This window comes from Sciurus carolinensis, chromosome 9, assembly GCF_902686445.1.
Source record: "Sciurus carolinensis chromosome 9, mSciCar1.2, whole genome shotgun sequence".
Lineage (NCBI taxonomy): Eukaryota > Metazoa > Chordata > Mammalia > Rodentia > Sciuridae > Sciurus > Sciurus carolinensis.
Genome location: NC_062221.1, coordinates 113,579,071 through 113,723,249, shown reverse-complemented (window position 1 = coordinate 113,723,249; position 144,179 = coordinate 113,579,071). Strand labels below are relative to the sequence as shown.

The following is a 144,179-nucleotide window of genomic DNA, read 5'->3' as shown; positions in this document are numbered from 1 at the left end:
AAATTCCTTTAAAATATCACTGCTCATTGACAATGCACTTATTATCTAGGAGTTCTGATGGAGATGTACAATATGAGTAACATTGTTTGCTTTCCTGATAACATAACATTCATTTCTGCAGCCCATAGATAATAATTTTGATTTTTAAAACTTATAATTTGAGAAATACATTGCATAAGACTTTTGCCTCCATAAGTGGTGATTCTTCTGATGGATCTGGGCAAAGTAAATTGAAACCTTCTGGAAAGGACTCATCATTCCAGATGCCCTTAAGAACGTTTGTGATTCATGGGAGGAGGTCAAAATATCAATGTTAACAGAAGTTTGGAAGGAGATGATTCCAACTCCCAACTCTTGTAGGATACTTCGGTGGAGAAAGTCACTGTAGATTCAGTGGAAATGGCAAGAGATATAGAACTAAAAGTGAACCCTGAAGATGTGACTGAATTACATAAGTTTAACTTCATAACAAAACTTAAAAAAAGATTAAGGAGATGCTTAAGGATGAGCAAAGACAGATTTCTTGAGGTGGAATCTACTCCTGGTGAAGATGCTATGAACATTCTTGAAATGAAGGATTGTTGAAACAACAAAGGATTGAGAATATCACATCAACTTAGTGATAAAGCAGAAGCAGAATTTGAGATGATTGAGTCTAATTTCAAAAGAAGTTTTATCAAATAATACCACAAAATGACTGAGAAATCTTTCATGAAAAGAAAGGAGTTATTAAAGCAGCAAACTTCTCATATTTTCAGAAGTTGTCCCTGCCACCCCAACCTTCAGCAACCATGACCCAGGGGAGTCAGCAGCCACCAACAAGGAGGCAAGACCATCCACCAGTAAAACAATCACAAGTCACTGAAGGTTCAGATGAATGTTAGCAATTTTTTCCTAGCAACAAAGTATTTTGTAATTAAAGTACATATATTTTTAGACCTAATGCATACTTAATAGGCCACAGAATAATGTAAACACAACAATTTCATAGGCAATGGAAAACCAAATGAATTCATGTGACTCACTTTATTGCAATATTAGCTTTATTGCAGTGGTCTGAAACTGAACCCACAATATCACTGAGGTATTCCTATATTGTGTTTGAGGAAAAGAAGTCCCTGCACCTAGAGGATTAGAAGATGTGTGTGTGTGAGAGGAAGGGACTATCAAAAGGGAAACAGAAAGTAGGTTCTTAAAGAACAAGTTTAGGAGTCTGCATTTTATCTGATAAGAAACAAGAATCTTTGTTTTATAGCATTGATTTTTAAAAATTCATTCATAGTCTTATTTATTATTACAACTGCTTTGTAAGAAGAAGGGAGCAAATTAAATGGAGGTCCCTTTAGTTTGATGGACACTATTGTACTAGAGGCTGGAGTGGGGTTAGTTAAATTACTCTGAAAATTAGAAAAAAAAAAGAATTTGGAGTTCATAAAAGACAAAGAAGGTGAAAAACAGATGAAAGGAAAGGAGAATTCACCAAGATAAAAAGAAGTGAGAACTAGGTTCATATGCAAGGTTAGAATATCCATGGTGAGGGAGTCTGAAGGATATTTTATATGCTCCTTTTGAACTTACTTGCATTGTTAATGTTCAAACCATGCTTCAAATTTTCTATCAAATCTCCAAGTCAGTTGAACTTATATTTATGTGATTAGGCATTTAATGTTTGTGAAAACCGTGGGCTGTTACTGGTATATGACACAGTAAAAAAGCAGGACTTCAGAGATGGGAGTGACTTAAGAATTTGATTCCTACCAGTCAAAAAATCCTTGAGGAGGGCTTTGCTCATCTAGAGGCCATGGAATTAGGGGAGAGGAAGAGTGTTGGCCAGTTATATCTGTAAGTCCAGAGTGCGTATGTCATGGGAGGCCCACCCAATCTCTGCTACAGTAAGTTTCCCAGTCAGGGGTTGGCAGGACCAGATTCACTTTTAGACAGCTTGGCAGCATGACATCTGGAATAGTGAGGTGGTTCTGACATTGAACAAATAGAAGGTCGTGTTTGAAGCAAAGATGAGAGTCAGTGAATTTACTTACATATCTAGCCCAGCGGATCTGGGAAATGATGTTTGCAGAAGGGAATAGAGAAAGAAGCAAGGAGGTGGGGAACAGGTAGGTTTGGAGTTGGCTGATTTTGAAGTAATTGTAATAGGATCAAAAAGAAATGACCATTACGATTGTGTATATGGCTGACAGGCATTTGTAATCCATAGTATTTGATTTAGTAAGAATAAAACATAGATAATAGTCTCTCTTACTGAGTTATATGGTTCCTTCTTTCTCCATCCTTCCTCCCATCCTCCTTTCCACTCTTCCTCTTTTCCTATCTCCTTCCTTATCCCCTCTTTCAGAAATCACAATTACTAAAGAAATGAAAATTATTATTTGCAACTTTTTCCAAAATAGACTTCTTTTCCCCCCTTCAGGGATTTTATTAATTAATTAATTTATTTATTTATTTATTTTATTTTTACATATTCAATGCATTTTGATTCATTGTACACAAGTGGGATACATCATTTTGTTTCTATGGTTGTGCATAATGTAGATTCATACCATTCATGTAATCATATATGTACATAGGGTAATGATGTCTGTCTCATCAAAACAGCCTTTTTTAAAAGTTATTTTACATATGAATTACATATGAAACTTGATAAAAACATTGTTTGCATATATATTAAATGAGTTGATTGTCACAGTTTTGACATAATGATATCTGTTATCATTTATAATTCTTTGTTTCTGTTGTTACTATTAAAATAAAACTGCTCCTGTCAAAAATATTTTATAAACATCATATTTTTTATATTCTTTCTGTCTAATGGGGAAAATTATTCTTAAAGCATTCCTTTAGCATTATCTACTGACATTAATTACTTACCCTCAAACTGTCTTCTCAGTTGTCTATTATTCTCTCTATCTGTTCTTCTCATATGAATTAGGGCTTTCCCAAGTCCTTTTACTTTGAACCATACAAATGTAAATAGTTGATTGGATGATGTCACTGTGCATTTATGAAGCTTTAATTACTTTTTGGCTCTGTTATTTTAAGGTTATGTAAATGCTCCATTAGAATCATTTAAAATTCAATTTATTAAGTCAGTCATTTTTCCATAGTTAGAGAAAAATGGAAAAGCATGTGAAAACCATTGTCAAAGGAGTTGAAACATACAACATAAGCATTGTTTCTTCTTTGACTTAGATAAGCATAAAAATTTTATAAAAATATTTTAATTAAAATTTTATTGAAAATGAATGCGTGAAAGCAATTAGAAGTCATTTTAAATTATCTTTTTATAAATAGTTTAATTTTAAAGACAGTCTTTTCAAATGATATAAACTTACTAGTAAGATAATAAAATTAGGATAATTACTAATAGTTGAAGTATAATGTCTTTAAAAACAATTTTTATTCAAAAGAGCTAAAGTGCAAAAAGTAAAGACAATGAGACTACATTTTATTAAATAAAAATGAAATATACTAATTTACCATTAATGATAACATGATGTCAACATTATCTCCACAGAAAGTTGACTTTTAAACATTAGATTTTCTGTTTCCACCCCCTGCGCCAGATAATCCATTCCTAAAGATGCATTCCCAATATTTATAACACTAACAACTTATATTAACTTTTTGAAACTTGAGAGGATATAGTACATATCATAATACTTTTATCCCTTCAAATCCCTAATTGAATTTTAACTATTTAATTAATCAAAATGGAATAAAGGACAATTGATATAATTAATTAAAAATTTAAGACCATGTAGATTTTGAGATACATTTATTTGGAAAAAAATACCTATTAAAAAATGATAACCATTAGAAGTTGTACAATTATATCTTTAAAATAACTAAATTTTAAATATTAGTTATTTGCATTGTATATTTCTTCTGAGGAACTCCAGGTATGTTATTAGATGCATAATACAAATCAACAATTTTTTTGAGACAATAGATACTGAGTGCTCAGAAATAAAATAATTGAAGTGCATAATTCTATTAAGGAGAGTCCTCAAGAAATTTTCTCAAAGTCTTGCAGGAAACCTGTAGTAGAATGCAGTAAAAGAACATATGCAGTAGTTTGGTGAGTGATCAACACTGTTTTCTAAACTTTACCTTCTCCCTTTTGGGGGCTGGGAGGTGGAAAACTCTAATCATTTGCTCAGTGGTGAAAGAATTCTCCAGAATGTAATCTGAGATCTTTTAACTAGTATCTCTTCCACAAGCAGTATATGAGCACGTCACGACCCTTGGAGCTCATTCTTCCTTCTCCCTTGTATATTTATATGTGTCACTCAGCACCCTCCTCCTGCTTGGACGGCCATCAAGAACTTTTATCTTAGGAGTGAGTTGCCAGTTCTGTTTAATGAACCAGTCAGCAGGATTCTTGAGAACCGTGAGTGTTAGCCTGTCCGAGCCCTTTTTCTCAGATCAAGAATGCCATTACCTCAAAAGCTAGCCTTTGGGAAATAGTCTTAGAACAGCTCACTGGAGGTTATGTAGCCTGAGTCCAACTTAACAGCCTACTTCTGGTACCCAGACTTTCTGTTTTAACTAAGTCTATTCACACTTACTATAGGTTTATCAATACAAGAAAAGTCATTGAAAATGTCTCCTTTCATTCTTATATTCTCTTATCCAGTATGTGGATACTGGAGACATTAAAAAGCTTTGGTTTGCATCACAAAAGCTGTTAAAATTCCCAGTGTCTTCTGACATCTTCTGTCATTTCATTCCTTTCTCATTCCCTCCTCCAGGATATTATCATACTTGGCAAGATAGGGTTCAATTCCACTTAAAATGATAGAATTAAACAGTCAGCCCATATAATATGTGGAATCTATACACTCTTAGAAGCATAGTTAAATTTAATCAGATATTAGGCCATAAAATTAATAGTTCGTACATTCAGAACACAACAGATTTTTGAGTTTCATTTGACATTTTAAGAGTAAGTTAACATAAATATATAGCAGAACACCAAGCCCATTAAACCAAAATATTTAGTGATTATATTTTATATTTTATGGCTTTACAGTAATTCCATTTCAATTTTTGTTTATCTGCATATCATATACAAAACTATGGGAAACAAAGTAAGGAAAGCATTTGGAATATAGGAAGAAGTGTTTATACCACAAATAAAATTTACTACCAGGGAATTAGAGAAAATACATGCAGTGTGTAGTTGATATTGTAGTGAATCTTTTTGCAGATCGGTCATGCCTTAAATTGTAATAGCAAATTTCAGATGTTCTATATCAACTTTTTAACAAATAGGATATGCATGTATTCAGGTGGTCTATAACTCTTAGTGCTTCCTACACAAGTTACTATACTGCATAGTACAAACTTCAGAGTCTTGATCTTATCACTTAATCATTTCTTTGACTATTACATATATACTTTGGAAAAGTTGTCCCTATTCAAACTTTACCTTGAGTCTTCCCATTGCCTGGTCTTACACCTAAGTACACTTTTGTTGCCTTTTTTTTTTTTTTTTTTTTTTTTTGACAATTTCATATATTTTTAGAGAAAAAACCCTGCAAATTTCTGAGACAAAATAGTCCCCTAACTAGTTCATGAAACTCTTCTTGCCAATTTTGATAAATAAATATAAAAATATAAGCTAGCTTGTCTGAAGTATTTTTTAGTACAACTCTCAATTCCAAGAGTCAAAATATGGCTTTCACTCAAACATCACCAGTCATGGTTTTTTATAGAAGAAAGAAAATTTTGTTTTCAGTCATCCATCAAAGTAGTAGACATCCATATCACTGCTGTCAACAGAACCTCATTCATAACTTCACAGTTTTGTTTTGGGGCAACATGGATTCAACCTTACATTTCTCCACATTCTTTGAGTTAACATTTCTCCTGTCTGATAGGACCTAATTTTATCTATAAACATATTGGACTCGTTAAAGCAAGTTGGAGGGAATTCAGCAGAGGACAGGTCACCTCTAACAAAGGGAGAAGCAACAGCACAACATAAGGCAAATGTCATTTAATCACAGTCGAAAATTTTGTATCTAGAAGTCATTAAAGGTGATATTCTTTACATTTCTCAGCTATCATGAAAAACCTATGAACTCCATACACATACTACTTACCAAAATAACCCTCAGAGGATGACAAACAGCTTATATTCATTTCACAGATAAAGGGACTGAGATTCTGAAAGCTGAAAAGACTTTCCAGTATCTTACCACTGCATCCCAGCAGACCAAGAATGACAATTACTACAGGCACAATATGATTCCCAAGGCCATACACAAGAATGATGTTACTTTATATACAACATGAGGTAGAATGTAGACCAATACAATTTGTTATTTTATCAATGAGAATCTCTTCTAGCTAGCACAGTAATAAGTAGTAACTGATTTACAATGAACAACTGCTGGAACATTAACTTCTGTTCTTTCTGAAAAGTTTTTAGATTTGTATGTGTTTGATATTACACATATTTTGTTCTAATTATTTGAAATTAATCATAGGTGTATGTTAGACTTGGAAATCAGAATATCAATTTCCAAAGCAACACCCGACTTTCCCAGATGCAAAAGGAATATGGTAGAAATGCTGATAGAAGCAGGAAGGGAGGGAAAACAGAAAGGAGCCAGGATTAGGAACCAGAATTCCGTCTTATTTGAACAGGGTATATATGACTATATGAACTCTGTATTCTCATTTTTTACTATAGCACAAGAATTTTTTGATGTCGTTAAATATTCTTTCCATACTTAATTTCTGCAAAGAAATGTATTACTCTATTAAATTTCCTTTTGGATTATTTCCACTTCGATATATCATAAATAATGGTGCAGCAAATAATCTTATATGGAGTTTCTCGGTCCCCTCACCCTCGCTGAGGATTAAACCCAGGGCCTTAGGCATACCAGGCAAGTGTTCTACCACTGAGCTACACATCAACCATCATATATAAATCATGTCTGTATTTCTAATGATTATCTTAGCAGGAATTCTTAGGAGTAGACTTATTGGACCCATGGATACAAGGTGTTTTTAAGAATCCAAATGACTTTCTGGAAAGAGTAGTCATAAATAAAACACCTACTAAGTACAAATACTGAGCGCTATTACCTCCAAACACTGAGCACTAGTACCATTACACTGAAGAATCTTTGAAAGAGATCACTTTGGATAATGGTATTATAGTCTTTCCACCCCATCTCCCTCCATCATGTTCCAAATTTTATATTTTGATATTTCACTGTTACATTTAAGCAGATTAATGGATTTGATTGGGCATGTGTGACCAAGACAAGCAACAATTTGACATCCATGAAGTAAGCTGTGTGACCCTAGTGCTGTAGCAGGAAATCAGTCAAGGAAGATATGGTGTGATGACAGGCTTCCTGGAAGGAGAGCTCTGGCTGTACCCTGAAGGACTAGTAGCATTCAGGTTGGTGACAGTCTAGGGCAGGAATAGCACAGCAAAAGCCCAAGAGGTTCAAATAAGAATCATACCTGTTGTTCAAGAACAATTATGTTGTTAAACTGAGTTAAGTCAGACAGGGCTGATTTCATTCTAAAATCTCCTTGGTGGTTTTCCACTCTCATCTTGCATTTGGTGGCAGACCTTTGACTCGGCAGAGAACTCTCATAACCTGTTAAGCCGTGCCTGCTGATTTAAAGAAAATCCAATATATTCATGCTTTGTCAATTTGTTTTTCTTAATCAACATACCACTAGGCAAAACCTTTCTTAGGTTGCAGAATCTGAGCAGATAGCTTTCAATTTGGTGCTTCCAATAAAATTCTTATGCTAAATATAAGTTTTTTTCCTAAGTGAACAGAGGGAAGAAAAGTTTTTACAAGCCTGTTTTTAGAATTATGTTTTAATGAGCTAGCTCAAGTACAGAGTACCCCCAATCCATCTGTAAACTAGTATTCAAATCTGACCACCAAATTATGTGCAAACAGTTAGATTAAAAAATGGAAAATAAAAGACAGCCATCTGGATATCTGATATAACACCAAAAGTGAGAGTCCTTAAAACACTTCATGTTTACATTCAGTTTCCTCTTACTTATTTATTCATTCATTTTTGCACTTTTATAGTCTACATCCAGAAAGGATTTGTGGTTTTGCATGATCGGGTCCCCAACAAACCTCCTTTTGTGAGCCAGAATTGCCTTTTTCTCATTTCTTAAAATGCATTAGGGTGCACAAATGTTCATTGTGGCTTTGTAATAGCCACAAACTGAAACTAACCCAACTATCTTTCAAAATGTGAGTGGTTCAGTGCTGAAGTATCTATGGGATAGAGTACTACTCAAGAATAAAGAGGAGCAAATTGATGGGTGTGGTAGTGTGCACCTGTAATCCCAGCGGTTCAACAGCTTGGGAGGCTGAGGCAAGAGGATTACAAGTTTAAGGCCAGCCTCAGCAACCTCAGCAACTTGGAGAGATCCTATCTCATAATAACAAAAAGGACTAGGGATATGACTCAGTGACTAAGTACCCCTGAGTTCAAACCCCAATACCAAAAAAAAAAAAAGGGAGCAAACTATTGATAACACAACTTGGATGAGGCTTAAGGGCATCATGCTTAGTGAAAAAAGCCAATCTTTTTTCATACCATATTATTTTAGTTACATAACTTTCTCAAAATTAAAAACTATAGAGATAGAGAACAGATTAGTGGTTACCAGAGGATGTGGGGGTCCTCTCTGCCATGTCCCGTGTGGAGAAGAAAAGGGTTAACTGCTGGAGGAGAATGTTGGCGGTTTTTCTCTCTATTACCCAAAAAACTTATTTGTTCAATGAACACACAAGAGCCAATACTCTTTTCATATGAGAGGAGGTGTGATGGGTCTGGCCATACCAACTCTGACCTCCTACAACAATATGGAGTTGCCCAACTAGCCTTTATTTATAATATGCAGGTAAAGGGAGCAAGGACCAGGAGGAGTTTCTTTTGTGATGGACAGGATAGGGTAGAGTTAGGGAAGTCATTCTCTTAAGGGAAAATTCCAGAAGGAGACAGGGAACCACACCCATGCAGCGCCACATGCTTCTAGGCAGTTCCTAGAAGCCAGGCCTCTGCATCCCATGGCTCAACCTAGTCTGATTCCGCTAAATAAAGACGACTCCCCACAAGGGGATAAGGGACAGGGGTGAGGTATTGGTGGATGATGGAGATCCTTTGTGGTGATGGGACAGTTCCACATCCTGATTGTGATCGTGAGTACATGAATCTTTGCGGGATCTCAGATTGTATAGAATGGCAACACCTGCACACGTGTACACACACACTCACACATAAATGCATGCCAAAGATGGTGGAAACAGAACTAGGACCATAGTCTAATTACTAGTATTGTACCCATGTCAGTTTTCTGGTTTTAATATTATATCACAGTTATACAAGATTCCACCATTGGGAGAGACTGGCAAAGAGTTCTCTGAAGTACTACTGTTGCCACTTAGAGTATATATTAATGTCAAAGTTCAAGTTCGAAAAGAGCGCATCAGGGTCTTCACCCATGTCCTTCCCTCTGGTGGCACCATCGATGCCATGTCTCATCCTTTGATCCTTGCCAGGAAAGTCTGATTGGTTCCCCAGATTAGCTTCTTCTCTCACTGTTACACATTTTCATGACACGTCCAATTTATTCTTCAAGACTATCAGCATGGCCATTAAATAATTTTACTGGTGTAACATAGGGTTTAACTGGCCTTCCCCATTCTATATACTTTTAAAAGGCACCACTCCATGTTTAGCAGAGCGTCTTTAGCCTTTGATATATTCCCTAAAAAACACAGGTGCCTAGTCAATATTTCCGAGAATGACACAGCACATGAGCAAGCATTTCTAGAGTCATAGGTGGAGACTTAAGTGGCAATGTGAAGACGAGGTCATGGGTAAGTCAATCCAGAGCCAAGAAGGAGCACATCATATTTCACACATGTATTTAGCACCACTAGAAATATAAATATCAATTCACACCCCTCAAGACAGTTCACGTAAAACCCAGTGGTTTCTTTTTTTTGGGTGCTGGGGATCGAACCCAGGGCCTTGTGCTTACAAGGCAAGCACTCTACCGACTGAGCTATCTCCCCAGCCTCCCTGTTCACGTAAAACCAATCAAAAGTGGTTATTGGATTACTTTCATCTTGTCAAGAAGAACATTTTGGTTATTTTGTTTGGCCTTGGTACAAGGCAGTTTCTACTCACATTCTTTATTCTCTGGGTAATTCTCCCAACAAAACATGTTGGAACAAATTCTGATATAGAGGACATTACATGTAAAAGTAGTAGGAGTTTTGGTTTTCAGGGACTTTCAAAACTCTTACAGCTCCCAGGGCCTAGATAAAACATCAAAGAGATAAGAGATCATTGACACTATCATACCACCTTTTTCCAACCCTGCTCTGACCTTGGGGAAACTTCATTCTCTCAACTCAAAATATTTCACTTCTTCATGCTGGTTGTCAAATACCCACACTGTGGCATGTATGTGCATGCTTTCTTGCTGTCTGTCTGTCTGTCTGTCTGTCTCTACCACACCCTTTTCTCATATCTCCACCAAGTCTCAATTCCTCAGTGTTCAGGTAAATCTATAAAAGGAAAGAAGCTGACTATACAGATTAAAGTGATAAACAAGAATAAACTCCTAAAACAATATAGAGAAGACATTTTTGGAACAGGGGAGGTGGTTCTCCAATCCTGATCACTGTCCCCACTCCCTCATAAGATACAAGAAGAACAGGGATGGGAATGTGGCAGCTCATTTCTGAAAGTTTTCCAATCCTTAAAGTATAAATCAAATGAAAAGTGTAGGAGACATCTGGACCTCCAAAATTTTGCAATGCTAATGTGCATGTTCTGGAAGCGACTACAAAAAGACGGGTATGAGATCCCAGTCTCTTTCACAAAATTAGTTCAGGCTACATAGTGAGGAAGTCTAGTAGCAGAAAACAAATGCCAAGCAGCACCAGGGAAATTCTATAGAAAGCCAAGGGTGGCACTGAAATATTTCTAAAATAAGTTCTTATGTAAGAAAACTTGATATTACTTTATTGGTAGTTTAGTCTGGAGTAGCTAGATAGATATCCTTATTGTAACTTTGCAAATTGAACATTTCATGATACTTTTTGGTTTGCATGTGAAAATTTTAAATATTTTCATTTTCTGCTACTTGAATCATCAGTTCGGACAGTGGTTGATCCAGGTAAAGGCTAATTTTGGATTAACAACAAAGTTACTCCAAACATTGGGAAATTTAAAAAAAATCAAAGCCAATTTTTTAATTAGAATTTTCCAGACAATTCTTTTCTCATAGAATAACAATTAGCCTTTTGTGTTTCATTTCTCACTTGGCAATTTTCTTTTGAATGAGACAAGGATTATATTTTAATGTGTTGCCATGTACTATCCCATTGTGGTAGCAAATTATCAAGAAAGGAATAGACTACTTTCCAACTCTCTTTTGTTCTTCAGTTTAGATTATATGCAAACCTCTTTACTACAATTTGAAACCATGTACTGTTCTAGCAAATTAGTTTATTTTCAAGTATAAACCACCCATCTGTCCCTTTTGTTCTCCTTTAAGACATTTTGGAACTTGCTATTGAAAATAAAGTTACTAGCTTAAACCTATATAATAACTACCCAGGAAAAAAAATGAGTGTAGGGCACATAAAGAAAATGAAATTTTCAACATCTGTTCCATTGCATTCATGACACTCATTATCAGAAGGAGAAAACTATGACAACAATAATACAAATACGACTCCAACCAGCAAATGAATTGTGTTCCCAAATTGTTATTTGCAAGAGGGTTGTTTAGAACATTAACACTTATCATAGAAATAATGTTCTACATCATAGTTAGGACCCTCAGGCATTCACTGAATGTATATTTTAGTCCACCTAGGATGGAGTCATGGAGATCATATTAGATAAATGCATAGTGGGTCCCAGAAGAAGAGAAGGGAAAGGAAGAAGGAGTGGATCAGAAAAAGCTTATTCCCATCTATGTTACAGGTTATTATTTCAAAATCAGAAGACTCATCTATGGCCTCCTCCCTTCTCCCCTCTTGCATTCCTTACCTCCTTTTTTGTGATGGTTAATTTTCAGTTTGTAGGTTTTTGCACTTTATACTCCCCTAAAACCTACATTATAAAAATCCAGCTGAGCACTGTGGCACACACCTATAATCCCAGTGGCTCAGGAGACTGAGGCAGGAGAATCTCGAGTTCAAAGCCAGCCTCAGCAACAGTGAGGCACTGAGAAACTCAGTGAGACCCTGTCTCTAAATATAATAGAAAATAGGGCTGGGGATGTGACTCAGTGGTTGAGTGCCATCTGGAACCCACCAAAAAAAATCCAGACAATTTGTTTTCATGGGCCACATGCTCCATGGTGAAAAAACTACCTTATGATTTCACAAAAGGTCATTCTTTCAGGTAATGTTTATTGACTATTATGTCCCTTGCACCTAGAAAAAGCCTGGTATACATTAGGTGGGCAATAAATACTTGGCTTGTTCAGTGAATAAATAAGGAGTTATAACCAATATATCATCTCCAAATGAAAGAAGAATTTCTACAGTAGGGAGAACCTACATTTGCATTGGTTCAGAATTCTTAGATTTGTTGGAATTCATCCATAATTAACTTTGCTCTTGCTGCAGTGTGACGAGCTAGCATAAAAACTGATTCTGTTCTTCATGTGCTAAAATGGAAACCTACTGTCTTTCTCAAATTTTCTTATGACAATATTAACAATAATAAAAGGTAATGATACATATACCATTTCCTTTGTGTCAGGCACTTGAAGTGCTCTTAACTTATTTAACCCTCTCATTAACCCTAGGAGCATGTGTTAGCATTACTCTCATTTTAGAGATTAGCAAACTGAGTCACAGAGAATTTTAACAACTTTCACAACATCACAGAACTACAATGTCTACCACACAGCTACCATGGCTAACAGTTAAGCTCAGTTTGAGTTTTGAGCTCCTTTGCCATCTTTGTGGTGGTCTGGTCTCCTGGTTACCTGGTTCATTCCTAAAATAAAAGTTTCTTCATGTTTTTGCTTCTTTGTTTTTGTACTGGGGATTAGACCCAAGAATGTTTTTCCACTGAGTTATGTCCCCACCCCTGTCTTTTATTTTTTATTTTGAGGCAGGGTCTCACTAAATTGCCTGGGTTGGCCTCAAATTTGCACTCCTCCTGTCTCACCTCCCAAGTTGCTGGAATTACAATCTCCTACCGCACATGGCTATTGAAAAGGGATCATTTTAGATAAGTCAATCTGAGGAATTGATGACATTATCCATGCATGGTCAATCCCAAAACGATAAGAAAAAGGGAGAGTGGAGTCACATGCGAAGGGACCATGTCATGCCTTTTTTTTTTTTTTTTTTTTTTTAGTTTTCTCAACATTGTTCTCAACACTCAAGAGAATTAACAATTTCTTGCCTTTAAAATTGGTAATTAATATAGGAAGTTTTTGTTTTCAAATGATTTCTTTAATACTGCGTCACAACAGGCAGCCTGGCATGGTGACTATCTAAATATTTTCTATACCAGTTTTATCTCCATTATTGAACTCATAACATTGAGATAACTGGTTAACTTTGGACTTGACTATCAAAACAAAATCCAAACCTGCATATGCAGTTACTACATATTTTCAATACATTGTTTCTTTTGTTTTACTCTTTGATCACTTATGTGCTACAAAAAGAAACAGAATAATAGTGTAGTGGAACCTCTCTTGAAAATACAATGATTTGGTCTCAAAATCTAGAAACCATAGAAGCTATTTTCTCATTAGTAATACATTCCTTTATATTATCTAACTCACAATATATTATCTGAGTCAACATTTCAATAATCTTTTGATAGCATCCATAATCCTCTTACTGCTAGCTATGTCTTTATTTTGATATTCTGCATTCTCTCTCTATTAAAGAGAAACAGACATCTATTCAAGCCCAGTTTTCTATCAAACATATGGAATTTCATCTGTTTGTTCAATAATTATCCTCAGTGATTGGTACTTGACACTTTTTAAAGTCACAAATCAATTTCACATCACCCCTTGTCTCCCCTGAGAGATTCACACCAGCCTACTGATTTTATTTATTTATTTATTTATTTTAGAGTATAATTGTCCTTCATGTCATGAAACAAACTGACTTAGGGATTTTTTAAAGCAATACCAAAAAGCAACAATAAACAGAAAAAAAAAACATTTTCATAAGAGAAATGATGACCCTGCATAAGGAATTGTGAACCCAGTTCTCAGAACTAAAGAAGAGATTGCCTTAAGTTCACGATGAATTCAGAGTCAAGGAACTTCCAGTACTCACTCTTGAGTGATACTAGCAGAATATTCCACATGGTCCATACAATGACATCTCATTTATCTTTTTGCCAGTATAATATGAAAACCAAAACTGTGACAAACACCTTCCAAAATAAAAAAGAGAAAGAAAGACTCATGCTAAGATAAGTAAAGGAAAAATTCTATCATGCCTTCTTTCTGTTACCTTCTTAAAAGCCAAGGAAAGATACATGGAATCCATTTTATACACTAAAGACCAAGCCTAAAACTACATGTAGTACAATAGGGATATTTGACATTTAGTTGATTAAATTAGTATAGATAGATAATCTAGATAAGTTCACTGGTTCTCATTCAAGATATTTATCATCCAACAATTTGTAAACTCACCGCTTCACCTAGTCTAAAGGGAAATCAAGTGGGATCCTCATATATTTTATTTACTCTTTGGACTCATGGGTCTTTGAGCCTTTCTCTGATGGTACTTAGCTGGCAGCATTTTTGCATCAGTTCTGAATGTCAATATTTATTGCATATTCACCACAACAAATGAACAAGTGAAAGATTAACTATGGACAGATCACAGCATATGACTCATATGGCTTCTGTGAAGGGGCTTAAAAAAATAAATCATTGAGAAGAGTTTGCTTTGTCAAATGTAGGATGTAAGTTCTAACTATGGTTTTCTGATTAATCAACTCTGTACCTTTTATCCATAGAATGATATGCTGGGTACTTTCTACTGCAGTGAATGAATCCCTGGTATATTCAATGTCCTGTCTGTTTCATCATTAAGCAGTGACAAAGAGACTATCATTGACAGAGGGTACTGTGGCATTTCTTCAATTTAGTCCACAAGAACTAAAGAACTACATGCTTCTAAAGAGCAATTTAAAAACCATAGAATTTAAAAATCAAACTGGAAATTTCTGTGTCACTAAAAGGTTACCTTGTAAGAGCATTAACTCAAAGATATCAGACCTTTAAATAGGTGTGAGTATGGGATATTACAACAGGCATTGGGTTTTTATTGCTGCCATGTGGACAACAGCACCAATCTGTTGGCCTGGACTTTGACCCTGGTCCCTAGGGACTCATATTCTAAATGTACAATTCTCATAGGAAAGTTTGAGATTAGAAGCCAAACACAGTAAATGAAAGTCACAAACTGGGTGTTAAAGAAAAGAGATGTAATTTCTGAGGCATTGACTTTATAAAGTTGACTTTTTATCCCCCTTCACTACTGCCTCAGGCCATAAAAGAAAAAACAAATATTATTTTCTTACAAGATACTGAGTAATTCAGCTTTTTACTTTGGAAATTCTGACAATAATATGCTGTATTAAAACAAGTGTTTTAGTACCCAAAAGAGTGCAAGCGAAACATGAATAGTTTATAGGAATTCATAAATTCCACATTAAATATAAAAAAGTCACCAACTTTTGAATGCCAGTATTTGAAATTGTTAACTGATATATGCAGTAAATCTTTTTTCTGTCTTTTGGGTTTTACTTCTTAGACCTGGTTATAAAATATAAACTGGGCAATTTAGAAATACCCAAGATTATTTTTCTGAATTTTTACCACCCCACAATCTCTGTGTTCTTATGCTTCAGTCATAAAATGGAAAAGATTAATGGGGAGTCTAATCAAAGATACAGCACAAAAAGTTTCCCTAAATTGATATCCATAAAATTCATTTCATTTGCTATCGTATAATTCGTTAAGCATTTCCATTGGAATCTTGGGTCAGTCTCCTCACTAATTTGATCTAATGGAAGGCACTGGGCAGATATTTGATCCTGCAAAGAGCAGCAACTTAGTCCCACAGCAAGAGATTGCATCATGTATCCAAGTTTTGTAAATGAGTGCTGTTGTTTGCACGGTGGGGCTCAGAGAACGTGCATGGCTCAAAGTGGTCCTCAGCCTGGTTGTCAGGGTTATGCATTCACCGGGCAGCCTCCACCAGTATGCGTGTTGGTAAGTATTTGTTCATATCTCACTACCCAAGTGTCAGTTGAAGACAAGGTGCCTTTTTCTAACTTATCCCACAGAAGAGCAACCTCCTTTTTGAATGGTCTGCTCAGGGGTCAGATGTGATATCTTTAATAATACAAAGATATCCTGTCAATCATAACCATGGCTAGGTACAAATAACCATTTCACTAGAAAGCAATTCAAAATGCATGTCCTGAAAATGATTGAAAATTTAAATAATTAAAAATTTTTCCAATGTACTTAATTGTCTATTACATTTGCCTATATAAAATATATGAAACTAACAACATATTAAATGTTAAGGAAATGTAATTTTATATCTATATAAAGTTAGGGCAGCACCTGAAATATTACTGCTCAAGGTTATCTCAGCACAGGGAAGAGCTAACCTGTTTTTGTTTTGTTTTTGTTTCTTCATTTTTTGTTTTTAGTAATATATGACACTATATATGACACTGTCTTTCTTCAAGGAGTTGACTTTTGCATCATGCTGGCCAATCAGAATACCCTCAAATTCTATACTATGTTTATTGATTCTATGCATAATGATTGGTTCAGAGGTTCAGAGCTCTTATAGGAGCAAACCACTGTCAATGTGTGTATGTGTGTGTGTGTGTGTGTGTGTGTGTGTGTGTGTGTGTGAGAGAGAGAGAGAGAGAGAGAGAGAGAGAGAGAGAGAGAGAGAGAGAGAGAAACAAGAAATATCCCTGATCTCTGTGGGTAAAAGTTTTAAAACATCGAATTGCCTCATACATATATTATAAACTGATTTATCTAAATTTTATTTTCTATTCTTCCTGCAGTTTTTAGGATTTTAATAAACATATTCATTTTATAACCTTCTTCTAAGGTAGAGAAAAGGATGGAAAAAAGGCAAATGTACAGTTTTTACAGAGCCACTTTTAGAGGTTGGTAGTTTGGGAAGAGATAATTTGGGAAGTAACTCGTTATTATTCTTTCATCTCATTTCCAGGTAACCAGAACTTGCCAGTCCACCCTTCACTTAAGCGAAAGTTTCTTCAAATTACATATATTCCAGGAAACAAAAGCTTGGGGTTCAGCATCTCTCTATAGGGTGTGATTTGGTCACAAGTGAGGTGACTAGCTAATTTGGCAAATTGCTGTTTGAGCTGATTTTGAGTTGAACTTCTGCTGAGAGAAGAAAGAACAAGCAGGCGAGCAGAGAACATACTATATGCATCACTGAAACTTATTGCTTATCTTTATTGCATTTGAGTAAATGCTCTTTTTTTGCTGTTGCCAAGTAAGTCATCATATTTTAGTTCTGCACTGAATCCCTCGGTAGGAGACGAGATTTGAATAGATCCAGAGTGCAGGAAATAAAAAGAATGCACATTTTGGCTAAAATGCTCTCTTCCACCTCCTTCACTGGGAATTTGCACAATTCATACTAAACTACATGAACTATTTTATAGAAACAATAGTGGGGTTTTATGTTAAGGTTTTCAGCTAATCACAATTATCATTTATTGTTTCATTGAAAAATAACACAAGCTTGTTATTTAAAAAAATACAAAAGCCTTTAAGGAAAAGAGTAGGGTTTACCTGAAGTGCCATCTCTCAAAAACCTATTAACATTTCTGTAATCATCTGTTAAAGATTCTCCATTTATATAGACCTATAAACTATCATTTAAATATGATCATATTATTTTTAAATCCCATGAACAATTATTATATTTGATTCACCTCCTCTCTTTTTTCCTTCTTTCTTCCATCCACATCTTTCTCCTAATCAAACATATATACTCATATAAAGACTGCTATTATACTCCCCAAATTGATTCATTTTTCTTATACTTCTCTGGATCTTAATTTTCCCACCTAGTCACACAGTATTGAAATCATTCAAGGGGCAAAATTAACACATTCTTTTGAATGACTGTGTCATAAACCCCATTATGAAGGTACCACAATTTATCTAATAATTCCCCTTTTTATAGGCATTCAGCATGTTTGCAGTCTTCTTGCTAGTTCAAATAATGATGCAATAGACACATTTTTATCTTGGTGTTTTTACTTTTATAGAAATGTGTCTTGAAGCAGGATTGTTGAAACAGAAGTACAAATGTGTATGTATAAACACATACATATTTGATGTTAATAGATACTGCCAAAGTGCTTCACAAGGGAGCCTAACAGTTCACACGTCTACAGCGATGTATAAGGGCATTCTTTCCCCCATATCCCAAACCAGCAACTGAACATGAACCATTTGTTTTTATAATTTGGTGAGTGAGTAGTGGTATCCCATTGTTGCTTTGTTTTCTGTTTCCCTTACTGCTAACGAGACCTATGCAATATACTTTCCCATGTACTCACTGGCCATTTTGGAGTTGTAATCTGTAAAATGCCTACTCATTTCCCTTACCTATCTTTCTCTGGCCTGTCTTTATTTTACATTACCATTAAAAACCACAAGGATGGTTATTTGAGGAGCCTGAAGGATCCTGTCTGTGAGCCCCATGTTTGTCTTTGCTGACATTACCCCAAGTTCTTATCTCTCCTTACATGTGGCACCATTGACCAAATGCTATCTCTTTAATTATGTTTACTGCCTCTCTGAGGGTCCTGAAAATACTCATATTGGGACAGCTTGATTGTGTTAAAATGGTTTACACTCTCTTTGACTTTGGAGAATACTGCTAATGTACCAATTATCACAAGTAGATTATAAGTCTTTGGGGAAGAAAAGGACTAATTGTAGTTTTTAACATGTTATTTCTTATTTACCCAGCTTCTATTTATAGTACAACATAAAAAAAATTTTTTTTCCCCAAAGTCCTAGAATTAGCTGTGAATATTTCCTTGATCCATTCATACCTGGCCTGGGCTGGTGGTCTTCAGGGCTGTTATTTGTAAGAGGGCTGCCTAGAGGATATTGCATGACCTCATTCTTTTAATTTATTCTAGGTCATTGCTAACCTGATGAATTCTAGTCGTGTAGAATGGTTAGTTTCTGTGTAGATATGGGTTATGTATGAGGTCTGTAGCTTTATTTGGAAGCCCTAAGTGTCTCAGTAAAGCACGTAAAGGTTTGAGGGTTTATGGGCAACAGAAATATGTGTATATTTAGCTCTGTTTGTTCTGGAAAACTTCAGAGCACAGGCCTGGCTATCCCAGCTCCCAGCAACGTGTAGCCAGACTTTACTATGTGTTTGATCAGATTTGACTTTTCGCTTACCTGGCAGATGCCTCATTCTCATTATTTCACTCAAGATGGGCCTCATACGCAGTTCCTTACCGACAGAACTGACAAGGTGGCCGATAAATCGTCAGTGTAAATGGCAGATTCCAAACAATATAGCCAAAAGAAGTACGTCAGAGCTGGAAATATAATCTGCTTCTCATTCTTAGTGCTCTCTTGTAAAAGGTGGTTCGCACATGCTGACAGCAGGAGAACTTTTAAGAAACTTGGAGCCTGCTTGAAAAATCAAAAGGGACTCTGGGTTTCCTCAGAGGCACTCAGGTACACCCAGCTACATGCAGCATGTGGCACCTGAATTGTGAAGCTCTCCTAATTTACTCATAAATCTTGTTTTTTTTTTCTTGAAGCAATTCTTTGCCTTGAAGGGATCTTTTAATTATCATCCTCTGGACTAACCAACCAAGCTGTAAAACCCTTAAAGCAGCTGAGAGAGTCCTCCTTCCAGTAGTCCTGCAGCCTCAGCAGGTTTCCTTGCCTATGGAAGCAATTTCTAACAGCCACTTCCTGCCAAAGCACCCAACTGAATGGAGTAAGTTGTTTCAGATGCCACTTCATTATCCATGAGAAAAGAAAACTCAAAAGGGAACATTATCAGAATGTGAAAATTAGCATAAGGCTCTATTTAAACTAAAACAAAAGATACCACAGGCTGCTTTGGGGTTAATAATATCCAATTCTTTTGAGAGGACATTTTTCCCCCTTTTCTAGTATGGCATGATGTTATCATAATAAAAGTCAAATATGATTTGTTATGCAGAAACAACCATGAATTTTCCCTCTCTGTCCCCACAGTGGCTGTGCAGCCCATCTTAAGTAAAGGCATAATACAAATGTAAATGGCAATGAAATAAAGTCACATTGCTCTAATATTAAACTTACGTTCATTAGTACCCTACTGTAACCATTTGAACAACCACCATGTTGCTGCTAAATATAGGCAAAGAAAACATTTGCAAATGAATTTGGATTATGCATTTTTTCAGGTTTTTGTCAGTATACATTAATATAAGCCACATTATCTATCAATGAGATATAGTCAGCTGGATCCAAGACCCATCTTCATTAACAAAGTTGTACTAATGGCTTATAGGTTTAAGCTTAATGAAAGGTTGTGATTAGAGTGTGTAATAATATGAGTCACTGCACCAAACTTAGTCATGAAATAGTAGAGCTAGAAGAGGCTTGTAGACAAGACCCAGCATTTCTTTCTGTCTCCATATTAGGTTAATGAAACCATCTAAGGCTTGGTTTTCCAAAAGGTATTTCACAAAACACAAGCCAAGTGATATACTCTGCCAGAAGAAGAACAAAGAGGTGAAGGAGAAGGAGGGGTGGGGGCAGGGGAGAAGAATCTGGGACAAATAGAGAGTCACAATAAATATCACAATGTTTAAAGTTTTATTATAACCTTCAGCCTAGAATATGATTTAACTTGGTATAACCTAGTGTTTCTTGAGAGAATTTGACCACAGAACCTTTTTTTATGTGATCCTGTTTAACACCCCATGGAACCATGACTGCACAGAAACACACTCTGAGAATGTTGATTAAGTGATCACAATTGCTAGATCTCCAGAAAATTATAAACTGTCCTTCAGAGAGCTCCATCATTCTCTTGGAAATAGTCAGCTTTATTCTTGATTTCAGAAGTTTTCCTTTTAGTAAATTGGCTTATGTCTTAAGAAATGGGAATCTCCTGGCCCTTACACTTGAGGGGAAGCAATCAGGCTCATGACTCAACCCCCTATAATTCTCTACAGACAGCAGAACCCTGGAGCCACCCTTCCTGGAAAAAAGCACTAGAGGGGGACACTTCCAATCTGTCCCTCTATGTGTCTATCTTTCTGTCTGTCTTTCTCTTTCTCTTTCTTTATTTCTGGTTTTCTTATTGGTTACAACTGTCATAAAATCAGTGCTCTGGTCTAACCTGGTCTCTTGGTTCTCTATTCATTGAACTACAAGTGAAGTTCACATAAACATTCATGGGCCTGCAGATGTCTTGCCTGGTAGACTCAACTCTCCTTGATTGGGCCTTGGGTTAAGACGTGTGGAGTTGAGTATTGAACATGGGGTTGAGAGTGGAAGGAAGAAAGTAAGCAAAATAATAGAAAACTTTACTTGAGTCTCAAGCCCAAGTCACACCCTCTAACACGAGAAACCATATCTGTTAAAAATAAAAAAGCTGGTTCTATCCGTGAATTCTCACCCTGTTGTTCTGATCCATTCTCAACTGGGTTCTGGAAATTTGGAAACCGGAAATAAGAAGAAAAATAATTAGTTGGCACCCTCAGTCCCTGGCACCTTTTATCCTTATGATACCCCTTCATCAGTTGAAAATGATTATGAGGTCACCCTGCAGCAATTTCTTCTCCAGATAAATAATTCCAAGTTCTTTTCCTTTTTGTTCCCCATAAGTCCATTTGCCAATACTAATTATTTTTGTTGCTCTTTCCTGGTTCATTTCCAACTCTCTAAATCACTTAAAAAATATATAGCCCCAAATGGGACAAAGTCTTCTGTGGGCCTGGCTTCCTCTGAGCTTCTAGATGGTCTGCTGGCCACTGCAACATTTTACGCTTCGTAGTGGATGCAAGTGTATCCATGTTATATTAGCTTTCATAACAATAGACCGACACCAGTGACCCTATTCCAAAACAAACACTTAATTTTTTAAAATCTAAACTTTGACAGTCTATCATTTTACAGCAGACTTTTAAGATAAATATTTAAGACATGTAAAAATGATGAAACATTCATATATGCATAAAAACACAGAGATTAGTATAACAAATAAAGTGGTTTCTCAGTATCTTCAGGGATTGGTTCCAGGAACCCTACACCACTCTCTCATACCAAAATCCACAGATGCACAAGTCTCATATAAAATGACATAGTATTTGCATATAACCTACTCACATCCTCTCATGTACTTTAAATCATTCCTAGATTCATTATAATACCTAATCCAAAATTAAACTACTCATAATGTGAAGTGTATATGTACATATATATTCATATACACAAATAGATAAATGAATAGATTTAAGATAGGCAGGCAGGAGTTGTTTTGTATTTGTGTGTGTGCATTGATGTTTATGTCTTAGAAAAAGGTTAGAATAAACAACAAACTAAAATATGGTTACTTACGTAAGAGTTACAATTAAATTTTGTTTTTCTTAAACTTTCAAAAATTTTGTATAAAGTTGTAAAAATGTCACTTTAACTTTAAATGTGTGCATGTGTATATGTATGTATGTGTAAGAAAGAAACAAAACTAGAGATTAGTTGAGTGTTTGAATGTAATTCAATTATAAATGGAATTTTTCATTTCTTTGGCAATCTGAGAATTCCTGGTCTGTGGTCATAAAATCCAAAAAAGTTTTGGCAAGTTTAAATGAATGGATGCAAAGTGGACCTTTGTCCTGCATTCATGTGGAGGATATCCTGTGTATGTAAAACAGCTACTTTGGGGATTTTAATGGTTTTTCCACTGAATGAGGTTGAATAGGTTACCAATGTGATCAACTGTACATAACTAAATGATCTAGATGGCAAAAAAAAAAAAAAGATTCAACTAAAAGTAATTGATCCAGTGGCCACATGTAGACAGAATCAATTTCAGGATCAAGATAATGAGAAAATCAAGGTAAATACTTGTTTGTTATACAAGGTAAAAACTTATTCGAATATACTTTAGATCAGTAATGGATAGTCCTGATTTTTTAGGACAGCAATTATTCTAATTACTTAATACTATTTATTTATAATGCTTGATGGCTGATCATATATTGTTATAATTATCATTTTGACAAGTTTCTGAAACTTCGTTTATTCAGCTTTAAATGGCTGTCAACTGCAAAACAGCAGACAACCAGCATCCCACCTTTCATTCTTTCCTCACCATACAAACCATCAGATTTCTAAGCCAGGCCAGAAATGTCGTGTCCTAAAAAGTTCGTGTGAACAGAATAGAAGCTACATTCATTCACTTACTCCTTTTGAAAAAAATTTCATTCACAAAATTTTAATTTCTGATTACTGTAAAGTGAAAGACTAGTTTAGCTCAAATTGGGTGAAAGAATCATTCATAAAATGAAACAGGCTGAAAGTCAAAACCAAAGTGTTCTCACCTTAGGTAAAAATGCGAATACCTCAGTAGATGAACACAAACACATTGCCACTACTAACATATTAACAGACATTAGTGTGCATTCATAAAATCATAGCTTCTTCAAGGTGAGAAGGGAAATAAACATTGTCCATTTCAATTCCCTTCTCATCTTTTCAGATAAGAAAACCAAGGTCAAAAAAAGTGACATGCTCATACTGTGGCCAAAGATTCTTGAATTTCAATCTAATCTCCCCAACGCCCCAAAACAAACAAACAAAACATTCTTCCAAACAGTTGTGTGTGGTCATCCTTTATGTTCAATTGGCTACTGAATCCTAGGGAGGCAATGCCAAGCAGATGCCACATTATAGGAGCCAGCATCTTAGGTGAAACAAACACCTCTCTTCAAGCTCCTCTAACCAGAGAACCTTCCAGTCATCCAGTCCACATTGCAATTGACTGAGAAAATTTAGTGTGGACAGTAGGTGAATATGATGATGTAAAAAAAAGAGATCACTTAAAATCCAATTGCTTTCAGAAGGGCTTCTTTAATATTGAAGTCCACTATAAAATTGGTGATTACTGTATGTCATTATAGGACACCAACTTTTATGTGAAAGATCTATTTTGTTGATTAAATGAAATTCTTTTGTGTGCCATTGGGTCACACATAACATATGTCCAGTCGATTATTTTAGGAGGAGTTGGAGATTTCTCTTTTCACAGTAATAGTTTTTTTGGCAATCAATAGGGCTTTGAAGAATCATTTTTCTTGATAATGACCTACATCTTTTCTATAGAAGTTTTTTTTCCCCAAAGATAGATAGAGCTGGGTCATAGGAAGGGGTGATCAAAAATGCTTTATTGTAATTTTTCCAGAAAGATCAATGGTTTTGCATCCTGAAATGATAGCATAAAACAATAGTTTTTTAATAACTTAAAATGACTAAAAACAAATGTGGGTTTGACTTGACAGATGTCAAATAAAAATGTTGATACTAAAGAAATAGCCATTCCTTTTCTAGGAAATTTCATCTCTTTTTATCTTACTAGATCAATAAGATAAACGTAAGCTATATGGTGGTCAATAATCTAGCCAGGTAAAAGACTCAATATTGGATGCTTGAGAATTTAGTTTCAGGTTTAATTCTGATGCACTAATATTCTGTGAAACAATCTTTAACTTTGAATCCTTTCATGAGTAAACTTTTGGTCTTTAGCTACCATTTATATTTTATGAAAAAAACCCACAAGTTTACTGAAAGAAATACTTATATTTATAGATGATTTGTGCTCAAATTAAAATAAATAGTTCAGGAAGTTTGTTGATCTGCTCCTCAGTCTGTACAGGCAATTTACAAGAGTAACACTTTTTCCCCTAACGGTTGAAGCTCTTGCACTAAATGGTTTAACTATCAGGCCCTTGTTGACATGAACAATACTATTTACAATTTGGTTAAACAAGTCTGTCAATCTTTTTTGAATATCACTACCCATTCTGTCTATGATCTAGGGAAGCTTGTTGACCCTGATCTACCTTGGACCCTTCCTCCTTATTCTTCAAGCAACTTACTTAAGGTTGTAGCTGATCTTCATGCTTGGTATGTAGGGACCAAGACACTACAGAACAAAGTTAAAAAGTTAAAGATTGTTGGCTACACTCACTCCTAGAACAGAAGTGGTCAAACTAGAATAATGGGCTACTTTGTGTGCATGCAGCCAATCCAAAAGGCACCCAGCCTACTGAGGAAGCGAGCAGTCCAGGCCCTGCTTTATACCTCATCACAGCCCAAGTGGGGAGGAGAGGTACATGTTCTGCATCCCATGGAATTAAAGCTAAAGGGGTGCCACATCCAATTTTAATCCTTGATGCATGAAATAGCTACTTTGGGCAAGCATTGATCCAATGGACCTAACAACTTTTCTAAAACAAATCCATTTCCAAGTGACTAGGCAATGCCATGGGGATCCAGGTTGGGAAATCTGGTAGCACAAACTTGCATGGGATCACTCTATGCAGGTGATTTTGCTCCTCGTGCAAGTCCTACCTCAACAAGTATATCCATTTTACATATTCAAAGGCATACAGAAAACTCATGAGATCCCATGGTCCTCCTTTTTTTGGGGGGTGAGGGATATTGGGGATTGAACTCAGGGGCACTCCATCACTGAACCACATCCTCAGTCCTATTTCGTATTTTATTTAGAGACAGAGTCTCACTGAGTTGCGTAGAACTTTGCTTTTGCTGAGGCTGGCTTTGAACTCCTGATTCTCTGGCCTCAACCTCCTGAGCTGGTGGGATTACAGGCATGCGCCACCTCACACAGCCCATGGTACTCCTTTTGAAAAAGAAAAATCTGCTCATTTACCACAAGTTGCCAAAATGAAATCCTTACCTATATACTAGGACCAGCTCTATGGTAGTTGGGGGTCATTTGGTTCCATTTGACTCCTGAGTTTTTAACAGCCAAACCTTTGATCTGGGAGAATGACAAAAGGATGACAATTTTTCAAACTTTTAAATGTTCTGCAAATTCCGAGAAGTGTTTCAACAGTTGATTCTAAGAATTCTGGACCAAACAGAATCACAAAAGTTGACACCTTTTGGATGCATATCACTGAGTTCCTTTCTTCAGGTTTCTGATTGGGACTGTGGCAAACATTATGTGAGTATACCATCTCTGCACTAATATCAATATCACAAATTGAGAAGTTTGGCAGCGGAATTCCTAGAATGGCACAAGTATAACTAACTACTCCCAGAGAGGAAGAACAGTTGAGGGTCTTACACTTTCTGTGATTTTATAAGGACAAACAGTGGTTCACGCCCTACCTTTATGCTCTAACAACCTCCGTACAGATCTCTTCACAAACTGAAATGGATGAACCTGCCACATTCCAACAGGTGTAAACTCTGACTTTTATGATGATATCATCTAACCTTCCCCTGACACTGCAGCTGATGCTACAAGAGCATCCTGAAAAAAGACATCTCCTTGCCCACATCTCTAGAAACATTCCTGTCTGAAATCAACACTGCTCATAAAATAGGACATCGTAGCAACAGATGCCAAGTTTCAGCCAAATCTCCAGGCAAGTGATGACAAGGCACCTAAACATTGTTGCTTAGGAAACCCAAGGCACCCTATTCTGTAGATAGGTGAAGGGGTTACGTTCTTTAAATGCTTCTACCTGCATATTGTCTCACTACTGAGTAATCAGCACCAAGCAGACACCAGGTTTCACAAATCAGGTCACAAAAATCTCTCTAAATACTCCTCAGACCTGAGGACCTTCTGCCCAGTGAGACCTTACTGCAACTAACCAGGACAAATCAGTTTGGAGAACATATAAATGACGGATCACATCAGTGCCTAACCAAGGTACTACCCAGAGTCTTTTACAGACATTACAGGATCCCTATTATCTTAGAAAAGTGGCAGCATATCCCAGCAGAACCATTAACAACAGCTCCTTATTCTAGGCATGTCCTGGATTCATGCCCAACCCCTGATCTATTGCTCTGCTCTTTGTCTCTCTGGCTCCATTTTCTAGCTCTGGTATCTGTAACCCTTATCATTTGGCAACTTTCCTTTTGGCATTTTGGGCCTTAGGTTCATTCTCATTGTAGCAAAATGAGGGAAAGAAACCAAAAGTGAAAATAATCCTACTTTTCCTTTCAGAGATAATAACTGTAAGTATTTTAGTCATATATCCTTCTAGACATATTCCAGGTCTGTTGATCACACACACACACATACACACAACACATCTAATTGTGTGTATGTGTGTGTGTATGAGATCACACCTGACAGGTGTGTATTACAGTGAGTGGCACACACAAAACATACTCTGTTATTATATTTCTGATTTGTAACTTGGTTGCATCACTCAGTAACCTATAGTGCATAGTCTCCATGTTGGTAAATATTTCTCTATGTCCTAATGTTTTAATGGATACATGTGCCAAAAACTAACACTTACTTGTTAGACACAGGCTGTTGACACTATTTTGCTGTTGTAAACACAGCTACAATAAACATTACTCTAGTTAAATTTCTATATTCCAGGATAGATTCCTAACAATGAAATTGCTGGTTCAAAGAGTTTGTACAGTAAAAGTGATAGAGTTTAGAGAGAGTGATAGAGCAAAAGAGAGAGCATGGAGTTTGATGTAAAAGTGATAAGCTCACAATGAGCTTATACCAGTTTATACTCTCTTCTCAGCTGCACATCCAGAATATCAATTCATTTATTTATTCCCTTATTTCAGGATTATGAAAAGTACTATCAATATTTTTGGAACAAAACATACAAGATTCTTGCTCTCTTGATATTCATTTTAAAAGGGGAGAAAACAGACATCAAATCAATAACAGAATAATCAATGAAAAAGTTCAAAAGATACCATGATTATAAAAAACAAGTTCCTATTGGATGGGTATTGTATATATATCTCTATGTAACAAATTACCCCAAAGCATAATGATTTAAAACGAAAATTATTTTCTTATCATTTTTGCGAGTCAGGAATCAGGTGCAACACCGCCACGTCCTCTGGAAAGATATTTTATAAATTTATAATATAATATATATAAATTATATACATATATAATTATATGTATTATATATACATATTACAGAATAACATGGTGAGAATTAAGGAAAGATTAAATGTAGGTGAAGCATAAAAATCATAAATGATTCTCAGGTTTCAGATTTCAGCAATTGACTATAGGCATTATAGACTATTTTCTTGATGTTATTAAAATGCATCAAGCTTATTTGATAACTAACAATGATTTCTTACTGGGTTTTAAATTTGTATTTTCTTTTTCATATGTTTATTACTCAAGAGGGTGTTTTGGTTTAATTATTTCATGCCTGCTATCATAGTAAGTGTAATGTTATTTTTCCAAATGTTAGAATTCATATTAGAAACTTGGTCTTTGTTAGTAATTTAACCATTAGAAAATTTTATTATATACTAATAAGAAAGTAAAGTATCATAGTGTGTTTATAAACACATATGTAGTAATACATTTGTGTTTGCAAACGCTTAGATTATTTGTAGCAGGGTACTTAAGAAACAGGTATATATATTTTTTCCTGTAGATAACTGGGTAACTGTGAGACAGATTTACTTTTCTTATATACCTAGTCTATATTTGAATATAATATTACATGCAGATATGATGTTTCAAAAACTGTATCTTACTAATAATATGTATCTATGATGGTTTGTTTAAATGAATATGACAGACTTTGTACCCATTTTATTCTCATCTAATGAGTATTTTAACAAGTGAAAAGGATATCCAGAGGTTTCCAGAAGAATTCATTTTAGATCATGCAGTCTCAGAACCATGGATTGTATTATTGTAAGAATTGAATATAAAAAGTCATTATTAGTAGATGGTAGCAGGTAACCAGAGACCGTTAGGCAACAAAAGCATTTTGCTGTGTGTATCAGTGTCCTCTGTTTGTGTATTGTATATACCCATGTATCAATTATTTAGCACTCACTTTTGAGCTTGTGCATTATCTAGACTCTGCTTCACATCCTTAGCTCCTCTGCCACCTGCCACTTAATCATTTTCCTACTCATTAACAGCTCCAGTGGGCATGGTCATAAAGGGGAGGCAAAACTCAAATAAATTTATTTGTTATTTTTAATTGCACATATAAAAAAGGCTTTATGAAAAGGTTGCATATAGTGATAAAAATGAGTTGTTCTAATAAGTATAAATAATTATTATTCTTTTCATTCTAATTCTTTTACATTGATGCATTCTACTTACTAACAAGCACAGGTTTTTCTCCTTTGCTATCCCCCCAAATTATTATCTGCAAAAAAGCCTACTTAGATGCTTACTAGCCACTCATTCAACTTTCTAACTTTTATCTTCAAATATGGACAATAAAAAATGAAGAAACAAATGCAGTAGCAGGTGTTGAAATGTGGTCAGGACTCAGGATGTTAACCAAATAAACCAATGGCATCAAAATTTAATAATACATAAAAAAATGCAAATTGGTATGAGCTTATCCAGGAATGAATACAGAAAGGCCAGATGTAAGATGACTGCTCAGAAGCAAACCGTCCCAAAGAAAAACAGAGACAATTGTTTAATGTGCTTTTAAAGAGAATTGGAAAGAGAAAGAGAAAACATTCAAAGATATAAATGAATACAATGGATAACTGAAATGGTATGACAACGGGCACCTATTGTTTAGTAGGTGCTCAGTATTTGTTAACCCATTTTGATTCCTGTTTCCTCCTTGGGTAATCTGCTCCTTCGTGTCTTCCTTATGGTCTCTGTGGAGAAAATGCAACCCTGACTGTTGAAGTGGCATGTGACCCAAAACTGACCTTTTAGAGCATCAAATTTTCTTTTCTTTCCCTACCACTTTATTTTTCTTTATAGGATTTTTATTAGTGTGAGGTGGAGAGGAGGGGGGACCTAGTGCATCATGGATGGAGTCTTTGTTTAAGCTCTGCCCTCCAGGCATCCAGGAGAAAGTAGCTTTGAGTTTCTCCTTCACTTTGTTTAGTGTCTTGGAAAACCAATTCCAGGTCTTGGCAGAAATGTTGCTATTTGATGTAGCAACATCAAAAGGTGCCTGGGCCTTTTCTTCAGGGTATTTCCAAACTTCTTCAGCTTATTCAGCAAGTGCTCCACGGTGCTGGAGAAACCTAGGGGAACCTGGGCTAGGGCTGGGCCTTCCAAAACCATAGACAGGACTACCACCAGAACCAAGAGTGACAAGATGAGTCTTATGGTGGCCGGAGGGGCACTCTAGATATGTGGATCTGAGGAGGGATGGCTGGGGTGCCAGAGTATCACATTTTCCCACCAACAGGAAACAGTTCTCAGTGAGCTCATAGCACAAGTAGGCCAATCAAAGCTAGTTATACAGATTTTGGAAAATTTCTCTTGAAATTTAAGGAATCAGATTAGCTCTTTTCTGTTGGACTAGGAATTTGGGGAATTTTAAGTTGGACCACGTTTCTTCCACCTTGTCTCTCTAAATGAAGCCGAAAATAAAGCTAACATGATGAAGAGCTGGGTTCTGCCGAGTGCACCAGGAGGAAGTAAGACCTGCAGAACTCGATTTGAGATTTTTGCTGAAACCAGTCCTTCCTGAGCAAATCCCTACTCCTGGACTTCTCAGTTACATAAACTAATTAATTCAAGGTTTTTTTTTTTCCCCTCCCTTCATCCAGTTTTGATTGAGTTTTTATTGTACAAAGAAGAGTCCTAATTAATAGGTTTTATTCACAGAAGGCACTGAGGGAAAGAAAGATGGTTTCATTTTTGTCCAACAAACTAGTAGATGCAGGTAGGTTAGTGTCTTAAGGAGGTAATTTGCCATTCACGCCCTACACAAACTCATTCTAGCTCTGTTAGGGACATGGGGAGTAGCCCCTTATATTGGGCAATAAATATTAGTGGTTTTACTTTCAACTTTACTTATTTGGGATCTCTAAAAAATATCTGACACTGACTTACTTAAAATTTAGTAATGGAAACATATAGACCTGTGAAAGAATGTAGATTCAGGACAAAATAAACAGATGAAGTTGGGGTGGTGCAATAAGATGTGACAATGAAATTCCATGTAGAAGTGTGGGGAATGCCAAATTATTTCTATCCCTAATTTTAATGAAATCTCTGTACAGGCAGTGAAACTGATGCCTGGAAAACATGGTAAATTTCACTGTGACATTGAAACTTGCTGAACTGAAGCACTTTGCTTCCATCACATTTTGAAATCACCATCCTAAACTTGAACTCTTGGGAAAAGTTGAACAAGATCAAAAACTCTGAGTCACTCGTGTGATAACTCAATGCCAGGAAGCGATGACCTCTTCAGAAAAATGGGATGGTGACATCAGTTTGCAATGGGTCACTAAGTATTGCTCAGGGTGGCAAGTTTTTGTGCACTATCCTGTAAGATGCTTCTTACATGAAATATGAGACCTCTAATTTTAACAATGTTATAAACAAACCTGTGCAATTAAGGCGTAGAGCATGACTGGAAGCAGAGATAAGCTAATAAGATTATAAACCAACTAAATAGATCCCGAAGCCATATGATGACATCATGAAATTTTAGAAGATACAGCTGGCTTCCAGTGATATTTTTGCAGTTGAAAATATGTAGCATCTGGTGTTTCGCTTATCATTCTTTGCTGAAGTAGTCGTCATCTTAAGTTTCTTTTTATCATGTAGATGTGTTAAGTTTAAAAATAATGTTGGAAAATTTTGATAGAGCATGTCATCCGATTTCAAGTAAAAATAAGCAAAAATTAGTTAGTTTCATTAACAAATTGTTTATAAGAATAGACTGTACCCTAAGCCCTGGTTTTTTGCATTAAATAGCTTTGTGTCCTTGAAACACCATTAACCTAGAGAATGATTGCCACTTATCAAGTGTGGGACATTCAATCATTCATTCTTGTGTGTTCTTAATATAAGGAGGTAATATAATATATAGGTTAAGAGCTCTGGCACTGGGTATAGGTTTCTTTGGTTCAAATCCCAATTTCACCAACTACTTGCTATGTAACTTTAAACTATTCAGTCTCTCAAGTTCAAGTTTACTTATCCATAAAATAGGAATAATAGTAACAGTTCTTAAATTATACAATATTTATAAAGTATTTTGCACCATGTCTGACATGTATAAAATAAACCCAAAGTAAATATTTCTTGTTATTAGTCAGTCACTTAACAAATATTTATTAAAGTTTATATGGATGCTGGGCACCATGCTAATCCCTAGGAATACTTGGCCAAAAGGAAAGAGTCATTTAACAATTAACTGGTGTGTAAGGATATTCTGTGACATTTTAATTGTTAGAGTTCCTGTTACTCAACTAAATAGATTCTTGGGAAATTATTTTTCTAGTTGTGATGAGGACAGACTGATACAAGCAAATAATGTTATTATGGTGTAAACTTTAGTAATGCCTCTATGATAGTATATATAGATAGATATAGATAGAAATATATATGTGTGTGTATATATATATGTGCATATATATATATATATATATATATATATATATATTCTAAAGATACATAATTGCATGCTATAATCCAAAAGTCTATTCTAGAAATGATGTGGGAGGAGACATGGGAATGTAGTCTATCATCTGAGTATGTTCTTAATGCTGGGACCTAAACCAGTCTCACTGACCGCTCCTCTGACTCCACTTCTCTTACATCTTCTCTGTTTGATATTCAACCCTACCACCTCTGCCATGGGCCATCTCATCTCCATATGATACCTCAAATATTGCCTTCACTATATTAGTTTCTTCCACATCTATCAAAGTTCCTGCCTTAGGAGGAATGCAAGTTCAAAATCAGCCTCAGCAACTTAGTGAAGCCCTAAGCAACTTAGCAAGACCCTGTCTCAAAATAAAAAAAAATAAAAAAGGTCTGGGGATGTTGCTCAGTGGTTAGTGCCCCTGGGTTCAATACCTGCTACCAAAAAGAGAAAAGAAAAAAGTCCCTGCCTTCTATGAGCTTGCACTGCAACAAGACAAAGGGCATGTGGAAATGTGATCATATTCAGACCAAGATGAACCTGACAAAGAAGCTTAGGAGGCATTATACAGAAAGGAAAATCTTATTTAGAGATATTATTTGCACTGACTCTCCAAGTAGAAAAGATCTTTAGAGGCAAAGAATAAAAGGAAGATCATCTGAGGCTATGATAATGGCAAAAGCTCCCAAAAAGGTCAGTACTTTGCTCTTCTTTTAGTAGTACAAAAACCCAAAAGCAATGAAGTCTTTCAACATGATACCCGAGCTGCTCTGTCTTCTGGATGGGCAGATGCAGGTCAGTTTTTTCACACTTGTTTATGCGAATGAAGCTTTTTTGGTATTACAGAGTACAAGAAAATCTCAAGGTATGGCTTTTTATTTTTGTATTATTTGTGTATACTAGCTACTTTCCTAACTTGATAGTATACACAAAGCACATTCTAATACGTGCGTGGGGGTATGCTGTGTGTATATACATAGATACACTCAAACAAATACATGCATAAACTTTAAACAATAGCTAAGAAATGGGAACCAATTTCATTTCTAAAGCAGTCTAATTTTTACAAAATAATAGCATATTGTGATAATGTAGGTTATTTCTAATTTCTACTGTTTGTTTTGTTTTCCCCAGGGGCTCTCTACCAGCAAGCTACCTCCCCAATCCCTTTTTATCTTGAGACAGGGTCTTGCTAAATTTCCCAGACTGAACTTGAACATGTGATCCTCTTGCCTCAGCTTCCCAAGTAGCTGGGATTATAGGCTCTACTAGTATTATTTCCTGGATTTATTTTGTTTCACATCCTAGAAGTATCGTGTTTGTATATGAACTACCACAGGCTAATTTGAAGAGCATTTACACAGTATTTGAACATTAATAACCAACTTTTCTGATGGCTTGAATAATATCACTCATACTCATTACTCACCTGAGTCATGGTGCCTTTGATCCAGATAATATTTGGAAACAGAGCATGATGAAATAGGACAGTTCAGGCTCATGATATCAATAAGAAACCTTAAATGCCTCGACAATGATGTCACCTATCTCTCTTCACCAGAGTAGAACATAACAGAGCATTTGAAATGCATATGCCCAGGTTTCAGCATTACCATATTAGACTTAGTTGTGCTCAGTTAACTCTGAAGGCTCAAAATACAGGCAAATGATCCACTGAGTGCACTTTATTTCCAAATGTTGTCCAAATTAAAGAGATTATTTTAGCAAATGTTTCATTAGCGTTTGACTTAACAGACAAACCACTATTTTCCCTGTGAGCATGTTTTCATCAAAATGGAGAAGGCAACAGATGCTGTTTGATAGTTTCCAAATCTATACTAAAATTTCTCCCACCATCAAATACATTTCAAGTTCCTCTAAAGGTGATATTAAGAATGCTTATGCTTAAATTATATAGCTCAGTTCACTTCAGAGCTTTCTTGCTATTTTATGTCAATTCTTTTTCACACATCATTCAAATAGGATTAAATTATACATGCTTTAAACATACAATGCGTTGAAGTAATGAGAGTCAGCCTGGCTTCCTAGAAAGATTAATTAAGTGTATCAGCTCTTTCCTGGATAGAAAGAAGTTGTAAATTTGGTTCTTTGATACAATATTGAGCTACTCCCTCCAAAATGGACTGAGAAAAGTATTGATCAAGGTAGGCCAATCCTGAAAGTAGAATGTCTTGTTCATATTATGTAATTGAGGAAATTTGAAAAAAAAAATGGTTGGCAAGAAATAACCCCCCATTGTCTTATGGAATATCTCAAATTTCCACTTTTTAATTCATTCCTTGTGAATTTTCTAAGGACTCTAGCACAATAACTTGCAATTATTAGCAGGTACTAATATATCTGAGCCATTGGTATTTCTGTTAACCTAGAAAAGAGCAAGCTTCTCAAAGAGTGAATGAAAGAAAGGGTATTTATTTGTTCAAGAAATAAAACACTTGTAGCAAAGTTTCTTCTATCATACCCTGAATTGTTGCTCTAGTCAACCAAAAATGACTATATGTTTTTTGGTAAATCTGATAACAAGTGGAACAAGGTTCTATTATCATAAAATGGTAACATAAACTAGGATTAGAGAAAAAAATATGAGAAAAGTTTGATTTAGAAAACTGATAACTGATTCTTTTTTCCTGCAAATTGGAAGAACATAACTATCATTGTTTTTTAAAAGCAGAAAAATCTTGAAACATTTATTTAGAGCATAGTTTGTGGACTATTGGAGTGCATTTTTGAGTAGGTAGAAAGTTGAGAACGACAATGTAGCTCTACGAATTTCTAAGATGTATAATGATAAGTATCACAATGAAAAGTACTTCATGGTGGAAAAAGGCCGGGGATGAATAAAGTGCCCCAATATTTAACAGAAAAGTTCCAACTCTATATATTACTCTGCGTCTGTCATTGGGGCAAGTTACTTACTTGGAGAACATTCAGCACTTCATTTGTAAAATGATAATCAATGTTCATCTGATTTATCTTACACTAGTATAATGAGACTGAAGAGACACAATGTATACAATAACACTTGGGAAGTATTATCAGATGTCTCTCTTTGATTCTATGTTGCACATCATTGATTTATCTTCTTTTTGGGGGGATGGGAACTGGGAGTGAACTCAGAGGTGTTCCACCACCAAGCTATATCCCCAATACCTTTTATTTTTTGAGAAAAGATTTCAGTAAGTTGCCCAGACTGGTTTCAAACTTGCAATTGTCCTGCCTCAGTCTTGCGAGTAGCTAGAATTATAGGAGTGAGCCACCACACCAGGCTATCATTTTATATTTTAACATCTTTGAAATAGGAATGAATATTATCCTTACTGTCTGGGGGGGACATTTCGTGTGCATCTACAAAACATGACCAATGGAGGTCAGAACTTGGGAAAATTAAAATTTCAGAAATAACAACAGAACATTGTTAAGAAAAGCTCTACCAACAGCATTTTTCTTTTTTGATGGCACAAAAAATACAATTATGTTTAAAAACAGTAGATATTAATGACTAAGTCAAAAAGTGATGCTTAGGAGACAGACTCCATGTGGAAATGTTTTAAGAATGCCTTAAAGACTGTATTTCACTTATATTGTCTTTTTATTTATACATTAGAGTGATATAAGATTAAAAATCTCTCTATAAATAAGTTTAAATGAACTTTTCCAGTAAGTATAAAAGTACATATGTGACAAGAAAATACTGTGTCATTGTCTAAATGATTGCAATCTTCTTTCTTGGGAGTCCAATTGGTGATGTGTTAGCATCAAAGAAATTTGGTGCATAGATGTACAATGTTATGAAGTCTCTGGACATCTAAAAGAGTGTTACACTAACAATGAGTTATAAAAAGGCATGTATTGCTATTGAAGATCAGGTTGGCACATTTTTGCAGGTTTGTCTAAGGCTAATTTTGATAACAAGGAAGAGACCATGGACATAACAATCACCGCTACCACTAAAGACACCTAGAAAGTTCAAATGTGCATTCAAGTCATTGGGATATTAGAAAATCAGGCTGTACTCCATAGGAGGGTTCTGAATGGACTGAGAACCATGAAATTTCCTGGAAGGGTAAAATATGATTTGACAATGAGTTATTATACTTTGTGTATGAAAGCTAATCAGCAATGATAAAGACAAGAGACTTGTGGGTAAATTCATCATTCATGATCTTGTTCAAGGAAGAAACCTTTCCTTGAATTCCCAAAATATGAATGATGCTTTCTTTCTCTATAATATCCATCTTTACTATATCTTCATTAAAAAACAAATCAAACCAAATATTAGCTATCTTCACTTGCAGGTGCCACAAAAGTAACCGTGGTTTGTTTATTTGATATCAGGAGAACTTGATCTAGTGCGCTTAGTAGACAATTAGTAAATAACAGGTGAAAGAATGGGTATGTTTAATGTCTTTTGTATATAAAAACAAAAGCATTAATTTGCACGCAGTTTGTAAATAAGATTAATAATGCTGTAACAGTGTCACAGTTTTTAATTGATGTGGTGTAGAAGGTAATGACTGTACTCTAGACATGGGTTTATTGATCTCCCACACCACTCTTACCCTTCCAGTTTTACTGGCCTTATTCACAGGCTTGTGAATGTCAATCCTTTGTACTAAGTGAACTTTTCCTCACCTCCACTGGGAATGGCTGATGAGACCAGCCTGAAAACCTGCCCATAAAATAAGTAGTCCATTGGCTGGTCCACAGTCAATCAAATTTTCTTTTAGAATAACTAACCAATAGACAAGGGTCTGAGTAAATAAAGAACCAAGGCACATTATTGGTGGAACGCCAGGGTGAAAATCTGTGGTCTCCTGAGTACTGAGGGGGTAGCATTTCCTTCAGTTCTATGAGTTTTATACCTTAGAAATACTTTTTTTTTTTTTTAAAGTAAATTGGCATTAACCTCTCTTTCTTACAACCCACAGAGCCTAAGAATAAGTATATTTTTCGTATTCCAACAAGATCAATAGATAGGATACTGGCTAACAGTGTTAGTCAATGTTCCAAGAGCTAGGATACAATGAAATAAATTTAATGCAACATTTACCCAAGTTTAATGGTCTTTGGATGACTTATCATTCATTTTAAAACCTAAAATAATACTTCCTGTGCTTTAGAAACCTTAGGTCTTATTCTTCCTACTGGACACTTGATTTTGCATTCTCCCTTAATTTTGACCCATGTTTAGCTCCAAATGAGATTTTTCTCTTGCCCTTAGACAGTCCTGATCCTCAGCACACATACCAGCTCCACTATGGTTCCATGCCATAGTCTACTCCTTATGTGTCCCCTGGTAAAAGGATTGGAAAAAAGGAGTGCCCCTTATTAGAATAGAAAAGTGTGGGAGTTAACTAAACAGTTTATTCATCTGCAGGAGGGAACATATATTAAATATTTTTGAAACGTTATTAATGACTTTAAGATGTAAAGATAGGTCAAACTACATCAGCAATACAAAAAAGTGAAAGAATGAAATGAATCCTAGATAAAAGGTGAGTTATAATAAGCCAACTTATTTCATGCTATATATTAATTTTACTATAAATGTTTTCATTATTTCTTCAAATTTTAGTATATTAATTAAAATATTCTTAAAACTCAGAAATAAACCTTTGGCCACTGTGACAGATACTGCAGAATGACAAACTGAACAACTATCAAATACCTTATTGTGCTTTCCTGATTTCTAGAGGCTAGAAAGCTGAGTGTTACATATAATTCTCATACTTAGTTGAAACTAAAGTTTTGCAGGGAAACTGATTTCCTTCAAACAGAGGCACATACGTAACACACTGTGAGGAAGAATCTACAGTACTGTTTCGCAAGTAGGATGGTTGAAGATTTTGGTTCTATAGAGTTGTAATGCAGGTCCTAGTGTCATTTGTTCTAAGTGACAGATGTTGGGTGGAGTTTCCATTTGTCAGACCCTTTCTGTAGTTAGACCTTTCTCCCATGTTTAGTACAAGCCTGGTAGTTGAGTCTCAGCAGAAGTTATATATCTACGATGTCATAATAATCCCATTTCTGCTTAATTAGCAAGAAGGAATTTTGTTTCTTGCAACCAAGAACCATTACCAATGTAGTAATTGGTACCCGAGATGGGATGAAAGCGTCATGTTACCGATACCACTGATTTAGTGGAAGCAGTTGGGCAGTGTGTGATGAAAGTCCACTTTTAATGTGGTAGGTAGTAAAATATTTGGTTAGGCTGTTAATTGCTTACCTTGAAAAACAGGCTGTAAGATACTATAGTGCTAAGGGAACTAGTAGACAAAATTCGTGATGTTGGTAGATGGTAGTTCACATTTGCTATTTTCAGCAGAATCTTCTGACTTAGATGAACTCTGACTAGAACCAAGTATCCTAAAAGCAGAGGTGGAAGGAAGCAAATTGACCAAAGAAGGTATTCTCTGCATATGCCTGCTAACCATTCTGATGAAGAGTCCAGTGATTTGGGCCTTGGAGTGTTAAAAGTTATCTGCTCCGTACCTAAAATTGAAGACATTTTAAGCTGTGACCATGAAACTGCAGGCTTAGCAGGAGGTAAGACTCTTGCCTTGTCATAAAGCAGCAGTGATATTGCTGGCAGGAGGTGATAAATTGTATTGCCTCCCCCCCAAAGCCTATTATTTCAGATGATCTCAAGGTAGCCACCATTAATTTAAGGGCCAGAAGGATGGGCAGAGTACAGAGACTATTAAATAAAAACAGAATCTGCAGGCTTGAAAACCATTTCTGGCAAGACTTTCAACAATGGTAGCTTTTACATGGAATGAAATGGAAACACATCAAGCTTGCTACATGTTTGAAGATATTGGTTTCTCAGAGAAATCTCAAACTTTGTCTGCAATAGTTGGTGATTGTTAAAACAATCCTGTGTTGCGATATTTCAAAATCCTTCAGGAAAGTTATCCTCTCCTGTGCCTACCTTCAATATATTTACTGAGGAAAACTGTCATGTTGAACTTCCCAAGGGCAGATCCAGGAATGACAATGGCAAGGCAGAAAGAGAACATTCAAGAGCAAAAAATCAAGGGTTACCAATTTGGTCAACCAAAGAAATTCCTACAATGCTAGGACAGGGAGTCCTGGCTGTTCCTGTTTAGTAGGTTTTGATAATTACTATGGAATGGTGATTTGTTCTCCCTTTTCTAAATAGACAGGTTTAATGCAATGATTCTATTCCTTCTTCACAACTGAAAATCTAAATGTGCTGGTGGTTAAAAACATGTCTGCCGTTTATTGGTCACCAGTCTACAAGGAACCCCAATCTGGGCCTCTTGGAGAAGACTGCATAACAATCAGGAAACTTCGGCAGTAGAACTGACACCACGTTGGGAAGAGACTTAGATCTCTTTCTCTTGGAGAAGGCAGTGAACCTCTTCCAGGTATGAAAACATGGACATGCATTTTCATTTGGGAAACCAAAGAGGGAGGCCAGGGCAGCAAATGCTAAATAGCCTTCTGTTTTGTTGTTTTGCTTTGTTGGTATGGGGGATTGAACCCAGGGGTGCTTTACCATTGAATCGCATCCCCAGGCTTTATTTTTTATTTTGAAACAGGGTCTCGCTAAGTTGCTTAGGGACTCACTAAGTTGCTGAGGTTGACTTGAACTCGAGATCCTCCTGCCTCAGACTCCCAAGTTGATGGGATTACAGGTGTGTGCCACCGTGCCTGGCCTTTTCATATTCTTGATGGTATCCATTGTTTGATCTAAGTTCAATATACGTATTTTTTCTTTTGCCACTTGTGCTTTTGATGTCATATCACAGAAGATTTTGTCCACTAAGTCATGAGGACTTACAGGTATATTTTCTTCAAAGAGTTTTCTAGTTTAGTTCTTATATTTGAATCTCTGCTCCATTTTGAGTGAGTGTATATGGTAGGAAGAAGGATCATAGTTTCATTCTTTTATATGCATATAACCAGTTGTCCTTGCATCATTTTTTATAAAGCCTACTTTTTCCACATTGAATTATATGAAAGTTAGGGATGTGTGAGTGCATGGTCCCATGTGCTCAAGAATATGTACATGTGTATTGAGGGTGATGATAATTTTGGTTTCATGTTGTGAAAAGATATGTACAATTTTTGTGTTTCTTAAGTAAACAAATCTGAAACAGGCATGTCAAACAATTGCACAAATAATAAACATGTACATCATGTTTCTTTCTAGCTCTCTTCCTTACAGAACCCTGAGTAATTTAGAAACACAGATATGTACTTTGCATTAGTTGAAGATTATCTGAAAAAAAAATCTTCAAATATTAACAGGGTCACATTGTTTTACTGAATTGATTCATAACATGTATGTACGTTGGTGAAATCACAAAAAAGAACTTTGGTATTCATTTTTGACAAGACCATTTAATGAAAGCTACATGCCCCATTTCTACATAGAAGGTTAAGATCCATGTAATATTTATATTCAGTCGTTTGGACATATTAAACTGATATGTCATCAGAACTGACAGGTTTTCCTTGCTTCATTGGGATTTCGTGACTTTTTGGACTCCTTATCCACTCTGAATATTTCCTTGCTTTGAGAAGGAATGAGAAGGCATCATCCACGTTTGTGTTTCATTGAAATATTTGCCTTTTTTTTTTTTTTTTTTTTTTTTTTTTTGCACACTTTCAGCTGCTTGTATGCAATCATTTTCAGACTTTTTTTCTTTAGATCTAGTTTTCAGGATTCATTTTAGTGTAGAAATTGAATGCCCTGATTTTGCCAGTCCTTGGCACTCAAGTCCCACTGAAAATAAAAAGGCTCCAATCTCATTAGGGGAAATTGCACAGTAACCTGCAGATGGTATGTCTAAATATCACTTTAGTTCCTCAGACCTTTCTTAGTATTGAGGGAGCTGCTGCACAGTCTTTCTGCTGTAGCTTCAGAGAAGTGACTGCCTCAAACAAAGGCTGGGTGGATTTTGTTGTCCACAGTAAGTGGCATAAAGGAATTAGGAAGCTATTCCCTGGGCCTCTACAACTTGGAAGATGCTTGACAGTAACTAGCATAGAGGTAGTTTTGTGCTTTAGAACTTTTTTTTTTAAAGTTTATTCAACCCAAAATTTATAGCATTTTATTTCTGCCATAAAAACAGTTTACATTTACAGTCCACCACCAGAGTTAATAGAGATGGGAGTAGTTGTAACTACAGTATGGTTAATGAAGACAGTACATAAAATGTAAACTTTGCTGATTCTCTAATTGGTATAAAAACCTAGACATACAAAAGTGGGCTTTTTAACATAGCATAGTGAAACACTGGTAATTGACACAAAATTTATTTCCTAAGATTCGGATTTTCATTTTAAGAAAATTTTCTTTGACTATTCCATTACAGATTTCATACATTATATTTATCTGGAGCTGCCCTACTCAGTGTGGTAGTCAGCAACAACATGTAGCTTCTGAGCACTTGCATACTAGTCTTAACCAAGATGTTCTGAGTATAAAAGACACTGGATTTTGAAGGTTTTGTCTTTTAAAAAAATAAAATAATGTAAAATATACAATTAACTATTTTTATGTTATAAACACATTGAAATATTTTGGATATATTGGATAAATTCAAATACACTATTCAAATTAACACTACCTATTTCTTTGGACTTTTTAAAATGTGGCAACTAGAAAAATTTTAAATGATGCATGTAGCTCACACTTATTCACCTTTTTTTTTTTTTTTAACAGTACTGGCGATTGAACCCAGGGCCTTGTGCTTGCAAGGCAAGCACTTTACCAACTGAGCTATATCCCCAGCCCTCACTTTGTTTTTATTGAACAGCACTGCTCAAGAGACATTAATAGCATAACTATTCTGGGGTTACTGAGGTTTCATTTGCATATGACTAATTATACACATCTTTTCCTCTCAGGTGTCATAGTTCATTCTACAGTGTATAATGTAGGGTCAATCAATATCAATTCATATTTTTGTTTTCTCACACCTCTCTACTGTTCAATGGTCTATATTCTCTCCAGAGAACCCCCTTTCCCACGTTGCATACTTGGCAAATTCTTACCTTTTAATAGTCAGCTAAAGCTTTATTTTCCCTGTAAATTGTTTTCTGAATTCCTTTTCCCCACATCCATACCCCGAATAGAAATACTCTGTCCTCGGGGCTGAGAGTATCTTGGTAGATATCTACTGATGCCTCCTGTTTCCTGACCAGAGGGATAGGTGGTTGGAGATATCCAAAAGTGAATAAGAGAGAAACGGACATTGTGCCTGTACTGCTCACATTTTAGAGTAGGATGGGATACTGACAAGTAAATACACAGTTTCAAAATGGTCAGGAAAATTCCATACAGGAGAGATTTAGAAAACACATCAAAAGTATATCTTTCCCACACTAAATCTTTATGACAGGCATACTGAGCCTGAAATAAAAGATCGGATCCCACAGAAACCATCAGCTAATAACAATACTTACATGTTTAAGTACAAACTGAATGACATCTTTTTCACATCACAAATCATTCAAATGGGAGTTGGTTTCAAAATACAAACTACTGTATAGGCATTCTTATATTACATATATGTCTCAATATCTTTGCAAAGATTCTCTTAGGCTGGAAATTTAGGTATTAATTTTTTAAAAACAAAGAACAACAACAAAAGAGTCTACACAATCAACATGATTAAAAACTCTGCAAGAGATATAAAATTGACTTAAAATTAATGTACTACCAAAAAGAGTTCAGGATTTCAATGACTCTTTTTCTGTGAGGTTGAGCAAATAAATTAATAAGTGTCGGCTTTGGTAAGCCATCTAACATATGGCAATGGATTTTAACACTAATGTTGGAAGGCAGTACCAATACTTGGCTTGGTGGGCAATCTCAATGATTCAAAGTTGGTTAAGAGGCAACAATGTTCTTAAAATCAACATTTGAGAGTTCAAATAGCCATTCCAAAGTCTATGTACCAAGGTGCATGAGCCTTACTCTTTTGGTGAGCACTTCATTCCCCTATATGAAACCCATTCATTTTACTTTAGATAGAATCTTGACAAGTGAGGCTATCTGTATTACCAGTCTATACCAGACTAGAAACTGCCAATACTAAATGCAATAATACAGTTAACAGATAAAAGACACCAAAGTGTCAGTCAAGGGTTAGGGGTGGTGATGAGGAAGAACTACAAAAGGCAGAGATCATCACTTAAGTTACAGCATCCTAGAATTCTTCAATGCAGCAAATTATAGCTTATGTACCTCCTGGGAAAGTCCTTAACTCTTGGGAAGGAATAGGAAATTAAAGTATGTCTTGAGTCCACTACAACCTTTAATTGCTTTTAATGAAACTGATACTGACTTTTCAAGAAAATGCTAAATTAATCCAATACACTGTGTAAGAAAATAGAAACATTTATAATATTTTGGAAAACCTTTTATAACACAGTTTTTCAAAAAAAGAAATCTGACACTCCCACCCCAAAGGGCCAAGCTCCAATTATGCTGATCATTTAATTGGACTAGTTTGCTTTGTATCAATCCTGGATAATGACGCACCATAGAATAGCAGCCTTTACTAATTTGCCTTAAGCAGATTTTGAACTGTGGTATATGCAAATAATATGCTTTTATATGAGGTTTTAAATTATATTAGATGGCAACAGATTGCACAGTTGAATCACTAGGGTGATGTAAAGTGTTTAAAAATGTGCCATCACCATTAAGTAAACTGTAACTACCATGTGCCCAGGACTGTGCTAGAAGCTGAATTTATTAAGAATTAATTTGAAAAACTGCTTTCAAGACTGAGAAGGCATTCCAAAAGTCATTCATATTTTCAAAGGTTAAAGGAAATTTTAATTGCACAATACAGCCATTACATAACAGGCACAGAATACAGTTTTATGACTTGGATAATTTTTGTTTTTTAAGTGCACTAGCAACTCTATTTCTGAGTGCCATCAAATGCTTAAGCATATGAACACCTACATATTAAGAATGGAGTACCTCATCCACTCGTTTATCTCATCTAGTAAGTGTTTTAACACAGACTTGCCATTTAGTTTAGGGTGAGATTAAGCCACACTTTAGCATTTTTGTGTCAAGCAAAAACCAATTTCGGCAACGGAACTCATTTCCCCGGGTAATTTTTTTTTTCTTTTTTTCATGGCGAGCTACCAAATGGTAGATGCTAGAGTCAAAAAGAAAACTGACATCTGGGAGGTGTTGAGGGGGTGTTAATGGTTCTACTTGGATGTTTGGGGGGCGCTGAGGATACGATTTTCAAAACTGCAAATAGAAGGAGAAGAGGAAATTAGGGTTTCGTAAGATTCTCTCCTCCCTCCACTTTCTTGCCTCACCAATCCGTAGCCCCCTCCCCCCCAATTTAGAGGCGGGTTCAGCGAGACCAAGCTGCAGGAAACCGAGAGGCTTCGCAGCGCAGCCGCCCCGGCCTCGTGATGTAATTGTTATTTCTTACTCGGATACCGAACCAAGGAGAGCTGCTGAAAAAGTGGCAGCCCTGTTCCTTTTGCCTTGTCTTGTTGGGTCAGATCCTTCCCGGGATTGGTGTAGATTGGCTGGCGGACTCCGCTGGAGGTTTCGCAGTGACAAAGCAGCTGAAGATAAACCCTGCTCCTGGGTCCTACGTCCGTCCAGGGAGCTTGAGCGGGCGCTCCTCAGGTCTCCTTCCTAGTTTTCCTCTCCGAGTACTCCACGTTTATTACTGGGTGCCTACCAGGTGCTGTGCGTGGGGTCGAAGTGACCTAGCGTTATAGTGCCCGTGCACCCCAAGATTAAAGCAGGACACAGATCACAAGGAGGGGGATTTGGGGCTGGGTGAAAGGGAGCCAAGTGAACGCGTGTTGTGGGGTGAAAAGGGAGGAGGGAGACACTTAAGGCGCCAGCACCCAGGCGGGGACCCTGGAGCGTCTAGGGAGCCCGGATCCCATGCCGTGGCCCAAACGCGTGCCTTGGGGCTTGGGTAAGGAGAATGATCCCCCGGCCCCCAGGGAGGAGCTGTCCAGGGGGCTGGACAGAGCCGGGACCCAGAGAGGACGGCTCGGGCGCGACAAGCACCCACCTCTCCCGGCCCGCGCGATCCTCTCGCTGCCTCTGGGCCCTGAAGCCCTAGCCCGCCATCCAAGGGGCGGGCGAAGAAGAAGAAGAAGAAAAAAAAAAAAAAAAAACAGAAGGAACAGAGGGGTTCCCCACCTCACGCGAGCGCTGGGACCCGAGAGGCTTCCTCCGGCCTGGGTGACAATGGGAGGGAGGGGAAAAAAAGGGTTAAGAAACTTGGCTGAAGAGCTGAATGGCGTGGAGCGGCGAGGGGAGGGACTGGGCCGCGGCGGACTCAGCGGCGGAGGGAGGAGCGCGGCTGCGGGCGGGCGGCGAGCGAGGCGCTCAAAGTCAGCCTCGCAGACATTGCAGCAGAGCCCCGAACTCGGGAGGCGGCGGCGGCGGAGGAGGAGGCGGCGGCGAAGGCGGAGGGACGACCCGGCCCCACGCCCGCCCGCCCGCCCGCGCGCACCCGCCAGTGGCCTCGCGTCCGCCGCTGCGCTCGGCAGCGCTGCTGGTCGGAGGGAAGAGCTAGCCGGGCGGCGGGGAAGGACGGGGCGGCGGGGCGCCTTCGTGGAGTGAGCCTGACGGAGCCGGGGGCTCGGAGCCGCGGCGGCCTCGGGTGAGTGGCGACCGCAGCCGGGGGGACTCGGAGGAGCGGCCGCCGGCGCCGCCGGAAACGGCCTCCGAGCGCGGCCCGCGGCGGCGCTGGCGTTGGCCGGCAGGGCCGCGGGGGCGTCGGGGCGGCGAGGGCAGCGCGGCCCGCCAGGGGAGCGAACGCTGGCCGCAGGGAGGGCTCGGCGGTGGCGAGGAGCCCTAGTCGGGGAAATCCCGCCTCTGCTCCTGGGTCTTAACCACCCCGGGAACTCGGGGTCCGGGCAGCGGCGCCGCAAGTTGTGGAGTTAGCCCGGGGCTCGCCCGCCGTGCGTGCCAGCTCTGGGCCGAGGGGCGGCCGCCGAGGGTCGTGTGCGCCCTGCGTCTGGACTGGGGTCTTGCCCGCTCGGCTTGTCCCTTTGGCCCCAAGTCCGGGGCACTTCTCGCCGCGCGGCTGCCGGTACTGCTGCCCAGCAGCGTCCTGGGTGGCGCCGGGCACAGCTCCCCGCCTTTCGCTTGGGTGCCTCCCTGCTCTGTGCCAACCGATTCCCGACTAGGAAAAGTGAATTGGAAAAGGGACAGCGCTCTCAGCCTCAGGCCCGGCCTGCCGGCACTTGCTCGTCGCCTCCCGAGGGCGAGGCTCCCTGGACCCGAGGCCTCGGCCCTCGTTCTCCACCGGAGCCAGGACCGGCTGGCGTGTAGGGTGAGCCCGGTGGAAGTCCGGGAGGCTGCTTCTCTCTTCTGTGTCCTTACTACTATTGAGTGTGGTAGTTTTAGGAAGGGTTTAATGGAAATATTTCTACAGACTTTCCATCCTTTCCAAAGTAGTTCTCAAATTTTAATCAAGAGTTGGTGTCCAGTCTGGACGAACAAAGGAATCAACTGTGTTTTAGAGACGGATAAGCTGGGAGTCTGTGACACATGTTGATCTCGGAAGCATTCCAGGAGTTTCTATGTTCTATCACGTTAGTAATTTAATTGGATGCCGAAGGTAGTTAGGAAAAAAAAAAGTGCAGAATTACGGATACTTTTACGTTAAAAAAGTTTTTAATGGGACGTTTTATTTGGGAAAAATTAGGACTTTCTTAGGTTCAGGAACTTTTTAACTCGGTGGAACTGGGTTGGAGTTTGTCTCGGGTAATGTAAGTGTTTAAGTGTGGGATTGTGAGGAAAAAACTAGAGAAAGAGAGGCTACTATAGGTGTCCAAAGTAACATTAATTATGGGGTTACATACGTGTATGGGTGAATATACTTTCTATTTCTTGGGGGAACTCGTGAAACCAGGGGCTTTGGTAATTCATTCTTTATAAATTGCACTCAACCTGCTTATTAGTGAATCATAGGTTTAGCAAGTGGGTGGCATCTTCCAGATGAGATTATTCAATGTTTAATCATCAGTTTGCTACCTTTGTTGAAGAGACAGTGAAATAAGTACACTTTTTAAACAAATGGTGCTTCATCTGCCTGGCCTCTAAGTGTGAGTTGCTGCCTGGAGTGTGTTGAAATGTTTTTCAACTTCCAAGTTAGTTGTTCTGGTTTTGCCCAGTGGTTTGGTAATGTCCATAGAGTTTAAATGTTTTCAGGGAGCAGTGGCTACATCACCAGTAGTTAACTTTCTATGTCTGGACTTAGTTCCTAGAGACAAAGAAGGAGAATCAATCAATGAAGCAGCCACTACCTTGCAGGCTGTGGGATTGGTTACTTGAAGCTGTTTCATACTTTGGTGGAGAAAAACTGCTTTCCAAATTTACCCTTAGAAGCTCCCTAGATGTGTGAGTAAAGTACATGTATGTATATATTTTTAAAAAAGGACTTTTCCTGTTTTTGCACAAATGAATTCCTTACAGTGCCTTTGAGGTAGCTGAAAGTCAGGCTTACTGCCTATGAGAAGACTTGACTGACTTAAAACCACTTCTTACATGCATCTTCAAACTTGGTGGAACTTGGATTTTCCCGATTTAAACATCTTAAAACATTGTGAGTTCACAACAAAGGCGTGAGTAGAAGAGACTAAAGGCCCTTCTATCTCTTGCAGAAAACATGGTGATTAAAAAAACAACCTATACCACCACCTAGAGTCTGTTTGTTAGTTTATTGCTCCTGAAGTTTGCTTAAGTTGACATGTCTCTTGTGGTCTGATATAGTAAAAAAATGATTAGGAAGTGCAGGCTTTTGAAAGGCCATCCAAGAGAACAATTATTTAAGTAATAAATAGCAAGTGCCAATTTAAATTATACGTGCCACCTTTAAAATAGAAAATCATGACATACCAAGTTGAGTGGGCTATTCTCCAAAAGATATTAATTCAAAAGAATTTAAAACGGAATTTTTAGCTCATGCTTCAGGATGGCTCTGACTGCTTAAACATTTTCTGTATTGTTATTAGGTATTCAAGAAATCTTACAAATTAAATACTATTAGATCTATTTGAAGTCCAGGTAGAACAAAAGCTATGATAAAAATATAGGAGAGCATTAAAACTATAGAAATTCTGGAATCTGAGGAGGTTAGAGAAAATGTAAGCTATACTAGAGTTATGGTTCAGAGATGTCAGAGGGAAACCTGTGTTAAATAAAATGGTTATCTATTTTGCTGGTAGTTTATGTGTAGTTAAGCAGTCTGCTAAATGGAAGACCTTAGGGAGGCAGCTTTGTTGCCCTGTGGCTTATCATAGTGTCCAAAGAGGAAGTAATGTTCCTTCTTTAAAGGGTAGTCTGAGAGAAAGATGGCCTCCAAGATCTTTAATTAAATACCAGTTGAACAGAGAGAACTAGAGCACTGTATTAATTCTGTCAAACATCACTATTTTAGAACATTGAGGACAACTAAAAATGAATTAACTCATCTCTGAAAGCAGAGTTTTATGAAAGGTGACAGATGAGGCAAAATATGTCATTCTAATGGAACAAATAGGAAGATAAGGAGATAGGCCATCCTTGGCTTGCTATGCTAGGAAGAAGGTTGTTATTGATTGTGCAAATTCCATGCATACTAGTCCTAGGAGACCATGATGGACAAGTAATTTTAAATCATGGTGGCTGAGGATATATGAACTTAAAGGAATTAGGTTTTTAATTTTAAAACATAAAGATTGTTTTGAGTGTTCTAGAAAGGCAATAATAGTTATGTGTATCAAGTTAAAAGATAATTCTGTTCGAATTAAGTTTAAAACATCTAATTTTTATCAAGAAATCTGTTTAAATTGTGATAGGGTTAATTTTGCTTTTGAGACTTTAGATTGTTTGACACAGACTTTAAAGTGTAGTTTCATAGAGAAGAGTTTGATTTCTTTTCCCCCTTCCCTCTCTCACCTTCCCCTTCTCTAAAGTAAACAGCTTCTACATCTTTGGATGTTTTCTTCTCTTCCATGAAGATTGGCTTAGTTTGTAACTTTGCTTTTTGTCTGTGGTGAAATGAAGTGTCTTTACTTATGTACTTTCTTCCTCTGCCCTTTGAAGTGATTGATACACAATCAAGTGGATTTTGTTTTTTAATAATTTACTTTTGCATAGGTAATGACTGAAGAGAAAGCATTTGCTCTTCTTAACAAAGCCCAATGTGCTATTTCTTCCAACTGGAGAAATGTTTTTATTTAAAAAAAAGAAGGTTGACTAGTATGGAAAAGAAAAGAACATTTTCAGGAGAATAGGTTGAGTTTCAGGATGTCGGAGTTTTAGTCTGATTTAAATTGTTCAGGATTCATTTCCTTAAGTTGTAGTCCTTTCAGGGGACAGTGAGGGGTGGGAGAGGAGCAAACTCATTCAGTAGGATTTAGATAACACAACAATCAGAAATATAATACTAGAATGGTCACCAAGACTTGAGAAGGTGAAAACCAAGGTGTCAGATGATGAAGCCAGTGGACTGGAGCTGAGGATTATGTCCAGAGGTTGGACTAAACAAAAAGCAAATGGAGAAGAGAGATCTTGTTTCCCTATTCTGTTTGCATCTGATGCTGAAGCAGGGACATGGTAATGGATTCCCTTTTATGAGGCCAGCAATATTATATAAATGTTATATGTGCAATATTATATAAATATTATATTTTATGAGGCTGGCAATATTATATAAATAGTGGTCGTTTGAGGGAGAGAAGTGACAAGTACCCCATTTGTGCATGTGCACGCTGTGTTTTCGAATGTCTCAAGTGTATCCAACATAGCGGATAAAAAATGGGTACCATAATGGAGACAAGAGTTGGAAAAAAAATGAAGAATATTAGGTCACTTTTTCTTTAATCCATTCTTTTAAGATCTGTAGTTTTTCAGGGCTGTTTGTCAACATGGAAAACTATTGGGAGTTTTGAGGTTTGGGTAGTAAACTGGATAATTCTTTTATGGGAACTCTAATAAAGATAATAGATAAACAACTACAGAAAGAACTTTTCTCTAAGCACACTATCTTATTATTCAAGGTAGGGGGAAAATTGAGACCAAAGAGACCTGTGATTTTACTGTGTTTCCTTGAAAATTATTATATTGCTGTACATCTATTTTTTTCTTCCTTGAAATTTAAGCTTCAATCTGATGGATGCTGAAATATGTAGGGTTCTAAAGATTGGAGTTTATTTAGAAGAACACTTTTCTTTCATTTTTCTACAGCTGTGAAAGGTAGTTTTAAGTTTTCTTTCGGTTCCTGAGAGGAGTAGAGAGTTACACTAATTTTTAAAACTATTATGCTAAATACTCTATCATAGAACTTTGAAATTCAACTTGAACTCATGCTTTCTTGCAACTATTACAAGTAAAGCATTACAAAACTTGTAGAATTATAGGTTATCAATACAAATGAAAAAATTTTCCTTAAAGTCATAAAACAGAAGGACATTTTAAAAATGTGAAAATCTTTTACCATTGTATTAGAATTTTGTTGAAATCAATACCTTGAACCATGCAAAGGATATTTAGCATAGAACTCTAGCAGTATTATAATGAAACAGATTTGAAGAATTTCAAAGGCTGGTAACTCAAATATGGAGAAAAATTATTACTCTTTGAGGTTGTGGAAAAAAGGGTTCCCACTATATACTTAGTAACCTTGAATTTTTTAAAAAAACTATGCCGGTTTTATGATGGTGTGTTCTTGAAGGTGATGGTATAGATAATTATTTGTTAAAGAAATTAGGATTCATCTTATTTGTTTTGGTTTAAATTATTTTAAGAAGAACATCAGCGTGTGTTGAAACTTGACTGGAAAGATGATTATGGCCTTCATCTATTCTCCCTCTCTCCTTCCCACTCTTACTTCTCTCAGTTAATAGAGCTAGGTTAAAAAAGGGTTTTGTTAAGACAGTTGGAAATAGAAATGCTTCTTTTATAGGATTAATAGTTGGGTTTGAAACTACAAGCTTACCATGGTTCACTGTCCCCAGAAAAATTTTAATTTTTCATACCTCAGGGAATAAAAGCTCTAAATTAAAATCCATCTTGCCTCTAACTTTGTGTTGTTTAGCAGATATACCTTTAAGGATGAAAAGAAGAGATCCTTATTTATCTTATATTCTGTGTGACTAAGCCTAGGGTTTCAAGAAATATTAAACTAGAAGCCTGCTAGGAATTTGAGTCATCAGCTTAAGACACCACTGGGACAGGACAACTCTGATTGACCTGATGCTGGTGTTTATTCAGAGCTTTGGGGGAAAGGAGTCTTCACCCTTGGACTTTTAATTAAGAAAGTCATTTCTCAGTCACCTGTTAAATGATAGTCAGGGCTACTCCTTGTTTTCAAACCTGTAGTTTTCATCTCCGTGAGGCATTGAGGGCAACTCAGGAACTAAGGAGTTTGGAGCTTATGTTGTTAGTAGTTTAATTTGGTTATTTTACTTATATTCTTTATTAGCTGTGTAAGGGGACTGAATAAAGTCTGGTGATCAGCTTTAGACAATAAGAGAAAAGTTTAGTTAAGTCACATAGTGGCTAAAGTAGCTTATGGTTATATGCTTTTAATTATTGAATTTGCCTAAACATGTGTAAACATGTTCAGTGTTTACTGCATTAAAAAAGTCAAATACTAATTTAGCATTGCAGTAGTAAGATAGGAAATTATAACCAGTCTTAAAATGAGAATAGTATTATAATATTGTGGTGCTTAATGACCCAGTGTGGGTATGTCACAGGGCACTATCAAAATTTGAGAATTAGAAGTTCAGAATAAAAATGGGACTTCTCTCTTGAGGATTTTCTAGAAATGGGGAGAGATGAAATGTTTAAGGGATGGTAACAGGATGGTGAAAAGCACACTTCCTTAAGTTTTTTTTAATTCCTGAATTTATGAGTTTATAGTAAGTCTTTAATGGAGGTGAGGACAGAAAAAGGTGGAGGATATCAATAAAATGTATTTGGAAATGTGTGAAACACTCCAAATGAGAAGTTAGAAATATCCTCAAAAGGAATTAATCACTGTTGCAGTTTTCCCCCCCTCAAGGGAATATTTACACAAAGGGTCAGGTAGGCTTAGGTTTGATTATTGAAAAACATAGTATTTGTGTTTTGTTATTTCATGTTTATTTTCCTAGTTTAGGTTCTGCTACTAAATCAGTATATGACATAGGTAAATAGAAAGTCCTTTTATCTCTTTCTTTATCTGTAGAAAGGGGTAGATTTTCTTCAGTTCTAAAATTCTGATTTTATACATCAATAAAATCAATTTTTAAAATAATAATAATGATTTCAAACCTGTGATTTTTTTTTTTAAAGTAGAGATGATTGGGTAAGAACTTGGAATGTAACCAAGTTGTTTAGTTACTTGCCTTTTGCCTTTTCCTTCTGTTTTTTTTTTTTTTTTTTTTTTTTGAAAGGAGGAGCAGGAAAAGGAAGAGAAGTGGTATTCTGGGGGCAAAGCATGTGAACCAGACATAGTGCTGGCTAGTTTGCACGAATTTTCTCTTTTAATCCTTACAATTCCCCTGAGACATTTAAGTATCATTTTCTCTAGTTTGTAGATAAACCCATTCTGAAAGATGCCAGAGTAACTTGCCTGAGGTCACAAAGTTAATTTCATTAATTTGATTTTCCATGAGAATATGCCATCCTTTGAGAAGAAAAGCAGTTCACCATCTGATTTTCAGGAAGTCATTAAAAACCTTGCTCCCCACCTGGTAGCCATGAATCTTAGGCATCAGATCCAAGCCTCCCAGCCTGGGTTCTCAATCAGTTTTACTGGGAAGGCACATTGTTGCCAATTGATTCTGCAGCAGTTTTTATTAGTTCTATCATCTGTGTGTCACTAGAGAAAAACGTGGTCACCAAGGGCAGCTGTAGGGGTGCTTTTTCCTTCAGTGCTAGCTCTTGTGATGTGTACTACAAAATTATCATAATGTTCTTTGGGACAGTAAAAGCAACTATGTTTCTTGATATAATTCATTAAAATAGCTTGTTATGGTCTTAATCCAGGTGTTCCCAAACACTTGAAGTTGTCCACTTCAAGGAACAGTTATAGCAAATTCAGAGCCAACTCTTACCATTCTCAAGGTGATTTTTTTAAATTATCCTGTCTTCACCTATAATAATTTTGTTAAAAACTATGCTATCCTAATAAACTAGTCTCTCTATTACAAAGAAGAAATCAATAGTGCATTTGTGAATTATTGGAAGGAAGCACAAGTAGAGAAATGAGGAGTAGCTGGCTTCAGTTTGGGAACAGACCACAGTGAGGAAGGAGACTTTTGAGTTTTAAGGAGGTCAGTGGTACATATTGTATCTTTAAGTGCACACCAGGCATGTGTTTTTATTGTTGAGGCCATGAGAAGTGGAGCTATGAACCTCCCCACCTCTTTTTACTTGCCTTATTTAAAATTTATGGAATTTAGAACCCCAAAACCACTGTTGCTGAATGACTCCCCGTATCCTAAAAAGTACAAATTAAAACTATATTGTAGACACAGGTTGAATAATCAGATACACATAAGTAATATTTTCTAGTATGCTTTAGATTTTGATTTGCCAAGTAAATTTTGGAAAAAAAAGGATTTGTATAAAAGCTGCAAAGGAAACATTTTGCTTCTATCTTTTATTAAGAGAATGTATTGTATTTTTGCCAAATAAGAGAGATACTGACAAAGTGAACAATCTGGGGTGGGGGGAGTCTTCTTTTTCAGATATGTATTTATATTAATCCCCTAACCCATCCATGCCTTTTAAAAAATTATTCAAAATAAACTGAATCTACATAATGCCAAACATAAGGGTTGAAATGAGAGTTTTAATTTACCATCTGGTTCTTTCCCAGTGTCTGGTTGTTTATTACTGAGGCAGAACCAAGGTAATACATAGCTTTGTTGAAAAACTACTCTCACCTCTCCTGATAATATTTGGCTAATGTGGATCAATGTCTCATTTTCTTTATTTCCTTTTTTTTTTAAAACCTTAAATTTCTTTTGCTTGGACTTTCATACATTGAAGTAATTTCTTAGAATCTTTTAGATTTTTCCTGCTGGAAGAGAATTTGATAAAAGCTCTAGGTCTATGAATTTAAACATACTGGTCTTAAGGCCTCCTGTCCTACTTCCCCAATATCAAACAAGTTATTTTATAGAGCCATCTTGCTTATGGAAAAGCACCATCAGTATACATTGTAAATCAAATAGTGCTAAAATGCTAAAATGTACCTAGCACTTAATGCACCAATTTTTTTCTCTTGATCCTCCTTCTTTGTGTATTTTTATTTCTTTTTTTACCCTGTTTTCCCTTATAATATAATTTCTCACCTGTCTTTTAAAAATTTTTTTTAATTGCCAGGGGAATTCATGTGATATAATTGGGTAAACGATTCATTATCTTCCAGTAGTTTTTGTTATTGTTGTTAATCTAAAATTTCCAAAACAATTATTATATGCATTTTACAGAGGAGAAAATTAAAAGTCATTCATCTAAGCAGTTGGGTATACCCAAAATGAGAAGTCAAATCTTGATTGATTTCATATTTGTTTGTTTTGATTAAGGCTGTTCTAGAAAGAAGGGTTTGTGTACCAGGTGTTAAGAAATAATTAATAACCTTTCCGGAGGATCCAGCAGTAAATCCAAGTTAAGCCCAAGGAAGGATCTGTAATAATTGGTACTGAGTCTTGAGAAGTAGTGAGAAGGAGCCTACTACATCATCCCTGTTCTGGTACCTAATTTCTTCTCCTGGTCCCAAGAAGTCCTACGGTTCATTTCGTAATTCTAGTACCTAGAACTAGCAATATAACTTCCAGGCTGAGAATTTTAAACAGGATTTTTATAGTACAGGTGTGTATACAAACTGTTTACGTGTTCTGTACATTTTGAGTTCTATTTAGAAAGCAGTGGGGAAACTTCCCATTTGTTGATTAATTCAGTCAGGCACTTACAGTTTATTGGTGTGACCAGAACACTTGCAGCCAACTCTACTTTTTTACTGACAAGTAATTTTCTACAACTATCAATGGAGGTGCTTGTTTCTTTTTGTTCAGTTGGGAACATAATGCAAAGGTTATGGACCCCTTGCCTGCATTCTCTTATGAAAAGGTAATAAATAAGATTAAGGGGACACCACTGTGTAGAAGAGTGGTGATAATGTGCCTTGAGCCAAGTGTACCTGGGTCCATACCCCTAAGAAGAGAGCAAAAGGAAGGAAACCTAATTGCAGCCTGTTGTATGGGCCTGGACATGTGTCCGACTGGACATGTGTCCAACCTTGGTAAAGCAGAATGGACAGGAATATTATTATTCTCATGAGGCAGTGGGCAAGAGTTTAGTGGCTTACTACAGTCTCCAGTTCTCTTAACAAGATCATGTTTTTCTCTCAGCTTCATGTGCTCCCTGATTGTAATAGTCACAGTTGTTGTATGTCTGATTTCCACAGTGGACTGTAAGCTGGGTGAATAGGAGCTTATTCAGCAGCGTACTGTCAGTGTCAGTGCCCAGTGCCTGGTACGTACAAGACTGTCTATAAACATTTGTTGAATTGAACTGTACCAGTCCCACTTATTGGTAAAACCTGGCTCATTTAGGTCAGGCATAGAACCTTTATATATTTTTATATAATAGCTATTGATATTATGTGTAACTTACGAATAATAGCTGTTGTACATTTTTCTTTAGTCTACTTAACACTTCTAAAAGGAATAATAATGCTTTCTTAAAATTTATCATTTTCTTTCCGGTCATATTAATTTTGAGGGAAAAAGTGAAAGTGTTGATAACATAATTAATTGGCACTTAAAATAATTTGTTTTTTATAATACTAAATTTCTTCAAAAATAAACCAGTTATAATATATTTGGGGGCAATATTCATTTCTTTCTTCCTTTTTTTTTTTTGATAAGGAAATGAAACAAAGCATTTCAGAGTCTTCCAGGTAGTTTCCTTAGTTTCACTTCCAGTAGTCAAAAGGACCCATCAGCTTGGTCCATTTAATTGCATTGGATTTGACTGCTTTGGTGGGTGGAGACATCTTAAAATTTCCTGTCTAGAATTTATTTTTGTGGTCAATAACCTTAGAAGTTAGAGGGTATCAAGAACAACTTATGTTTCAAAATCTGTTAGTTGTAGGACTTAAAGTAGTAAATTAAGCCCTTTAGTTATATTTTAAGATCCAGAATTTGGTCTTCACTAGAGGTGAATTTCTTCACTGTTAGAATGTCATCATTTTCAACTACATTAATATATAGTTAGTAGGAGGCAGAAAATAAAATTTATATTGAAATGGAGCTCAGAATTTTCTAGATGAAAAATTTCTTTTCAAATGCCAAAAATATAAATTATCTGGATAAATATTTATAGCATTGATTTTAACAAATGCTGTTAAAATAACTTTAACCTAGTTTTCTGTTTTGTGAAGACAAAGATTTTCACCAAACATTACCTTAAATGTCTGTGTAAACTAGAAAAACATCTCTCATGGCTCACATATTATTCTGTGTATTTACATGCTTATAGGTTATAGCAAAAGAAGAAAAAGCTAATGAACTAATGTTCAAAGTAAAAGGGTAGAAAAATGAGCATATTTATATCTTGTGGTATATTCTACTTTGTGCTTTTACCAGCTCTTGTCCTGAGTATTGGAGCTTCTTTCCCTTCATTGTTCATTAGGTCAGGTCATATGTTAGAGGGTACATGAGCTTTCGTATGGTAGTGTAAAGTTCCCATTGTTGGATTCCTCAGCAGACACCCACACTTAATTTCTATTTTATAAACTAAAACTTATAACTAAGACATGATGCCTCATTTAATCTCCATTGTAGTGACAAAGGCAAATGAGACTGGATTTGCTGGTTCCCCTGCTACAAGCGTTTATTTAGTTCTGACCAGTTATCTACCTCAATCTTTTACATTTTACACATCTTTGTGTTTTCCTTCTGATGATGCCAGAGAATACTTTTTTTTTTTTAAGGTATCATTCTAATAACATGAATTCATTCACCTTGATTTTAAACTCTTATGCCATATTCTTTCAGACGCTGTCCACACTAAAAAAGTAGTACATTCTCTCTTTGGGCTTATTCATTGTTTTAGCACAATTCTAGATGATCTTGCTTTTGCAAAATTGTATGTTCCATGTAATGGCAGGTTACTTTAAACCTGTAAGGTTTGGGGTTGTTAAAGGCAAAAGCTGGCAATAGAGGTTAATATTGAGCATAGGTAAAAATGAGCCTTTGGGCAGTCGACCAAAAAAGATAAAATCTTACTTTAAACCTTTTGAAAATTTAAACTTAATATGCATTTCCTCACAGCCCCTATATAATTTTTAAATTTTATGTTACTGATTCTTAAGTTGTTTCTTGTGGCATAGTGAGAGTGGTAAGAATTTTTTACTAGTTGCATGAAGTAAATGGAAAGAGAAAAGATAACATACAGTATTATATGATAACACTATCACTGTGATGATTACATGTTTGGACTATATTTTATTTTATTTTGAATGTTAAATTTTTTTTAGTTTTTTTTTTTTTTTTTTGTAAAAGTAAACAGCAATGCATGTGTATATAGGTATAAAGAAGACATCTTGGAAATATGCACCTGTGAATTTGCCCTATGAGAATAAGTAACAAGCTGTAGTTGCTTTCTGTGGCTTTAGTCATTGACTGTGTTGAATACTTCAGTGAAACATCTGAAAGAAAATAATTCTATTTGTATATATTGCTTTATTACCTTGTGAATGTTGCAGGATTTAGCAGTTTTTAATGGCCATGGCTATTTTTAAAAAGGGACAAAAGAAGTAGTGTGGGGATAGGAAGTTTTGGTGTATAGAAGGAGGAAGGAAAATTTATTTCTAAAATGTATTGAAGTCACCATTTATTTTGTTTTAGGCCTATTTGTGTAATGTATTCTAGAGGATGCTGAAAGGTAATAATTTGTGGTAAAAATATTAGTATCCTTAATGCTGGGTGGTTGAACTATTAATCCAGAGATACCGTGGAGAATAAAGAATTAGAGCTAGGGATTAGATAGGTTTTAGCATGGGTTTGTTGTGGGAAAGCTATGAAATGGGCAAGTAATTTTATGTTTTCTGGCCTCACTTTCTTTTGTAAAATAAGGGGGTTGGACTAGAATGACAATTTGATTCCCCTTAACTTAATAGAAATCAGCATTACTTTAAAAGTGAGGTTTTATTTTCAATTGCATTGAGTATCAGAGTGCATAGAACTTAAGGCTGGGGGGATATCCCTTTTGATTTTTTGAGCTTGGCATTTAATATTTTACAGCAAAGTTTTTAGTTTAACATAATTGAACTTGTACTAGATAGGGTTAATAGGCTAGAACAAAAGGTCAAAGCATAAGGCATTAGGCTTAATTAAGGGAGAGCAGGAGTGGCAGGAGTGTGTGACAGTTAAATGGGTTTCCCACAGACTAATGTCGGTTACAGTGCAACCATGCCTCAACTTAAGTGGGTTATTTTGTGCAAAGGGCAGCAGTGATTAGCAGTTTGACATGCCAGACACTTCTGGCCAATCCCATCTGTTTTAGAGGTTAAAAAAGCACACCTTTATGAGCTGATGGATTGATTTGTGTGCCCGTCTGGTAAAGATTAGAAGTCCAAGGCCAATGCAGTAAATGTCAGTTATAGAATATTGTACTTTCTTGGTTGGCTCATTGTTGTAACCGCCAACTGTTTTATAATGGGGGATAACTGCTGTTTATAGAGTTGAGTGCAAGATGGGTGGGGGAACAGGTGAGGGAGGAAGAAATATATTTCCCAGATGAAATTGTACATTAATATATTCTGTAGCAGGTGCTTCAAATTCTATGGAATCTTTTTGACCAGTTCCTTACAGTTTGAGTCACTTTGTTCTTTTATGTTATCTGAGCAACATTGTCAGTCCAAGACTTAATTGTGTATACAGAATTGATAGATTTCTTTATTTAGGCATCTCTTTTTCAAGCTAATTGATACTTTGTTTTCATATCCTTATATATATTTTAAAAAGTGTAGTATTTTGTTCAGCTACCATCTGGGGAAGGGAAAAGAGGAAATGAAGACAGGCTTGCACACACAGGCTCACATTTATGTGCTTAGTCAGGTGCAATCACAAAAGGAGACACAGAAGCTCAAAAAACGAGATTATTATACTCACTCATCCCAGAAGCTATGCCATGTCATGCTATACAGGCTGACATAGGAAAGCACTGGTCAGGAGGCACTACGGAAGAGCCCAGGCTGTGTCCTTTATTGGAATCTCCTAGAAGGGTAAGGCAGTGCAGGGTCACCAAATTTAGGTTTGACTAGTTTGAATAAGCTATAGGTAGATGATAATAGTAATAAACTATAATAATAGTTTAAATATAATAGTAATAGTTATAGTAATAGTAATAGTTTAAATATAATAGTAATAGTTTGAATAACTAACTTACAGTTAACTAATAACTTACAGGTCCCTATTTTACTTGGTTCTTGATCCTTGGGTGATGTGAAGGCAAAGGAATATTGCCCTCTGAGGTGTGTGAGCCAGAAGAAGGAGATATGGTTTGAACTGGTTAGTTTGCATATCAAAGGCATGGTGGGGCTGAGCTCTTTGCACAATCTCTTAAGAATTGTCTTGCCCCCAAAGAGATAGTCTACCCAGCCAGTAAGATCTTTCAATTGTCAGAACATCATAATATACAAAAAATAAGAAATAAAATATATGAACAACACACACATGCATACCTGCTTTGTAGGTGGGGTTTACAATAGTCTCCTGAGATTGAAATGTAGCTGAACCTAAATTTAGGCTTATTTCTTTCTTCACTGAAAGCTGTATGATGCCATTAATACAGTTTATTTCAGTTCAAGATTGTAGCCCATTTAAATATACACAGAGACTAGGTTGTGGTTATAAAAATTGACTTCAACATCTTCTGATCTGTAAGGAAAAGAAAATTGTGATATTTTGTGGTTGAAGTAGAACTTCAGAATTATTGTAATTAATGAACTCAGGAATATAAAGCACTCAGTACCTTGGGGTGGGCAAAGAAGTGTTTGCAGGAAAAAGAATGTTATCTTTATCAGAAGTGTGTTTTCAATCTGAGACTTCAGTTCAAATAAAAGTGTAACCAGAAACATTGAAAATAGCAGAGGAAGCTTCTAGTTGGCCCCACATGTTCTTATCCTTGTGAAAAAAGGTGAGCCAGGAGTTTCCTCATACAGTTAAAATTTCCTTATCTGATCCTGAATTGCTTCTTATAGAAATAAAATTAAAATACCTAAAGATGATGTGTTCACTGAAAGTCGTATGTAGATAATAATAGTAACTAGTATTTTATTAACTACATGTATACATTTATTTTAAAACTAAGCTAATTCAGAGTGCATTGGTTTGATTTATAGGTAGAAATTGAGAGATTTGGGTTTTGATTTTAAAAGGACAAAGTAACATGGTGTTGGAGTTTATTTAGGAAAATGGTCCTTAAATATGTATTCATACTTGTTCTCTGGGGAGAAGTATCAATTGAAATGGTTTTGATCTAATACATAGTTACCTGAAAAAAAATCTTGCCCTTTTCTGTAGGGAGAGAAGATGAAGATGCATAAATTTTATAATATCATTACTTCTCTTTGACTAAATCATTTTTAAATTGCCAAAGATTGGCTTGAGTAGTCTAAAAGTGCTTGGGTAGTAAATTAAATAAGGAAGATGTACCTAATTTAATGGACAGAAGCTTCTTCAGTGAATCTCCTGGTGATGTTATATTAAACCTAAAATAAATACTTGAAGTTCTATTGTGCTAATACTGTAAACATTTTTAAAGTACTAAAGATCGTAGATCCTATCCTTTTGGTTTCCTTCTTTTTTTCTCCAGTTCAAATGCCAATAATATCTAGTTTGTGTTAGAATTGTATTTTACTAATGGTAACTGTTTTATAGGGTTAACTTATTTTTATGCATTTTAATATATTTTGAGATTTTGAATACACATTGTCCTCTGTGATACATGGTGATTTCTGTCAATCCATTGTATTTCCTTTCTTTTTACTAAGGCAGTATTATTGAATTTGAGACATGTAAAGTATGTTTCTCTAAGCCAGTTCATGGAACATAGGATTCTGTAGCTTATATAAAATGAAAGCAGAAATTCTTAATATATTTAGCATCCTGTGTTTGTAGTTATTTCCCTAAAACTATAGCCTTATAATCTGAGTTTTAGTTTTTCGAAATTTTTTATATGACAGTGGAAAAAATAATAGTTCTATTTTGTGTTTTGATCTTAAATGCTGATAGGGTATATATTCTTTTCTTCCTTTAGGCAGATTAATAAGAATGCCATAATGTATATTATACATTTATTGAAATATATAGTCTTAGTACACATGTTATTTATCTCTTTGATGTGTGTGTATATATTTTTTTGTGTGTGATATATTTCAAAGAGAGATGTCTGCACCTGTTGATTGCATTAAGCATTTGATATCTCCTAATGAGGGATGGAAAAAGGTGCTTCACAGTGTTTTAAGTGGATCATTCTTCCTCTGCAAATTGCATACATTCTACTTTTTTGTATTCAGTGACCTTGTAGTCAGTGACTTCAGCCCAGAATAGTTTCAAAGTCATGTAAATGAATGCAATTAAGGTATTGCTTATCATCTTACGTAGTTCAGATGGAACCTTATTGGATAGAGAGAGTTGTTTGCTTTATGAGGAAGGTCAAAATAAGGTTAAATTTTATTACATAAAATGATTTGGTAATGTTTTTATTTAGCTGCTGAAAAAGTAGTGTCCTAATAGGAAATGATAATGCTTCCCCCCACCCCCAAACACCTGGATGTCTTTTCAGAGTTTCGTTTGTTTTTTTCTCTCTAGTTCTAAACACCATTTTAAGGAGATACCCTTTGTCTACTTCTAAGATCTTGGGAATAGTCTGCTCTTGGTTATGATTTTAGGAGTCTTTGATTTATATATATAGGGGACATTCCCTGCTGCTGATGAAAGGTGGCTTTGGCATTGCTGACGTATGTACTTAGAGGATTTGTGTTAATGTCCTGTTGCCAGCCAGTTGGTACAGGACCTCAGAGTGGTACTAGAGTCCAGCATCATGTACAGAAGGGAGACCTGCCACATATTCAGGGTTGGGAGAGCACTGATGTATATACTTAAAGTCTTACTGATGAAGAACTGTGAGTAAGGATGTACAGGAATAAAGTAATTAAAATAAAAACAGTATTCTTCATTGTTATTGGTCCATATACCTCCTTCCTTTCCTTTTGTGGTAATTGTTTTTACTTAAGCATGTTCTGTTAATTGAATTTAGCAGACATTTAGTAAGCACTAGCTATGATGTTTTGTACCACAGAAAGTATTGGGGGGGAATCAAAGAATAATAAGGGCTCAGCAGTCACGGGGAGAATAACAATCAGCATGATACAGAGAAGGCAATTTAGGTTGAAAAGCCTACTTGACTGGGATGTTCAGGGAGTATAACTCTAAAAAAACTGGTACTTCTGTGTGGTTTCAAGGAGGCTGAAGGACCCTGGTAAAATGAAGTGGTAATAAAAAACAACTATTTTGGGAGGTTAGAATTCAGGTTTATGGGTTTATTTTAGTTGAAGCTATAGTCCTAGAGAACTGATCATGAGTTATGGGCTAGGATTTTAAGAGTTCTAGCAGTGTTTAAGAGTTCTAGCAGTGTAGTTAGTACAGAGCGGATGCAGGTGGAGTGTGCTGTGGTGGGATCCGGGAGTGAATATCACACCTTCCTTGTCACCAGCTAGCTTTGCTGTCCATTGGTCTTTGATCAAGTCAAAGTCTCCTCAAACACCACAGTATTAAAGTGTAGACACTGTCTCTGACTGGACAGAAACTTTCACCCACTCTTTTTTTCTGAAAGTGTAAACTTTCCTACATGTCAGTGTCGTTCTTTCTCTAGGGTGGTTCTCATTCTGAGTTTGACATTTTCTGTTCTTTTTGGTCTAGAGAAGAAATGTGTTTCAAACACCGTGATGTCAGATAATCCTGAGACTCTTTCTCCAAAAATCCTTGAGGGAAATTTCTCTTTATTCTTGACATTAGTTTCTTATATCCTTAAGAACAGGTGACAATTTTTACATTAAGGTTAAGTCATGTAGTATATTTTTATGAATAATTCTGTAATACAGTTTGTTTCATCAGATTCAGTCAATAACTATGCTTAAGGAAAGCACATATAAGAATACTTTATATTTTGATATACATCTTTTTTGTTTTTTTCCATAATGGTTTGAGTAATTAAAATTCCATTTTAAAACAAGCTGTTAATTTTTTGAGATAAGATATACTTGAAGTAATGCACTTTTCTCTTCTTTTTCAGGGAATAGTTGGATTGTGAGCTCTTTCAGAACTCTGTTCTCAGGACCTATTATTTTAACATTTGGGAGAAACACATCCAGAGGTATTGTATTTTGTCTTATTGTTCCGTTTTTAAAATCTAATCAAGCCTTTCCAATGATAGGAAAGTTAAAACTTTTATGCCATATTGTGTTATTTATTTTTCTTTAGCTTTCAGTTCTGGATAAACTAGTTTGACATTTGTCAAAGAGAAGAGGAATATTTTAGTCTTGACAAACTGAATTTTGTGAAAGCAAGTAAAAAAAATCTGGTTTAGATCAAACCAGTTTTATCTATTTTAATCATCTCAGTTGTTAACATTTTACCTACACTGAAAAAAGTATAGCACTATTTTAAAGAATGCCTTGATTTGAAAATGAAATATATAAAGCTCCTGTTTTTAAGACAGTATGGAGTATGCATTAAACATTTACACAATGTTAGAGCCTTCCTGCCCACAACAGCTCTACCTTCTAGTGTAGGGATCAGCTGCCATCTATATTTCTGTAGATCTATTGATAAGATCTGTGGATGTATTCAACCAGGCCGCATGTGTCTACCTCTGAGGATCCATCTGCTAAGTTCTGCCTTGCATTTTCACTGTTTTTATTACTGGTGTAGCCTTATAATTGATCTTCTTGTAGACCCAGTAGTAGGTGACATTTAAGTGGGAAGAAAGATTATTAAGCAGATTGCTGCTGGGGTGTGGTGGTGCACGCCTGTAATCCCAGTGACTCTGGAAGCTGAGGCAGGAGGATCACAATTTTAAAACCAGCCTCAGCAGTTTAGCAAGACCCTAAGTAACTTGGTGAAATCCTGTGTAAAAATAAAAACTAAATGACTTGGCTCTTTTAATGTGAAATAGAGGTTATCATGGACATACTTTTATAGCATAATTCATGAAATGAATATAGTAGTCCCTCTTTATACATGGGGAATACATTCCAAGACCCCCCTGGCTCTCCACATAGACTATTAGCAAATCATTTAACTTAGGTTTTAGTTTCCTGATCTGTAAAATAACATACAACCTACATCTTAGGAACATTGTACTGAATAAATAAGGAAATACATAAAGTGTATTATTATCATGGTACTCTTAGAAAGATAACATGTTAAATCACAATATTGTTAATTTGAATGCAGTTTTAAGAGAACCAAAATAGGTTTTCAAACTCAATAGCATATTCTTCTGTAAGTTAGGAACTTTTCTTCTGCTCATGTTCTGTTTTTCTTTCTTTGCCTCTGCTTGTTAAGAGTTTTCACATACCCCTAGTCCATGCTTTTGAATTCAAGTTTGAACTAGTTATGATCTGCCACCTACTGACCCAATTCTCCACTTCCTCCAACTCTTCTCTCCTCATATCTACTTGCCTGTTATGTTTGTTGGGTGATTAAACTGACTTTCATTTCATTTTTACAAAGATCTAGATCAGTACAGGGTTAGGAACAAGAATTTCTGAGTTTCTTTGCACTACCAAGCAAGATAGTGCATCAGAGTCAGTAATACTATGCATCCCCCATCCCCACCCCAGAAAACGGTTTTCAGAGAAAACAATTAGTAAAATCTCACACAGACTCATTTTTCTTCTCATGGTATGGTAGTTAATAGGTTTTAAAAGTGATTTCTACCCACGTATTGAGGTTTTAAAAAGTTTTTAATATAAAGAATGAGTTTGGAAGTGACTCACCACATATGGAACTACTTCAAAATGCATGCCCTTAACTACTATTTGAATTTTTATAGATTTGTAGTTTTGCTGACTGCAGGAAAATAAGAGGCCCAGTGCCAGTTCTTACTGGGTCAGGATTTATTTTGAAGTATCAACATTTCCTCCGCTTTTTGATACTTAGAGTCCCGAAGATTTTCCTGCAAAAGGTTTTTATAGGCTTTATTCCAGTAAGGAAATTCCATGGTGTTTATGCCCTAGTAGTAACAAAAGTGATATGTTTGGTGAATTTGGCAATAGAAATTGCCAGAGGCTAGACTACCCTAGGAATATATTTTTATTCAGAGAGTCTAGTGAGGTCAGCAAGGACTTGTAATTAAAGACACAAGTCTTTAGCATAGCTCTAGGCACAGAGTATTTGACCAATGATTATTAAAAGAGACTATCCATCTCTCATGATAGACTCTCATCTCAGGAGTCTGACTGCCAAGGCAATTAGTGTGACACTGTGGAGGCTTTATTGAGTAGTGTTTGTAGAACGTGTTAAAAAAAACAGAATGACCTCAATTTGAATCCCAGATCTACCTGCAAGTTACTCAACTTCTCTGAACCTCATCTGTAAAATTGGATAATATCTGATTTATATATAATGATTTGATGCAATAATGTTTGACTTAGTTCTAATGTCAATAACTGGTATTTACTTGCATCTGCTTTATAAATGCTAATTATAAAAACTGGAAATAACCTACCACATAGTTGTTTTTAAACTATATGCCATGTTGCATCATCATTAGAGTACAGAAGTATATTTGGAGCTACTTAGGCTTTAGGACAACACATTTGAGTCAAAGCAATGTTATGGGTAAGTGGACTAAAGTTGACAAGGACTGAGACATTGTGGTGTGGTGGATTTGAACAGGACTAGATAGTCTAGGTGTGAACTTAACACTACCACTTACTTTTTGTTGATAATGGGCAAATCACTTTACCTAATACTCAGGGTTCTCCTCAGTAAAATGGGGACAACTTCCTAGGATTGTTTTGAGAAGTTCCTGGCACATAACATGTAGTACAATTTAATTATTTTTGTTATTCCCACCTCTTGCACATGCATGGCTTTGACTACTTGTGGGAAATATAGTTATGATTTTTTTTTAATGTCATGATTACTGATAAAATGTTGGGATTAAATACTTTTTATTTTAAATTTAAATAGTGCTTGTTCATTTGGTTTACCTTAAGATAAGGAACTTCAGAGATGTTCGGTTTAGTTTTTCAGCTTTCTCTGTAACCCTTTTCTGAATTTCCAGCAGTCACAGAGACTAATTTATATTTTATAAAAAGGATTTTTACCTCCTATATATTTTTGGCTATTCTGTGGCTTTACACTATTAATACAGGCTTAACTTATACATTTTTTGTGCCTTCTGCCTCATTCCTGTATGTGTAGTGCCCCAAAGAAGCAGCAAGGGAGACCAGGATGAGGTAAGAATTGCACTTGAGATCAATACATAGTCAACCTTAAGATGATCAGGTATCCTGTCAGTTAAAATGATCCAGTGACTGGGTTTGAAGTTTTACCAACAGAATAATCATTTTTGCTTTTGCTTACTGTTGGGGACTATTGTTGGAGACTATGGTAAGAAGATTTCAAAGGAAATCTCTCCTTTCCCAACAGCTTTAAGTGCATTTTATTTTTTTCAGAACCATAATTCATCCAAATAATCTTTAGAAAATAACAGTTAAAAAAATACATTGATAATTAGTTACCATGTATATTGCAGATATTAAAGTACAGAATTAAGTGTATCCGATAGTTAAATTTTTTTAATATTCTTAATTTTGGTCCCATTATTGTTAGAGTAAGTTATTTGATAATATGGACACTTCATTCATAAGTTTATAAGAATTTTCAGATTTGTAAGACTTTCATGGAAAGGCATTGTAATGTGTTAAGTAAGTTTTACTGGGAACTAGAAGAGTTACAATTTTAGACAGTTATAGTTTTGACTTTGTTATTAATACTTTGAGTTAAACATCAAAACCCTTTGACTCAAAATTGGCCCTTTGACTCAAACCATCACTGACTCACTTCTACCCCTACTGTTAAGCTAGTATTGCTTCAAGCTTGAAGGAGGATGTCTCAAATAAATGGTATCCCCTAACTGCCTTCTGGAGTGTGTACACACATGAAGGGAACATAATTACCTTTGTTTAATTCATCATCCCCTGAATTTATTGGTCTTGTAACCCCTTCTTCCCTCATTACCATCCAACTTTCTTTCTTCTTTCTTCCCTTTTTTCTTTCCTTGAAGTGATCACTTATCATTCTGCAGAACATTTCTAGGCACATGGTGGTTTATAACATGATTTTACTGTTTAAATTATTTTAAATTTCTACACTTGGATAGCCTTTGCTTTGGTCATATATTTATTTTCAATTCTTCCATTAAGAACAGCCACACTGCCAGGCACAGTGGCACACTCCTGTAATCACAGTAGCTGGGGAGGCTGAGGCAGGAGGATCACAAATTCAAAGCCAGCCTTAGCAACTTAGTGAGGCCGTAAACAACTCAGTGAGACCCTGGGTCTAAATAAAAAAAAAAAAATACAAAAAAGGGCTGGGGTTGTGACTCAGTGGTTAAGTATCCTGGGTTCAATCTCTAGTACAAAAAAAAAAAAAAAAAAAGAGAAAGAACAGCCACACTGTTTGTAACCTTATTACTGTGAGAAAATATCTTAAAATAGCTTTTTTATTGTCATATGACATGTTCTGTAGGCATACAGCATTAAAAAAAGGAGAGAGGGGAAGCTTCTGACCTCCATCAGGTGAATGAATCCACCTTTATTTGTTTGATGTAACACATTAAAGGAAACAAAATAGTTAAATAATATTTGTGTTAATTAAAATATAAGTAATAAAAGATGATACTAAAAGTAGCTTAAACAGTAAGTAGTGTATCATCTTACCCACCAGAAAGTTTGGAGTACAGTTAATTAATTGTCATAATAGTGTTATTGGGTCTGACCCACGTGGCATTTTCCCTTGTCCTCTGCCATCGTGTCTTGGCAGTGGCACTCTTCATTGTTGCAAGGTGGGCATTTTCCCATGCTGTTTTTTGTTTTTTTTTTTAAAGTGGGGAAAACATTTCCTTCCCAGTAAGCTTCACTGTACAAAATTATATCATATGCCCATGCCTCAGCCCCTTATTATTAGAGTAAACATTATTGGTCAAAATGAATAATTTGACCTAATCAGGATTTACCTCCTGAGAGAGAAGAGTGAGTGTTCTGCCCAACAATCAGAAAAGAAATGAAAAAGTGTGTCTTTGAGGAGGCCACCGCAGTGCCTAAACATAGCTGTATTAATTGCTGTAAACTCTCCTGTGAGACCATGAAATGTAGTCGTGTATGGAGTGCTGTTGTATTCCAGTTATCCTTCAAGACCCTGGGAATGAAATACTGAATAAATGATGTTTCTGTGAGAGCATTGCTGCCCCTCTGGATCTGAATTTTATTGGTGAGATGGATAAAATGAAGCAGTTCACTTTTATGGTATCTTATTAATGAATACTAATAAAAATTGAAACAGAGAAGCCAGTATGTAGGGGGCATGAAATTTTAGATTCTGTCCAGGGAAGGCCTCACCCAGAAGTGAAAACTGAGTTGTTTTGGGAGCTAGTGATGTAAAATGTCTGAGAAAAAGTGTATTTGAGATCCCTATGGCTGGTGGGGAGTGAGTGAGGAAATTAGAGGGTTTAGGATGCCACTGGACAGTTTTGAGCAGAAGAGAACCCAATATAACATTTGTATTAAATAAATCAGTGGGACATTAGATACAGAAGCAAGGAAAACAATTAGGAGACTGTTTTATAATAATCCAGGAGAAATGAAGATGACGTGAATAGGGGCAGTAAGAAGTTGGATTCCGGATATTTTTTTAGGTAAAGCCCTCAGAATTTGCTGTCGAATTGGATATGGGTGTAGCAGTCAGGTTTTTGGCCTGAACATTTGGAAGACTGGGGTTGATACAATCTGAGATTAGAAGGAATAGGGACTCAGTTGTTGATAGGCTAAATGTGATATGCCTATCCAAATGAAAATGTCAAAGAAACAGTTGTTTATATTGAGTATTTTTTGAAGATGAAACTATATATTTTCAAAAAGTATGACATTGACCATTAATGATAGGAAATGACTTTTAGTAGAATACAAATAAAAAAAAAATAAAAGAATAGAATTTAAGTGTTACATTTGGGTGGGTATTTTATATTCCACTTAACAAGTGGGAAACACTGGAAGTAATTTTAAAATGTTCAAAGAAGCATTTATGCTGAACATATATTTAGTGACTATTTTATTCTAGTCTTAAAATTGCATATAAATGTATTTATTTTTTGAATCAAGCCCTCAATTTTGAAGTCTTAAGCCTTGTAAAAATATAATAAGAAATACACCATAATACAAATGGTATGGACTTAGTTTTATAAAAGTCTGTTTTCACTGTGTCACCGTGTTGTGACCCTTCTAAAGAATGTATGCAATTGCCAACTAGATGATCTACCCCATCCCAACTTTCTAATATTGTGCAGCATATTATATCTTTCAAGCATATCATTAAATAACATTCCAAGCCAACAGAATCAATTCAGTATTTTTATGTGTATTTATTAAGATGAGTTGCTTTTCTCTGACCTTTCTTTTAAATAAGAAGTTTTAACCAGTTTATTGTACTTGTTTGCATTTGATAAGAATGCAGCACAGCTAAAATTTTCAATCTTTGTGTATTACATAAAACACACCTTGTAAAGCACCTTTCACATGATAGTAAGGAAATACTTAAAGTAGATACAGAATATCATTAGCATTTCTAACCAGTTTTAATTTTTAAAGATAATTGTGTTGTATGCAATAATTATTGCTTAATAATATGTGCCCTACCTGTAAAGCAGAGTTGTTGGTAAAACTGAATTGTAATTGTTTTTGAGATAAAAGTAGTATATAATAAATATGAGAAATTATTCATTGGTCGAAGAAGCTGCTCTAGATGATTAGGCTTTTTTCATCACACTTTAGCCAGTCATGTCATGATTGACTACTGGCCTGTTTGATGGGCTAGGAAAAGAAACTTTAGATTTAGAGAATAAATGCAGTTCATTGAGAACCTGAAGCATAAGTTTAGATTTAGAGAATAAATGCAGTTCATTAAGAACCTGAAGCATATTGAATTACTCTAGTTTACCTATATCTCATCTTAAGTGATTTTTATAAAATATCCATTTCTCTGTCCATTCTAAAATTTGTAGGAAGTAAGCAAACACGCACTTATGTTGGTTTTCAGACAAAAATGATAGTAGATAATGAATCAGTCTCATTCTTTGAATAAGCTGTAAGTTTTTATATGTAAGTCAGCTTTCAGGTTCTTTTGAATGTGTCTCTATGTGTTCTCCTTTGTGTTTTATTTTTAAAAGGAGAATGAGGAGAATGTGTTGCCCAGCAGTTAGCATTTGTGTATGAAAATTCAGATGCTTACCTAAACAAGATTCTTACCTAGTAAAGCTCCTATCACAGTGCGTTTTGAGTATCACTTATATGAAATACTTGGGACCAGAACTGTTGTAGATTTTGGAGTTTCTTTCCATAGACTTTTACTGATTGAGCATCCCTAATCCAAAAATCCAAAATCTGAAACTTTTTAAGCATGATGTCATTGCCCAAAAAGTTCCAGTTTGAAACCTTTGAGATTTCAAATTTTTCAGATTAAGGGTACTCAACCTGTATTTAAATTTAAAGCCCAATATTAAAATGACCCCCTGAGAACTAACAGCTAACGTGGAACTAGAACTTCACTGATATAGTTGCTTCTTGCATCAGATTATGACTCTCCTTTCTTGTTCTTTGCCCCTGCTGCCCTCACCAACCTGACCACTTTCTTCAATTTTATGTTAGTCACTTACTTTCTTTAATAATACTGTTTTCCTTCTTGTGTGTACCATTTGAAAATGGTCATATTCTGTATATAGTCTCCTGAGACTTGCTTTTTTAATTCATATTGGTTTTAAATTTTTTAAATTTTCTTTTTGCTATATGTGGTTATGGTTCATTTATTTTCATTGCTGGCTAATATTCTGTTATGTGTTTTTATTGTTTTGGTGGACATATGGTTTGTTGTTGAGTGCTTTTGTTGGTTTTGTTTTTGTTGTATCTATATTGATTGGTTTATTATACGCACACATACATACAATGTACATACATTAAGTCAGCATTATTTCATATGTGTTCTGCTGCACTTGTGCAAGGCCGAAGGATATATTCCCAAGAGTAGAAGTGTAGAACCTATTCAGTTACATAAAATAATACTAAATTGTTTCCCAAAATCATTGGACTCATTTATATTTCACTAGTAATATATTGGAAGCTCCTCTTTAGTAACTGTCTCAATTTGATGAACCTAAATGGCAACTTTTTATGATTCTTAAAAATTTGCTTTTCACTGATTAATAATGAGTTCAAACATTTTTTCATGTGATTATTTGCCACTGGTATGTTCTTTTATGAAATGCTTGTTCATGTATTTTATGTTATGTCCTTTAAACTGCTCATTCAGTACTGTGCATACAAATATGTAGTTTTTATATTTTTAAAAATTTAAAACAGCACATACAGAAAAATTGCAAGTACAGTACAGAATTTAAAAAGTAGAGAGCTTGATTTCTGACTCCCATACTGTACCATTTCTTCTGTGATGAACACCCGATTCATCCTGCTTGAGTTCTGACACTTTTTAGGGCCACCTGTTCTGCGTTTTGCCCGCTTTTAAATAAAATGTTATAGAGTACACACACACTCACATACATGTATTCTGGATCTTAAGTGTTCTTTTTGGATGGCTATATGTATTGTGATTCATCTTCATTTTCCTTTGTTGACAAATGGAAGTTTTTCATATTAATGCATTTGAATTTATTGATCTCATTCTTTAGAATTAGTCCTAAGGAAACCTTGGCCTAATATATTCTTGTGCTTGGATGGTATCTCAGTAATGGGCTTTTGCTGCTCCATAGAAGTTATAGAGTCAGTTTATAGAACTTCTTGAATTTTGATTGGTAAAACTCTAAATGTAGTAGTTCAATTTGGGAATATTGTGATTTTGTCAATTCTTTGTATCTTAAAAATGGCATTTCATTTCATTTAAATAGATCATTTATGTTCCATTGGTAATGTGTTCCCATGCATTTTCTCCATATAGAACATGCAATATTTACATGATACTTTTATTCCTTAGTATGTTTTAATGTTGAATTTTTAATGTTACTCTCTTCGTTAATGGTACATAAAAATGCTTTACCTTTTAAAAAGTTATCTTATTTAGCCACAACTAACTGAATACTTAAACTGTTGAGATAAATGTAAAGCAAGCTCAAAAACAAATAAGTAAAATCAGAGCTCCAGTTTTTTATTCTGCAAATTACTTTTGATGTTTTAATAAATACCAGTCTTCTTTTTAATGTTTATTCAGATAGAATTCACATGACATAAAATTCATCCATTTAAACTGTTTAGTTCATTGATTTTGGTTTTTATATGCAGCCAGCACAGTCATCTAACTTTCACAGTCTCTTGATCCTTAAAAGAAACTTTATGCCCATTAGCAGTCAGTCCCCATTCCCATCTTCCCCATCCCAATCCTGGGCAACCACTAATCTATCCCTGTTTATTTGCCTATTCTGGACGTTCCAAGTAAATCAAATAATGCAGTACATGGTTATTGGTAACTGATTTCTTTTATTCAGCATAATAGGATTCACCTGTTGTAGCATGTATCAGTACTTCTTTCCTTTTTATGGCTACATAGTACTTTTTTGTATGGATTTTTCTCATTTTGTGTACTCACCAGTTGATAGATGCATGTTTGCACCTTTTCATCATTATAAGCATATGAGTTTTTCTGTGACATAAGTTTTCATTTCTCTACTTTAGGAGTGAAATGTCTATTCATACAATAATTCTGTATTTTTTTTTTAAAACTACTCAGCTGTTTTCTGTAGCAGCTGTACCAGTGTATTACATTCCCACCAGCAGTATATGAAAGAGATGAAGTTATTTCTACGTTGCATTCTCCAAAGAATAATTGTAATACCATTAGGTTTGTCTTAAATTATGATTATTATCTTAAATAATGAAGAAAATTGCAACTTATCAAATACATTTTAAAAGTTTTTGAATTTATATGGAGTATATCTTTAATTTTTTTTTAGTTTGACGTACGTATAATTTACATACCATGTTGTTCATCCACTGTTTATGCAGTTTGATTTTGAGTCAGTTCATTCAAGTGTGCAACCTTTGCCACAGTCCAGGTTTAGAACATTTTGGTCACTCTGAAGAGTTCCTTCATGCTCATTCACAAGGTCTGCTCCCATCCTGACCTTGGAAGTGATCTGCTTTATCCTACACTTTAGCTTTTCTAGGTATTTCAGATATAAATGGAATCATACGATATTGATATGCTTTATATCTAACTTCTTTCACTGAATATGTTTGAGATTCATGTTTGTTTCATGAATAATTAGTTTATTCCGTTTTTTGTTTGTTTTGTTGGCTACCACTTCATGTCCTTTCACCAGTTGATGGATATTTGGTTTGTTTGCAATTTTGGCTATTGTGATTGATGGAGATATCACTGTTTCCAAAACTTGTATGTTTTGGAAATGTTTTTATATTTCTCATTTAGATACACATGTGTGAAATTGTTGGGACATTATGAGTATAGACATATATAATGATTGCCAAACTGTTCCCCAAAGTGGCTATGCCAGTACACATACTCACCAATAATGTAGGAGGGTTTTATTTTCTCCCTATCTTCCTCAAGTTTTTTTTTTTTTTTTTTTTTTTTTTTTTTTTTTTTTTTTTTAATTAGAACTCTTAGTGGATTTGTAGTGAAATTTCAATGTGATTTTATTTACATTTTTCAGAACTGGTAATGATGATGATGATGATCTCTTTTTTTTTTTTTTTTTTAAACACTGGAGATTTAACTCAGTGCTGCTCTATCACTGACTTCCATTTTCAGCCCTTTTTATTTTTATTTTTTATTTTGAGACACGGTCTGGTTTAGTTGCTGAGGCTGGCCTCAAACTTGTGATCCTTCTGCATCAGCCTACTGAGTGAGGAGGATTATAGGTGTGTGCCACCATGCCTGACTGAACATCTTTTTTATGTGTTGACTCAACATTCATATATTATCTCTGGTGAAGTGCTTTTAAATCTCCAGCCCGTTTTTTTTTTTTTTTAAGTGGTTATTTTTATCTTATTATTCTTGACTTGTAAGGATTTTAATACATGATAGATATCATTTCTTCATTGTGATGATGAGTTACAATGTTTTCTCCCATTCTGGAGTTGGCTTTTCATCTAATGGATATCTTTTGAAGATTTTGATAAAGTTCAATTTTTCTCTTTTTTATGGATTGTGCTCCTGTAGGGGATCTTTCCCAAACTTTAGTTCACAGATTTTTTGTTTCTTGTAGAAGTTTTGTTGTTTTGTTTCAGTTTTGCTGAAGTTTATTGCTTCAGACTATAATCCAAATGTAGTTATTTTTGTAAGTACATTTGTGAAATAAAGATTTATACCTATTCATCTATTTATTTTTACATGTGGATATCCAACTATTCCAGCACCATTTATTAGAAAGACTGTTTTTTTCTCCATTGAATTGTTATGGTACATTTGTCAAAAATAAAATGACCATGGATGTGAGAGTTTTTTCTGGAGACACTATTTTTCTACCTTTATGCCTGTATTACATCGTTTTGGTTTCTCTATAGCTTTATAGTAAATTTTGACATTAAGTCTCCTCCCCCCCCCCCCGCCCCCATTCTGGGGAGAACCCAGGACCTCACACCTGCTAGGCAGGTGATGTACCACTGAGTTATATTCCTAGTCCTTATTTTATTTTCAGATGGAATATCTCTAAAGAGCTCATGCTGACCTCAAACTTGGCAATCCTCCTGTTTCAGCCTGCTGAGTAGTTGGAATTACAGGCGTACTTATATCTGGCTTTAAAAAAAAAATCATGGTGGATTCTGAACGATGAATTTGGGGAGAATTCATAAATAAAACAATGTTGAATCTTATAGCCAATTGAATCTTTGTTTTGAATTTTTCTAAATAATAATTTGTAATCTGTTCATTTTGGGGGATACTGGAGATTGTACCTAGTGACACTCTACCACTGAGCCACACCCCTTGCCGTGTTTATTTTTTACCTTGAGACAGGGTCTCGTTAAGTTGTCCAGGCTGGCCTCAAACTTGTGGTCTTTCTGTGTCAGCCTCTGGAGTTGCTGGGATTATACGAGTGTGCCACTGTTTCTGGCTATCTTGTACTTTGGAGTACACGGGTTTTTCACTTTTGTTAAATTTATTCTCAAGGTTTTTTTTCTTTTTTTTTACTACTATTATAAGTGAATAAAATCTATTTCTGTTGCTAACATATACATGAAATGCTTTAGATTTTTGTAAAAGGTAAATCTGGTTATTTACCTTTCTAAATCTTATTGATTTTAAAAGTTTGGGGATTTCTTTTAGGATTCCGAGGAATTATCAGTCCAGACGATCTTGTCAATCTATGTGTCTTCATAGTTTTTGCTTTGTTGTATTGAGTAAATCTCACCTTAGGCATCCTTGTCTTTTTCACGATGTTAGGGGGCAAAGCATTCAGTCTTGGACCATACATGTGATGTTAGGTAAAGACATTTATCCTGGAAAGGAAGGGTTGCTTTGACATGGAAAATGTTAATATGACATATATTATTGCTAGAATAAAGGACAAAACCCCATGGTTATCTCAATAGATGCAGAAAAAGAATTTGACAACATCTAGCAAATTTGTAATAAAAACAAATGAACAAATTCCAAAACTAGAGGTAGAAGAGAATGAAAAACTACAGCTAATACCATAATTATTACTAAAAGACTGAATGTTTCCTCCCTAAAATTTGGGTACAATGCAATACACTTTTCACCCCTTTGATTCAATACTGAATGAGAAGTTCTAACCCTGTTTTTTTCTTCACTGTAATAGTCGTACAACTTATTTTGGAACATGTAAGAAATGTTAAAGGACAAAAAACTCTTTATTCATAATCTAGAATTAATCACTTTTAACATTGTGTTTTTTTTTTCCTTTTAGTACTGTGTGTATACATGAGTGTTCAGTAACATGTATGTAACAAAAAACGGATTTGAGATCACATTTTATGCTTACTCTGAACGCATTTCTTACCCTTTTCTTTTTTCTTTTTTTTTTTTTTTTCTCTTTCCCCAGGTCCTTTGAACATGTTATTCCTTCTACTGGAAATTTTCTTCACTTAGTTTATTATGTTTTTATGATTAGAACTTCAAATGCCATTTCTTGGAGTAACTGTGTCTTATCTTTTTATGTAAGATGGCTCCCTCTCTCTCTCGGTTTTTTTAGATGCCTTTATTATTTCTTATTTTTCTGTTTCCTTGTTTTGGTCTGTTTCTCGTAGGCACTGAAGTTTTTCTTGTTCATTTATAATTCCAGCACATAGTGCCTAGGCTTCTAATTTGTTTGACAGTTAGTTAAACAAAAGTGAATAGTATCTTGATTTTTTTTCAACATCATATTCTGATTGTTTTGCCATATTATGTCCACAGTATAAGTATAATGTTATTTAAACATTTTCTTTGCATAGACCCAGTTTCTGTCATCATGATTCAAAACACATCTAACACATTCACTTTCACTGACTTGTGTATGAGATTAATTTTACCCATTTATTAATATAAGAAACATTGAAGTAATCTGTGAAAGTAGTTTATATTATCTTCTGTTAATTTTTTTTGTGAGGTCATACATTTAGCTCAAAGGGGGTATAAGAATGCTTTGATGAAGACAAACCACTAAAATAAACAATTCTAGAAATTGGCAAAATAACAGTCATTTTAAGTATTAGGGGCTTAGAATATTTTTAACCCCTTAGATGGAAAATGTAGACTCATGAACTTCATACAATACTGTTAGCTAGTGTTGTTTTTGTACCATGTGAACTGAGACCATTGTAGATGTATAACACTGGAGAAAGTCCATATTTATCTTCCAGATAACTGTTGAGGCTGCTGCTTTTGTTTTTTCTTGCCAAGTAAAATATTCTACTTGAGCCTCTTGCTAGCTTTGCGATTTGGGGTAGTTTAAACTCAATTTCCTCATTTATAAAATGGGGATAATAATAGTCCCCTCATAAAAAGCTTAGTGTTGTGTTTGGCACATAGTAGCTGCTCAGTATCGGGTAGCTATCATTAAGTAAATTTAGTGGTTCTTGGTCCTGGGAGTGTTAAGAATAGCAGTTGTAAAGGTTTCTTAGGCTTCAGGGCATTATCTGTAGGCACTGACCAGCTCTTTCATAATAATGTTCCTCTAAAGATGTTGGCAGCTTTCTTCATTGAATATGCCCGTTTGGGGACTGGGTTTTTTCTATACCTATACCAGGAAAGACTTCACTGAAGGGTAATGGAGTTTCATCAAGTTAAATCCTACAACAGGTTACTATTTGCAGCATTCTTAAATATAGTAATGTTTATTTTCTTGTTCCAACTTTAATATAGAAGGTAATAGCCTGGTGAGGTGACACAGGCATGTGATCCCAGCAACTCAGAGACTGAAACAGGAGGATTGCAGGTTCTAAGCCAGCTTCAGCAAATTGGCAAGACATTGTCTCAAAATAAAAAATAAAAAGGTCTGGGGCTATAGCTTAGGGGTAAAGTCCCTTGGTTCAATCTCCAATACTACCAGAAAAACAAAACAAAAAACAAATTTTTTTAAGAAGGGAAGAAATGTCACTGAAAATAGAACAATTCTAGAATTTCAGTTGTTTGGTAGATAATGTTGACAAGGGGCTTGTCTGGGCTTTGGCTTCCAAGGTTGTGGATTGGGGATTTAGGAAATTCCCAAGGTCCTAGGCACATTCCAATAGGAGTACTAATATAATTGCAAACGTGGATATTTTTAAGTTCATGTGTGAATCACTTCCTTCTAGGTATAAATAGAAAAGTAATTGTTTTCTACTCCTCTGAGAATTTCTGTTAGAATTTATAGTCAAGGTCCAATCTATGTTCAGGATCCGTAGTTTGGGTCCTTGCTTAGTGCCTGTTTCTCTTCTGTAAAATGGGATACTGCCTTCTATGCTCATTTTACTGAGTTATGAAGGTCAAATAAAATCATGTCCATGAAAGTTCTTTGGAACTGGAAAAGCAAGTAGCTTACTTTAATGATTGCTCCCATTTTTCCAGTCTGTTTTCCTGCCTTTTTAGTAGGTCACTGGTGGAGATGGCATGGTAACCCAGAACTACATCTGTCATGTGTACTGCCTCTTAGAGGTATTTGTTTTATACTTGTATGAGGGAGTAGTCAGTTTTAGATTGTTGCTTTTCTCATTCTTTATTTTGTTACAAAAATAATACATATTTATTGAAAAGAAATTAGAAAATATAAATCAAAAGAAAAATATTTTTAAATGCATTAAAAATATTGCATTTATTTTTATAATTTTAAACAATTTCAGTTATGCTGAATGTTTCCTGTTTTTAGTCACTTTAAATATCATTTAATATAACAATTTTCTTCTATATTTTGATGACTACATGGTATCCCATGATGAAATAATATTCCATGACTTATTTGTTTGTTTTTACTTTGACATTTAGTAATATTTCTGATTTTTTGTGATTAGAAATGTTGCATATAATGAACATCTTTATGGCTGAATATTTGTACATATATTTAGTATTGCTGTTTTTTTGTTTGTTTGTTTTTGAGACAGGGTCTCACTAAGTTGCTTAGGGCCTCACTAATTTGTTGAGGCTGTTCTCAAATTGGTGATGATCCTCCTGCCTCAGCTTCTTGAGTCACTGGGATTACAGGTGTGTGACTGCACCCAACTTTTGTTTTTTTCCTTGTTTTCTTTTATTAGAATAAATGATAGGCTTGGAATTGCTGTTATCAAGGTACAGAAAACATTTTAAAGCATTTGATTCATGTTTTTACAGCTTTATTGAGGTGTAATTGATGTGCACTAAGCTGCTCATATTTATGGTATGAAACTGGATAATTTTTGACATGTGTACACCCATGAAACCAATACCATAATTTAAAATAACACACATTCCTAATCCTTCCCTCTGTACTTTCCTTCTCCAGGCAACAGCACTGATCTATTTGCACAATAGATTAATTTGCATTTTCTAGAATTTTATGTAAATGGAATCACAGAGGCTATGTATCTTTTTATCTTGTTTCTTGCACTAAGGATAATTACCTTGAGAATCATCCATGTTTTTATTATCATTATTATAGCATAGTATATTGTTGCAGTATAGTAAAATTACATTGTATGGATATACCACAATTCTTTTGCCTGTTAGTGGGCGTTTATTTCCAATTTTTAACTATTAAAAGTAGAATAGATTTGCCTTAGACATTGTTGTGTAAGTTTTTGTATAGATATAAGGCATAAGACATTTGATATTTCTTACCAAATTTTGTGTTGGAAAGGGTACACTGTTGGTTGTTGATGTCTTTCTTTTCTCTTTCTTTTGTTGAGACTGAGTTCCATGCCATCTCCCAGGCAGGTCTTGAACTCTTGGGCTTAATGTGATCCTCCAGCTTCAGCCTTCCAACTAGCTAGAACTACAGATCTGCGCTACCACGCCCCAATCCGTTGTTGGTATTTTCAATCTGAAAAAACTTAATATGAGAGACACTATAGGTCTTATTTTTCTCCTTTCTTTTCTCTTTTCTCTTCCTTTTTTTGGGGGGGTTATGTATTTATGAGGGTTAAGGATTTTTTAATGAAACATAATTGAATTAATTTGACAGAACCCTCTTAGAAATTTGAAATTAACAAAGGTTAATATGCACATCCTAGCAACTATAAACATTTTCATAGTGTATTTTGTTGAAGCACCAACTTTCATTGATTAAGTAAATATGTTATCTGGGAAGCAAGGATCTTTTGCTCTCCTTTGATGAACTAATATTCTTAAGCAATTTCTATTTCTCTGTCAAATGGCTCCTTCTGCATTGAATTTGAACAAGAAAAGTTTACTGAACTTCACAAAAGATATTCCTGAATCTGATGTGGAACAGTTGCCAAACTCTTTTCCCTCTTCTTAAGGTACACAGCTGACTGAAGGAGGACCCAAGAATCTGCAGACTCCAGATGACGTCAGAGCTACTCTTCAACAGCCTTCTCAGTTTCCTTTCTCAGAAAGCAGAGACTCAGACCTTGGAGACAAATAGTGAGAATATTTTTCCTGAGTTCATGGGGCTTAACCATTGTGATTTTAATGTTTCACATATTTTTTTCTTAATCATACATTAGTTTATAATCACTAGATATGTATTATGTGCTTTATCTCTGTGAAGTACTTCACTAGGAAATTCGGTTAAGATCCTACCTTTAAGAAACTTATAAAGAAAGAATAAATGAAATTAAATAAATGCAGTCAAGATTAAAGGAGGTTAAATGCCCTAAAAATATTTTCTTGAGAATTCAGTGGGTGAATTACTACTGGAGAGAGGGAATTTTGAAGCTTGAAAGAAGAAACGGTATTTGCATTGATGATACTTAATATGTTTTTGCCAAGTCCACAGAAAATGAATAGTTAATATGAAATGTGAAATAGAAATTTGATTTCAGATAAAAAGTTAATTATTGTTTGAGGAAAAAAGAAATGTGTTTTATTATTGTGGATTCATTGTAGTGTAGGTGAGTGATTACTTTTAGAATTATGTAAAAGTGGTTACCTCTTCTAAGGCAGTTGTGAGAAATGATAAAAAAATTGAATTAAATTCCCATAAGTAGGTGGGTAGTGAACAAGAGATGAGTGAGTGGTTAATTCTACTTGGATTAACATGCCCGTTTTCTAGTTTTGCTACAACGTAAATGAATTTGTTGTATTTTAAGTTCTTGGAACTTATGCTGTTTATTCCTGGGCAGAAGCAATCCAAGTCAGTTGGGAAAAGGAATAGTGGTTGTTTATGGTCCCATAATTACTTGTGCAGAGTTCCCTTTCAACTAACTGAAAACTTTGGTCAAAAGAGAGAGACCAGATACAGCGTTCTAAACTTTACTATTTTAATTGACTATGATGTTTCAGAAAGGGAAAGGTAACTTTGATCCATATTTGTTCTTTACCTCTAGCTTGTGTCTAATGACAAAACTCCCTTTTTCTTTATTATCCTGATTAAATTCAGAAAACCCAATGATAATTTTTTTTTTTTTTTTTTTTGTGGTATTGAGGATTGAACCCAGGGGTGCTTAACCACTGACATGTCTATCCCTGGACCCTTTTTTTTTTTTTTTTTTTTTTTTTTAATTCTGAGATAGGATCTTGCCAAGTTGCTTAGGGCCTCACTAAGTTGCTGAGGTGGCTTTGAATTTGTGATCCTCCTGTCAGTCTTCTAAGTTGCTGGGATTACAGGTGTGCATCACCATACCTACCTATGAAGTTATTTTAATTGCTCTTCTTAAAGCTTAGATTGTCTTGTAATTTCACCAGAAAAGTTTTAAAAACATTATATTTAAAAAGACTGCATAAATCTAGTAGTAATTATTTAGTTGTTACTTACTTTTAACATTTTCCTATATTTTTTCTCTGTAAATTGGAATTTACATCATATAAGTTTATATTTGATTCAGGTATAATTGTGCATTAATGACTGGTTGATAATCTGAAATCTGCTTTATCTGTTTGATGAAACATAGTGAACATTAATCTCCTTTCTCAACTTTTTTTTGTTATAGTGAACATTATAACAATATGCGTTCTCATTATCTGTTATAATTAGTTTGTTCTTAATTTGTCTTCCCTTGTTTTATCAAATAACCAGAATGGTAGGCAACATCCTTTAATGATAATTGGATAAATAAAATATAGACAGTCATCCAGGAGTGATATATAACCAATGAGTTGCTGTTAGAAAATAATCAAATTTAGGTCTTTCTTCTAGATAAAAAGGATTGTTTAAAACATAAAAATGAAGTGATTTTTCTATATTCTTTACATGTATTCAAAAATTTTTCTTTATTTTAAAAGCTATGAATCTGTCAAGTATATTTTTTGTAAAATGTATTTTGTTAAACAGTTCCTCATTTTGAATGAGAAGCCTGAGCCCATGCTCAAATAAGCTTAGAAGATGTTGGGGCAAGCATTTCTTTTCAATGGGTTTTCTATTATTCAGTGAAACTTGTCCTCTGGTAGACTGGTATTTGACAAATTGAAGACTTTGAGCTAATGTATTTCATGAGTTATTTTATCGTTTGTCATATAGTCACACTCTAAAAACACTCATATTTTTAAGAATAGTAATATCCTTTTGAATGAAAACCCAGAGAGGAGGGTTGGGGGTGGGGAGAGAAAAGATTTTGGTTATTGAATATTATCAACCATATAAAGTATGAAGTGTTTATATAGCTTTTCAGGCCAGATTTTCCTTGCTCACTTGTTAGCTCCTCCTTGAAAGAGATACTTACCCTATCTAGTAACTAACAAAATAACTTTACCCTTTATTTTATTTTATAGGACTTCATATACTTTGGTGCTCTGTTTGTTTCAGTGTATAATATTTATTAGCTAATGTTGACAAAAATTGATGACACAAAAGCAATAAATATGTTGGGTAGAATTAGATAATTGATCATGAGTCACTTTAGTTTAAACACTTGAATATACTGATTTTTTTTTTTCCCACTGAAAGGCGTTTTTATGGTTATGTGTCTTGGTTTTTCACTGGAAAAAATTCTCTTGTTTTGGTAAGAGAGATTTAACCCAGGGGCACTTTACCACTGAGCTACATCCCCAACCCTTTGTGTTTTATATTCTAAGACAAGAGCCTAAGTTGCTTAGGGCCTGGCTAAATTGCTGAGGCTGGCCTTGAACTTGTGATCCTCCTGCCTTGGCCTCCTGAGCCACCACACGGGTGGATTATAGACATGCACCACCATGCCTGTTGGAAAATTCTTTATAATATTTTTTTCCTAGTTTTTTTTATATTGTTGATAATTATTTTAACAAATATCTTGAGTGTTAAAACTTATGTCATACACAGAGTTATCTATGTATGACCAGTGACTCAACTGGCTCTGACAGTTGGGTTGCCACATTGGTAAAGTGAAGTAAACGAACTCGTGGAAATGCCTTCCCCACACTCTAGAAAATATTCCTCAAAGAATGGGATAGAATCCAAGTCCCCCCTGGATGTCGAAAGACACAGATAGTACAGAATTCTAAATGTACTTATGAAAAATTAGGCAGTGTAAGAGGTGAACAGTAATAATAAAGAGTAAAATTAAATCGTTGTAACAGTGTACTGTAGCAAAAGTTAGGTGAATGCAGTATGTTTTTCTCTCAAAATATCTTACTGTACTGTACTAACAAAGGTTGACCTCAGATGAATAAAACTATGGAAAGCAAAACCACTGATAACAGGGGACTAATGTAATATTTTTTGTTTAAGAAATAACACTTTTCAGTAAGTGTTTAAACTTCTAAACCAAGTTTTCAGGGTGAACATGGTACTAGAGAAACCAAGATCCATCCTTAATCTTAGTAAGTCACTTCAGTTGGAATTAATTGCCATAAACCAACTTGGCTGCCTCATTGGTGTTTCCCTGGCTTCATGGACAACCTTGGTAAGAAAATCTGGATGCTTGGCTCAAACCAAGTGTTGTTAATTTCCAGCATTGCTTCCATCCCCTCGTAATTCCCTTTCTCACAGCCAGCCATCTGATTTCATAGCCTTATGATTTCCTCTTAACTGATGTCCTTGCCTAAAGCTCTCTCAGCCACCAGATCTTCCTAAAGTCCAATTTATTTGTGTAACTTCTCTAATCAAAAATAATGTAATGATTCCAATAGCAAAATGAGCATAGATAACAGGCCTTCCTTAGTCAATCATAACCTACTGTTGCAATGGGAAGCATTAACCTGATTAACATTTCTTTAAAATTTGGTATCTTTAAAGAATAGACTCTCTTTAAGTCTTTTACCTAATGTTTTAATTAATATAACTACTGTTTGGGGTAGAGAATTTTTGCTATATCTTCATATCAACTCAGTTTTTTTCCTCTTTAATGAATGGTTTCAAATGAAATAACTTAAATAATTTTAAAAATTTCTTGATCAAACTGATAATTCACTTTCACTTCTTACATAAATCCTGGTCTTTTTCACTTAAATTAACTGTGGTGAATGTGATATTCTCCTCTGTGTACATTTGCCCTTCAACCATGTGGTCAGAGGTTTGCACATCTGAAATTGGTATTATTCTAACAGTAGAACTTAAGATGCATTTTATTTAGGTAACAAGAATCTTCCGTTTCTGGATTAGAGATACGCTGGTAATTTCCAGTGTCCCTTGATGTCCATTTTTGTATTTACCTATAAGACTGTTCATAGTTAAACCTGGCAAACGTCTAACTTGAAGCTGTATCTCCTGCTATTGCCACTTCACTCTGCAACCTCCCTGCCATATTGCAGACTGTCTAAGCTAGTGCATCTCAAATATCTGAAAGGAAGGTCCAATTTTTGTTTGCATGTTTTTATTTCATTTCATTATTTTTAGTAACTCGCTTTTACTGTACCTTTTAAAAGTTTCTGTCTTTGACAGATTGGAAATTAAGGAAAAGACATATAGAGTGTAAGTCCAAATTTTTCATCATTAAACTCAACAGACATCAAATTACTCTGTCACATTCCATAAAAGTTTCTAATTACTGACAGTTTTGTTCCTGTAAGATGACTTAAAGTTTCAACAGCATACTATGCTACTATGCTTTCTTTTGACTGATGGCTCCTCTCATTCCCTGATGAATGCTAAAACTTCTTTTTCACTTGGTGAAGCCTTGATTGTTCCTCCAGTCTATTCACATGCCACCTTTGTAGAGTGTGTCCATTAAAAACAGTTTCCTACTTTGTCTCCTGGTCTTTTTCCTAAAAAATTTGTCCTTCAGTTGCTTTCTTCATTTTGATCATGTCTTGGCTTATCTCACTAGGTTGTTGATTTTTTTTTTTTTTTTCCTGACAAGATTGTTAAACCCACTAAAGGCTAGTTGATCACTTAATTATTCTTGTAGCTTCTTCACACATCAACTTCTTTATAAATATTTTTATATTTGTTATCTCTTGTCTGATAAATTCAGAATAGTGACTGTAAAAATGAAAGCTATTTCAAGTCCTCCTTAGCCAACTAATCTTGTCAAAAGGTTAGTTTGGGCACAGTGGCACACGCCTGTAATCCTAGTGACTTGGAAGGCTGAGGCAGAAGGATTGCAAGTTTGTGGCCACTCTCAGAAAATTAGGGAACCCCAAGACCCTCAACAATGTAGCAAGATCCAGTCAGAGAGAGTGGAAAAAACAAGAGTGGGGAGGTACCTCAGTGGTGAGGTGCCCGGATTCAATCCCCATTACAAAAATTCTTCTTTTCCTCAACTGTGTCTTGGGAACCTTTCTGTATCAAGAACATTCCTTAACTTGTATAGTTACAGTGGAAATTCATGAAATTGACAAGTAGGTATTTTGTTTAAAGACAACCAGAATTGCCCTTCTTGATTAATTAATTAAACCAGGAGTAGTTCTCAAAGTGCTTATAACCCCCTTTGTATTCTTAAATCATGGAGGACCCAAGAGAGTTTTGGTTTGAGTGTCATCACCTGACATTGTTTTAGAAATTTAAACTGAGAAAACATTTTTAAAACTCAAGAATGCATAGGGATGCATTTTGCTGGCCATCAAAGCAGTGACACATTTATGGCCTCTGTAAGATTGCCCTACCTCATCATGAGAGAAAGATACCAAAAGAGCATATAACATTTTAGTATTCGTAAAGTAGTGTTGACCTCCTGTGCCTCCTGAATGGATCATGGGAACCTTTTGGGGTTCCTGGACCTCACTTTGAGACTTGCTGTTTTATAGGAATTCATTTTTCTAAATTGCCAGCAGAATCTTTTATATTTTTATTTCAGTAATGTAATCTAGCTTTTATGTGTGTAGATTAGGGGTTTTTTTTCAAGCCTTATCATATTACCCACTCTTCTATTAATGTCTAGACATAGAATGTACTGGAACTTATTACCAGTGTTGGTTTGGCAGTCATAAGACAGAGATGCTTACTCAAGGAGAAGTCATTTTATTTGTGGATACTCGTAAGGTCATTCCTAGTTATGCTCTGTCAGTAACCCTGGCTTTCAAGTGCTAGCCTTTTTTATGACTTAGGAAGCTCTAAATCATTCTCCTGTGATGAGTCTCCTAACTCCAGAGGTTTTGGAGGTTTGATTATTTTTGTAATGGTTTTACAGAATAAAGTTGATGTTTTCTTTTGAGAGAGTGACAGGCTTCCCTTCAAGTCTCTCTTCAAGTCTTTCCTTCTCTCCTTTGTGTGACCTTCCCCTCCAGTTGCCTCAACCTGATCCCTGACGCTGGCACTCCTTTTCTGAGAGTACAGTCTGCTCTCTGGCAGATATTTACTTGGCCCTAGTGACTCCAGTTCTTTGTCACTCTTTACCCTTTTACCTTGGCTGATACTCTGTTAAATTCTTTCTGAGGTCTTAGCAGGACAGTCAGTCTCTAGGGTATTTAACGACTCTTCAGATTACATGGGTACTGGGTCTTCCCTCAAAGTTCTGGGAATGCATTGTGTACCTGTCAGCAGGATGGGAAAACCAAGATGGCTGCTAGTCAGACTTGATTTACTAACAGCTCTTTTTATTCTTGGTCTTTTTATCATATGATGATATCATGGTGTGAACTGCAATTTGAGGAATTAGTATCATTATAAGTGATAATCTAGAAGCCCAGTGCTCACAGAATGTTGGGAGTTTTTATATTTTAATTCTGTGTCCAAAACATAGTAGGCGCTCAGTAAATGTTTGCTGAGTTAATTTTTTTCTCATTAGTGTTGGATAAAACTCTTGGCTCTAGTAACTTAAGCCAGGCATCTCACTCTTACAGCCAAAGGAAATAGCCCTCATACTGTTGTGAAAAGTAAATGGTGCTGTCTTAATAAGAAAACCCTCACCTAATACTTAATGATTGATATTGAGGATGTACAGAATTCAGATTTCAAAGGGAACATGATTCTGTCTCTGTTAAGTACCTCTACAGTAATAATTATTTTATTATTAAAATTTTATATTAATCATTTTAGCAGTGGAATTGCTAAAACACATCTGGAATTGCTTTAATCATTTTCATCTTTCCTTGATAAGTAATGCTCTATTGTATGGCACCAACAGATTGCCTTCCAGGTATTGAAACCAGCCTTCTTTGTTTCAGAGCTTTTTCTTCAACTTTCCTTCCCTTGCCTTATTTTGAATGTGATTTCTCTTCTGCATTAACTAACCCACAATTTCTTCTCCTCTCTAAACCATCAACAACCCCACAGCTTCTGTTTTTATTTTTTTAACAGGTACTTCATCATATCATTACCTATAAACCTTCCTCAGCCCACCAGATAAAGACCAACTCCTTGACATGGCCCTAACCCAAAGTCCTTGGTTCCAACAGTATTTCCACCCTAATCTCCAGTCACATTGGACAGCCTCCCTTCATCATGCTCAGTTCTTTTCTGCCTTTAAGTGTTATTCCTGTAGCTTAGAATAGCTGCCACTCTTCTGTCTGGCCCTCACTCTTTTCTTTACATACATATATGAACTAAAAACCTACTTATAGCCTACTGTGTTCCTAGAGCACTTCTAAATGCTTCATTCATAGCAGTTGACACAATATATATTTATTTTCCTTTTTGCATGGTAACTAAAGAAGAGATTCACATGAACTGTGCGTGCTCATGTGTTATGTACTCCCTTGGTATTCACCATGCTACCCCTTTTCCTGTGCCATTTGGAAAAATATGTCCATTACATTCAAGTGAGTGAAAGTGTTTGTTACTCAACATAATCTTTATTTGTTCTATTTTTTAAAAGGGAATACTTTGTAACCTATTTGACCTTAATAAATTGCATATTTTACACTAACTACTCTTTAGAACTATTTATGATATACCTTGCTACCATCTGAATGGTAGCAAACTAACATCATAGATGGAGACCTGCTGATTTTAGGGTATTGCGTTTTAAGTATTACACCTCTTCATTCCGCTGGACTTTTTATTTCTGACAGTTAAGACTGTTTTGTTAACCATTTTCTTGTTGTTTTTGAGTAATGGTTTAAAAACTTTCCGACTGTAACTACCAAGTTAAATTTTGAGGGCTTGCCAGGGAAGAATCAAACACCCTTGTCTATTTTCTGTTGTTATAACAAAATACTCATTGTAACTTATAAATAATAGAGGTTTATTTACTCATGATTCTAGAGACTGAAATCCACAAGCATGGTGCGTGTATGTGTTCGGCATCTAGTGAGGGCCTCTTGCAGCATTGTAACATGGCAGAGGGAATCAGGTGGCAAAACAATCGCGCTAGCCAGTTGCTTTCCTTCTTATGAAGCAACTAATGCCATTATGGGGGCCTCACCCTCATGACCTCATCTAATCCTAATTACCTCCCTAAGGCCCCATCTGCAAATACCATTAACATGTGAATTCGAGATTAAGTTTCTGACACATGAATTTTGGGGAAACATATTCAAACCATATTATCCTTGTTCTGGCAGTAATACTTTCTCTTGGCCCGTGCATTGGAACTATAAAAACATAATAACAAAATGTCATGATTTTTTTTTATAATAGGACTGAGGTTGTTTTACTCTGTGTTGCTTCTGTCCACTTTTGATATTCTGATGATTTTTTTCCCCTTTCTTAACCCTATATATCCATCTCATCAAGAATAAGAAATTTAGTAATCATGTGATATAATTTTACCTTTAATTTTAGTAACTTACGTAGTATGCAGGAAATTTATGATTCAACCAGCTAAAAGATTATTTTATAAATGAATTCGAGATTAATGTTTATAGGAATATTTCCTTAGTCTTAACCTGTCACTTTGCTACAGATCTAAAAGATACTAATAGAGCTCTAAGTTTTACATTCAGTACTCTAAAATGTGGTTAAGAAAAATTCAACATGAATTCCTTAATAAGCATAATGGAACGGTTGTTTACTTTTGAGAACTAATAGCTGCTTCATCCTGTGTGATTGCTTGCTTACATAATTTGTTATGAAAGAATGCTTCTAGGTAAACCATCTCTCCCAAATGCTTGTAATTTGTTCTATTCTGCTTGGGAAGGGTTAAGAGGAGACAACATTCTGTCAAAGACCTTGTTTTTAATTTTGCTTCTCACACTGGCACAGATCCTGCTAAGAGCAGCCCAGATTAGTTCGGAAAACCTTTGAAGAGATTTAAGATGTCCTTCAGCCAGTTTGAAGGTTTTTGTCTTGCAAATCCAGTACAAGGGCGCCTGCAGGCATCTCGACCCTTGCTGTGCTGCTGATGCAGCTCAAGGTCACACTAACCCGCCCTGTGACATTCAACAACAAAAAAAAATTATGCAGTGAAACTGCTTCAGCGGTTCAGCCAACCAACAACTTCCTTTAGTGAGGAACTGAGGAAGAAGTCTTTTTTTCCCCCTCTTCCCTCTTTTTCTTTTTTTGGGGGCTTTGTGCATTTTTGCTGTAGGAAATAATCCCGGATTTCTGGTGTGTGTGATGACAAGGTCATTTCTTAATTAGAACACATGTAAAGAACAAAGCTAAATGGCTTCAAAACAGCTTTGTAGTTGATGGAGAGGATTTAAATTATTTAAAGAGATAGTCACCCATGTATGATGGAAACTGAATTCTAAAGGCATTAACTCCTTCATTCCTGTCTGCTTGCCATTTCTTTGATTTATTTATGTCTGACTTTGAAGGGCAGCATTGTAAACTTAAGACACTTTTTGCAAATATCCAATTTTACCAGGGTAAAACATAATTTATAGATCAAATTTTCATAAACTTTTAATGGAGAAGTTTTCTCCCTATGACATTTATCTTCTGGAAATTTTGACTTGACTTAGGAACTAGGAATTACAGATACATTTTCCCTCTGGCAACTGTGATTTATTTATAATTTGTTGGGGCGATGGTGAGTAAAGTATTTCTTTTTTGCCTCAACTTCTCTTCTTCACTTGAACTAGTCGGTGATTTAGATGTCTAGTTGAGCAGTTTGGCCCAGCTTCTTTAGAGATTCCAGCACATATCATTCAGGTTTCCCAATTTTCAAAGAATTGGATTAGAAGACAAGCTTTTTTTCTAAGGAGGAAAAAAAGCAATTTTAATTTAAAATAAACTTTAAGAAAGTTGTTTCTCAACATGTATGACTTTCTTGGGCATGATGAAACATGTTCATAAACACAGGATGGCCATGTGGGTTTACTGTGCTTGTGGGGCATGTTGTTCCTCTTGTTGCCTGCTTGTGCAACTGCCAAATACATTAGTTGGAATCATTCCAAGTGAATTGACTTTCTGTGCTTGAGACATAATGCATATCACCTCTGCAGCACTAGAACCGAATAATCTGAGAGTTAACTTTATGGTTCACATTATCTTTATATAAATTATATGTAAAAACACACTGCGGTTATTTCTTTATACACAAAATCACATCATGTAGATAAATTTTACTTCAATATTATTATACTAGCTGAACCATTTTTTCCGAATTCATATCCAGTTGCTTTCTCAAGTGGATGTTTTCTGAAAATGTAATTAAAGTACAATTGGGTCATGTACTTTATAAAGATGTATAGTATTTTAAGTGTGATTATTTGAAATGATATTTTTAATTTATAAGCCATACTTAAAAAATTTAAGTCTGAGGTGATAACACGATGGATTGTCTAAGAACAGTTTAGAATTTACTAGACATACTCTGAGGGATTTTCTTCTTGTCAAGAAAAAATTTCTTTAGGTTCATGGAAAGGAAAAGGACACATATACATTAAGATACATACTTTTAGATAGAGATTATTTTAAAGGTTTTCAGGTTTGCAAAAAGAAAATGTAGAAGGACAAATCTGTATGCAAGGAAATGGTTAGTATGATTCAGTGCATCTTGCCCTTGCCTGGAGTCTAGTATGCCCTAAATGTCATGTATGACCCAAGCTCACCTGCTAGTAATTTCTAATTTACTGTCCTAATTCATCGATTTGTTATCACTAATTGTTCTTCATTTACTTCTGTGTAGTTTCCAGTACCTAAAGGGTTGAAAGGTTGCTGTAATTGGCACCCGCAGCTGCTCTTTCTTTTGACAGGGGATAATTTTGCAGCCTATGCTTTGTGTGACAGCTGCCTAATTGGGCATTCTCCCCTTGTAGCAAGCCTGCCTCCTCCAGCCTCCCTGCTGACAAATGGTGGTGGATTACAGATGAGGACACGCTGACCCATTCGACCTTGCTGAGACAGCGGGGAGGGGCCTCCTGCTACTTGAGGGAAGCTTTAGGTCATTTAGAGGACAAGGTCATGAGCCAGGTGGAGAAATGACATGATATCACATGACAGTAGCCTGATGACATGGTCAGTGTGTCAAGGACAAATACATCAGTATTGATTAAACATTATTGCAATACTTCATTGAATTTCCTAGTATTTCTTAATTGTTCTTACTGATTTTTTTTTTTTTTAAGGAAAAGGAAGAGTGCAGAATAAGACGTGTTATTTTAACAGTGGTAAAGCAGTTGTTTACATACAAATAGAGTTGGTCTAGGAAACCTCCTCGTAAGTTTCTTCACTTAGAATGTTTTTAAATTTTTGCTTAGTTTGCAACCTTTTAACTCTCAGTACTTTTCAATAGTTATTTGGAAATTAAAGCAGGCAAATTAAAATGAGGTAATGTGTGATGTCAAAAAAATACTTTTCTCATCACACTACCTTAATGATTGACATAGCTTTTCATATTTTGAATGAAAGAAAAATAAGCCAAGTGAAATGTCTAGTTGAAAGGAATCTCTAGATTCATTAGATCAGATATACTACCGTTACCCTAATTATAAAGTGTTAAAGATGCTTTTAGATCATTTTGAGACTTGAAAATATTTTTTAAATGGCATAAGATTATACTTAATGTGAAAACGTCAAGATAAATGGAAACCTTGTATATTTTTTATTAATGGTAATGAGATGCTTTTCTTGAAGTAGACTGGAGCTGTTACAATATATTTTTAAGTGTAAATCATAGGAATACATGCTGAGTTTATTAACCCTATGTTAATACTTGAAATTATAAGTCCATGAGGACTGTATTGAGTAGTACAATTTATAAAAATGTCTTGTTTTAAAAACAGTGAATGTTTAATTCAGAGAATACTGATCATGATTCTCATTTCTGGAAAAGCAATTGTAGGGTACTGTTGGACCTAAGCCTTTAGTTCAACAGGAGGTAATTTTATGCTTCTGAGATAAAAAACGAGGAGTGGTAAAGTGTGATGAATTAGTTCACTGAAGTAGACACATCTGTATTTTCATGACACGTGTGTGTATGTGTTTAATTTTGACCGTGCTGTGCATGTGTTTAGCTGCTTTCAAACCCTGACTCAAGCTTGGTGGAGGTTTAATCCTGTGCCCTTGCACACGTATACTTGATTAGTAGTTGTGGTTATCTCAGCAGAAGACATACCGCCCTCCTCCTTGTATTGGTCGGGACCTGGGCATTGGGGAGTCAAGGCAAAGGAGAAAGAAAGAGCTTTTGCATTAGTATTCTATGAAAGCCTTACTGTCTGCAGAACAAATTGATTGCTCCGGTGTACCTGTGCTTGGCACTACTGCTGTGAAAGAAAGGTAGGGCTGTAATCTGTTTTATTGTATTACATATTGTGACACTCCAGGAATATTTAACGTGCACTTTTTCTATGGCACGTGCTCTAACTCTAAGTAAAGAAAAAGGAAATAAATGAATGAAAAGTATGTCAGAGCTGTGGGCTACAGCTTTGTTTACTTTAGTCCATGAGTTCATTCGAATAAGATAATTTTGCTGAAAGCGTCCCTGGGAACATAACCTAATTGATAACGAAACCCTCTAAAGTATTCTGAGGTGCTAATCTGCTTCTTGGCTTGAAATGTGTCAGACAGAGATGAAATTCACGCTAATATTGTAAGATTTAAACTACAGAATGGGAGAAGTCGTAGAGGTGGTTATGGATATAATCAGTTTAGGAAATTATTTCAAATTATTTTTCATATTTTTAAAGGTCCTATGTGGTGCAGAAGAGAAGGAAGAGATTTTCATTAAAAAAAGAATAAAGGTGTCCAGTATACTACCTTAAACTATACAAAGGAAATTAATAAATGTGTTATTTACCTTTTTTTCTATTTTGATTTGTATATTATAAATTCGATTCTGTTGCAGTGAAAGAAATTACATTATTTCTTTTCATATAGTTTTTTTTTTTTTAATTCTGTGAATGTTTTTCAGTCTTATACAGTTTGGGATTGCCTATTATGAATAGAATAAATATTTTAACTTCTACAAAATAATTAAAATACCTGTGGTTAGATTAGACTCTTTGCAGTTTTTAGGATTTCTTGAAAGGTAATTGTAGCAACACTTTTTAGGTTGCATGTACATCTGTGCTGTGAGGGGAGAGAAGAAATTCCTCTTGTCCAAGCAAGCCTCCTACTGCATGTGAACTGCAGGCACCTTTTGCTGTCTGTCCCCATTCTGATCCTTCAATTACAATCAGAACACTTGATTTAAGTGAGAGCAAAATAGCTCATATTAATACATTCATGGAACTAAAATTGTTTTCCATTGTTTATTTTTATATTCTTGAATTAATATAACTGCACATTGTTCAGATTACATTTTGCTTCCATTTAAGTGTGTAGATGACTATTCTTTATATACTAATTATAAAGGTAGGATACAGATTGCACATAGGCTAAGGATATCCATCTAAACTTACTCATAGGTAACTTTTATAGAAAAGGTACAAATAGAGAAGCATTTTAGACATAGTTAATAACAAGTATAAATATACCAACCCTGACATAAAACAGTGACTATAATTAACTATTTCAGATTATGTTATCTATCAAGGATATGGGTGTTTCAAAGAACTTTTGAATTCCAGTATGTTTTAGGTTGAATATAGATATAAACTTATTACTAATGTGTATTTATACAAATAGTTTTATGAGCTTTTTTTCTTATTGAAAAAAGCATTTCTTATTGAAAAATTGTGGAAGAAAATAAACCATAGAACTAAGAATCAGAATATATTATTTTCCAGAATAAAAAATATTCTTAAAATTTTTCCAGTTTTGTTTAGTTGTTAATTTTTGTAGTTACCTTAAAATTTTGAAAACCTTAGACTCTTTCACCCTTTCAAAAGAAATATTTGGCATGTGTATTTGTGTGTGTGTGTGTATGTGTGTGTGTGTATGTAATTAACTAGAGAAAATAAAGGATAGACTACCAAGAAGAGAAAATTGATGTTTACTTTTTCTTCTTTTCTTTTCTTTTTTTTTTTGGGGGGGGGTGAATGTAATGGGAGATGTTTTTAACAGACAAGGACTTTATTTTGTTTACCAAATTGTCCACAATGCTTGGCACTATATCTGGCATGTAATAGTTGCTCAGTAAATATTTGTCGAAAACTTGAATAACAAATGCTCACCCATCCCCCATATTTCTCTCCCTATTTATAATTTCGGTTTGTGCTATGTGCATTTAAGTGAATTTTAACATCCGCCTGTCTTCTGAAAGTATTATAGATACTGATGGAACAAGAATTCATTTTTTCAAAACCAACCTGAGAACCAGGTATACAGCCTGTATTTCCAGAATAGTTAAGTGATTGAGCTTTATCGTTCTTCCTCTTGTGTACCTTAAGAGTTCTGCACTTTCATTTGCCTCCATTCTTTTTGCTAATATGTTGACCTATGGTGCTAGATTTTTTAAAAAGCTATGAAATCTGTTTCTTACAGTTTTATTTTATGATGTTTGATCCATTGTGCTAACAAACCAGTATCAGCATTATTCTCACCATTCAAGAAAGTTGTATGTTAACTTTAGTCAGAGAGATCTAGGTAAATTGAGTAATGGAGAGATAAAACATATTTGACATGCTGACAACTAGTAATCCATGAAATTAAAGTTACACATGAGAACAACTTTATGTGGATGACACTTCTTTAAGCCCACTTAACAAGCAAACTTTTTATTGTTTGTTATTCAACATTAGCTAAGCTTGAACTGGAGTTCTTTGAGCAGTGGGAACCTTGGAAATTTCTATCAATAGCTCATTTAACTGATGAGAACACTGGGCATTATATAAGTTGATACTTAGTCACTTTTATAAATCTACTTAGTACCTGAGCCAGAGCCAAAATAGAAACTGCCTGGTTTTAGGTAAAAAAGGTTGTTTTTTCCTCATGGAATCAACTTTATTTCATTTAAAACTTCTAAAATAACACTGTTAACATTACCCAACCAGAACACCTGTAGAATTTATGAAAACTCTAATTTATAACCAAATAAAATGCACATCAAAGCGAAACTAACATTGTTTTGATTTGCAGCACACACACCGAGTTGTAAATTGCTTCCTATGGAAGCAATGTATGTTTATGCCAAGAATGGGTGACAAAATATTGGATAATATAAAAATTCAAAAGATCTTTATGTAGAATTATATTGTCTAAAATAAATTTGTGAATAGTGCAGTCACAAATAGCTACTTTAGATACTTAATATCTCAAGGCAATATTCTCTTTATTAGTATAGTCATGACTAGACTGAGGAAGGAAGCAGGTAAATGTGGGTACCCCACCCCCCCGGGGGGATACTAACTGGACTTGACCTCTTTTAAGGATGACTAAATGTGGAATTGTCAAATTCAGGAAATATTCAGATTGCTCATAGAGAGATTATAGACTCCAGAGGATAGAGTGGTACTTGCAAATATATCCCCGCAGAGCATGGCATATAGGTATCCAAGGAAACTGATCCAAAAATCTAGTGCCCAGTTGAAGGGCTGACAAAACTAGTTGAGTGGGTCAAGCCTTCATCCACCTGGGCTAAGATTACTGACTAGGTTTTATTACAGGGAAGAAATGAATAAGGAGCTAGGGATCCTTTTAGAAAACCATACTGAGCAAATATGGAGGCTGTGGGGAAACTAGTGAACATTGGAAATGTGGATTAGGAATGTAGCTTGTTTCATGTTCACAACTAAGTTTATAAGTTTTCAGGTCACAGGAATGGCAGTTAAACTGTTTCTAGACCTTTCCACCCCATTAGTGGAAAAGAAATCTCCAGCCCTGGACCTTTAGTTCAGTAGTTAGGCACAGTTTACAAGCAAATGAACAACTCTAAGTGCAGTTTCCCCATATGCAAAATGGGAATGGTTCATTGTTGTATCTACCTCTTTTAAGTTTCTGAAGAGACATCTATAGTACCTAGATAATTATGATGATTTTTTTTTGTGGGTTCATGTGTCTGAGTATAAAGTAGCCATGCCCCCTCTTCTGATGTGTTTTTTTTTTTTTTTAATAATAGAGGATTTGACTAAGCTACTATAATATGGTGTACTAGAGCTCTTTGACATTTCAGAATTATTGGTATATTCTTTCCATCCTGTGTTCATAAAATTCTTAACTCCTGTTTTTAAACTATTAATGTATTCACAAATTTTAACCTAACATACTCTGTGATTTTAATAATATGATTTCCTCTCCCGTGGCATGCACTGTCTTGATTATTTGATTTTTATTAGTATGGAATTTATTTGTATTATTGACTATTAAAATATGTATCAAACTACATCATTTTTTAAAAATGTTGTTCTGTTTTGTTTGCATTACATTGTTTTGTTTTGTTTGCATTACTGGGGATTGAACCCAGAGGCCCTCTACCTCTGGGCTTCATCCTGTCATTTTTAAACTTTTAATTTCAGACAATTGTCTGAAAATTGCCCAGGCTAGTGTTGAACTTTTGATCCTCCTGCCTTAGCCTCCCAAGTCACTGGGATTACAAGCACATGTCCCTGTGTGCGACTCTGCGTAATTTTCAGTGTCCACCTTTCCACCTGAAAGGGTAAAATGTCTAAATGAATCATGAATCTCATTAAGAATATTGTGAATGATTTGGAAAACGAGAGACCAAAGCAGATAGGGTAATTTTAATTTGTTTAAATTTTAGCTAAACTTTTTTACTTTGTTCAAATTCATTAGTAGTTTCCAGATTTTGTTTTCTTCCTTTAATTGTAGAAATTTCTTGGCAATTACACTTTTATTAGTTTTGTTTTGTTTTGGTTTTTTTGTAGATCTTTAGGATACTGGGGTGACCTGACTTGACTTCACAGGAGAAAATGTCAAATGGAATAGCAATTAGCATGATACTCCTCTGAAAAGCAGAGGAGGAATATTGAACATATCTTATGATTTGAACTCAATTTAAAACAATGTTTTACTTTTTAATTAGATAACACTTAAAGGAGGTATTTCTTTTGATCTTTATAAAACGTATTTCTTGCATGTAAGAAGAATTTTTTAGTTATATCTTACAAGCTCTTTTTTTTTTATTGGTTGTTGATTAACATTTATTTATTTGTATGCGGTGCTGAGAATCGAACCCAGTGCCTCACACATGCTAGGCAAGCACTCTACCACTGAGCCACAATCCTAGCCCCTTTTATTTGATTTACAGTGTGTGTGTGTGTGTGTGTGTGTTTAAATTGTGTGTATGTATGTGTGTGTGTCTGTATTCCCTGCCAGTTGTTTCCCAGGATTGTATATATAAATAAGTGGTGAGACAAAGAACATGATTAGTTTTATGTTATGGAGCAAAAAGTTAATGGCTCAAACATGCCCATAGTAAACAGAATAAAAGTAGTCTCTCCTCATACAGTAATGGTGGAAGATGGGTGATAAATACCTAAAAAAAGGAAAGCAGGCAAACAAAATATAATTACTAAACAAGAGAAATTCTAAGACAACTGTGTTCTCAGGGTTTCCTGCAAGGAATAAACAGGAGGCTGGTTTATTGAAGACCACTGGGAAATGTATTAACTGGTGTTTAAACTGAGTTATGGAGGGAGGCAAAGAAGTCAGTCACAGAAAGAGCCAGGTGTAACTTTCCAGAAAGAGGAAACTATACATACAGGCACAAAAGGCTCCATCCATGTTTTGGGATCTGTGGAAACCTAGGTAGATAGAGCTGTGCCATCCAGGAGAGAAGCCACCAGCCACATGTGGCTTTTTCTACCTGAGCTGTACAGAATGGTGAAATGAATACATGCCAATGTACAAGAGAAATATGAATTATCCTGAAATTTTTATATTAACACCATCACATTTTGGATAAGTTGGGTTAAATAAAATATACTTTAATTTTACCTTTTTAAGTTTTTTAAAGTACTGCTACTTTACATACATACATGCGATGAGATATATACGATTGCATATATGTGTCTCATTGCATTGTTTCTGCTGGGTATTGCCTCACTGGAAGAGTGTAATAAGCAAGAGACTGAATGACGTGTGATAAGGCTGGTCAGATTCACTGGTGCCATTTAATGCCATGCCTTCTAGATCTTAGGTTAGAGAGGAGTTCAGACTTGATTCTAAGTGAGTTTTTAATCAAGGAGTCTACCATTACAAATAGCATTGGCTATAATTTGGAGACTGTGTTGGAGGGGGAACTGGTACAATAAAAATATAGACACAGATAAATGAGTTATCACAACAGTTGTCAGAAAAAGTTACCTAAAAAATAGTCTCTAATAATCTGTGATTTCTCAGTCTTTTTTGATATAATTTCATAAGCTGTGGGTGTAGGTACTGGTTTGGGTTTATATATGTTTAAGAATTGTGTTTTTACCATATTCATGAAATATTAAAATTCTTATAAAATTAAATTTCTGCCAACCATTTAGAACACTGTTTTCCATAGAAATAGTAATACTTTAAAAAAAATCTTTGAGTTTTGAGAAACCTGCAACATTTTTTAATGTCTTGGGATTCAACTAATTATTTGGTGTTTTTTTGGCCTTAGATTTCAAGTTAAAGAAACCTTGTCATACAGTCCAGCCTCTAATCCTTTTACTCTTCTGTGCAGTAGGGCTTATCTTCCTGTTTTATGCAAACAACAAACAAACAAACACCTGAGACTTGAGTAATTAAACTAAGTTGCCAAAGTTAATATTGTAAATACTGATAGACCCTATGCTAAAACTCAGATCAGTCAGGTGTATATTAGGATTTCTGCTCATCTGAATGTTTTTTTTTTTTAATATAGTATGTATGTGTGTATCTGTGTGTATGAATGTGACTTAAGTTTGCCATTTGTTTATGTGGATCAGAGTCTGTATTTATAGTACCACCACTTAATTTGAAACTGTAATAACTAATAATCTTTGGCTTTTTGTTGTTACTTACTCTACTCTCTGATGGTACAAGGTTTTGGATTACAGTAGTACACCCCAATCCAAGGTTTTGCTTTCTGTGTTTTCAGTTACCCAAGGTCACTTATGTTCTGGAAATGCTAAGATCAAAATTCCAGAAATAAATAATTCACAAGTGTAAATTGCATATCCTTCCTTCTGTGTGATATAGTGAAATATTGTGCCATTCTGTTCCATCTTTGTCCAGTGTATCCATGTTGCATACCCTATCCTCCTATTATTCATTTAATAACGGTCTTGTTTATCAAATTGTTATTATGTCATAGTGCTTGTGTTTAAGTAATCCTTATTTTGCTTAATAATGTCCCCAAAGCACAGTGATGCTAGCACTTTGGGTATGCCAAAGAAGATGTAAAGTGTTTCCTTTGAGTGTAAAATTGAAAGTCATTGACTTAATAAGGAAAGGAAAAAATCATTCTGAGGTTCTAAGATCTGTGGTAAGTTGTTATCCATAAATCTCTTATAGTGCCTAACTTTAAACTTTATCATGAATATGTATTTATAGGAAACTACCAAGTGATAATAAAATATATAACGTGGTTCTACTTTAGATATCAGATTCCATTAGCGATTAGGAAGTGTCAGGTACTTGGTATATGATATTATATAGAAAATAGTTTAAAATACTTGAGTATCTAAAATGTTTGCAGTGTAGTACTCCTTTAGTTTCCTTTATATTGCTTGATTTTAGAAAGAATAGATTTTGCTTAGTTACTTATATTAAAAAGCAGTTATACAAATCATGATAGATATCTATCATGGATGTAAGTAGCAAAAAGTGAACTGTTTCTTTGAGGACCACTATATTGGATGTTGTACATACATTTCATCTTTTATTTTTATAACTGCTCTATTAAGCAAGTTGATATCATACATACTAAACTGAGGTTCAGACAGATTCACCCAGTCATATAGCAAATGGATGAATCCATTGTAGGTTTTTAAACTCCTGGTATTTTTTAGAAATGAAAATGTGGGAAATTTTTTATTGTAGAAATTGCTGAAGAGTATAAAATGAAGCTCTTTCAAAAGTGAACTGCAGAGAGTCTGGCTTACTAGATTTCAGTTTTAAACTGTTGAGATTAAAAAAAAATAATAGTTAAATGTTCAGATTGACACTTGGTGGATTAGAGTGGTATCTAGTCCTGTGAGTAACCAATACAGTGAAATATTCTTATGAAATAAAGCTTAAGAGTTTTCTTAGCTCAATTTTTTGTTGTTATTACTGGTTTTGGTTTTGTTATTTCTAACCTGTTGTCTCCAGCCTCATCATTGTTAACATGAAGATATCAATACTTAGTATTGCCAAACACAGAATTCCCCTCTGGAGTGTCAGAAGTGTCTTTCTTATCAACATTTTTGTAATGACTAAAAATTAGTTGTTGAACAGAGTTTTTTTTTTTTTTTTTTTTTTTTTAAGGAGATTTAACCATATTTTTTCTCTTCTCAATTATGCTTTTGCTAAGATTTGGCAAGTATCAGCTATCTGCTGACTATTTTTAAAAATTATATAGTTAAAAGTAGAGATCCAAGGCAAACTTTAATTTTTGTGAGTTCTGATTTCATTTTTGTTCTTCCTTTTTTCTGATTATGCAGAACTTCACTTCAACCTTTTGTTCTGAACAGAGGTTCCAACCAGTTCTACTTCATAATGTTTATGCTATTGAATATATTTGGAAGGAAAATATTGCCAAATTTAGGGAATTCTTGTTAGTACACTGTAGATGTTTTTAGTATATCAGGTACATATTTTTCTCCCCTTTGTGTCATGCTTCCTGTAATATATATACTTTTGCGGGGGAGGGCCATCCTTGATAAATCAACTTCACTAATTATTTTGTAGCGAATCCATTGTTATTACTGGGGTTGTTGTTGCTGTTTTGGAAAATAGGTTTTGATTGTGAAAATTTGAATGATATTTTATATAAATGGAAGGCAGAAACTTATCAAACATTTCTAGCAATAGATTATAAACCACAAACTGAATTTATGATTATGTTGTTTAAATCACATCCTTCACATTGTAGTTTATTTCAAAAGTAGAGCTCCTCCCTTAGATTCCATAAGACATTCAGAATACAGGGGAAAACATAGTTAAAAAAGAGGAAAAAGAAAAAAGTTCTTAAAGAAAAAAGAGCTTTTTAATCCTGGATGTGGTTTCTTACCATCTTAAATATTCAGTATTTCTATAGTCATTACAGCATTTCTATAGTCATTTTCTAGTATCATACTAGGGGTTATCTTGGTCAATCTTTGTCATGTCTGAGCTCACTTAGAATGTTGTAGGAGGGTAATGGAATGGTGAACACCTTGTCTCCTGTTACTTCCTCCTTTCCATAGAAACGTATATTACTTTCTGTATCCTGTTTACTTTTTGAGAATGTGTTTATTTTAATTTCTTTTCATTGTCCATGGTTATTACCTGAAAAACTCAAATGTAAAAAAATCTGGAGTGACATTTGATCTCCCTTTTTTGTGGGTAAGAAAGATGTTGAAATAATACATTTAAATGCATCTACAATGGGACTGTATACTTAGTCCTGAAAGGACCATCAGTCCTAAAAGGTAGAGAGCAAAGAAAGGCAAAGTGATTAGGTTTAGCTGTACAAGAAGATTCTCAAGAAGACCTTTATAATATGAAGCCCAGGAACATGTGGCAGAATCTTAATGAGGATCTTGCTGAGACTTGTGCTTTCAAATGAGTAAAGTAAGGCACAAATAGAAAATCACATGCTTTTTATTTATTTATTTTTCTTAAAAATCCTTCACATCCCCCGAGTGCTGAGAGTTGGACCACATGGCCAGATTTCATCCTTCCTCTTTTGATCCTATCCTGGTCCTGTTAATAACAAGAGGAAAGAACTGAGTGAGAAGCAGAACTATAGGAGTAGAAACTCCTGCCTTTTTTTCTTGATTGTTCCACCGCAGAATAATTATTATTTCTGACTTCTTCCTTTAGGCAATTGTTAAAACATTTTGGACCAGGGCTGTAATCTAGGATCAGGATCTGCCAGAGTTTAAGAAGAATTGGAGATGTGAAAACTCAGTTTATAGCATGAAAAGAAACGAGAAGCACTGATCTCAACTGATCCAGGGTTATCTTCTAAACCTCACTGAAAACTTTCACTCTAGTCTGACTGCAGGCTGCTTACTGTTACATGCTATGCACATTTCCACTAGAATTAGGAGCATATTTGACTAGGGATGGTAGAAGTTAGCTGATTCAGGATCCACTTATCTAATATTTTGTTATCTAGCCCTCTGAGAAAGTAATATCTGCTCTTTGTTTGCTAGCTAACTTATAGCATTCACCCACTCTTTGTGCTGGGTTTCACTTAGGAATTCATTTCCCATATCTGCTCACATACAACTTCAATACTAGCATCTCCCTTAAGATGTAATCACCTCTTGTCAGGTTCTTGCTCTTGCTTCCTCACATGGACCCTTTTCTTCTAATTAATAGACATAGTACTGAGGTTGCATGTTAGGTAAGGATATTCCCTCTGAGTTTGCTTTTCTTTAATCCATCATTCTCAAGGTTCTCTTGAACTTGTTCAAGGTTCATCATCTACAGCATGTACAACCAGCTCTGATTCACAGTTGGGCATTAACCCTGGTATTGTTTAAGTGCAGTCACCCATCTCACCCTACTGTACCATTCTCAACATAAAGAATGTGGCCTTCATGTCACAGTCAGGATCTTTTGTGGTTCTGAATACCCAAAGTGTTCATATTCAGTTCATAAGTTAGATAGGTAGAATTAATTTAAGCCTTGAGAATTGAAAGATGGAAAATAAGAAGAGGAAGAAATCAGGAAGCAAGAAGGAATGCAAGGGAAAAAATGAGTGCTTTTTGGGCTGGAGTGTTCTTAGGCTAATGATACTAAAATCATGCTTTGAACCCACTTGATGAATGTGCACCTGATTCTGATGTACAAAGAAGTACTCTTGAATTTAGTGGTCCAGATTTGTTGTCATTTAGCAAAATTCTGAAGTGGGAGAAGTAAAAAAATAGAATACTTGTGCTATGTTATGGCTCATCTTTTCCTTGATTGATGGGAAGACTATTTTTTTTGTTTTAGATTCCATGTGGAAAGAATTGAGTTTTTGTGTTTTTTTTCTGTTGACCATAGTCTGAATTGCCCTCCTTTTGAATATGAGACTTTTTTTTTTTTAACATCCAAACATTTCAGGCTGCATCTCCCAGCACCCACTTGTCCCTGTGTTCACACATGCGCACATGCAACAGTATTTCTATTCATGTATGTACAGTAACTTCACAGTCAGTGAAACTGCCTGACTAATATTGGAAATAAAGATTTATTGACTTTTAAATTTAATAGAATAGAGAGAAAATAGTAAAACAATTTAAACCGTCAAGTTCTTCAACATCAGTAAGTTTCACACAGCTGTAGGGATAACTTGACGAAAGGACATATTCAGCCAGATGGCCTGTGCTGGCCTCCTTCCCATTCCTGCAAAAGATATGTTATTCACTCCCAGGGTAGCTCAGGGAAAGAGCTGATTATGGAATTAAAACAACCAATGTCCAATTAACCCCTGTTTTGGTCAATGTTTCCTACACAGTTTGGATAATTGACATACTTTAGTTCCATCAAGGGAAGCAGCTGGTTTATTGGTTAGTGCAGGCCCCTGGGAATAAGAAATCTGAAATTCTGTTATCAGCTCTGCCCCTACAAACTTAAGTATGACCTTGGGCAACTTACTTACCTCTTCATGTGTTAGCCTATCTCCTTTGAAAATCAGAGATACATGTTGCTCTTTAACCATACATAGGATGAAGTTTACTATAGAAAAAAATGAGAAAAAAGAGCATTGATATATACAGAGTTCCTTGGGACCATGAATAAAAGGTGCAGTTTAGCATACACTTTGTGAGCACAGAATCATAGTGATGTTATGATGACATGGTCAGAAGCCCCCTCAAGCAAGCTCAAGTACCAGGGGATTTAATAGAGGTATGCAGCAGCCCCTTCAGGAACCCAGTGGCAGGTGTGCTCTGTACCTCCTCGAAACCCCTCATTCACCATTTCCTCACTGCCCTTCTATCTTTCATTGACCCTCTTCATCTCTGCTTCTCACTGCTTTCTTCTCCTCTCTGAGCATACTGATTCCTCTGTATCCTGCCTATGAAATGTCTCATTATGGCCACCCTTAATGAAGTCTTCTGTCTTTCTTAGAATTCCAGGTCCTAGGAGCAGAGATGACTGGTCCATTTCAGTTAGGTTCACAAAGTTGGTCCAGTTCCCTGAAGGTCAGGGAACAGGTTCTTTGAAATTATTCTATGCTTTAAGTGATCCAGTGTCAGGATCCTCTCTGCCACATCCTGCGTGGAGGAGGAAAGGGTTAACTGCAAGAGGAGGATGTTGTCGGTTTTTCTATCTATCACCCAAAAACCTTATCTACTAAATAAACACTTGAGAGCCAATACTCTTTTTATGAGAGAGGGTGTGACCAGTCTGGCCCTACCAGTTCTGGCCTCTTTACAACAACCGAGTCGTCCAACTCTCCTTTATTTATAATATGCAGGTAAAAGGGGGCAAGGACTGGGAGGAGCTTCTTCTGTGATGGACAGGATAGGGTGGAGTTAGGGGAGCCATTCTCTTAGGGGGAAAATTCCAGAAGGAGACAGGGAACCACTCTCACACAGCGCCACATACTTCCCAGCAGTCCCTAGAAGCCAGGCCTCTGTGTCACATGACTCAACCTAGTCTGATTCTGCTAAATAAGGACGGCTTCCCACAGTCCAGTGTTACAAGATTATAAAATTAAAGATTTAGTTAGTTTAAGTAAATTATTTCACATGCCCAAACTTTTTTTTTTAACCTTATACATAAAATATGCTAAAATACTTAACAGATAATTTTCAGTACCTCTGAAATACTGAAATACAAAGACAAAAATAGTCTTAACCATCATGGAACATATAGAGTGACAAGCAAGCTAAAAAATGTTAAGAAAACTCTCTGGTCTAGTTCTATGTCTATAAATAACAGAATACTTTCATTAAGTGCTTAGAAAATGCTAGATATTATACGAAGTGTTTTATATATACATTTCATTTAATAAAATAGCTTTATGGGGTAATATTATTTTTCTACTTTTACAGCTAAAGAAATTGAGTCCCAGAATGGAAAAGTGAATTGACCAAAGTCATGCATTGCTGATTGAAATGTCAGGAATCCAGAGATTGTTCTTGAACTACTGTACTTTGTGGCCTTTCTAATAAAAACAAGAGACTTAAAAGAGCAGAGACAAAATTTTAGAGTATGAAAAGTAATAGAAAATTTTCAGAGTGCTCCAAAAGTGTGTGATCTACTAAATGTTTTCAAATCCATTTTTATTATTGTCTGTGACAATTTAATAGGAAAGGCTAAAATTCAGAAGATCTTGATTTGGTTTTGGATCAGCTACTTACTGGATGATTAGCCAGTCACTTAGTTGTTCTGTTAGTGCCCTTATTTGGTAATGAGGAGAATCAAAGAAAATATATCCTGGTATTTCATTTGAGGAAGGGGTAAGGTTTAAAGCACCATGAAAAGGCAGAGCTTTCTAAGTGCACATACACTTAGTAGGAGTCAGTATTCTGTGCAGGGAGCTCTAGGAGGTTTTATTCACAACAGTTTGTATCTTTGCAGCACCTATCACATACTGACCCAGGAACATTGTCTTCCTTTGTTTGCCCTTTGCTAGGCTCCTGTCAAGGATGGGTTTTAACTGTCTTATCTAGACCTTACCATGGTGAGAGAGCCAGTCAGTGGAATGTGGCACCTGTGTTGTAATGTTTGAAAGATAACTGAAGGGTTTTTCTTGTTTTGTAAGGACCAGTGATCAGACCAAAGAGACATTATAGCTCTGTACAAGAAAGAATTTTATATTGTTACAGTTGTACAAGTACAGAGCAAATTCTTTGAACAAGAGCTAACCCTTATTGGCACTGTCCTGTGCCCAAACTGTATGAGTATGAATATGTACATTTCCCCAGATGGTTGTATGAAATAAGTATTCATTTTTGTGTACTTACAGATGACAAAAACTTCCAAGAGTAATTAACTTGTTACCTCGTCTAGTCCTGGAAAGTAAAGATGACAAAGACATAATGCTTGACCATGAGGAGTTTACACTGTAGTCAGGAGGCAGGCAGACAAAAACCAAAATACACTTTTGTAAGGATGATTGAAAGATCCCCTAAATGCTATAGAGGCACAGAGAACCTGCCCCTAGTCTGTAATTTGGGGAATGCTACCTGAAGAGGGGGTATGCATCCTCAGCTGAGGTTTCAAAAATGAAAAGGATGTATCTTAGTTTTTTGGCTTGATTGTAAGTAAATGGGATTTAATATATCATTCTCCAAGCATTGTTAATTCTGATATATTTCATCAAATGATGATAACAGTAGGAATTAGATGGACAAATGGGAGGAAGGCTAAAAAATAGACAATTCTTTACTTTTCTGTCTGTATTACATGTTTTCTCTCCTACTTTCTTACTTATATCCTCATTTATCATTATAAGAATTTAGATATAAAAATATTCATTTTATATAAATGCTATAATTGAAAGCACAGTACAGAGCAAACCACAAAACAAAATATAAACAGATAGAAATGGCTACAAAGATTTAAATAATTGATATTGAGTTAAACTACTAAGCAGTGAATTGATCAGTATAGTGTATATGTATATTTGCACACATCATTATTCTTTCTCAATAAACAAACCAACCTGGAAAAGTGATGCAAGGTTCCTATAAAGCTAGAGTATATAATTCTTTAGTATTAAAACAATTTAACTTTATTAAATGATATTAATAGTAGATATTAAATATTTGTTTTTGATGATTTTAAGTGTTCGATAAAATGTTGTTCTGAAATATTTTGGGTCCAGTAAGTCAGAAAAGCCCTGACCTGTGTTACTTTGATGTCTGCTGTTCCTGTTTCTTCTCCAGTTCACTGGAGTCCTCTTCTTAAGCTTGCTACTACCTCAACTGTATCTCTGTGTCATGGGTGCCATGGTAAGGCCTGTGGCAAGCTGTCACTGCTGCAGGAAGTGATCGTGTCAGACTTGCAGAGCAGCAAAGCTGTATCTCTGATTAGCAGTTACTGGCTTCATTTAAACTGATATTATTACTCCAAACACTTGGTTATATGCACAGGTGAGCAAAAGAGGTCAGGGGCAAGTATGCATGGAAATTTCTTAAATATATGTGAAACCATTTAAAGTAATGGCCCAGTGATGGTGTGCCAGTAGCTTTATCTTCCTAGTTGAAGGGCATATTTTAATGTTAGCTGTTAATATTTAAAGAGACAGAACTCGTGCATATATTATTTGTTTTTGTTTATTAATTATCCACAATGGGACCTTGTCATATTTATTGACTTCTTCCCTTTATAGATATTTTTGCTGCGGCTGTTTGTCCATGGATTGTGTCTGTAGAGAGAATTATCTTCCACATCCTGCTGAAAGTTTGAATCTAAAAATTTTTGTGTTTTGAGCCAGTACTGGCAAGAGTGATGTCACATAATGTTTGTCATTTCTGGAAAATCAAATCAGGGTACATGGTCCATTCATAGCAAGTCAGCATTTTCATCCAGATGGCAAGTAAAGAATATTTTTGTCAATTGATAAGTGATTTCTCTAAAGACTTTAATAGTATATTTTATGAAGAATTCTGTTTGTTTTCAAAAAGAATTTCAATGGAGTTTCTGATCAAAGTTTAATGTACAAATTATCATCCATTTTTGGTAATTTCACTATACCCACAATCACTTTTTCATAGTAAAAAAGTTATATTCTTAATGATATTTAATTTGGTAATTTGATTTGATATTTTCCCTTTTTTATTTGAGAACATTTACATGTCCATGTATCATAAATAATTTGCAAATTATATAAAGCCATAGTAGTTGTTTAACAAGGAAAGCTTTTATAGTATATATTTGCCCTGACAGCATTATTCATCCTTAAAATGGTTTCTTAGATCTGGGGATGTAGCTCAGTAATAGAGCATTTGCCTGAAATGGGTGAAACTCTGAATCCTATCCCCAGCATCAGGAGAAAAAGAAAAACAGAACTGGTGTTTTGATCAGAATGCTTCAACAAGAACATTTATAATACAATGCAATTTAAAATAAGTTCATTATCTTGTTTGAACACTGAAACAAAGGATGGTTTTATTAGATAATTGAACTCTTCAATAATATAGTCAATTAAAAATCACTTTTGTTGCTCTTGCTGATAACTGAAGCTTCTTTCCCTTTGTCTATGACTTGGAAATTGTCATAAAAGACTATGGATGCAGTATAAAACTTTTCTGATTAAAGCAGTACTTTTGCAGTTAAATCTGTATGTTTAGGAAGAATTTATAACATACTATTAATTTATAACATATTATTTAGAATTCATAACATACTATTAATTTCAACCTCAAGTGGAGCACAGGCTTAAAGATGTGTGGGAGTATGGTTTATATAGGGACCTGCAAATTACATTAATTTCAAAATTACAACATGGCAAAGACCACTTCTAACAAATACGCAGATGTGCATGGTATGCATACATATATACATAGACATACATAAAAATTCAGAATTTCTTTTTGTGATTCATTACTAGTAGAACACACATTATAATAAAAAGTACATGAAAATCTTTAAGATGGGGGTAGTATTTTTAAAACAGATTGTACCCTACGAGTAAATGAGGAGTGTCTTCTAAGTGTACTGAAAACCCTAGCAGCTTTGATCAAATGCCAGCTGTTACATCAGTTCTGCTGGTAATCTTTCTTGATGATCTGTGACCTTGACCTTGGGCTTCTGTCTGTATGTCAAATCTATTTTAGGGATAGGGAAACCACAGTTGAGTTTAATAGGATTTATTCACCAATCTCAAAGGATGTCCCTGCATGTATACTATAAACACTCAAACAATTCCAATAGAAGAAAGAACCATTATATTTTCCATTAAACTTCTTATTTTGATAGAGATTAGAAAATACTATAATTTCAAAACCTGATAGAAAGCAGCATTTACTTCAAAGAGCTACTGGGAAAGATCAGGAGAAGCTGTTAGTTTTAGATTTAGACTCCACTTTTCTTTTACATTTATGTACTACCAAAATAATTTATAATGATTATTTTGTGTTCTTTTAGAGAAACTATTTAAAAACAGCAGAAAACAGTAAATAGACACTAATGCTAATGATAAATCTTGTCTCTATTCTCTGTAAAAATTGTTTTTTTCTGGATTTTAAAATATTGCAGTTAAAATTAATTTTATTTAGCAATACTCTAGTTTCTATGTTTTCAAGACAATGCAATAGTACATTATCCAGGCAAGTATTATGTTATTGAAATAGAAATTATAGCAATTTATCACTTTTTCTAGCTCCTTCAGTTCCTTGATTTTTAACTTAAAATCTTCAACTTTTTCATGCTAATTTAATTTTGATTTAATTATTTTAGAGAAACTATAAAGGCAGAATAAAGTAAGTAGTAGATTTGTTGAATCTCTCGTAAATATATTTAAACCTTGTGAGGGTAATTCAAAACAAAGAAACATACTTTTATTTTGCTGTGTCAATCATGGGGATATTTGTTTCTGTCACCAGGACAATTATTCCTCTTTCTTTTGCATTTATCTATGTCCTTAAGGATCTAAATCTTTACTGTTTTTCCTGCATTTTATTCAGTATACAGCCCTTATTTTATGAGCTAATAAGCAAAAGTACCAGTTTGACTATAAATACATATTTAGCTTTTAAATAAACATGTACTTGAAATTTTTTGACCTACTTTAAAAAAGAGTGATGATAAATAACTTGGAGGATTGGGCAGGTAAGGTCTATGGCTATTACAAAACCACTTACTTCCCCTAGAATTCACTAAGAAGACAAAAAAACAAATTGGCGAGAGTTATTTCCACAACTCTGACAGTATGTCATCTTTCTGGTTAAAATGCTTGTCATTTTTATCAACTACAGTTTGCCAAATTGGAATCATGGGAATAAAGTTTTGGAGTTGAAGTGATCTTATCTATTTGTGTCCTTATGTTGAAAACTTGAGTTAGTCAAGCAGTAGTGTCTCCTTGTCTTTTTTAATAGCAGTTGTGAGTGACACTATTTTACTCCTATGGAAGCAACTGATAAGCAAGTTAAAGCTGGTGAACTTGGAATTTAGGAGCAAATTTTGCTCTGGGCAAAAATATGTAAATACCTCAGGTATTTACAATTGGAGAGCAATTGTGTGACTGCCTTACCTGCTGTAGCATCAGTCAGTGGCTTCCATGTTACCTTTTGTGCAGAGTATTTGTATACCTAAAATGAGAACCCCTAGGAGATGGCAAGAAACTCTCAAGGTCCAATTTCAAAAGTTGAGGTCCTAAGTTGAGCAGAATGTTATTAAATATGTTCATTTTCTTGATACTCATTAAACTATAAAACCACACATTTATCTTTTGATAAAGGTAATACTGCACAGAAAGTTGCGATATTGAAATTCAAATTCTATCAAAAGACATACAAATTTTGATTCATTTTTGTAAGAAATTAGAAATATGTTCTAATAAATGAAATTTCAGACTCATTCTTATTCTTTTGCTCTTCTGTTGTGATTCTGTTGAATAAAGAATTCATGGTAGTCTTTACTTTTAATGAAGCTTCAGGACCTTTACCATTATAATGTTACTTTTCCTTTCTTCTGAGAAATTGAAGTATTGCTTTGTAGGTATTCTAATTTTTCATTGTCCTTTGGTTTGGAAAGCTAATTTCATTCATTTGGGTAAAATGTTTGGTGTTATGTCCTGCTATTAAATTAATCCTAGGTTTGTGTTTCCTGTTCAAATTTTAAAACATTCTTGTGAGACAACACTAAGCATTCTCTTTTTACCTGGATCTATATTATTTAAAGAAAGTGTTTAATAAGTAGGACTTTGGAATTGTCTTCATAATATTAAGTGAATAATATTAAGTGAAACATCTCTGGCTTTCTTACCCTTTCATATGAAAAACACCCATAAAATAATCTAGCCTTAGGTAGGTGCTAGGTTCAATTCCAGTACCTCCCCCCACACCACCCCCACCACATACCACACACATACACACTATGTAATATTGTCCAATAGGAGCTACTATTGAGTGGCACAACCAAGTAACCCTTTTGCTATTTTAGTAAGGATAAGAATCCAAATGCTCCTGAAGCTGCATTGCTGAAATCCCTTTAAACTTAATACACAAAGAGGTATTGCTTGATAATGCAAAAAAATTGGGGAAGATTTCCTGGAAACAATTGAAAGTCATGAGATAGTTCTCAGACATTTAAATAGCATACCAAGTGACTTCATACATGTTTAATCATTTAAAAGAGTTTTTAAGGGAGAATTTGATTGCAAGTAAGATATTGAACCCAAAAGCAGCAGGAGAAAAACCTTTGTTATTATTTACCTATTCTCAACCAAAAGCATTCCCACATAAGTAATTCTGTTAAATGCATCTTTCATTTATCTGAGTAAAATTTCATTACTTCATTTGCCATTTTAAAATTATAAAAAGTTCAGGAAAGTTTCCCTTTGCTTAATGAAATATTTCCAAATAGAGAATTTGAACACATTGAAATGGAAATAGTTGAACTAGTTTAAAGACTCATAGGGACCCATTTGTAATGTTGGTAGGCAAATTATGAATCTTTTGAAATTTCACACTCCACACCTAATTTCACACACCTAATTTCATACTTTTTTTTAAATGCAGCTGAGTGGGGTGGCTGACATGTTTATAATCCCAGCCACTCCAGAGGCTGAGGAAGAAGGATCACAAATTGGAAGCCAGCCTAGGCAATTTGAAGCCCTGTCTCAAAATAAAAAAAATAAGGACTGGGAATTTTATTTAACCATTGAATGACCATAGGTTCAATCCCAGTACCTGCCTGAACCTCTCTCCCCAACCCCCGCCACACACAAATTGCTTCCCTATTGAAAATATAGAATTGTAATTCAAGCTAATTACAGGATATTTAAGATTTAATTTCTTTAAACTAGTCTGTGTATTAACTTGGATCTTCCTAAAATCTGTCTATGTTTGTGGTCAAAATTCCATGGAACTCTTTTATTATTTGGTTTCTTTGATGATTGTCTCACCAAGCAATATTTTTTCCTATTTCATGCTAATAAACCAGTAAAATCTCAGTTTTATCAAATTTAAAAGATTTTTATGCTTATAATTTAAAATTAATAAAAGGGTTTAGTTTATAATTTTTAATATTGTTAAGTAGTTAGAGGTGAATTTTATTAAATTGTCCCGAAATGCATTAAAGCTTGGAGAACTATCAGGGTTTCTTTGGATGTAGCTTGAGTTTTTAAGAATTTTTAAAAAGAATATATTTCTAGGACTGGGGATATAGTTCAGCTGGTGGAGTGCTTGCCTCCCATCCACAAAGCCCTGGATTCAATTCCCAGCACCACAAAAACAAACCAAAAAAAAAATATATATATATATATTTCTAACTAGTAGGAAGGATCACATTATGTGACTTATTTTCTTTTGAAAAATTATAGTGAATGTGTTTTTAATAGAATAAAACATTGTATCTTGTTATTAGCATATGTGTCCATTCTAACCTTTCATAAATTGGAGGTACGTTATAGAATTTTAGTGGTCTTACTTTTCTTATATCTTAAAGCCAGTTTATGGTCTTGGCAATCAATCCATCACTTATTTTCAAATGCCCTAAAATAGACAAAAGTATTTGAAGTGTATACAAAGATGACATAGTAGTGAAACAAGTCCTCAGTATGATGCCATATTTGTGTCCTTTTGCATGTCTTATAATGCTGCATCAACTTTCCAGAATGTAAAAATAATTTGGAGGTAAAGTCTTTGAATTTTGTTTTATTTTTATTAAATGCAATTGAGAATTCACAATTTTTCATTTTCTGTCCAGAAAGTTAAAGAGAAGAAACGACATAGGTAGTTTTTTCAATCAGAAGTTGAATGCAAAGAGACTAATAGCACTGTAGACATGAATAGTGATGGTGCCATCAACTTGTATAAGCAGCATGACTGGGTATTGTTTTCATATGACAGTATACTGAATGGGTTTTCTTCCGCTCAAGAATCAACCAGCAAACACTACTGTTTTTTTTGTTGGTTTTTGGTTTTTGGTTTTGTTTTTGGTACCAGGAATTGAACCCAGGGGTGCTTAACCACTGAGTCACGTCCCCAGCCCTTTTATATTTTATTTAGAGACAGGGTCTCACTAAGTTGCTTAGGGCCTTGCTAAGTTGCTGAGGCTGGCTTTTGAACTCATCAGCCTCTTGCCTAAGCCTCCCAAGTTGCTGGGATTACAAGAGTGCACCACCATGCACAGCCCTTACTGCCCTTTTTAACTTGAATGGAATTTGAAATTATTATTAACTGTGTAAATTATTTGTACATTGACTTAAGTATTAATAAAGTATCTGTTGGACCCAGATATTAACTGGTTATGTCTGAATGCATATCTTAAGAATCACTCTCTTTAATATTAAAGTCATGGTAAATACTATAGTAGCTTGATAAATTTGTGATTATATTATAATGTTTCTGGATATGATTAGGACTGTCATAAGTTTGCACAGGCCCACAAAATAAAAAATCTTCAAATTCTTTTTTTAAAAAAATTCTGAAAATCAGATATTGGTTGTCTGTTGTGGTTGGGGAATAATGTCAGAAGTGAATGTGTTCTATTGGTCTCAGCCACTCATCAGACTTATCAGATGAGTCTGTATCACATGAATCTCTTCCTTTTTCAGCACATTTAACTTTTTTTCTTCCAAAGTGTACGGTAACGTAAGGACACTAATTCTAGCTCCCTAATAGAGCTATAAAATAGTAAAGGAAATTTAACATTCATATTACTTTGCAGAAAGGTGCTTATGAAAATTCAAAAGCTTGGCAGACTTTTGAAGACAGTTACACAAAACATTGAAGCATTTTTTGAAATGATTTGATCATTTTAACAATATGGATTAACTCATAGGATTTTCAGTTTGCTAAGAATAACAGTAAAATAAATTTCTAAGGAAGCAACTACAGTGCATGTTAAATATGAATATCTGCAGGTATAAACTTTGTAAATGCTGTATTCTTTTCTTATAGGTATTATAGCATGACCCTATCTTTGCCCCTCCTTAATGATTTTTATTTTTATTTTTTTTAGAATACTGATATTTGCATTTAATGAAGAACAAAAGATGAAGATGGGAAAGCAATATATTTGCTAAGAATTATCTGCTTGCTACTACAAACCTTTGTATTAAGGAATTCTGCGACTTCTTAGAAGTTGATCAACTTCGTGGACAGACTGCATTGGAATTTGCCTGCCTTTTATCTTGTCATTCCAAAAGAAATCTTGGTCAGAATGTAACAGCACCTCTCTACCTAATTGCTATGGAAGGTGATAAACTGACACTTACTTATTAAAGTTGCATCTCACTCACCTACAGAAAACCATCCTTTGAAGTAAATAGAAACCAAGCCCTTGTGAACACTTCTATTGAACATGACTCATGGAGAAGAGCTTGGCTCTGATGTGCATCAGGATTCTATTGTTTTAACTTACCTAGAAGGATTACTAATGCATCAGGCTGCAGGGGGATCAGGTACTGCTGTTGACAAAAAGTCTGCTGGGCACAATGAAGAAGATCAGAACTTTAACATTTCTGGCAATGCATTTCCCACCTGCCAAAGTAATGGTCCAGTTGTCAATACACACACATACCAGGGATCTGGCATGCTGCATCTCAAAAAAGCCAGACTGTTGCAGTCTTCTGAGGACTGGAATGCAGCAAAGCGGAAGAGGCTGTCTGATTCCATCGTAAATTTAAACGTAAAGAAGGAAGCTTTGCTAGCTGGCATGGTTGACAATGTGCCTAAAGGCAAACAGGACAGCACATTACTGGCCTCTTTGCTTCAGTCATTCAGCTCGAGGCTGCAGACTGTTGCTCTGTCACAACAAATTAGGCAGAGCCTCAAGGAGCAAGGATATGCCCTCAGTCATGATTCTTTAAAAGTAGAGAAGGATTTAAGGTGCTATGGTGTTGCATCAAGTCACCTAAAAACTTTATTGAAAAAAAATAAAGCTAAAGATCAAAAGGCAGATACCAGTCTTCCTGATGTAACTAAAAACCTCATCAGAGACAGGTTTGTAGAGTCACCTCATCATGTTGGACAGAGTGGAACAAAGGTCATGAGTGAGCCCTTGTCATGTGCTGCAAGATTACAAGCTGTTGCAAGCATGGTGGAAAAAAGAGCTAGTCCTGCCACCTCACCTAAACCTAGCGTTGCTTGCAGCCAATTAGCATTACTCCTCTCCAGTGAAGCCCACCTGCAGCAGTATTCTCGGGAACATGCTTTAAAAACACAAAATGCAAATCAAGCAGCAAGTGAAAGACTTGCTGCTATGGCCAGATTACAAGAAAATGGCCAGAAGGATGTAGGCAGTTTCCAGATCTCAAAAGGAATGTCAAGCCATCTCAATGGTCAGGCACGAACATCAAGCAAATTAGTGGCTAGCAAAAGTAATGCTACTGCATTTCAAAATCCAATGGGTATTATTCCTTCTTCCCCTAAAACTCCAGGCTATAAGAACTCACTGGAAAGAAACAACATAAAACAAGCTGCTAATAATAGTTTGCTTTTACATCTTCTTAAAAGCCAGACCATACCTAAGCCAATGAATGGACATAATCAGAATGAGAGGGGAAGCATTTTTGAGGATGGTAGTACTCCTACAACTATAGATGAGTATTCAGACAACAATCCTAGTTTTACAGATGACAGCAGCGGTGATGAAAGTTCTTATTCCAACTGTGTTCCCATAGACTTGTCTTGCAAACACCGCATCGAAAAACCAGAATCTGACCAGCCTGTTTCTCTTGATAATTTGACTCAGTCCTTGCTAAACACTTGGGATCCGAAAGTCCCTGATGTAGACATCAAAGAAGATCATGATACCTCAAAGAATTCTAAGCTAAATTCACACCAGAAAGTAACGCTTCTTCAATTGCTACTGGGACATAAAAATGAAGAAAATGTAGAAAAAAACACCACCAGCCCTCAGGGAGTACACAGTGATGTGACAAAGTTCAGTACTCAGAATTATACAAGGACTTCTGTAATAGAAAGCCCCAGTACAAATAGGACTACGCCAGTGAGCACTCCACCGTTACTTCCTTCGACCAAAGCAGAGTCTCCCATCAATCTTTCTCAACATTCTCTGGTCATCAAATGGAATTCTCCACCATATGCCTGCAGTACTCAGTCTGAAAAGGTGGCAAATACCACCTCTAACCACTTGATGGACCTTACAAAAAGCAAAGAATCGCAAGGGGAGAAACCAGCCCACAATGAAGGTGCGCAAAATTCTGCAACTTTTAGTGCCAGTAAACTATTACAAAATTTGGCACAATGTGGAATGCAGTCTTCCATGGCAGTGGAAGAGCAGAGACCCAGCAAGCAGTTGTTAAGTGTAAACACAGATAAACCTATGGGTATGATTGATAGACTAAATAGCCCTTTGCTGTCAAATAAAACAACTACAGTTGAGGAAAATAAGGCATTCAGTAGTCAACCAGCAGGTTCGGAACCAGGACTTTCTGGTTCTGAAATAGAAAATCTGCTAGAAAGACGCACTGTTCTCCAGTTGCTTCTGGGAAATCCCAACAAAGGTAAGAGTGAAAAGAAAGAAAAACTTCCTTTGAGAGATGAAAGTACTCAGGAACATACAGAGAGAGCTTTAAGTGAACAGATATTGATGGTGAAAATAAAATCTGAGCCTTGTGATGACTTAAATATCCATAATACAAATGTGCACTTGAGCCATGATGCAAAGAGCACCCCGTTCTTAGGTATGACTCCCACCATGCAGAGAAGCGCAGCTGCCTTACCAATGTCTGAGGACTTTAAAGCAGAGCCTGTTTCACCTCAGGATTTTTCTTTCTCGAAGAATGGTCTGTTAAGCCGATTGCTGAGACAGAATCAAGAGAGTTACCTGGCAGATGATCTGGACAAGAGTCACAGAAATAGTGAACTGACACCACTAGAGTCAAAGAATCTTTGCATGGTCCCTAAGAAAAGGAAACTTTATACTGAGCCATTAGAAAATCCATTTAAAAAAATGAAAAATAACATTGTTGATGCTGCAAATAATCACAGTGCTCCAGAAGTACTGTATGGGTCCTTGCTTAACCAGGAGGAGCTGAAATTTAGCAGAAATGATCTTGAATTTAAATATCCTCCTGGTCATGGTTCAGCCAACGAAAGTGAACACAGGAGTTGGGCCAGAGAGAGTAAAAGCTTCAATGTTCTGAAACAGCTGCTTCTCTCAGAAAACTGTGTGCGAGACTTGTCCCCACACAGGGGTAACTCTGTGGTTGACAGTAAAAAGAAAGGACACAAAAACAGTGTGACCAATAGCAAACCTGAATTCAGCCTTTCTTCTTTAAATGGACTGATGTATAGTTCCACTCAGCCCAACAGTTGCATGGACAACAGGACATTTTCATACCCAGGAATGGTAAAATCTCCTGTGAGCCCTCCTTTCCCTGAGCACTTGGGCTGTGTGGGGTCTAGACCAGAATCCGGGCTTTTGAATGGGTGTTCCATGCCCAGTGAGAAGGGACCCATTAAGTGGGTTATCACAGATGTGGATAAGAATGAGTATGAAAAAGACTCTCCAAGACTGACCAAAACTAACCCAATACTGTATTACATGCTCCAGAAAGGAGGCAATTCTGTTACCAGCCGAGAAACACAGGACAAGGACATATGGAGGGAGCCTTCCTCTGCTGAAAGTGTCTCACAGGTTACAATCAAAGAAGAGTTACTTCCTGCTGCAGAAACTAAAGCTTCTTTTTTTAATTTAAGAAGCCCTTACAATAGCCATATGGGAAATAATGCTTCTCACCCACACGGCGCAAATGGAGAGGTGTATGGACTTCTGGGAAATGTGGTAACAATAAAAAAGGAATCAGAATAAAATGTACCTGTCATCAAGCTTTGGATCTTTTTTAAACTAATTAGTATGAACTTGAGATCTGTATAAATAAGAGCATGATTTGAGAAAAGCATGGTATAATTGAAACTTTTTTTCATTTTGAAAAGTATTGGTTACTGGTGATGTTTAAATATGCATACTAATTTTTGCTTAACATTAGATGTCATGAGGAAGCTATTGAACTAGCAAACTGGTTGTTTAACACTTCTGTATGCACCAGATAACAACTGTGAGTAACCTATGAATGAAATTCTTTTATAATCATAAATAAGAGGCATACATTAAAATGTAAAATTCCATCCACAGTGGATTAATGCATTTTCCTGCCTTTTGCCTTCATTAGGGTACTTTATTTTGCATTTCAGAAGTCAACCTGCATATAACACGTTTTTAAAGTCCAAACTCTTAACTCTTTAAAGGGTAATTATCAAATTAAAAAAAAAGTACTAGTGATGATTCACATCTCATTATCCAATTCAAAAGCAAATCAGAAAAAATATGCTTACATTTTTTCACTTTTGCTAAAAAACATATTTATTTTTAATTCTTAGAAAGGGTTTTGTGGTTTCCAATGTGTCTGCCCCCACCCCAGACCTTTTCAATATACATTTCTTTAAACCTTGTACTATTTAGTAAAAATTGATTAAACTTGAGGGACGTTTGATAGATCCTTTAAAAAAAAAAAAAAAAAAGGCAGATTTCCATTTTTTGTATTTTAACTACTTTACTAAATAACTACTCCTTTTACAGAATTAGGGAAGTTAACATTTATCTTCAGGTGGTTTCCTGAATAGTTGACTATTTAAGAAATTTTTTTTAACAGAAGCAAAAATGGCTTTTCTTTGGACAATTTTTGCCATCTCTTGTAAAAGTTTATGCTCACCATTTCTGTGGTACCTGTTGAGTCTAACCAGGATTTCTTAAAGCTGGACTCAGACCACCTGCATTAGAATCATCTGGAGCACTCATTTTAAAATGCAGATCCATAGGCAGCATCTCAGACCTACAAAACAAGGATCTCTGCCAAGTGGACTTGGGATCTTCCATCTGCATCTTAACATGCTCCCTAGGTGTTTGAGAACCATTACTGATGACTTTTCTCAGAACATGAGTCTGTAAAGAAACTATCTGATGCCTGTATTTTCCCCAGTAGTCATACGTCAGCTCAAAATTTGCAGTATCGTAATTCCTATATTGCCGTTATGTCTTTGGAAATCGGGTTCAGAATACTTTTTATGACACAAAAATTGGGTGGAGGGGACAACTTTCATATCTGGCTCAACATCTCAGGAAAACCTATTATTTGTGTGTTCTAATGAGTAACATCTACTTAATTAGCCTTAGGGATGGAATAACAGGGCCACTTACCAAACTCAGGTGATTCCAGGATGGTTTGAAAACTTTTCCTGAATATATCCTTATCTTCTATTAAAATCATTGTCCTAAGAATAGTGCTGACAGAAATTAAAACATTTAGTTCAAACCTAAGAAAGGCACTAAACTCAGATTGACTTATTAACAAAAAAGTACAAAGGGCATATCCATGACGATGTACACAATCACTGTTGGATTTATTCTTTATAAATAGTGATTAAAAGCAAGCATCCATAGTGTTTTAGAAGAACTTAATATAATTGAGCCACATGGGGTTTTAGTCTTAAAACAAGTCTATTTTTAAGTTCAGTTTTATAGTCCACAGTTCATTCACCAGGTAATGTTTCTGTTTTCAGTTGTGAGCCAGGTTAGCGATTGACCTATCAAAAATTATTGTATAAACTATTAATTAGAAGGAAATTTATTTGAAATTGTTCTACTTGAAATTGTTTCTAAAATTTTTGTATTAAAAATGGGTATTATTTCCTAATATGATCTAAAACCCTAAAATGGTTATTTTTTTTTCTCAAAATGATTTGTAAATAGTTATTATATAGTTATCAGAGCAAATATACTGCATCAAAAGGAGGGGAAGTCATTTGCTTATTCTGACATGAAGATTCCACTGGCCAGTGAATATAGTTGATTCCATGTCTATTCTGTGACAATCTCATTGTCTACACTCAGAAATAAACTTTTCAGCAAGTCATTTTTCTCAGTCATTGTGAAAGGTCTGGAACCTTAGGTGTATGTCAGGAAAAAATGTTAGTATTCTCCCTTAGTTAGGGAGAAAGGGACTTTTTACAAGGGAGTGACATTTAGGTCAGGGACAAGAACGTCCAGAGCCAGCATTGCTATTTTTTTGTTTGTTTGTACTTTTATTTGGTTGGTTGGTTGTGTTGTTGTTGAAAAAGGAATGAGAATATGTAATACAGAAATAAATATGACCACAAAGAACACTGTTCTGATTTACTAGAGACTGTCCCCCAATTTGAGTTTAAAATGATTTTAAAGCAGAGCAGTAAGAAAGGGCGTACATCCATAAATTCACTTTATTTATGCATATGTAGATACAAGGATGCACATATACACATTTTCAAGGACTATTTTAGATATCTAGACAGTTTCTTCCTAATAAAGTCATTTGTGAAAGGGTACTACAGCTCTCATTGACATCAGTAAGGTAGCATTACCTGTTTATTCTCTGCTGCATCGTACAGAAGAGTAAACTGGTGAGAGTATATATTTTATATATATATATATGTAATATGTATATATATATATTGACTTGTTACATGAAGATGTTAAAATTGGTTTTTAAAGGTGATGTAAATAGTGATTTCCTTAATGAAAAATACATATTTTGTATTGTTCTAATGCAACAGAAAAGCCTTTTAATCTCTTTGGTTCCTGTATATTCCATGTATAAGTGTAAATATAATCAGACAGGTTTAAAAATTGTGCATGTATGTATACAGTTGCAAGTCTGGACAAATGTATAGAATAAACCTTTTATTTAAGTTGTGATTACCTGCTGCATGAAAAGTGCATGGGGGACCCTGTGCATCTGTGCATTTGGCAAAATGTCTTATCAAGTCAGATCAGATGTTCATCCCAACATGACAGTATTCCATTTCTGGACATGATTTCTGTGACTTAAGCTTTGTGAAAGAATGTGCTTTGAATCCAAGGGTCTTAAAATTTTTTTTAAATCAAGTCAACCACTTTTCAACATAAAGAATTCACGCAACTACTTTCATGAATTTTTAAATCCCATGGAAACATAATATTATACCAGGTGTCTGCCAGTATTTGTTAATACTGGAACACAGGCACGTTACCGTCCATCGTAAGAATCTGGGGTTTACACAACCAGCTTTGATGCAACCTGCTCAGTAATATAATTTTTCATTTTTATTAGAAATTTAATTTCTTCATGTGATGTCATGAAACTGTACATACTGCAGTGTGAATTTTTTGTTTGTTTTTTAATCTTTTAGTGTTTACTTCCTGCAGTGAATTTGAATAAATGAGAAAAAATGCATTGTCTCTGATTTGAAATGATTGTTATTCTGTTGACTTTCTCTGGGTTTCAGCTTTTTCACCCCATACAGAAAATTTCCAGGTCATGAAACTAACAATAGGTCTTCAAAGATGTTTTGCCCTTCTTAGAAAACTAAGGGTGGTGGTGGTGGAGAACACAGTGGCTGGGAGATAAGAACCTTTAGAAACAGGACTGTTAAAAGCACACCTCAAAATGACAGTCATCCTATCGCCACCTTTATTAGCATGTTGAAAAATTAGACCTTACTCACTATATATCTGCACCATCAGAATGAGGTGCACAACTATTTTATTTCTTTATAGTGAAAGAAAACATGACAAGTACATCAAGTAATGAATTGCCTGTGAGGGATTTTTAAGGAGACTCATCAGCAACTTTTGACTATAAAGTGTTATTGACTTTAATATGCAGAGACTTTAAGAATCAAAACAGAGTATAATTACTCTTGCTATACAGGGTTCTATTTCAAGCCTATTAATGCCAGTGTGGGAATTTCATCAACGAATAATTTTGATATTTCTTTTCCTATCAGTTGGGATCACTAAAACTTGACCTGTTTGACTCCAGAAAATAGGTTTGAAGTGCTCATTTTTAGGAGTACATTTTTTGTTTTTTTTTGTTTGTTTTGTTTAGTCCACAAAGTTTTAAGACAAGGTTTCTAATATTTCTTCACCTTTTAAGGATTGGTAGAACATTCCTAGCATTAATTTACTACTCCAATTCCTCTTAGTGACTGGTTTGGTAATATTCGCATTTTCAAGATGACATCTTTGTGGTAAGACCCCTGCTTTAAAAAAATTAATGTACTCTTGAGTTAGAAGCAGAACAATTGGAAATTAAACCCCACAAATTCTGTCGTACTTTCAGTGCCATCTCATGAGTGTCTACCAGTAAATAAATCATTCCATCAGCAACTAAAATAGTATACTTAGATTAAAAAAATTTTTTCAAGCCATTTTAAAGTCTTCACAGATTTTGTATTGACAGAAAGACCTAGATAAGCTGCTATTTTTCCTTTTATTTTCCCAAACTTTATCACCATGTGTTCCAAACTTTGAGAAGCCTCTACAGTCCCTTTGGAGCACGTGTTTTGCTCATTTTTGCTTACAAATTATCACCTCTAAGAATGCATGTGGAATGGGAAGTGACCTAACAATATATGCTTGCCAGAGTGGGTATTTCTGGAAAGTTGTGTGAACAGTGCTGCAGAATAGAGCCATAGGGCAGATACATTGCCCGAGGATTGTATTTTCCCTTAGCTAATTGAGAGAGATAATTCAAGGAAAGTAATAGGATGATTTTCTTGTCACTAGAAAACTTTAGTTTTCTCCCATGACTGAAGGGCTGCCTCTAGCAAATAAAACTGAAGTCCTTGGCCAGCCATTGGTGTGCCATATTGCCTCTATCTTGATCTAGTGAGTTTTCTTATTTCCTTGTTTTATATCCACAAGTGTCACCTTTGTAAAGTTGTTTAGCTAAATCTTGAGGGAATAAGTGGGAGACATCCTCTTTCCCCTTCATAACTTTACAATCCCCTTCAAAACCAAAGTTGTAATGCTAACCTTAAGCATTTCCTCCATTCCAAACTATGCTTTTCTCTTTCAATTCCCTTTCTTTGACGGGGTGGGGGTGGGAGGGGGCATCCATTTAAAAAGTATTGGGAGTGCCGGGATCTAAACATGGATAAAACTGGGCCCGTCGGGGACTGAAGAAGTAATGCCATGAGAAGAATGCTGCAGCACAGCTCATCAACAAGCTCTGGATTTCCAGCTGAGGGCTTCCTCTCTTCCCTAATCAGGTGCATATTACTAATAAACATTTTCCCTCACAAGCCCATGCCTTTACCACCCCACTTCAGCAGTAAAGTGTTTCTTTAAAGGTATAGTAGTGGTCTTTCCATATGTCCATTAGAATCTGGCCACTTATCCATAGGGCCGTTTACTCTTTTCTTGCTTTTCTAAAGGCAGTTGGTGATGACATGATCCTTCCATCCACCGCAACGTGCACGGATTTTTATCTCATGAGTCTAAAATGGGAACTCAGGTGGAAACTCCAGGGCTAGTCTGACAAGAGGGTAGAGGAATTCAGGGCTTCGTGGGTTCAGGCATCATTACCTGCTCCTACATACTTTTGCCTCCATAATCACATGTACTACTGTTTCACTTTATTTAGTTCTATGCTAATAAAAACAATCATCATAATCTTTCCAACATGAGTCTCATGGTGGGGAGGCTGTGGAACCCCTTCAACCAGCCCTTTCTATTTTTTTTTTTTTTTTTTTTTTTTTTTGGTGCTGGGGATATGAACTCAAGGCCTTGATGCTTGCAAGGCAAGCACTCTACCGACTGAGCTATCTCCCCAGCCCCAGCCCTTTCTATTAAGTCAGGTCCACCTCCTGGAGTAGATGGCCCCCTGAAGGAGAAATTTCTTACTGTAATCTATTCGGCCTATTTGGGGAATAGAGGTGCTCCAGAGTGCTTCAGAGTTGTGACCTATGTTACATAGTGTTTTGCTGGAAGGTATGTAATAAGAATATAACAATCACTAGAAATTAAAGACAGTCAGCTTGGAAGATGGGCAAACCTGTGTCAGAATTGGAGCAAGTCCTGATACTACCTTCCTTTCTGGCCTGGGTAAGTCACAGACATGGGATCTCCTTGGTTTTCACTACACAGTATCTTCTAGTCCTGTTCGTATTGCTAATTTCGTATTACCTCCTAACAGGTTCTTTTACCAAAACTTTGTGTTCTCTTATTACAGATCCCTCTTCTTTCCATCTACGTCTTTGGCAATACTAACCTGTCTTGCCACACTTTAATTCACGTTCCTTCTAATTGTCTAATTGTTTTATTGTCCACTGTTCCCTACCACTTGTGGATGTCCGTCCTGTCCAATTACTAATATCTGAATTTCAACTTGTCCTAATTTTGAATTCAGAACACATTCTTTCTCCTAATGTACTTCCTGTTCCCTTTATTGGAAGGTTCATTCATTTCTAAAAATGTTGGCCCTCAGCAGACTTTCTTGTGGTAACCACTGTCATCCATTGCAAACTTCCTTCATCTGTAGCTTCAGCGCATCTCCTGTGCCTTCACTCAAAGCTTTATCGTACCTTACCTCTGTTCTTGCTCCAGCATCTACTTGGCCTGCCTGCCTGCCTTCTCTCTCTTTCCCAGTTGTAAGAGACACCATTGCTAGAATAATCATTCCAAAGTACGAGTCCGTTCAATCTGCCTAAAATACTCCGGTAACTTTTCATTGCTTATGAAATTCACATTCGGTTATCTTTTAGAGCCTGTCAAAATAATAAAATGTGTAATACTTCTTTTGGAAAACAGTAGGAAATGTTTGATCTACATGGAGTAGCTAAAGATATTCTAATTAAAAAAACAATACTGTTGGCCAATCGAAACTGATGTTATTGATGTCTAATTTGAATTCAGGAAGTAAATTCTGTGTTCTCCAAGGTTTTTACCTTCTAGCTCTGCCTATTCACATTTTTGACTTATTCCCCACCCTCTGATACCCTTCTGTCCATCATCCTCAACCATGCAAATGAGAACTTTTGAATAAGAACTCACTGTTTCTGTGTACATCTGCTTTCTTGGCATGGGTGCCTTCAGTCATGCAATGTTCTTTGCTTAAAGTGCCTCCTTCATTTGACCTCCCTGTTCCCTTTCTCAGCTAAGTAAACTTCTATTCACTTTAAAAATCTGACAGGTATTAACTCGTCAAAGAAGTCTTCCATGGCTCACTGATGGAGAGCAAAGTATATTGTTCAGTCCTCCAGAGTGCCATAAATGCTTTGGATGCCTCTCACTGCATTCATTAGAATGGCTAACAATGTACAGTATTCCTTCTTTAGAGGCAAGAAGTTCTGGTGGCTCATGCCTATAATCCCAGGGGCTCAGTAAGCTGAAGCTGGAGGATCGCAAGTTCAAAGCCAGCCTCAGCAAAAGCAAGGCACTAAGCGACTCATTGAGACCCTGTCTCTAAATAAAATACAAAATTGGGTTGGGGATGTGTCTCAATGGTCGAGTGCCCCTGAGTTCAATCCTTGGTACCCCCCCCAAAAATTAAAATAAAGGCAAGAAGGATGTCTTCTTAATTTCCTTACATTTAGCACCTACTACATATCTTGATTCACAGCAGTTTATAAATGGATTTCCAATCAGAGAATAAAGGAAAGGTGTGTCTTCTCAATTTAAAATAAAATTACCATTCTCTCCCTGGTCTGTGAAGGAAACAAAGTAACATAAAGTCTAGATTCATCCATCTTCCAGAAACAAGACCAAATCTCCCTGGCTACCTCTAGCCTGATTCCTCGAATCTACCTGGGCTAGCACAAGCATTCTCTCTTCTACTTTCTCAAATCTCCTGCAGAAATGCAATCTCTACTATGACATGTCTGATGAGAGGGACTGATTCCTGAAAGAAGAATGCGAACTTTGGAGATTTGCCTGTAAAAATCTAACTACCTGCTGTATTATCCCTTTCTACAAACAATACCAAGAACTCTTCCACACTTTGCCCTTAGCAGGCAAGCTACCAATTCTTCTAACCACCACTGTGTGGATAGGCCTGACATTAGCATTCAAGGTCACTCCTGACAGTTAGCTTAGGAATATTTCATATTCCAAAGTACTGCATTCTCTCAAACTGTCAAGAATCAAACTGAGGCAGAATATACTTTCCTGGTGAGCTTGGTAAAACTCATGACTTGATGGTAAGACTCTCACCATTGTAGAAGTTGAAATAGCATTAGGTTATTTCTGATACCCCAAGGAAACCTGGGTCTCTGAGGTATGGAAATCCAAGAAACCAATACCAAATATTAACTAGTTGCTCAGTGTGAGCATTCATTCATTAGAGGACTTTGAAGGAACGACTTACCTATTCTGACCAAATCATCAGGTTTGGGTGATTAAAAATTGATGTGAAAGTGAAAACTCATCTCTTTCTTATTTGTAGAGCTGGGCTGATAGATATGATTTTCTTTTATTCTGATGCCATAAATTAATCATAATAAACATTTTATTTTTAAATTATTGCATTTTATGTACCTGGGGGAAAAATCATTTCATATCCCTACCCCCCAAGAGATTGGTTGAAATCACTCTTATACTCTAAATACTTTAAAATGGCAATGAAGATTTTAAATCTTGAGCCTTTTCAGGATGAGGAACAATGGAGATGAAATAGTCCTTTCCCTAAACAAGTAGTTCTGATAAATGTGACTCTCTGTGATTTCTACCCAATATAAGGCTGTGGGGAAGAGGGAGCTTCAGGTCTGGGCTTCAATGCTGTATTTATCAAAAAAGCAGACATTTTCAAGAGGGTATTTATTTAACTAGAGGGTCTGTGAAAGCAGCTAGGTGTATTTTGGAGGACAGGGAAGTTTGCAGTACAGTGTCATTTTTGCTAAGGATAAAAAGACCCATAAGCTATTATATTTCTGTTAGTACCTTTCCAGCTTGAGAAAACCAAAAAGGTGTCTAATCTTAACTACATGGAGGGTAATCATACTCTAATTCTTGAAGATAAGGAATTTGTTGTGAGCCTAAATATTTAAAATCAGTTTTCTTTCCAGCATCTCCTCATACATGGGTAAGGGGTAGACTTGGTGAATTGTGACGTGAAACCACAGACTATACAGGAATAATAGGCTTTATTGCTATAGTTTAGATCTAGACACTATCGAAAGGTCCATGCATGGTTTGGTCCCTGATTGGAGCAATTTGGATGTGGTGGAAACTTTAAGAGGTGGGACCTAATGAGAGGTCTTTAATTCTTTGGGTCATGCCCTTGAAGGAGACACTGGGACCCCAGTCTCCTCCTTCTTTTCCCAGAAATGAGGTGTTTGGTTTGCTTCACCACATGCGCCCACCATGATGAGCTGCCACAGGCCCCAAGCAACAGAACCAACTGCTCCTGGGTCAAAACCTCAAACCATGAGTCAACATAAACCTCTTCTCCTTAGAAGTATTATCTCAGCTATTTGATTCAGTGATGGAAACCAGAGTGTTTATTAGTTTTCCATTGCTGTGACAAAAATGTGCCATAAACTCACTTTTTTTTTTTTTTTTTTTTTGCCAAAATGAAGTACATTTTTTCTGATTAAATGTTTCTTCATTTGCTGAATGCCCTTAGGAAGTGTTCCCAATCCTGTGTTTGTTTGTTTGGTTAAATTCTCATCAATTACCTGTTACTCTTTAGAATGGATTTGCAAGGCTCCTCAAACGGCCATTTCAAAAGTGAATCTTCTCTGCTTGTCTCATTTCTGATCACCAAATAAGCATATGCTTGAAGCCACATTTCTCCAGGTTTACCTGCTTAAGTAACATTGTGATTCAGTATTATTTCTGTCCCTGGACTGTCATATTCTTGGCTTTCTGATCTAAATCCCATGTTGCTTTTAAAGCCTATTCTGCCTCCATTTTATCACTAGGAGTTAGTTACCCGAATCTTCTGTCCTCCTCTGTTCAAGAATTTTGTTCATTTTTTTTCATTTCCTCTCCTAGATAATATTCAGATTCATAACTCTTTGTGCCCATCAAACGTTCCACAGCTGAATGCACCAGATCATCTCTCAATACAACAACCTATGGGTATTTGCATATTCACTTTGTAAATGGATGGTTCTAGCACAGTAAAAGCATTCTTTTTTTTTTTTTTTTTCACTTTATAGAAAAACTAAGGAGAAAGAACAAAGATTTCCCATTGACCTTCTCCTTAGTTTCTCTTGAAGTGTTAATATCAGGATTAGTGTGGCAAATTTGTTACAATTGATGAATCCATATTAATATGTTATTAACTGAAGTCCATTGTTTCCATTGGAGTTCCCTCTTTATATTACATGTTGATGAATGTGTAACGTGTGCCCATAGTTACAGCCTCAGGTAACACAGTTGCACTGCCACATAGCTCCCTGCACCCTTGCCTTGACCTGCCACAAGCACCTGCCAAACATCATTCTCTTGGCTGTTGCCATAGTTTTTTCTTTTCCAGAGTGTTCTATACTTGAATTCCATCAGTATGCAACCTTTTTAGAGTGACTTCTTTCCCTTAGTAATATACATTTAAGGTTTCTCCATGTCTTTTTGTGGCTTGAAAGCTCCATTCTTTTTAATAGCTTAATAATAATCCATTTATGATACCCATTCACTAATTGAAAGCCATCTTGGTTGCTTCCAAGTGTGGGTTATTATGAATAAAGTTGCCACAAACATTAGTGTGCAGATTTTTGTGTGGACACAAGTTTTCTTTCCTTTGTTTTAATCGTTTTTTCCCCATAATTTAAATTTCCCAATACTCCTCTACCCAAGAAAAGCTGAACCATTCTTTTTAACCATCCATTGCTTTGGCTGCATAGCTCAGGGCAGACTAAGTTATGTAGCAGTGTCACACATTAAATTCTCAGGGAGAACCATAGGTTTATTTTATATTCTCAATAGCTCTCCATCTTGGTCCATTCGTTCCACCTCATCCTCACTCTGTCATCCAATAGGGTGGAGACCCCAGTAACTGGAAATGTTTATCATGCCAGAGGGGAAAGAGCACTGATTTTTAAAAGACTTAACCGTTCTCACATCACACTAATCAATGCATTGGTCTGCTTCACTTCGGAGATGGGAAATGTCATTATAGATTGTACATGGAAAGGAAAAACCAGAAATATTGAATAACATTGAATATTATACTTTTTAATACCTGATTTTCTGGCACATAGAACAATGATCTTTTAATCTATAAATTATATAAGTGTTACTTGATTATATTTTAATATTTGCCCTCCCTTCTCTGACTATAGATAATAGGTTAGAATCTAAAATTAACTAGTTTTATGGACTCAAACAACATTTACTAGTCCAGAGGAAAAGATGTAATTTGTGAGATAAACTTTATAGAGTTACTGGAAGGAAGATGAGCAGGACTAAGTAATTGTTAGGATTTGGCATTGCTGACACTGACTCAGAATAACTGACAATGAATTGTTTTCATCTAGGCTCTGTGTAAGAATATTATAACTATAGATATCCATGTGTATGTATGTATGTATATATATATATATATATACATATATATATATATAAATTGATTTTATTATTTTAGTTTATTTTATTATTTATTTTAAATTTTATTTCTCAAACAGGATATTCCATTTGAACCTAAACATATCCTGAAGCAAATTTAAACTCAGAAGACAATTTTGGTGATCATTTTGATTCATTTAATTTCCCTTGAATTTTTAAGCTAAATTGAAACTTTTTCAAGATGTCTCCTCTTCACATACTTTTCTGAATTTCCCATCAATTTTATAAACAAACATAATTTCTGTGATTGAAAATCCCACTTTCTGAAAATTCTGTTTCCACATATGAACAGCTTCTAGAACTAGGTATTCACTCCTTGAATAATCCATCTCGAGAAACTTCCTTGCTTAAACTGTTGACTGTGAGAAAGTTGTTCTCACTTCCTTTTTTATTTTCTGTCTTAGTATCACTGTGGTCAACAACCTAGTCCCTACTACTATTTGGGCCTGTACTCAGCAGGAGCCAGAATCATTCCTGTACTTCTTATATTTCCTACTCCAACAGAGTTCTCCAAAGTTCCTATCTCAAATCTCTATTTTCCTTGTTGTCTTTCCTCTGAGCCTTTTCAGAGGTTTCTTCAGGGTTTTTCATCCTCCCTCCTCTCAACCCCTATCTCTGGGGGAAGAAAGAGGTGGCATGGAGACCACATCAATCATTCTGTGATCATGACAGCAAGGAACAAGATGGCAGAAGAGATTGTCCCCTACAGCATGACACACATGGGTTGCAGTTTCCCACCCATTTTAAGGAGGAACCCTGGGAACTTGCATACAGTAGAAAACAAGACATTGAAATCAAGCTCCTGGTACTTAAGATCCAGATCCACCATAAATCAGGCATGAGTTTGTCTTGAGTCTCAGATTCTTGGTCTGAAGAAGAGTTCAGTACCCTCGTACACTGGATTGTGACTGGGATCACAAGGTGGATTAAACATGAGAGCATTTTATAAAGTGCTAGTCACATGTCTCTTTTCCAAAAAGTGTGTTTATATTTTCAAACCACAGCAATTATACTTGTTCATACAACTTATGGGAAATTCAGAAAAATGCACAGAGAATAAAAATGACCTATAATTCTAACAACAAACACAAATGCTGTTAGTTATCTCTACTAATATAAAATGCTATTACTACTTTCTTCTACTTGTCTAACAATTATGCATTTGTGTTTAATATTGTCAGAATTATGCTCTGTATATAGCTTGTATCTTTATGTGGCAGATTCTATTTTTTCAAAAACAGGCACACTTTATTTCTAGTGTCAGAACGTTGCCTCTCCATACCAGATCAGGTCTTATTTTTCCCTCCACATGTAACTGGTCAGACATTGTGATTGCATGGTGAATAGAAAAAGGCAAAATTCACATTGCAAGGTCATAAAAGGTGATGTGGCTCCTATCTGGCTCTCACTCTTAGGAGACTGACCCCTGGGAACCCAGCTTTGGTCACAGCTCAGTCACATTGAGACCCCGTGTGTAGATGTTCTCACCAACAATATCAGATGCTGTACAGATGACTCTAGCCTCTAAGCTGCTCTATGTGATGTCAACTCTAGTAGAAATAAGTGTCTCTATCAAGCCCTGCCAAAATTACAGATTTATGAGTGAAACAGATATTGCCATTACTTCACTGAAATGCTGTATGCACATTTTTTATGTTTTTAACAATTTCATATCAACAACTTGATCAAATTGTGTATATGTATGAATATGGCATAATGAATCCAACTACTATTCTAATTGTAATCTACCAAAAACATAAAAAATAAAAACCTTAATTTTACATCGATTTCATATGTTGGCACATCATTCACATCATAAATTTTTTTAAAGTTGTTGCATATTCAGAGTCGCTCTTCACATCACTTTTTATGCGATGGTACATGTTATTAAAAACATTTTTGCACACACATTTTGAGTTTTGCATTTCTGATTATTTCCATAGAACAGATTCTTAGAAAACAAAAGTAAATGATTTGGGGCTGGGGTTGTGGTTCAGTGGTAGAGTGCTTACCTGACATGTGTCATCCTCGGCACCACATAAAATAAAGGTATTGTGTCCATCTGCAACTAAAAAATATTTTTAAAAAAATTTTTAAAAATAATAAAGTAAATGATTAATGTACATTAATTCCATCTAATGAACTTCATTTAGCTTTCTAGAATAAAAATCACCTTAAGTATTATTTTTCCTATAGAAAAGGGACCTAAAATCCAAACTTGAAACAACTGACTCAAAATTTAGGACAATTCTTTTCCAAAGTCAGGAACATCTTCCACATTGCTTTCTGAATCACAAGCTCAGCGTGAGATTTTTATTGAGCATGATTACTTTTATCACAGCCTGTATCTCTCATCTTTGGTTCCTTTGGGTTGCTGCATGCCAGAAGTTTTCTTTCACGTGGCCTTTACCACCCAGAGATGACTGTCAAGTCACAGATTGACTGTGGTCCAAGTGAATGTCCATCTTCTAATCCCTGCAGCCTGTGAATATTACTTAAATGGTAAAAGATAACTAGTAGTTATGGTCACACTTAGGATTTTTAGATGGGGAGTTTCAAATGCAATCCTAAGTATTCTTGTAAGAGAAAGCAGTAAGAAGTTTTGATACAAAAGTAAGAGGAGAGGGCATGTGGCCAGGGAGGCGGGGATTGGAGTTTTTGGACCACAAGCCAAGTTATGCCAGCAGCCAACAGAAGTTGAAAAAGCAAGGGACAGAGTATCATAGAGCCCCTGAAGGACCCTGCTCACACCTTGATTTCGACGAAGTGAATCTAAATGAAGAAGTCTGGTCTCTAGAATAGTGTAAAAGTGAATTTCAGTTGTTTAAGCCACAGTAAATTTCTGTTGTTTGTTACACAGCCATAGGAATCTAAAATGTTGCTTTCTACTAGGTAGAAAATAAATGAACTACAGAGGAGTCCATTTTAATGCTCCAAATTCTGCTCCTCAAGTATCTTCCTAGGGTAGGTATAGGTTCCAGGAAACATGCAGAAAATATATTAGAGATATTTGTCTTTTTTAAATGTGTGTGTAAAAATTTGTTAAGTATCAAATGTTTACTGTCCTGTGGAGAATACTAAAGCAAAGATAAGATCCTGTGCTTGAGGTATTTATATTCTAAGTTGGGACACACACACACACACACACACACACACACACACACACCTATCTATATCAACAACTGGAGCAGAGTATAGAACCTTGTATTTTCTCAAAGTCCTTGCAATATGCACTTTGAAATATGCAGGAATTCAGAGCACATACACATGAAAAGTATAGTTTGACTCTTCCCCCTTTGGAGGTATAATCGTAGTCATGGAATGGAAAATAACAAGGAGTCACAGATAAGAGAGTCCCAAAGATCCTAAAGAAATAGGTTAATCTCACTGTGGCTCCTGGCATGTCACAAAACATCAGTGTGCACTAGCTTCTCTTCCCCCTCCTTGGTTAAAACTGTCCCTTTATTGTCAAGGTCTAAAAAAAGGCAAGACATAACGAATGAATCTGCAGTGATGTTTGAAAAATATGCCCTGACACATTTGGAACATACCCACTGTTCAAAATCTGCCAGCTAAGAGAAGCTGATTAGAACCCCCGTTGGCCCATGGGGAGCCCCGTCCAGGTGCCTGTTACCTGCTGCTGTCAGCTCTGCCTTGGGCCAGCATGCAGCCAGAATATCCAGTTGCCTCTCATCTTTATGTAAACATCAGACAGGGAGGCAGCACTGCTGTGGATATGAGCAGGAAGGGAAGTCTCTGCTGTCTGACAACATGACGAGACTCTCTCTTGTCCTTGGCTATAGACTTCAGTTAGGTCTTTTCAGAGATGAAGGCATCTCATTTCCTTTATGGACATCTTTGAATTTGGTCATTTTTGCGTACCTTTTCATTTGGAAGCAAAAAATATCTACTCCACACCTCCCCCTAGAAGCTTAGAACCAGAAGAGACTTAAAATGATCATCTCTGTCGGTGTGTGAATTTAAAACCAAAAGCATAATTCTAAGGTTGTTATTGTATCACCACAGGATGGATTTTAAGTGAATACTCCCATTTCCTTCCTGAGTGTAAAAAAAGGGGGGGGGGGATACCTGCCAAATTTCATTTAGCATGTATCATTTTTAATACTTCAGTACATTCTGAAATAAATCATTAATGTGATTATAAATAATAAAGCATATGAAAAGTTCTTAGGAATGAAATAAGTCAAAATGAAGCAAATGATGTTGTAAACCATAGACAAGCCATGGTCCATGGTGTAGAGAAATCCTAGTTAGAGGAAAAGCAATTCATACATATATTCATTCATTGAACAAAACATTTATTAGCACCCACTCTATAACAGCATAATATAAGGTTCTAGCACCAAGAGGAATAAGACAGACCTGGTAACTGTTCTTAGAATTTAAAATATGATTTGTTTACAGACTAATAGGGATTAACAGGGTAACCTGGCATGGTGGTGCATGCCTAAAATTCCTACTACTCAGGAGGCTGAGGTAGGAGGATCACAAGTTCAAGGCCAGCCTCAGCAATTTAGTGAGACCCTGTCTCAAAAAAAAAAAAAAAAAAAAACCAACAAAACAAAACAACAACAACAGAAAACTGGGAGTGTAGCTCAGTGATAAATCACCCTTGGGTTCAACCCCCAGTACCCACCTCACAAAAATAGACTAATGGGGGGACAAACTGCCAATTAGTGCTCTGGTAGGGTATGGTAGGACAGCATCTACCACCCAAACCTGAGAGGTAGAGGAAATACTATTTTCCTTAGAACTTTGAGTAGGGAAATGTAAACAACAATTTAGAAACAAGAGAGAGCCTGTGCCTGTGCTGTGAGACTCTAAAGGTAAAAAGAAACCTCTTGACATGAACCTTGTGGATAAAGACCATGGAAGTTATTTGTCTTAGTCAGTTTTTTTGTTTCTGGGACAAAAATATCTGAGAAAAAAAAGTTAGAGGAGGAAAGATTTATTTTGGCTTATGGTTTCAGAGGTTTCAGTCCAAGAATGGCTGGTTGGCTGGTTCCAGGCAGAAACATTATGGTGGAAGGGTGTGGCAGGGGAAAGCAGCTCAGCTCGGGGTTGCCAGAAATCAGGAGTGAGAGGAAGGGAGAAGGGACAAGGCACAACACTCCAGGTCATGCTCTACTGACCTGCTTCCTCCAAGGAGGCCTCACTGCCTGTGGTTTCCACCACCTCCCAACAATGCTATGAAATATGACCCCTCAAGGGATTAACCCATTGATGGGGTCAGAGCCCCCGTGATCCAACTACTTACCCAAGTCCCCACCTCTAAACACTGTTGCATTGGAGACCAAGTCTTTGGGGGAAGAGTTCACATCTAAGCAATACCATTCTTAAAGGTAGAAAGCAGGTTATTGATGCAATCCAGTTTATTCAGCATAAAGTTTCCTGTCTACAATGTGGAAGGCAGCTATTGGAGCCATTGAGGTGAGCAGTGGTGGTGGTAACGACAGTGACGGTGAAGATGCAGATGAATGGAGGATATGGTACATTTAGGAGAGATATTTGTCAGTCTTGATGACTGAGAGGAAAAGGGGTGGAATAAGAAAAGGATTTCAGTGCTCGCTTTGGTGGCACATATACTAAAATTGGAACAATACAGAGAAGATTAGCATGGCCCTACTCAAGGATGACACGCAAATTTGTGAAGCGTTCCATATTTTTCAAAGGACTTCAGATCAGCATACTACAGTGATGCAGCCACATCAATGTTCATAGCAGCTCAATTCACAATAGCTAGATTGTGGAACCAACCTAGATGCCCTTCAATAGATGAATGGGTAAAGAAACTGTGGTATATATATACAATGGAATATTAATCAGCCATAAAGAAGAATAAAATTATGGCATTTGCTGGTAAATGGATGAAGTTGGAAAATATCATGCTAAGTGAAATAGGCCAAGCCCCCAAAACCAAAGGCTGAATGTTTTCTCTGATAAGTGCATGATGATATATAATGAGGGGGGGGTGATGCGGGAAGAGAAGAATGAAGGAAATTTGGATGGTGTAGAGGAAAATGGGGTGGGAGGGGGTGGGGATGGAAAAACAGTAGAATGACAACAGACAGTATTACCCTATATATATGTATGATTACATGAATGGTGTGAATCTACATTGTGTACAACCATAGAAATGAAAAGTTGTACCCCATTTGTGTACAGTGAATCAAAATGTGTCTGTGAAAATAAAAAATATTTTAATTAAAAAAATAAAAAAGAAAAGGATTTCAACAAGGATGGCGCTAAGTTTTCCAGGTGAATCCACTGGGAGGTGAAATTAATGGGCTCAAGTGAAGACAGTTGAATTGGAGATGTCTAAGTCAGGTTTCAGGGACGATATTTGCAGAATTGGATAAATTGGTTATTTCAGCAGAAAGATTTGGGCCAAAGTTGTAGATTTTGGAATTGTCAGCATGCAGGTATACTGAAACCATGGAGCCAAGGAGATTGCTCAGGAACCTTGTAGATCCATCAGAGATGATCACCTGGGACAGAACCCTGAGCGATATGGGGTTTTCAGGGATGAAGAGAAGAGCATCCTGCAAGGCTAGGTAGGACAAAAACTCGGAGAATGTGGGTCATGGAAGTCCAAAGAAAAGAGTGTTTGAAGAAGGAAGGAATGGCCCATGTGTTGAACGCCACCTTGATCAATGGTATACCTAGTATATTTAACACCTGGAAAGGGTTCTTTCTGCCATATGCTAAAATTGTTTTCTGTTATCTTCATGGATGAACCAGTAATCATCTCTATTTTCTTGATGTGTTCTTTGATTTTAAAATGTGTTAAAGAAATGAATTTCAAATGAGTTCACATTTGGTAAACTATTTCAAATATGAATTAACATTTGAAATAATGAACTAAGTCAATACAGAACGTCTCACAATTTATACTCTTTCTCTGTTTTCAATTTTAAATACAAATAAAAACTCCTAGTGGTAACATAAAATGACAAAATCAAAATAATTTCTGTTTGTCTTTGCAATCTCTGCACTGTCATTGTTTATTTTGAATCTACTGATTAAACAGGGGATGTTTACTGCAGGGTTGTATACCACGGGATTGGAGACCAACTGTGCCCACAGCCAACTTGAATGACTGAATCATTATTAATTTACTTTTGAAATGAACATATGTAGCCAAGTCCCTGTGTGTCTAGGGTAGACTGCAAATGCAAGCTCCCCAAATTCACTTTCAGGGGTGTTTATTAAGGGGACAATAATAAGAGTGTGCTTATTTGAAATTTGCATATATACACTCACATATATAAATAACATTTGATAACATACACATATATAAATATTATTAAAATGCAGTGGTAACTGTAGCAATTGTTTAGAGTATTGATTCACAAAAGAGTTTTGGAAAGGAGTTTTTTTATACTCACATTTGAATTGCTGGTGTATTGCAATAATAGAAAGCTGACCACCTTTTGTTAGTTTTTATTATTATTTTTAAGATATTTATAGACAATGCACCCTGTTACTGGCTGTACCCAAGATACACTCTTCTTATTGCCCAAACTTTGAGTACAACGATGGCCCAGATGATAAGACAAATGAAGCCTGAATATTGCCTATGTAGTCACCAGAATCAGGTCAGCAGTAACCTTGACCAAGGGCGTTGCAGAGCAGTGGCGGGGGTGCCGCAGGTCACCCTGAGCTGAGGAACCAGAAGGCGGGTGAGCGGGCTGGGCAGAGACCTGCCACACTAGTCTCATTTCCTGCTCCTCCCAGGTCACCCATTCGTCCCCTCCAACCCTGCCAGTCCTACTCTCTAGGCATATTGAACTTTTCCACTCTCCCCTCTGTGCTTCACCTAGGCTTCCAGTGCTTATGTACCTTCCAGTGCTTATGTACTTCCATTCCCTGCTTGGAATGCCTCTTCCTCCTGTGGATTTCCTGCCTTGCCTCTCTCTCTATCTCTTCTCACGACCATAGCCTGCCCAGCTTTCCAAGGCAAAGAGACACTGGACCTGCAGTTCTGTGTGGGACCACAGGAACGCTAAGTAGGTTGGTGTTAGTATAAGGATGAACCACAGTCACAGGTAGGGTTGGTCGTGAGCAGGTGATTAAAGCTGAAAAGTATCATAACACCAGAGGTAATTAATTGTGGTAGTAACTCAGACCTTCAGATTCTGTGCCTCACCTCTGCTAGGCTTTCTCGGGCTTCTCCAGCACCAAACCCAGAGGGACATTTTAATTCTGTAGGTGAAAGGAAGCAAGGCCAGGTTTCTATAAGAGCAGTTTTGTCAGCTCAATCTAGAAAATCAGTTGAGCAAAGCAGGAGTTATTGTTGCTTTAATCAGTCCTACTTGCCCAGGAAAGGCTCTATTGGGTTTTCAAAATGATTGATTCAGATGCATCTCAGGATTTACATTTGTTTGGGAAAGATTGAGTTTTCAGGATGTAATCTGATACATACCTTTTCCCCTAATACCTCAACCTCTCTTTTCTTGTGCTTTGTTACATGGTCAATGACATGTAACCAGGTGGCACTTGACACTTTAAATAGCTCTAAGCAGGTCATTGTTGGCTCCAAAGTCAATCATTTGCTTGAGGAGACAAGGAAAACTGGGTTGTGACTTCATTTCCTCAGGCTTTGGACTTAGGGTTTTCCTCCCCCTTCCCTTCTCCACCTTCTTAGTTCATGAGTTACTTCATTTGTTAAATTTAAAATGGGACATCTCCGTGTTCAAGCACAGACCATGTGAATTTAGAGTCTGGTCGATAATGGAACTGCTTGAGGCTGGTGTCCCAGAGTAAAACTGGGCTCTTTATTCTGAATATTTGCCTTCAGACTGTACCAGGGGAGCTCCCAGCCTACTTAAGCTGACTCACTTTGACTCTAACAAGAGCCATTTAAATATTTGCAGTGCAGTTCTCTTCAGTGAGTTCAGTTGAATGAATAGTTGAATAAATAGTGAAAGATCAATTTCAGTGGAGGAGCAGTAATGCTCAATAATATCTTTTTAAGTATAGCAACCTTTATGACTTTCAAATATTAGAAAATCTTAACAATGTACAGCTGGCAAATGAATGTGCCCTTTTGATAATTGAATATTTTTTCTGGGAAACAAAGCTCTTTATTCAACAGCTGTCCCATCAACAGTGAAAGATACACTCAGCTGTGTAGACACTGACTATTCCTATCCACACCCCCCATGAGTTTGTTGATACATGTCTGAGCACTCTTCTTTAACATGGGTTATCCAAACCTTGAATAAATTTTTGTTACTTATTAGCAACTCAGCTAGAGTTGCACATGATAAGGTCAGGATGAGAATAATGGGATCTTGTTATTTGGTGATAAATATTTGGCAAGGAAAGATATTCTCTCTAAAATGAAACATGGAAAAATGTACTGATGTAATAGAAAGATTTTGACTTCATCCTGTCTTGGCCATTAACCCTATCACGTAGCTGTAGAGAAATCAGTTAGCATCTCTGGGCCTCAGTTTCCTCTTTGTTATAATGGAAACATTGGTTAGATCAATGGTGTTCAACTGCACCCCTAAAAGTCATAGAGTCTTTGGGGAGCTATTAAATGAATGTAGTTTGTCTTCTCCATGTCTTTTCTACAGCTTAAATTTCCTTAAGGGTTGGTATAAAGTTCTGCCATCATTTTACTTGACTATGCCATTGATCAATTTGAATTTAATGCTATTTGGTGGACTTGATGTTCTGTCTTTGACTGTTAGCCCACTTTCAACCCTACATCCTTCTGACTTGGCTTCTCTAATCCAAGGACAAAGTCAAGAACAGCCTCTCTATGAAACCTTTATTAACTATCCAACTCATACTCATTGCTTTTTTTTTTTTTCTCTGACCTTCAATGACATAAACACTTACCATCTTCTTTCATATTGTTTTATTTCTCTCTGTGTGTTATTCTTGGCTCAATGAATAGATTGCAAGTTTCATGAGTAGGTGACTGTGGCATCCACTTAATTGTCTCCCCAATGTTGTTCCCTTAGGCACAATGTAGTAGAGAACTTGGTCCTGTTTTCAACTGAAGTTTTATTCCTGAGTGGTCTAAACCAATTTTGGGAATTCTGTTGCCCTTTCTCAGGCTCTGTAACTTGAGGTTTGCCCTGAGATTGAGTTCTAGTTAGTGAAACTTAAGCCATTTGGAGGTCTACAGGGGAATTTAAGGGAAAGAAATTATTTATTCTTTTGGACAAAACCATCCCTTCTCTTTTCTCATTCTTTCTGCCCTGACCACAGGTAAGATGCCTGGAATAGCAGCAGCCATATTGCAACTATGAGGCAACCAAGATGAGGGGAAGACCAAGGAAATGTCAGAGAAGTAGAGCCCTGATCTTGATAAGTCACAAAATCAATGACATTGACTTACCCCTGGAGTTTTGTTTTGTGAAAAATTTAATTTAGGTAATGGTTAGGCTTTTAATGTGTAATAGATCATTGTCATTCATTCATTCATCAATAAATATTTATGATGTACTGGAATATCCCATATATCATGCAGGAAATACATTAGAAAAACAAAACATAAGAAGTTCCCATTCTCACAGAGGTATGTGTATTCAGCAGGGTAGTTAGTAAAATAGAAAATTATCACTAGCCATAATAAATAAGTAAATTATAAGCAATATTAGAAAATATGAAATTCTATGTAGGAAGGAAGAACAAGGAGTAGGAAGTTCACTTTGTGACCTGGCATGGTGATGTAGCAGCTAGGGAGACTGAGACGGGAGGATCGCAAGTTCAAAGCCAGCCTCCCCAAAAAGCAAGGCACTAAGCAACTCAGTGAGACCCTGTCTCTAAATAAAATACAAAATAGGGCTAGGGATGTGGTTCAGTGGTTGAGTGCCCCTGAATTCAATCCCTGGTACTCCCTGCCCCACAAAAAGGAAGCTCACTTTGGAGAGTAGGGAAGTTTGGAAAAGTGACATTTGAGCAAAAACTTGAGATATTTAGTCATATGGAAATCTGAGGGAAGAACAATTTAGGCACTGGGTGTGACCCTGGCAAAGACCTAAGACAGGAGTAATCTGATCTGCCTGAAAGAGACCAGTGTGGCTAAGAAGTGAGCAAGGAGCAAGGCGGAGACTCTGTGTGTGTTTGTGTGTGTGCGCGTGTGTGTGTGCGTGTGTGTGTGTGTGTGTGTGTGTGTGTGTGTGTGTGTGAACACGGTGGATTACGCAGAAGCCTAGATCCTCCTAAGAGCTTTACCTTTCTACTGGGTGAAATGAGGAGCCATTTGAAGGTCTTAAACAGAATTATTTTATGGTCTGACTTAACATTTAACAAGAATACCTGACTTTCTCTGTTGAATGTGGACCTAGGCGAAAGCCAGAGGAGAAGCACAGGAGGTCCCTCTGGTAATCCAGCAGGAAGGGATGCTTGCTTGGATAAGGACTGTAGCAATGAATGTAAGAGAAAGAAGGTTTTTGTTCTGGAAATATTTTAAAGGCAGGAGAAAGATTTCTCCAAGGATTTGAGTAGAAGTTATCAAGCCCTAACATTTTAGGATAGTAAATACACATTAAGGACAAAATAGACATCACTAACTTAAGCAAAATCAAGTTCATGAAACTTTAATATTCAGAGGCTGAAGAACATTTCATCTAACATGAAAATGTGATCTAGCAGGCAATACTGTACATCAAAACAAATGTTTATTGATTTTTTGAGAAGTTATCCCATTATCCTCTTTTAATCCTCTCAGTGCCACCTCAAGACAGGGTTGAGGGACTTTGCATGACAAGACTCTATTAAGGCACAATTTGCAAATACGATAGTATGAAATGAACTCCCGGTTCTCTTTTGCTATTTTCCTAAAACTAATTTGACTGAATCTAAATGATCTTTTAATGGCAATAGCATTTTCTTGAACAAAATGTGAAGGAAAAAGGGAGTGCTCACGTTAATAATTTCAGGTTCAAAATATCTGTTGCAAAGTAGATTGTAGTCATTTGGATTTGAACTAGAGATTTTACAGAACAACTTCGAAGATTTTATAGCATTCCATAAGGGCTTATTTTGAGTTCATAAGATAATGATGCTACAATACGCGTGTACGTATGTGTGCCCCAGTTCAGGGTTGGCAAAGCAAATTGAGAGAAGTGCTGCGAAGTGTAGGTACTGGTGAGACAAAGGTACCTTTTGAAAAGACAATACATAAGTCCAGAGAGTGTTTAGATTTTTCATTTTATTGTGTGGGTTGGGCTGAAAGGGTAAGGACAGTGAGGATGTCTTTCTTAAGTGGGTCCAGTATGTTTATTGGCCACTTTTAGTCTTGAATGGATGTTGTGGTTTCCATCTTAAATATTCCTCAAGGCTCATAGAAAATAAAGGCCTGATCACCAGCCTGTGGTGCTATTGGGAGGTGGTGCATCCGTTAGTAGCAGGGGCCTTGAGGAAGAGAGTAAGGTCGCTGAGGGCACAGTCTTGAAGAGGATATTGGAATCCCAGCCCCTTCCTCTCTCTCTTTGCTTCCCAGCCTCCATGAGATGAATGCTTTGCTCTACCACGTGCCCCTGCCACGATGCGCTGCCTCACCACAGGCCCAAAGAGAGAGGGCTGCCTGACCGTGGAATCCTGAAACCTCTGAAACCCTGAGCCAAAACCAAATTGTTCCTCCTTTCAACTTGATTATCTCAAGCATTTTGTCACAGTGATGGAAATGTGATTAATACTATGATTTAAAGTAAAAGTTCGGAGACACGAAGGTTTTGAAAGCTTTTTAAAGTTCAATGTTTGAGAGGAAAAAGGGCTATCAGATCTTTCTCTGAAAATGTATAAATTATGAATTAAATACTTTTGCTATTCCCCCACTTAGTGATCCAAATGTGGAACTTCTTTCTGAGATTTTGGGTTTCTTTTTTTTTTTACATTTAAAGATTAATTTTACATTTCTGACTATTTTTAAACCACCTATTAAGTGCTAATTTCTGTGTATGCAATGGTGCATAAGATAAATATGGTCTCTATTCTCCTGAAGTTTTTTTTTTTTTTTTAATTCTATTAGAGTTAATGGAATTTATAGAAATGCCCTCACAGGATGCAATAAGCAAGACTATCAGCATTTTAGACCTGGAAGAAATCCCTATAGTTTTCGGGTGATGAAGCTGAGGCACAGAATAGATAAATGATTTGGCCTTAGCCTATAGAAGCAGAGTCAGGGAGAATTCAGGCTTTTTAAACTTCTGTGCTTCCTAGTCAAGCAAAGAGACCCAGTGGGCTGGTAAGACAAGGTAGGGCTGTAGCAGGGAGTATGCATGTGTGCAGGGGTGCTCTTAAGTTAATTAGCTAATTTTACAGCATGACAGATACAATTTTAAAGATTAAATCAAATGAATACATAAAAATTTAAATGGATCTTGGAACAGACCCACCTTACTTTGAG

General features: G+C 35.8%; 1 protein-coding gene, 1 long non-coding RNA gene, 1 other non-coding gene and 1 pseudogene across 3 annotated transcripts; 2 read left to right on the top strand and 2 right to left on the bottom strand.

Annotated features, from left to right (window-relative positions):
• Positions 1–30,063: 30,063 nt before the first annotated feature.
• LOC124993728 (apolipoprotein C-I-like) lies at positions 30,064–34,177 on the bottom strand (annotated as a pseudogene).
• An 8,929-nt stretch (positions 34,178–43,106) lies between these two features.
• On the bottom strand, positions 43,107–45,825 carry LOC124993084 (uncharacterized). The gene is made up of 2 exons (XR_007110245.1): positions 45,204–45,825; positions 43,107–45,013 (listed from the first exon to the last, which is right to left on the bottom strand). It is a non-coding gene; the product is annotated as an uncharacterized LOC124993084 (long non-coding RNA).
• Positions 45,826–46,115: 290 nt separating this feature from the next.
• Nrip1 (nuclear receptor interacting protein 1) lies at positions 46,116–122,677 on the top strand. The gene is made up of 4 exons (XM_047564207.1): positions 46,116–46,403; positions 64,094–64,174; positions 80,982–81,105; positions 115,418–122,677. Exon 4 carries the CDS (start codon positions 115,760–115,762, stop codon positions 119,234–119,236), a length of 3,477 nt encoding a protein of 1,158 aa, XP_047420163.1. The 5' UTR covers positions 46,116–46,403; positions 64,094–64,174; positions 80,982–81,105; positions 115,418–115,759; the 3' UTR covers positions 119,237–122,677.
• A 13,691-nt stretch (positions 122,678–136,368) lies between these two features.
• Positions 136,369–136,474, top strand: LOC124993886 (U6 spliceosomal RNA). The gene has a single exon (XR_007110400.1). It is a non-coding gene; the product is annotated as a U6 spliceosomal RNA (small nuclear RNA).
• Positions 136,475–144,179: the final 7,705 nt, after the last annotated feature.

What these genes read in the sequence shown, in the direction of transcription:
- Nrip1 (XM_047564207.1), top strand. Translation starts at nt 115,760, where the DNA reads ATGACTCATGGAGAAGAGCTTGGCTCTGATGTGCATCAGGATTCTATT.